This window comes from Tripterygium wilfordii, chromosome 20, assembly GCF_013401445.1.
Source record: "Tripterygium wilfordii isolate XIE 37 chromosome 20, ASM1340144v1, whole genome shotgun sequence".
Classification (NCBI taxonomy): domain Eukaryota; kingdom Viridiplantae; phylum Streptophyta; class Magnoliopsida; order Celastrales; family Celastraceae; genus Tripterygium; species Tripterygium wilfordii.
Genome location: NC_052251.1, coordinates 9,718,877 through 9,835,193, shown reverse-complemented (window position 1 = coordinate 9,835,193; position 116,317 = coordinate 9,718,877). Strand labels below are relative to the sequence as shown.

The window sequence follows — 116,317 nt, the reverse complement described above, 5'->3', positions numbered from 1 at the left end:
GACTCTGTCTTTGAACAACGGTCACTTTTTTCTAAAGGGTTTTCTAATTAATATCCTCCCAACGTTTTTCTTTCCAACGGAGAGATTCTGTCTCTAAACAACGATCACTTTTTTTTTCTAAAGGTTTCCTAATTGCATCTCACACCCGTTATTAATATCCTCCCAACGTGTTTCTTTCCGACGGAGAGACTCTGTCTCTTAATGAAAACGGAGATACGAGTTTGATGGCGGTACGGTTGGTTGGTGGTTCCTTTAGGGTTTTCTAATTTTACGATAATCTAGCTCTGTAAATGCTTTTGTGTGTGTAAGTTATTTTCTTTTATCTACTAACTTATTTGCATCCTATATTTCAATTCATCCTTTTTTTCCAATGATTTCATAATTGGACATTGAACCCATTTCATATGATGGGGTCGTTGGTGTATTGGGCGTTGTTATGCTATGCGTCATTCATGGTGCTACCGTCAAAAATACTTTATTAGAAGATGGTGACATGAAATTAGCTAGTCTGTCCTCCATCGACAACGCTTACGATGACTCTGTGTGGGCGACTACTTGGGTTCCGGCCACCACCTCTCGGTCTGCCTTACTCCTTACTGGTTCTCTAGACGAGATGGGCAAGCTGTGGTGCGCAGACGATCTTCAATTGGAGTGGACAAATACTGGTCACTGTTTGGGTGTGGTTTCAGTGGCAACCCACCCTTCTGGGGTCATTGCGGTGCAAATACATTCTACTCTTTTAACCCAACTCAAGCTGAAGAAAGTTATTCAATGGTTACTGCCAACCGCTTTTGATCTCAAATATTTGGGGTTGCTTTTTCTAATAAATGTTGGTTACATTTCTTTATGTTATTTGTACCAGTAACCGGCTAATGGATGAGCGTTCTTGGAGTAGTTGGTCTAGCTTTGAACCCACGTGCCTATGACTTCGTTTCTCAAGAAATCCTGTAGCGAAGATCTCGAATTTGAGACTTTCTACACCAAAAATATACTTGTTGAGTTATTTACAGTGACCACCGATTTTCTTTCACATTTTTTTCTTATCTTTTGGTGGATTTTAGAGCTGAGTTATTTACATGGTCGTCTTGCTCGATATGAGAGACCACATGCTTCATGGTCGGCCACCCGCTCAAAGGTTAGCCTCGCTCCATGGTCAGCCCCACTCCAGATGGACTGCCTTACTCATGGTTGTCCCCGCTCCAGATAGTCAGCCTCACTAGATAGTCGTCTTGCTCCATATGGTTCATCTTGCTCCATATGGTCAGCCAGCCGATCCAAGGTCGGCCTCGCTTCATATGGTTGACCTCATTCCATGGTCGGCCCTGCTCCATATAGTCGGCCACCCACTCCATGGTAGGACTCACTCCTTTTTGTCGAACCCGTTCCATACGTCCTACCATCCCTCTTCATGACGACGAGCGTGCCTGCTCCATGCAGAATCCATGATTTGAGAAAATAAGTAGAGGAAATGTTGGAAAAATGATGGTCAACCATAGTTTGACCATTATTAATTGAAAGCTCAATAATATTTATTGAATGAAATTTATGGGTAATTAATCCTGGTTATAAAGACAATAAATTGGAGCAATTAGTGAGGCCAAATCATTTTTTTGTTGAATGTAAAAAGACTCCAAAGTGACCATGATGAGTATGGTAAACAAAGTGCAATAAGTGTGTGTGAATACCACATTGGAAAAATACAATGTGGATGTGGTGTTTATAAGCTCAAGCTTTGAAGTAAGACTTCGGGTCCAAGGGCACCCAAGCTTTTGTAGGAGGGAGAGACTCCCCATTATGGGCTTTGATTAAATACACACGCGCCGCCGCCATCCGTCAGGCCGGCTCGATTCGGTTCGGTTAGATCGCGCCCAATTGGGTCAAGGATCATGCCCACCATATCAGTAGGCAGTTCCTGGTCAAGTGGTTGTGCCCAAAAAATCAGCAATTACTCTATGATTTTTCTGGGATCATGCCCACCATATCAGTGGGCAGTTCCTGGTCAAGTGGTTGTGCCCAGAAAATCAGCAACTACTCTATGATTTTTTTTTTCTGGGATCATGCCCACCATATCAGTGGGCAGTTCCTGGTCAAGTGGTTGTGCCCAGAAAATCAGCAACTACTCTATGATTTTTCTGGGCAATTGGTTGCTCTAGCTCCTATATAAGGAGTCCTGCAGCTTCATTTCAAGGACACGAAAATTCTAGTCTGAGAGTGTTGTTCTTACTTGGTTCATTTGTACTACCTGTTTTGGAGTGTCACTAACAAGATGCAGCTTCATTTCAAGGACACGAAAATTCTAGTCTGAGAGTGCTGTTCTTACTTGGTTCGTTTGTACTACCTGTTTTGGAGTGTCACTAACAAGATGCAGCTTCATTTCAAGGACACGAAAATTCTAGTCTGAGAGTGCTGTTCTTACTTGGTTCGTTTGTACTACCTGTTTTGGAGTGTCACTAACAAGATGGTGAAATGAGCGTTGTATCTTGGGAGGTGATTGCTCGAAGTTGCTAGACACCGCTAGGCAGGAGCAAATTCACTTTAAGGAGATTCGGTCCACACCGTACCTCTCTCTTCCTTGCTGTTCCTTTTTCAGTTGTTGCAAACTTCGATTTCTGTATACTTAATTCATGTAATTTTAATTGTGTTATTGTTTTCTGTTAGTATTACTGTTTCTGCTAATGTTATTGTTTCATATTGTGTAACTAGGCTGTAATAAATTCAATATATTAATTATTACATTTGTTCATGCATGCTATATATCCAACAGGAAAGACTATAGATAATCCCCTTGAGTAACTCGTGAAAGTGAATCCAAGGATCAAGTCTTAACGACCTCAATATCAGGATCCGTATATCACAACGGCGAATTAGGATGGACCCTCGAATCACAATCTTGAAGTCGTGAAAATCACATCTCACCTTAACAGTCCTAACAATACGGGATAAGAAATCTCAATAGATACACTCTCCGACGCCTATAAAAAGAACCATCATCCCAAGCCAAGGTTTTACCTCGCACTAGATTGCCAGTGTGACATCATAGCAAGTCGATGTCTTACCTCACACAAGATTATCGATGAGGCATCATCCCAAGCCGAGTTCTTACCTATATAAGATTGCCAATGATGCATCATCCCAAGCCGAGTTCTTACCTTATATAAAACTACCAAGGAGGCCTAAACCAAAGACCAACAGCCGACCATGTCATGATCGGTTGATGTCCTTTTTGGTAAGATAGACCCTACCAAAACGGACGCCACGCCCCAAAAAAATAAGAGAAAATGTAAAGAAAGGAAAGTCAAGGAAAGACGAAAAAAGCTAGCCTTCCAGCCCCGCTAGAAGGTAAAGACAACCTACTCAAGACATGGGAAGAACCCGAGAAAACAACAAACTTACCATTCATCTCTCCTTTTCTAGGAAAGGAAAAGACAGAGTAAAGGTTGGGGGTATTTGTGGATAAGTAAAATGTGACAGCCTGACATGTGGCATCCAGAGGAATGACTTCCCAGAGACAATCTAGAGAGGAGTCAACCTAGGAAGTCAACCGAGGAAAATGGGAGTGATCCCAACTCAACAACTATACATGATCTGAGGAAGCAACTACGTACCTAGACTCAACCCAATGAGGGAAGAAGACCTCACACAAAATCTCCTTGCATTAACCCATGATGATTTAAATTCAAACCAAGAGATAAGACGAATCATCATATCACAACAAATCCCAATAATGATATCAAACCAATATTTGATCTCAACCCAACCCGACCCGATCCACCCCTACCCCCTCGGATTTTCCCTGATCCGAGGCTTGTGCGGGGTGGGGACGAGGCAAAGGCAAAGAATCTCAACCCGTATGTGGGGCGAGGCGGGGACGAGTTTGCCTCCCGCCCCGCAACCCGATCCGCTATACATGTGTGTATATATATATATGTATATAGAAAATAATTATATATGTATATATACACACTCCACATGCGTAAGATAGTTTTATTTTTAGATATCATTTTAATACTAATGGTTTTTTTAATATAATATATTGAATTATTGTGTTTCTTCAATTAAAAACACATTAAGTAGCTTAGTTGGTATGTGTACTAGTGATATAAGTGAGGGGTTTCAAGTTCTATTTTTGATAAAAACATTTAAAAAAAAATACATAGACAGAGATTTCTGTGCGGGGCGGGGATACATAAATAGATATTTCTGTGCAGGGTTGGGATCCACGGGAACCCATAGATTGGAACGGGGCGGGGACAGGGGTTAAATGTTGTCCCGACATACGGGGTAGGGCGGGTGCTGGTCACACTCGTGGAGGTGAGGTGCGGGGCGGGACAGCCATGATCCGCCCTGACCCCGCTCCGTTGCCATGCCTACTCATAATGTAGTTATTTTATGTTAATAAATAATTACTCGAATTGGTTATGGATAAATTTTCTATTTAAAATCTAAATTGGACGCAATGTGTAAATATAAAATAAATAGCAGACAAATTCTGGATGTTTGTTATAATTCCTATTCAAAACAATGTTAAACTATCATATTTTTTTCGAAAATGACATGAATATTCTGGATGTTTGTTATAATTCCTATTCAAAACAATGTTAAACTATCATATTTTTTTCGAAAATGACATGAATATTATAAACAAGTTGCACGTTTACAATTACTAAGATTATTCTTGCATAAAATCGTAAGGAATAAATATGTATAATTCTGTTGTTCCACCCAAGTGAATTATACTTCCATTTAAATTTATCGACAAATTATTTTTTTAATATGGTTGATTTATACCACAAAATGCAACCAATTACAATGCGACACGTTAGACATTATTTTTCTACACGTGTTGGTTAATCATTCGCTCATTAGCAGATATAAAATATAGCACGCGCTCGTTGATTATTGACCGGAATCAGAGGTGCAAAACTGTAAATACACAATAATGACTCGTCAAGGTCTCATTCAACAAAGGAGAAAGAGAAACGTACGGCACCCGTGATCCTCTCATTCAAGATTCCTGGTTCAAAGTTCTAATCTCTGCTCTCTCTTCTCTCTCTGTCTATATATAGATTCATAGCGCTACATGAATGTATGCGTATGCAGCTTCTGTGTTTGTTTTGTTATTGTGTAGTGAGTAGATTCAGATCTGTGTCATAAGATTTGTGTGGATCTCTGTTCTTGTGGTCTGAGTGACGTGAAATGGAATTGTTTTTCTTTTTCTTTTTGATTTTGGTTTGGTTTGGGTGGGTGAAGTCACTGGAGGCAGCGGTTCATCGATCTCTTCCTGGAAATTTTTTGTAGTGAAAAATCGCGAAAAGACATGAATCGATCGATAAACCTCTGCATCCAGCGCTTACCCCTTCCGTTGTTCCTTCCTCTTGTCTTTGAGCATGTGTGGCTGTTTGGTTGCTCAGAAAAATAAGGGCAGTCTGGGCCTTGTTTGTTGTTCCATGCATGCTGTAAAGTTTTCGTCTGTTCAATTTTTGTGTCGTGAAAGGATGTTTGATGGGTGAAATTTAGGAACTTTTTTTTGTAAATCTCTTCAATGATGCAAAGTGAAAATATTATATAGAAAATCTGTTCAAAGAACCTTTTTTGTTGTAGGAATTGGAGTTTGGGATACAAATTTACTTTCCTGTGTGTTTTGTTTTTATGGAACTCCTGGAAATGAAAGATTTCCATTTGAAAGACATAAAAGACACCAAACTTCTTTCCTTATTCTACTGGCCTTAATTTTTAATACATGGGGAAGATAATTGATAATTCTCCTTTGCTTTGAAGATACAAGAAGTGCTTGAAGTCACATGAGAAGAGTATTTAGATCTTTTCATTCTCGCTGTATTTCACTATTCTCTTGTCATTTTGAGGCTAATTAATCCCTGATTTTTTGTGAGCTGCATTTAGCTTGGTGTAAAACTAATATTTTTGTTTTTGGGAAACCAACTTCTCATTTTAAGGTTTTTTTTTTATTTGCACTTAACTAATATTGTGGTGATGATCATGAGGGGCAGGAGGTGGGGAGGATGTGGAAATAAAGACACTATTTGTGAAATTAGATGAAATATTTAAGCTTTTCTCGCCCAATTGTCTTGTGTTGTTGAACACTTTGTCTGTCTAAATCAATGGAACTGTAAATTGTTCGCTGTTTAGTTTCAGTTGCTATATTATTATGCAGCTGTGTTTAGAGCAAATAATGTGACAAACCAACTCTTCTCTATCACTTACATACTTACACAGTTACACACACATATAATATGATACGATATTTTCTGTGCTTTGTTATCATTTCTGTGTAACTTATCTTTACCACTTTTTTTTTCGAACTACAACCTAAGCAGATGTAAGAACAACCTACACACACTACCCGTGAGTATCTTTACCACTTTGATGGTATTATATTTCTCTAATTCTCTCTTTCATGCTTTTTTTTTTCTTGCACCATCTATACGAGTTAATTTATCTTTTTGTTACTTATCATACCTTTTTCTTTTAGGGTTTGCTGTGTGAAATTGTTTCCTAGTAAACAGCTTTCTGTCTTTCAAACTATATAACTGTGTTTTTTGAATCTGCTTTTCTTAAAGTGCTTTCTTGATTGAGGGGATTTGACTGGTGGTCCAGTACTCCAGTATAATTGCAGCAGTGATATTTTTTTGATAAGCCTTTTGTGCTCCACAAACCTTTACTGCTTTATGCTTCTAGCACATTGGAAGGTGAAGAAAAGAGTAGTTTGTGTAATCATTAGAAAAAGAATTTTGCATAATCATCTGCTTAGTTACCCCTAATAACAGTTTACAGTGATGCACCATGATGATCACTCTTTCAGTTTGTTGAGGCCATATGTCATTCCCTTTTTGGTTACAGCATTGCACTAAGATGCTAAATTTTATTTTAGTGATTACCAACAGTCATGCGAATTTAATTTGCGGGTCATTTATGTTATGCGTCATTTTCTTTGATCATGTGGTGGAAAAGATTATGATTGTTTCTTTATCACGGTTCAAAAAATTTTCTTGGGAAGAAGTTTTCAAGTGGGAAACATACGATGGCGATTGCTGCATGAAAGTGATGGGCAATAAAATTACCACAGCGTTGGAGCATCTGCTAGGTTTGATACTTTATACTTAGCCTTGGAATCTCGAATCAAATTCCTTGTAACAAACAAGAAAATTTCATTCTCCCATTAATGGTGGAATCTTGGCTCTAGAATCTGAGTACTAACTGGAAAAACGCGGGAAAAGAATCATGGAAAATTGCTTGTTTTGTGGATATTCCTTTTTTAATTGCTTGTTTTGGTTCATTGATGGAGATTTATCTCAATCTGCATAGTTTTGAACTTCTTGATTTGAATTTTGACTTGAAATCTGGTCTGCTGATTTTCAGTGCCCCTTTCTTACTCACTGATCCAATTGGCTTGGTGATCGCTTAATGAAACTTTGAGGTGTTAGTTTCAGGCCTTTCTATTAAAGAACATGCGTCTTTTATCAGTTCATATGCAAAGTAAAAAGAAAGAAAAAAGAGGGAGGTTTCGATGTTATAAGTTGGAGATTTCACCAAAATTAAGGATTTTGATTGCATGTGAGGTTTATTGACATTGTTGCAATTCTGGATCTCTGAAGCAATGCATATCCACTTTTGTTGGTTGAAATTTAACCATTTTATGTTTTGTGTCTTTGCAAGCTGGTAAGTTGTACCCTAATTGGTAAATGAATTATGCGTCATCAGAGTTTCACTACATGTGAACGATATAACAAGCAGCTAGTTTAGGGTTTAGGGTTTGGATGAGTTGTTTGGAGTGGATCCTTCTAGATTTTAGTTTAGGGATTCAAGTTCGACTTTTCACATTACTACTCTACAAGTAAAGTTTTAAATTTGAATGTGAAATGTGCAAAAGAATAAGATGCTGTTGCAGGCAAAGGAATTCAAGAAAGTCCTAAACTAGGTCCCATCTCAAGCTAGTCGTGCTTTGATTCTCTGTTCTTAGCTCGCATAAGAATCTTGGTCTTTTCTTCTACTTGTGTTTCACGAGGATTTATTTTCCTCCAATAAGGCCAAAAGTGCTGTTTACACTTTATCTAAGATGTGATGGCACATTGTATCTGTACTTTACTACAGAACCCATTGCCTAATAAACTAGGCCACACATGCTTTCAAAAATGGTGTTTGCACCTTTTGTTTGGGACTGTTCCAGGTCTCACCCCCATCCTGTCCATTCGACACACCCGCGTCATAACTGTCGATTTTAACACAAATATTCGGGGGTGTAAATATACTAATACCCTTTGTAAAGCACAAGAGGGGTGGTGAGATCCCATATCGGTAAAGAAATGAAGGAGTGGCAAGTGGATAAAGAGTTCTCATTACCTAATACAGTATGATTGATTTTTTTGGGCTTAGGTGAGGATGTTGGGTCTAAGAGGAATAAATCTGTGAGGGTTTCGGCTTAGAGCGAACAATATTATATTATTATTGGGTTTGTGGGTTACGTCGAATCTAATTAGAGTCCAACTCAACTTATCGGAAGGTATAAAAACCTTCATCAATGGGTGGGAACACCCCATCTTTTTGCGGCAGGATTTAAAAGAAAGATAGGGAAAAAACCCTTTTTTTCTTCGAGATCATGTGTATTACAATCTAAAATAACTTTCTTAGTTCCAAAAAAAGCTTTGTGGAATGAAGACTGAAGAGCATAATTTACAACATGAGTAGGTTTTGTAGAGTTAGTTCTCTTGATAACTCTCTTAGTTTTTGGTCGTTTGAGGATTAGAAAGCACTCAAAGAAGGAGCAACAACAGAGAGAATAAATGGAAATAGACTATAGTTTCTCCACCATAGGAAAGCTTAGAGTACTGAATATCATCATCTGAGGCTGTGGAAGAACAGTCATAGACTATAGTTTCTTCAACAATAATACTGTCAAAATCATAAACTTTATCGTCCATATCTTGGTTATTAACCAATGGTGTTTTAAATATCGGTATGTACGTATCAATTCAACCGGATACTAGACCCCTCACCGGCATGATTCAACTTAAAATATCAAGTTCATCTTGCGAGAGTCTTGACGAGTGTGTGTTGAAGAAGCTGATACAACCTTGCATTCTTCTCCAAATTACCTTGGAATTGAAGGGAACAATAGTGGTACCAAAACATTTTCTTCTTTTTGTGTCAAACAGAACTTGAAGAACATGAATCGTGAAGGAAAATTTTGATTACTCGGACGCATGACTAATGAAGAATCTAATCTGAAGCAAGAATGCACATTCAAATAATGACTAAAAGTTGCAGGAAATGAATTTATTCAGCTCCAGGAAGAAACTTCGTGCTGGTGGTTGTACCAAACCGTCTAGTAACTGCAGGAATAATTCGGGATGGAGAGAGAACCTCAGCGAAAGAAAAATCGTATGATTCTGTTCCTAGCCGGCTCTGCATCCATCCTCTGCTTCCGGAGAACCCATCCGCCACAATCCAGCAGTTCTTGAACCCAAGACTTGTTAGTGCTCTTGCAACTATCTTTGCCGAATCCGAGTACCTGAAGAATTCAATGGCGAATCTAAGAAAAATGAGAAAAATGGACTTCAGATGAACTGCTAAAGCGGATATGTTAAATCATGGATCGATCTTATTTGTCATGCAGCAGTCGAGAAAAAAAGAACTGACGAGTCCATGATCACAATGCTGGAGCTTTTGTTAACCCTCTTGAGATATGAAATCTTCAATGCTGCAATTTCTGCTTCAACTTTCTTCGTATTTCTGACAAGCCCTCTTAACTTGCTCGGTAACTCTTCCAAACTGAAATTTCAGATAATGAATGAGTTACATTAGGTTCCGGATTGTAAATGGCCGTAAAGAATGCCAAATTGAATTGAACATCTTCAAGTAAAAGGATATCATGAAAGAAAACTTAACTCCACATTCTTTTATTAGAGAACTGTTCAAAGAAAGTCTGCGAAATTGCATATAACCCAGCCACTTTACACGCCCATACATTAGTCCTACATTAGTCTTCATCGCGGAATTATTGAAACGAGGCTGTTGGGAAGAGAATTACTTACGGAATAGCAATCAACTTGTTTTTCACATTGGAGGGAAGGCGAGGAACGCCAGCCTTGCCCTTGTCCTTCTCCGGTCGAATATCAACCATAAGGTGATTCTTCGTTGATAAAACATCAAGTGTTTGAGCGGGAGTAAGCTCACCTGGCGAAGTGCAAAATCATAACATATTATATCTAGGACTTGAACAAATATAGGAAACTCAAAATCAGATGCAGCATAACCTTTGTAACCACGAAGGCTGAAGGTGATGGCAGACCAGATGGGAGGAAAAACAAGATACGTAAGAAATAGAACTCCAGCAGTTCCGACGATCACAGTAGGGTCTGCTGCAGAGATGGTCTCAACAGTTGATGAAGCTATAGGCTTGGCCACCTGTGTAGTTTTCTGTGCAGCATCAGCCACTGTCTGTTACCAGAAGTACCATAGGTTAGATAAACGTAAGTATATCTCTAGTCAAATGAATTTAAATCAGACCACATTTCACAGAGAAATCAATATAACATTTATGAAAATGAGCCTGCTTCCATTGACCATATTTGCAATGCATGTTATAGCCTATAGTGACTTCCTGACGGAGACGGAAACTACGAACAAGCCTTGGACCAACATTTAATCAAGTAAAATAAAGGTCCAATTGAGGCCCAATTGAGGCCCTAAATAGTGGGATTTGTAGAAAATAGGATGGAGCTACTAGTTTTATCAACCACGTCGAAACGTGTCTCCCAACCAAATTTCACGCAATTCTAACAACGTGATATTTCACTCTTACTCGTCGATTTTCTTTGCCACTAGTCCTACATCACTTCCACAACAAATGCAACACAAAGCATGCGAGTTGAGCAAGTCAGAACCAAAAATACAAATGACAGTGCACATCTTCAAAGAAAATTTAGTTGAAGAAAGTAAAGGGCAAACCTTTGCAGCACTGATTACTGGTTCTGTATCAAGACCTGTGCTTTGAATTGCTTCTTGGGCTTTCTTCGACGCCTCAGAAATCGCCGGCGAGGCAATCTTCAATGCCTGTTCTCCAGCCTGGCTCACAATAGGCAGTGCATTGTCGACGGCAGGCTTCAAAGCATTTCCTACAACTTCCAGAATTCTCTGTGTGGTATCAAAGAAACTTGAACCCACTTCTTGAACCTGATCAATAGTCTTCTCCACCTACCAATTTGCCACAATAATCCAATTTCAAGATATGGGTATTAATTAAAACTGAAGAAACAAGCTTCATCATCATTGCCCACCACAAATTAGGAAGTATATGACTCTTTTGGTAAACCTAAAATGGCTTCATTTCCTCTCCAGAAACCCATTCTAGAACAATTATATCAGTGAATTAACAACTTGGAGGCTTTCAATTGCTTCATATTCTGCTTTAGAAAGCAAATTAACAATAATATAAAAAAGACTATGAGGTGTTAACTTCTTACTTCAGTGAGGGATGAGACAATTTGGTCTTTTCCAAGGCTGAGGGCCTTGGCTTCCTGGGCAGTTGTGAAGAGAGACAAAAGAGAGATGGTGGTTGACGCTGGCAGTGCCACAGAAGTGGGTCTCAACTGAGGTTTCCTGAAAGCTCTGGGAGTTGAAGATTGTGAGGGTGAAGAACAGATGGTGGGCCTGGCTGTGCTTGAAGCTTGGAGGGCCATCTTCATTGCCATTCTCGGCCACCTCTCTCACTGTGAGACACAGAGCGTTGGTTCTTTGGACACTGGAACTTCCTGGTTGTGAAGAAGAATATGTGATGAGAAATAAATGGATCAAAAGTAAGGAAATTTTGAGCCAATAAAGAACAAGTCGCTTGGACAAGTAACTAGAGCCACCCACATCAATGATCAACCCATACGGAAGATTGAATAGTTGGTGTTGTTTTGATGTTTAGAAGTACAACTTGCATTGCATAATCAACGGACTTCCGCAATTCATTTAAAATTGTAAAGTACATAATTTGAATCTAACAATTTGATTTCGATAGATAAGTCACACATTATATTAATTTTTTTTTTCATTTTTATAATTTATCTAACTTTTTCTTCATCATTACATGAATTATAAACTCAATATTTGTTTAAAACTAGTAAGTGAAATTTGTTGCCAATACAAATACTTTTGACTTCTCAATCTCATACAATGATACAACAAATCAAGCGGCGAAGATTCTTTTCACAAGGTATCCATGTATCTAACAAATGTTAGAAATAGAAAGTCCCACATCATTGGGTTTACCAAACGACGTGGTATATAAGTGATAGCTCAACCTTATACTTTGTGAGGTACTTTAAATGATAAATCCGTGCAAGTATAAGACCCAAAGCGGACAATACTTCCCACGTGTTCTCACGAATATCCGAATTTATTTCAACAACCGAATGCCTCAAACTATGTTGAATTCAATTATTATGGGGCATGTATATCCCAACTTCAAATTACCAAGAGTCTTGAATGGCCTCAATCCTCTGGGGACGGTCTTCATTCGCTTGCACTCAATGATCTCTAGATGCCCTAAGATTGCTCATTGCTCCATCCCCCATCTTCGGTGTCTCCACTTAGGGTATTTGGTTCGCATTCAAGGATGGAATGAGGATGGGATGCGGGTTAGAATCGTCTATTTCCTTGTTTGGTTTGATTTTGAGAAGGTGGGGATCTATGGTATTTATAAATTTTTAGCTCATGTGACCCACCTATTGGCAGTCTTGCACATGGGCGTTGAGCTAGTGGGCATTGGGCATTTGCTTGGTAAGACCGTGAACTCGTGAAGGAGCTTCCTGGGTCATGTGTCTGTGTTGGGTCGGTTGATGCTTAGGCCGTGAGCCTGTTAGGCTTTCTCCAAGGCCTTGTGCCGTGAATCGACGGTAGAGGCCATGAGCCTTTGTTGAGTTGGCTGTAGCTCATGCCGTGAGTCAATTGGGCTTGACTATAGGTCGTGGGCCTTGCTAATAGCTCAGACCATGGGCCTTTTGGGCTCGACTGTAGATCGTGGATCTTGCTGAGAAGATTGTAGTCTGGTAATGGATTTGTTGGGCTCGACTATGGACCATGGATCTTGCTGAGGAGGCTGTAGCTGAGGCTATGGACCTGTTAGACTGTCGATCGATTGCAAAACATTGGCATCCTTTCTCATGGTAGGTATCCCAAAATGTATGGCAAGTCGACGAGCTCTTGTGATTGAAGAAGCTTTAACATCTCTCCATGGACGACATCAAAGAACTGGTCTTCCTTCGCCTTTGATTTCGAGAGTTCGCGTAAACGAATTGTTTTGATCTTTCAGTTCGATTTCCTTTTTGCAGCTTCAATCATACTCCTTCCCACAACCTTTTCCATGTAATCTTCTTGCAGAAATCTCGAAACATCCGCATTTGGGGATCTGGAATTCTGAACTTACATAATCTTTAAGAAGGGAAAAAAAATTAACAAATTCTTAAAAAAAAGAGTAATTTCCCATAAATATTTTTAAAAAATCACATATTGACCTTTTTTTTTTTTTTTTTTTTCTGGAATTATCTAATTTTCTTGTCTCATATAAAAATCACGAAATCCCCCACCTCCTGTTCTTCTTCCCCTTTCCTGCAGACTCGGTGGGCTCCGATTTCAATCGGCGGAACTGAAACTTCGAAGGAACCAAATAACTGTGTCGTCTACACTGGATGGCTTCTCTTGCGCTCTCCAATCCAACTCTATCCACTCCGTTTCTGCCACAAAAATTGTATGTTATATTTTCTCTTTTTCTGTATACGTATTTTGGCTTCAATTTCTCTTTTTCAAACTGAAAAAGACGCCTTTTTTTTTTGGTTGAATTCAACTGCTCTTTTGGGTTTTCTTGAGTTTTTCCCGGACATTATAATCGTGTTTGATAATACTCCGTTTGATTTTTTCTTTTTCCCTGTGATTATTTATGTTTGAGCGAATTTGAAGGTGCTGAAATCTTAACTTTTGGTCTTTTGTGCAGTTTCTGTAATGGAAATCTGAAGAAGGCCACAGCAGCAGGCCCTTATATCCCCATTTTTCGAAGCTTTAGAAGCCCTAGATGTGCAGTTAATGCCCCTTATGAAGGTATGTTTAATCTTCTTTCCCTTTTGAAGCAACTGCTTTGGATTTTTATGTGTACCACCTTATAATTTCTCATTTTGAACATCAACAACGTTATCTGTTTTATTCAATAACTTTAGGGGACAGATGCTATTCAGGTGAAATGGAATTGTTAGTGGTGGTGGTGGATGTTTATTAGTATGCTTTAAGATGTGATTTTCTCTGTCTTTCATTATAGTTGATCTAGGGTTTTGGTCTGTTAAAGGATTCTAGTAAATATGAAGATGGCCAGAGGGTTTACTTATGCTCAAGCCTCCAACAAGATTTTAAGTTGGTGTTGGAGAGAGTAATGGTTAACCGTCTTGATTGTTCTTAGTTTTCCAGTGAAGTTTGTTAACCTTCTATGTAAAAAGAAGGGAGATATTTCCTCTTTAGAATACCCCAAAGCAATTGTATGTGACTGTGGATGTTTATATTTGGTGTGGAAATTCTGTGGTTCAATTGATAATGCAGTATTCACATAAAGATATTATCTTTAATATGAACAATGCAGCAAACTTCCTAGTGTAGCTGAAGACACCATTTCACTGACCCAAATATCCGTATATATTGTTGTATAAGTATTGATAGCTACAGAAACTGGAAACATCTTATGTTTCTCAAGGGCCTTAGATAGTTCAGTTTATGTTTTCAAAGTATGGCCCCTGGAAATACCCACTGTTTTCTGATTCAGAATGTTGATGCGGTCTGTGGTATGCATTTGCACAAAGCACACCTATGACATTTTTCCATATCATTGCTTTGTGCTGAAGTTTTATGTCATTGATTGTGCTTGCTCTCCTTATAGGTAACACCCCAAAGTTTCCTCGGATGAATGTTTGGGATCCTTATAAACGTCTTGGTGTGAGTCCTTTTGCTTCTGAGGAGGAAATTTGGGGATCTCGCAATTTTCTTTTGCAACAGTATGATGGGCATGAGAGAAGTGCAGAATCAATAGAAGCCGCTTTTGAGAAGCTACTTATGACCAGCTTTAGAGAAAGAAAGAAAACAAAAATAAATTTGAAAAGCAGGCTAAAAAAGAAAGTGGAAGAGTCTCCACCTTGGGTCAAAAGTTTACTTAATTTTGTAGAAGTTCCTCCAGTTGAAGTTATATTCAGAAGGTTGTTCTTGTTTGCATTCATGGGTGGCTGGAGTATCATGAATTCAGCTGAAGGTGGACCTGCTTTTCAGGTTTGTTTGACACACTTGTCTTTGTAACAAATATCTTCTGAAATATCCATTTACATCAACCACTAATGGAAATTACTTTGGATCATGTTCATTTGAATGCATGATCTCATGAGAAAATTTCTTCTATTACTCCGATGACCGGGAAGATTATTCTGTGGTTTCCCTTTTGACGTATGATGAAAGCTTTCTGTTCTGATGTCTCGTAGCCGAATGCAATTGCAAGTGAGAGAAATGCTCTATATTGTTATTTTCTTGGAAAAGGGGAAATTCTCCCTTTTCTTCTTCTCTGGGAGTCGGCTAATTATGTTTGGTTTGCCCATCTTCTATTTTCCTTTTCATAGAAAATGATAACCCATTGTGAAAATAAGTGACATTTTTCTGTTAGGAATTAGTTTTGTGGAATTCTGAAAAAGTTGAGAACTCACTTTTTATCTTTTTTTAATGAATAATTAAATCACAAGGCACCTTGGGGTTGCACCAAGGTTACAAGGGGGCAATACATATAACCTCTAGAAGATGTTTACTAGAACACAAAGCTTTGAAGTAGAACAAATACTCTCAACTAGAACAATCCTCACTTTTTATCTGGTAGAAAGAAATAAAAGGTTGAAAATAGACTTCATCTCTGTCAAGATTTGTGGCAGCAAGAACATCTGATTCTTCATGCTGCAACTGTCCAAACCTTGCCTCCTTCATTGTCTTCGAAGCATATCAAATCCGCCCCCTCATCTCATCTTCTTAATTGGTGGAAATGCCATTCCATTTGTCATCACAACTGTCTCTTCCCAATGATCGAGTGTGTCCTCAACACCTTCTGAATCTTTGTCTTCACATTTCTTTGTGCTTTTCTTCATCTTCAACTTCAGCGGGATTGAGTATGGAACTGGATGAGTTTATCCTTTATAGTTTATACTATACACACACACACACACACACACAAATATAAATATCTAGTTTATCATTTTGGGATAGTATATTACTATATTGGGATTTTGCCTAGTTTCGGCTTGATTACAGGTTTGCTTTGCTTTTATTGTCATCGAGTCTGAGTTCAAAATTTTCTTATAATTTATATTTTCAGGTGATACTCTTTGATTGTCATCAATTTTGGGTTTTGTTTGCTTTGCTGCTATTAATCTTTTTGGGCTGGGACGAATTTTTGATCTGGCAACGAGGGAGGGTCTAGGATATTGAGGCCCACTATATGTTTCAAAACTTTAATACTTTAAAGAGATTAGTTAATAACTGAGCTTGGAAAGATATGGTCAGGTAACAACTACATATCCACTGATATGAATTTTGTATCTCCTAGAAAATCACTTATATATATTAATCAGTAACATATGTTCGGACGGCTGAGTGTCTGTGCACAGAGCCAATTGAATTTCATGCCATCCATTTGGCGCTCTGCGCAATGTACTGTTATGGCAGGCTGAACCTTGCCCGTGTGAGTTCTAGGAGTATCGTATCGTTAGAGCATGTCTTATGCAGATTATAAATTCCTCTAAATGAAAGATAGTCAGATGTTATTCATGCTTAATATTACGTTTTTAATTGTTATCCAGGTTGCAGTCTCGTTAGGAGCATGCATATACTTCCTCAATGAGAAAACAAAGAGTTTAGCTAGAGCTTTCATCATCGGGTAAGTCATTGAGTGAATTACAATAACAAGTCATCAGAACATACATATATTTGTTTAGAGCTCCTTTTTCACTTTCACGTTTATTATGCTGTGGTGTAGATTTGGAGGTCTTGTGGCGGGGTGGATAGTTGGGTCGATCGTTGGCCCAACAATTCCAACTTTCTTGATACACCCTACTTGGACGCTTGAACTTCTAACATCATTGGTGGTATATGTTTTCTTGTTCCTAGCTTGCACATTTCTCAAGTGAATTCTTACTTTCTAGTTTGTGATCCAGTAGGATCAAACTTTGACACTTGAATTTTGTTATTGGTGGGTCATCAACCTTTTGTATTTCATGATTTTGAGTTCTGACAGGGATTATTAAACCATAGTTCTTACTATCAATGTGTTTTCAGCGGTTTTACATATCCCAATGTTTTTTTTGTCCCTTCTATCCCAAATTATGAGATGGATGCACACGATTTTATGTGAGGCCCATGGTTTTACATTTTGGATTATAAATTTTTCATTATCATCCAATTTTATTTTATTATTTACGGGTTGGGAGCTCGAAATTGTTAGTCGAAAAATTAAGGGAATGATGCTTAGTTCATTTATCTTCCCAAATCAGAAAATTGAAAGAAATGAAAACAAAATTTGGGGATCAAAAATGGTTTCTATATCTACAAACTATCCTTTAGATCATGTACATTGTTCTCCCTTGCACACAAAGCAGTGGAGAATATGATCACAACAAAGACAATGAGACCAGCATTGCAAATACCAAGAAGTCTCCACTCCAATCTAATGTTTGCAATAACACCACCTTTGCATGATTTGCTACAAATGTTATGCGGTCACTGCCGGGCGCTGCAGGACCTGCTTTGGGCACTCTCCACAATGTTGCATTCTCATACTTAAATCCCCAATAAGTTGGAGGCTTGCAACAACCAGACTGAACACAGATTTGGTCAATTAGAGAGTATTAATATTTGTTCTACTTGACTAGTTATGATATATATTGTCTCATGCTTCATAAGTTTTTTGACAATTCAGTAAGAAAGTCCAATCTAAACAATTTGTAGAGGTATTGTCCGCTTTGGACCGTCCCATTTAATGGTACTCGAGTCTGGAGAAAGCATTCTTTGGTTAAGAGAAGCTTAGACTTTTCTTATAAACAACATTTCTTGGTGTCTTTCAAGCGATATGGGATTATAAGTCTAACAAATTCCCACGATATCAATGCAATAATCAAACTTGATTTTCTCAACTGAAAGGATTTATTACCAACTCGATAACCCATATCGCTCTATAAACTTCTTATAGGCAATAGAGAATTGTCCGTGTAAGTAAATTTCATGCTTTAAACATTACAAATTAAGATTGAATCTCTTGACATCGGGAGGATGTCAGCCAAAGAGGCTCCGATAGCAAAAGTGACCGAATCTCTTGGCAAATGAGGGGATCTGACCATTGTTGAAGGCTTGACGGGAACATTGTTTGGGGTCGAATGTCCGAAGCATACAAAATCAATCAGATTTGTTTGGTGAGGGTAATGATGGATTGAGTAGGGATTTTTTGCCAGAGTAATGGACTTATCTTCTTCAGGAAGAAGGTAGGGTATTTATAGAAAGGATGATCTTTAGAGATCGTTAGCCATGAGGGATGAGTATGATTAGTTGGCAAAGTATAATCCTGGAATTGCGGCATGTCGTCTTAGATGGGTCGAGTGCAAGTCTCAAGGTAGACTTTAGATTTCAAAATGAGTCAGAGGCTTTGAAAAAGGAGATGATTGGTTAGCAAAATGAATGTCCAAAAGTACAACCCATTACCTAAAGAAAGGTGAGCACAAGTTACGAGGTTGGCTGTAAGAATGGACCAAGTTGATCGAAGGGACACGAGTGAAGCCTAAGATTGGCTAGCCAGTGAGATCGAGCCGAAAATAGAAGAGACTTTGGAGGTCGGGGCGAGTACATCCAGCAAGTTGTGATGTGACAGGTGTGAGCGGTCTTTTGGGGCAGTGGACCCATGCACGTGCATGTCATGATGAATACATAAAAATTTGGTAATTGAATCCTCATACCTGAAATAGGTTGTGGGCCTACTCCAATCGGGCTGAATCCTTACATGCATAATATAAAGTCGTGGGCCTGTTAGTCAATTCAATTTATTGAGCTTTAGTCATACCTTGTTGACTGAGTCAAGACGATTTTTGGCCCGTACATCATCATAACCCCTTGGCTCCAAACATGATAGTTAAGATGAGTGAGTTTTTGTCTAACCAAAGAGAAATTTGAAGGGTTTGAGAGATCTTTTTGAGAAAGGCGGAAAGGGTCAGAGGGGTCCAAAAGAAGGAGCAACGACAGAGTTGGTACCAAAGGCCGTAGTAAGATTTCCTTTCTGTTGCAAGAAAATCCCCCATATATCATCTTCTGTTGACAAGCAATGGTAGATATATATAGGAAGTTCTTGCTGAACTGGTAGAGGAGGTTAGAGATAAAGCAAAATGACAGAGAGAACTGTATATTTTCCTTATTTACGAAGGCAGTTGTTAATTACCTCTGTATCTCAACAGCAGCAAAACCTCCTCTCTATCTTTATAATCCATAGACAAAGTGACAAGACTTGATAAGAAATCAACACACGATGGTTCGCCTAAGCAATGCCTCCATTGGAATGTTGAATTTCTTCTCTCTAGTCACCGGCATTGGCGCGATTGTTATCGGTCTGTATTTTTACGTCTATGGCGGAACCTACTGCCAAAAAATCATCCAAAACCCATTGTTTTTATTGGGTTTGTTCATATTTGTTTTTTCTTTGCTCGGACTGATGGGTTCTTGTTGCAAAATTAATTTTCTGCTAAACTTCTACTTGTTTGTTCTGGTTTTGATGATACTGGGGCTTCTTGCGCTGACCGGGTTTGTGTTCGCTATAACACATGAGGGTGGCAGTACTAAAGCTGTAGAAGGGATAGGATTTAAGGAATACAGGGTCCAGGATTACTCAGATTGGTTGCAGAAGCATTTTACGGACGGAAAGACTTGGCGTCAGATCAGGAGTTGCTTGGTTGATGCTCAAGTTTGCAGCAGTCTCAGCAAAAATGTTGTCCCAGAAGCTTCTGAGTTCTATAAAATGAAAATGTCTCCAATTCAGTCCGGTTGCTGCAAGCCACCGATGAGCTGTGGATTCGAGTATAAGAACGCGACGTTCTGGACGGTGCCAGAATCGGGATTGAAAGAAGAAGGCGACCATGATTGTATCTCCTGGAGCAATCACCAGGACACGCTATGCTATGACTGCTTATCTTGCAAGGGAGGAGTTCTGGCATTCATTAAGAAGGAATGGAGATTTTTCGCCTACTTCAACCTCGCTCTCCTTGTTTTCTTCAATTTGATCTTGTCCATGGCTTGTTGTGCAAGGAGGAACAACATAGAAGATCAAGGTTATAGGAGATATAGGGGATATCATTGGTAATCGAGTTATAAGCTTGTTCTTTGGACATTGTCAAGCTCGCGGACAAAAAACATTTGGTCCAACTTAATGTCTTTTTCTTTTCTTTCCTTTTGTAATAACCTGCTAATAACGTGTTTCAGATCTTGCATAAGTGTCTCAGTACTCTGATAGATCTTGTTCAAAACGAAAGAAGAGAATAAGGAGCTGTAAGAATAAATTCTCGGTTTTTGACTATTTTAATTGATAACTAAATATAAGAGTTCTTGTGGCTTATATAGCCACAAACAATCCATACCCAACTCAACTTAGACTACGTAGTACTAAACTTAACCGGAGACAACTTAAAGGAAACCTACTTGACTTAGAACTAAATACTAGTCTTAGACTAACAATTAACGTAACTAGTCCGAAATAACAGGGAGTTTGTAATTGATTTAGTCTCCATGAATGGCGGCTCCTCAAACTCATCCACGTCACTTTGTACAGAAATCTGCATGGCATTGGTGGTTAATTCTGCATGGCTTGGGCCCTCATGTGCTTCGTGTGCTTCCTTTAGCTTAGGCCTATGAGCGTAACGAGCCTGATTGTAAGCGTTCTTTTGATGTCGACCCTGGTGCTCATCACACTCTCCAAACATTTTGGTTAAGTTGTACAAACTACAATGTCAATATGACTAGTCAGTTGGAAGATTTATTTTTAGCTAACTCAACCATTGTGGCTTCATAATGGTTTTATTCATAATACTTAGAAAGGTAGATATCACACCACATTTTTGTTTTTTCATTTATAAAATTCCGGACTTTGGCCTAGTGCATTGGACCGGGCCGAACCTCTACGTAGGCCTGTAAAAGGCAAACCGGGCTTGTAGGGCCTTGGCCCAAGATCAGGTGAGCAAATAAGACAGAAAGCCTACCTAACCAACCTGGTGCCTCCTGGCTCGCTCCAACGTCTCTTCCCAAAAATTCCCAACAACCACCAAAAGCCATCTTTCAAAGTACTCTGCATTCATCGACCCCCGGCGGACTTTCCCACGCTCTCCTCTCCTATTTACACCTCCGAACCCTCTCTCTCTCTCTCTCACCAAACACTCTTCTCTCTCTACAGAAAACGTGCTCATGGCCCTTGCCACCACCAACTCCGCCACCAACCTCCTCCAGAAGTCCTTCCTTCCCTCAACCCCTCTCTCGAAGCCTCAGTTCGCACCTCCGATTCCATCGCTTAGAGTCGCTAGAACTCGTACGGTCAAATGTTCTCTTACTGCGGCTCCACCTGTGCCGGCCAAGGCTGCTAAGGAGTGCAAGGTGAAATCAGTGAAGGCGAGGCAGATCATTGACAGTAGAGGCAATCCGACGGTTGAGGTTGACTTGGTTACTGATGATTTGTACCGATCGGCGGTTCCAAGTGGAGCCTCTACCGGGATCTACGAGGCGCTTGAGCTCAGAGACGGTGATAAGAGTGTCTATGGAGGTAAAGGTGTGCTCACTGCAGTGAAAAATATCAACGATGTCTTGGGCCCTAAGCTTGTTGGCGTCGATGTAAGGTATCGACGATATAACATTTTATTTCAACTAGTAAATATATTTGTCCATTTTCAAATATTTGTTGCTACTATTTTTGAAAATCGAAGACGGAAAATCGTTAATGGCGGCAAAACAGATCAGTTCCTAAAAAATAGTTAGGCAATCTGATTGTCGAGTGAAATGAGGAAAAAAAATACTTATATTTGTTGCCAATGGAGATGGATTTTTTTTTTTTTTGCGAAATTTGATTTTCAAACAGTTAATTGAATTGTAAGCTCCGTAATACAATACAAAGAAGCTTTGTTTCCACTTCACCAGTGATTGCTTCATACTGCATTCAACTTTCCCATGTTAAGTGGATGCCTAATAGGTACTATAACGTATTTATTAGGAGAACTACATTTTTTTAATGATGTCAATTCTCAAAGTTACTTTAACCAGTTTCTGAGAGACTCAGAGTCAGCGGAGTAAATGGCAGTTTTACTAGTGTGGCAGTGAATTTTGCAATTGTCAAACTAAGTACTCCCTGTATTCAAATGATTAGCCAGTCATAAAATATTTCTTTGGTTTGTTCCACAGATCCTATACTGTCAACACCTGAGATTTCTCCATTTACTGTCATTGTTGCCAGATTTCTACTTGTAAACTTTTGAGTGCATTTGTGCTTGTACATTTACAGTTCACTGGAAATGTACTTACATGTACATCGGTGCTCATGCACATAACTGCATTCTATTGATTGTACAATTTAAATGTTGCTTAATTATTTGTCTTTCTATTTGCCTAGAAATCAATCTGATGTGGATGTCATTATGCTGGAAATTGATGGAACTCCAAACAAGTCAAAACTAGGGGCTAATGCAATACTTGGAGTATCTCTAAGCGTGTGTAGAGCTGGTGCAGGGGCAAAAGGAGTAGCCTTGTACAAGCATATTCAGGAATTGTCAGGAACAAAGGAACTTGTTATGCCAGTTCCAGCTTTTAATGTAATAAATGGAGGCAGTCATGCCGGAAACAATCTGGCCATGCAAGAATTCATGATACTACCAGTTGGTGCAACCTCATTTGCCGAGGCACTTCGTATGGGGAGTGAAGGTTAGCTGACTAAACCTATTATACATAGGCATTCCGGATTCACACTGTTTAACTGCTACTAAAGGCAAACAAGGATGCTTGAACTAATTATTCCTATGTTAACAAATCTACACTTGTGGTTTAGCTTCTATTGCCAATAAAGAATACAGCAAAGGTTAGCTGACTAAACCTATTGTACACATGCATTCTGGATTCACACTGGTTAATCGCTACAAAATGCAGACAAGGATGCTTGAGCTTATCATTCCTATGTTGAAAAATCTACACATGTGGTTTTGGTTTCTATTACCAGTAAATAATATAGTATCAACTCTTACATTGTTGTCAATTTTCCGCAGCTATGATTTTTTACATTTAGTTAATTATATGGTTCAATGAAGAATTTCTTTTCAGTCATGTAACTTTCTTTAGCATGTCTGGTGGTTTGTTAATTACTTTATCATCAGCAATGAGAATGGTGGGTAACATTATATCTTTTGAGATTACAGTGTATCATATTCTTAAGGGAATTATTAAGGCAAAATATGGACAAGATGCTTGCAATGTTGGGGATGAAGGGGGGTTTGCACCCAATGTTCAGGACAACAGAGAGGGTCTAGTTTTGCTCATAGATGCCATTGAAAAGGCTGGTTACACAGGAAAGGTAGGAGGCAGTTATTTTCATTTTACCCTGTTGCACCAAGAGATCTTATTGTTATTGTTGCCGTTAATTGATAACTATGGACTCAAAAAAAAAAAATGCAGATCAAAATTGGAATGGATGTTGCAGCTTCTGAATTTTTCACCAAAGATGGGAAATATGATCTGAACTTCAAGAAACAACCAAATGATGGAGCTCATGTGCTTTCAGCGCAGAGCCTTTCTGATCTCTACAGAGAGTTTGTCAGAGATTTTCCTATTGTCTCTATCGAAGATCCCTTTGACCAGGATGATTGGAGCTCATGGGCTTCACTACAATCTTCAGTTGATATCCAACTGGTTGGAGATGACTTGCTAGTCACAAATCCAAAGAGAATAGCTGAGGCCATTCAAAAGAAGTCTTGCAATGGTTTACTTCTAAAGGCAAGTATCCAACCCAATATGAATCCTGTGTTTTCCTTTTTCCTTTCTTCTTCCATGCAACGTGTCTATATATAATCCATATTTTCTTTTCTTATTAATATCATTCATTTTATTTCACTAGTTTGAAAATAATGCGAGCCTTGATACAGTTGGATTGTTGTTATGTTGCAACATTTGAAACACCAGATTCAAACTATAGAAACCACCTCTCTGCAATTGGAGTAACATTAAGTATATTTGACCTCCCATTACCCATCATGGTAGCAGGACCCCAATGCACTAGGTTTCAAGTTATTTTACTGGACTAAAGTGAAAAACTAACGAAGTATGGTTTCTAGTACATGTAGAAATCATTGTCTGTCACCATATGTGTATAGCAATAGGTTCAAACTTCAAACTATAGAAATAGGATCTCTGCAGTGGGTGTACGTCTGGCGTGAGCCTTTGAAATGGGTTTGGAGTTATTTCACTAGACCACAATAATAACTGAAGAACTATGCTTCTAAAGAACTATGTACGGATTAAGTTGTCGTTGGCTGTATCTCTCACCACAAGCGCACACACACACACACACACGTAAATAGCTTTGTAATGCCTTGCAGTAGTAGCTATATTAGTTTGGACCAGGATTGCCATCTTTTCCATTATTAAGTTTATAGAGTATGTAGTTATGTTGAAATTGTATTATATTTTCACTCATCATTGTTATCCATTGATTTGCAGGTAAACCAGATTGGCACTGTGACTGAGTCCATTCGAGCAGCACTTGACTCAAAAGCTGCTGGCTGGGGAGTTATGGTGAGTCATAGAAGTGGTGAGACTGAGGATAACTTCATTGCTGATCTTTCTGTGGGTTTAGCTAGTGGACAGGTATACTGCCAAAACCTTGCACCATACTGTCGATTATGTAGATTTTCTTTATGTTTTGAAGTTGACCATTGCATGTTCTGTTTTGTAGATCAAGACAGGGGCACCTTGCAGAAGTGAGCGGTTGGCAAAGTATAACCAGGTAAACTGTAGAAGTTCTAATGGTTTTACCTCTCTGTTCCCATTCAGAGATTAATACTCTCTCTCTCTCATCGCAACCTCAAATTGTTCATAAAATTATACAATAAGTAGGCCGTACAATGACTTCTAAGTCCCACAAAGCAGATTGTGCTTATTGCTCGACTCATCAATCTTGGACATACGTGCTTTGCGCTAAAAACTGGTCTAATTGTAGGTTTCTATTACACTTGCCATTACATAAAACTACATGATGATGTTATGTTTAGCTTGAGAGTGCAACTCAATTCCTTTCTGCATTGCTTCTTAATAAACCAATAATTTCTCCGGGAGTCTTCAATACCATGAGGAGAAAATTGTTTCTGTTTACTCTTGGGAGTCTAGTTCCAGAATCCTACTTTCCTTTTTGTTCATTTTTTTTGGTAGTATTAGCTCACACATTTTTTGTTTGTGTTTGCAGCTTTTGCGCATTGAAGAGGAACTTGGTAATGTGCGTTACGCTGGTGAATCTTTCAGATCCCCTTAGTGGAACACAGATGAACTCAGTTTCATCTAATGGAATAAGCCAATAGGCACAAGAAAAGAAAAGAAAAGGCATCATGGAAGATTCTGAGATCTGAGTAAATCACAGGCATAATCGATAGAAATACTGGATGGAACCAGTAAGGTAAGATGTCAATTAAAAGCACAATAATCTGATTGATGAGGCATTATAAACAATCTGTTCTCAATTTTTTGTATTAGTTTTTGCTTCTAAGTGTGTTGTTTGCTATCCGCTTGAGCTGGAGAACTCGGCAGAATGTTATTGTCTCGATGTGAACATTAACATACGGCTGTTTGTGCGAAAGTATGTGTGGAATTTGATCCAAGGACTTTAATCTGTCTACATCTCTGTTCTCTATACTTATGATCCAAGCCCCTCCCTAGGGCTAAACCGAATCCGAATGAACTCGAGAGATCCCAAACTCAATTCTCATGGAATTAATACATTGTGGTCATACGTTGAATTTTGACCTAATTTACTTGTCATTAGATAAGAAGCTTTTTGTCATCGGGTGAGAAACTTATGTGTGCGCGAATTTGATAGCTCAAGTTTAGGCTCATATCAAATGTGTAAAGAAAAATTTATATTGGCAAAATGGTACTTTTCATCCCTCAATTATTGATTGGGTTTCATTTTCGTTCCTTAGTTTTTTTTTCTCCCTTCTTCGTCCCCCAACTATGGGACAACACCTCCGTTTGTCCATCGAATAAATCTGACAATGGTAAAATCTAATGTGACATCTTATTATTTGTCAGATAAGATTTTTTCAGTGTGCCACATAAGTGTGCTGTAAGCATTTTTTGACTCCAATCTCATTTGAAGGACGAAAATGGTACTTTTCAGTAGTTGAGTGACGAAAATGAGAGGAAAAAACCTTAGAGGTAAAAATGAAACTCGCCCCACAATTGAAGGACGAAAAATACCTTTTTGTCAATATATATTGTACCATTCTCGGTCAAAAAAAAATATAATGATGAAAGCCTTCGTAAGAAAGGCTTACCATGCGACACAAGTTACAACCAGCATCATTTAGGAAATTTTGCTGAGCATTTCCTTCAGTTTACAAGAGAAAACACTTCTAAATAAGAGCAACTGTGCCAGTTCCCCTGAAAAAGAGCCTTCACCTATACTAGCCAAAGGAGAGGTATATTTTGTTGGTGAAATTGTCGATAAAGCCTTGAACTACAGCAATATGAAGCACTGGATCATCCACTGCTCAGCAATGAGAGCTAAACAACACGTGGACCGATATATGTTCCTTGGCGCATATAAAGATCTGGCGTTTCTATCACTACAAGCCATGCATAGTCCTCTTCTTCTCCTTCACCTATTGCAGCTCCTTTCCCTGCAGCTACAGTATCGTGTATTTAACAAGCATAGCAAACTTTTCAAATTCAAAGCATCATTTAAATTTCCCATATGTATTAGGGTTTAGTAAAAGTTGGAATCAATATCATTGTGGCCATGCGTTGAATTTTGATCTAATTTACTTGTCATCAAGTGAGAAACTTTTTGTCATCAAGTGAGAAACTTTTTGTCGTTAGGTGAGACACTTCTGTGTACCCGAATTTGATAGCTTGAGTATAGACTCATATCAAATGTCTAAGGACAAATTTATATTAACAAAAGGGTTCTTTTCATCCCTCAATTATTGATCGGGTTTCATTTTCGTCCCTTAGTTTTTTTTTCTCCCTTTTTCGCCCCCCAACTATAGGAAAGTATCCCCGTTTGTCCATCGAATAAATCTGACGATGAAAAAATCTAATGTGACATCCTATTATTTGTCAAATCAGATTTCTTTGACGTGTCACATAGATGTGACGCAAACATTTTTCGACTCCAATCTCACTTGAAGGACGAAAATAATACTTTTCAATAGTTGAGAGATGAAAATGAAAGGAAAAAAACCTAAGGATCAAAAAATGAAACTCGTCCCATAATTGAGGGACGAAAAATACCTTTTTGTCAATATATATATTGTACCATTCTCGGTTAAAAAAAATATATAATGATGAGAGCCTTTGTAAGAAAGGCTTACTATGTGACACACTTACAAGTTACAACCAGCATCATTTAGGAAATTTTGCTGAGCATTTCCTTCAGTTTACAAGAGAAAACACTTCTAAATAAGAGCAACTGTGCCAGTTCCCCTGAAAAAGAGCCTTCACCTATACTAGCCAAAGGAGAGGTATATTTTGTTGGTGAAATTGTCGATAAAGCCTTGAACTACAGCAATATGAAGCACTGGATCATCCACCGCTCAGCAATGAGAGCTAAACAACACGTGGACCGATATATGTTCCTTGGCGCATATAAAGATCTGGCGTTTCTATCTCTACAAGCCATGCATAGTCCTCTTCTTCTCCTTCACCTATTGCAGCTCCTTTCCCTGCAGCTACAGTATCGTGTATTTAACAAGCATAGCAAACTTTTCAAATTCAAAGCATCATTTAAATTTCCCATATGTATTAGGGTTTAGTAAAAGTTGAAAACTAAACTTTTCCAACTTCAGATGATGAACAAAATTTGTTATATGCTCTAGGAAAAGAAGTATAAAAGATATATATTGATGTTTAACCTAAAGGGGGTTAGTTGTAGAATGGCAAGGTGAAGAAGAATTAAGAATTTTACTTACCAAAGGTGGAATAAGGGTAATCATGGTAGTAAGTACATAATCTCCCCGCTTCTTCACTGTATGGAGGTGTTAGAATGTCAAGCACCGCACAAGGTGTGATCGCAGTGAAGCAGTGCAGATTTCCCCCCGTCTTAGGGTACAAGACTGACGTACCACTTTCTACTGTCAAAACGTCATCACCTGCCAGCTTTGCCAAACGTGCTGCGAAAAAGCATTTGTAACGTTAAGTTTTTCACTCATTTAATCTTGAATTTCAACAGCCAGCTCTCTAGGTTCTAAGATAGAAAGTTCAATTCGTCCAGCGATATAAACTCTCCCATAGTCACTGAAATACGGTCATAGCTAATGCCTCAGAATGAATTGTACGCTATAGTGAAATGTGCACAGTATAGAAACAAAATGTGATGCCATAGATCTGTACCCTCAAAGACCTATATTAAAATCATCTAAAGCTAATAGAGTTGATATGAACTTGAATTTGGTTCAATATTACTTGAACATTATCAATAACATTGAATAGCTAAGACTGATTAAGATTGGAGCAAAAGCTCTACTAACTGTAGAGGAGGGTAGCACCAAAACCCTAGAGTTCTTCCACCTTCATACAGTCATCGAGCACGATGGACATGGGATAGCTAGGATCTCCACATAAATAACAGAGCTATAGATAAAACTTGAGTTTGACTGCCGTATAATTCTAGTGTTTGGTCATCGGAATCTGATAAGAATATCAACAGGTACAAATATATATCATGATGAACACACTTTCAAAGCGTAAGTTTGGACAGAGAGGGGAGAAAAAGAAAGGTTTGCAAAAAAAGAAAGACAATGGAATAATAGAATTCTCATGACGCACCCTTTACTTTCACCTCCAGGTATCCTTTCTTCTTCTTCTTCTTTTTTTTCCCTCTCTTTTTCCATTAGAATAGGCAAATGTTTAAAAGATTTGACCTCTCAAACCCACCCCTATAATATGCACTCAAACAGTTGTAAAATGAAAATAATTAAAAATTCAGACCTCCACGATTGCCAGGCCCCTTGCTTTCCAGAATTTTGGCTGGCTCAACCCAATCATAAGCTTTCACATGCAATGAACCATAAAGAATTTTGCTAAAGACAGTCATCCCAGGATGGTCATGGAGTGGAATAACTGAAGCTGTAGGAAAGCAGAATATACACATCTGCACCGAAAAAAATATAAATAACAATACTCTTCAGATAATCGGCTTTGAAGACAACAAAAGCCACTAATCAGGCTAGCTTTTAAGAAAGAAAATACTTTGTGGACAAGGCTTCTTGTAATTATTGTATAGAATAAATTAAGCAGATTTTATATTCTTTTCCCCTCAGCATAAAACACCCATAATGGAACTGGTTACGGATATATAAGGCTGGCTTGGCCTAATTTTAACAGCAAAGATATTACTGTAACTGACCAAATGACATAAATCTTTTGGTATACACACGCACCCCCACACACACACAGAGAGAAGAAGCCCAAAGCAAGGTCTAGAAATTGGTGAAGGATTTAAATAAAAGCTCAAAAGAACTTTGATTACATTAAAATGACTAACTGAAAAAATGAAAAACAAAAAAAAGGGGGAAAAAAAAAGGGAAAACAGGAAAAGGGTAAATCTTACAGTGAGACTATCGCATTCATAGATATCCAAAAATGTTATTGGTTGAGCCCATCGTGCTGTCCAATTTAATTGGTTAAGTCCGAAACAGCCATGCCCTCGATCATCATCTGGATTGTCCTCTTTAAGTCCAAAATCAACAGGGTGAACTGTGTCTGCATATGGAAGCAATATATTGTAACACAATGGCACATTAAAATAGTGGGTTTCATTTTAAGCAACAAAAAATTCATTACTGAGTAGATGGGGATAAATAGACATCTAAAACTGGATCAATGCAATCCATCAAACAATTACCACATCAACTAAATTGGAAGTTGATGCTATCTTGGAGTGACAGGAGAGGACACTAACTCAAAGATGACCTAACAATCCTGAAACATATTATCTAACGCTGAAACCTTAAAATCACTAAACTGATAGCCCCATCCCACCAAAAGGTACCATTCCCCATGGGCTGTAGGATGGATTACCAAATACTTCTCACATCAGTATCTTCCAAGCTCAACAAAAACTCTACCTTCCATGTAACAATGATCTTTCTACCAGTCCTATAGAAATATTTCTTGAGATACCTCTGCAAGATAAAAGTAAAGGATAAAGGCAAACATATCATGGTAGCTAAACTACACAAACATTCCACAATATGCAAAGCCCTTCCACAAATTTTTTGTGGTTCACTTACCAATTTGAACCCAAACACAAACTAAGGTCGGTGTTGGCAAAAGGATATGATTAACCCATTATTGGAAATATACTTGACCAGCTTGTCACAGTCCATAAAAACCAAGAGAAATTCACCGCATCCCTCCGGCAATTCTCTTTCTTTTAAAGTACCCGAAATTACCAAAAAATGATTCTTCTCCATCAAAAGCTCTGTTTTTCTATCCTCCAAAAAACAATTTTCCTTGAAAATGAAGATAATTATCTCAGCAGCCAGAGGTTTTTGGTAGCAAGACCCAGGTATAAAGTCTAGCAAGAGTTTTGAAAACATTTTCCAATACTGAAGTTGCAATCAAGTCAATCTTTATGTCATAGCAGTAGATGGACTCTTGAAAAATGCTAATATAAATACCCATTTGGGGATTTACATATCAGTATATCACAAATGACATAATTAAGAGTAGGATGCCAATCTGAAGCGCACAGACAGCAACCAAAGATCAGAACAGTATCAACTATCAAGAAAGAGTCTTTTTGTATAAACACTGCATCTGAGAAAGCTAAACCAGTTCATAGTATATGAAGGGGAAAAATACATGAAAAGAAAAGGGAAAAACAGCATTTTGCTTTCCCTTACAGTATCCAATTAATTAACATAAAATCAAATAAGCAGAGCATAAAAGAAAAAACAGCTGAAAATACAAGAAAAAAAAAAGAACAAAGAGCGGGAGAGATACCCAAAAGAGAGTAGATTTTCTGGATAGCATGAGAGGAGGGAGGAGGCGAGCCTGATGGTGTGAAACTGGTCTTGCAGAGTTCGTACAGAGCCTGCACTTTAGATGGGCTCGTGTTCCCCATGCTTACATGCCGAGTAAAGAAGAGTGTAGAAAGCGCCTGATTCTTGATTTGCAGGAACAACCTTGCCTTATCAGTTGCTCGTTGCAATTTTGATAACATTTTGGTGTTCGTTGGCAAATACTAAAGATTTTTGACGATAACGATAGATATGGCTGGTTTTGATTGAGATGGACTGGCTTCTTCAGTCTTGACTGGCAATAGCAGTGTGTTTTGTGGGCTGGGCTTGAAGCCTTGATTCTCGGATTAGTATTGGATCAGCCCATATCTTTTTCTACCTTTTTGGGCTTTTGATGCATCTCTCGAAGCGATTCATTTTCTCATTTATTCATGAAGAATGATAAAGATACCGGCGGTTGGTATTTTACATTTCTTAGTTATTTCAATTGTTGATTTAGATACACATGATATAAGTGAATTATTGGGCTTCACATAAGAGCGTCAATGATCAGATTCAATCGATTTTTTCCTTATATTTTTCACATAAATTTAATCTATCGATCGGTTTTTTGATCGGTTCTTATTAATATGGAAAATAATTAGGACCCCTAAAAAGTGGCCCAAAACATTCTCAATTAATGTGGAGTGTTAATGTTAAATAAGTCCTATGTGTGTGTTTTTATTGAGTGGTTATTTTAATACCACATAAATTTGAAAGTATTTTAGGGGTTATATTTTAGAGTGTGTAACATTACACTCACTAACGTATATTTGACAATAAATAATAATCTACCAATCGGCCGGTTCGGTTTGTCACTTTTTTTTTGACAACCCTAGTTTCACAAGTCGCACATGATGTATATTAAATTTTGTGCGTATAATTACGGTTGAGATATTTGAGTTAATTATAAAAATAAGCCACTAATATAGCATTTTCAGAGCCTTTAGATCACATGAATGGTTGAGATTTACTGTTCTAGAGGTCATTGCTGAAGCTCTTAGCCTCTTATTGCAGGGAGCCGAATCCTCTGCGAAAGTGCGAAGTCCCCCATAACTTTTTGGCGGGAAAGTATTGCACAAGAGAAAGTTAGGGTTTTCAATTTAGTAGCTCACACTCCAAAGTTCTTGGTTCTCGATTAAAGCTTCATCAATGGAAGGCAGCGAAAGTGAGGCAGTATTCAATTCTCTAAATCTGAATCCCCAGCTTTTCATCAACGAAACTCTCAACACCGTCGACGATTTGGTCGATGACGCCTTCAATTTTTATCACCAGTACTCTCTCTCTCGCTCGCTCTCTTTCACACACAGAGACATTATTTGTTAAATCCATATAATTTGTTATTTTGATGCTCCCGCAGACAAGCGTCGACACTTCTTAAAACTGACGGCAGCGAGAGGTTCGACGATCTGAGAAAGGTACCTTTATGACGCCCAATTTTTTTTTTGATAGGCATAATCGATATTTATCGTTATATGTGTTGAATAATTTAGATGGTATGAATGGGATCATCGACATTTATATTCATTTAACTGTGGTTTATATGAAATCGGATAATTTACCCATCCATTTTGAAGTCAGATTTCACATAATTTAATTGGGGGAGCAAAACCAGAAATGACCAAGAGCTAAAGAAACAGATATATCTTGTTGTGGAGTCGATTGTTTTTTTGGTATGGAAAACAATTTGTTTTTTTTATTGCTAAATTGTAGGGAGTGGATCACATTCGCAACATGATTCGATGGTCTTTGGATAAGCGGCTTGGCATGTGGGAGAAGTATTGTCTTCATCACTGTTTCACAGTACCAGAGGGCTTTTCCTTACACAAAAGCGTATGTTATCTTTGCCAAAATCAATTCTGTTGGTCATCAATATTCAATAATCTACTTGGATGAACATTGTCTTGTTCTGTATTCTTGGCTTCATGTTTAATGTTATTTTTAACTATTTATGTTCATGAAATATGATTTCTGGTGGGAGTGCGCATCATATGTTCTCTGTTTCATTCCTCTGACTCCCCTAATTAGAATGCAATGAATGGTTTCCCTATAAAGTGAGCTGGAAGTTCATACATGTAAAGTAGCGTTCTTGCTATGATGTTGTCATGAAGATAAGAGAAATTGTCGCATATACTTTGGTTGTCATGTATATTTGCAATTATGCAAATACACATGTATGATTCTTTTAAACACACCCACAAGAAAGAAAAGAGAAAATGCCTCTGTATGATAAAGTAGGTCATTATCAGTATCTTTTGGTGATAAATGCCATTGTGTAATGAATTTGATGTTGACTTTTCTGTTTTCTTAATGTACATTCATGTGGTCAACAAAAGAGGTACTCTTTTGAATGAGCTGACTGTATTTATAACTTCCATCTTAAAATTGCCTTCCCCTTTTCTAGAGTGAGGCTAATGGGGATGCTTCGTTGCTTCAAGATGCCCTACAAGACCCAGATCTTGATGCACAGTTGGATTCCTTGAGGGCGAAGCTTATGACGGTAAGAACAATTTGGAGAGGGGAAAAAACTTGATTCATGTTTGATATTCTGCTTCTTTGTATTCCAGATTAATTTTTATGGAAATTTATTGTACAGGTTAGAGAGGAGTCAGTTGATCTAAGTCGGGAGCTCCGAGCATTAGAAAGACAGTCTGCTTCAAGTGATCATTGCACTGGACTTGTCAATGAAGTGTTACAGCTGTGTGATGAGAACTCTATGCATGACAAGTTCCAAGGTAACTAGATAAGCTAAAGCTATCATACTTTCTCCAACTCGTGGTTGGGTAAACATCCATGAGAAAATTGTAAAGATTTGCATGCATGGGAAATAATTGTCGTTGGAGAAAGAATTAAGGATACTGTTTATTGTGATTAGTGATGAATGATTGGTCAGATAATTTGAACATTGCATCTTGGTTAAGGGACTAATTAAGTTTGCGAACTTAATTGACCAATTCCACTGTTTGAGGATCAAATTGAACATTGCATCTAAGTTCAGGGACAAATTGTGTGTTTGTTGTCCCCAAGTGAATATGTGTTAGATATTGCTGTAAATTCGTTAAACTATATGGTATTGCAATCAACCAAAGACCTCTCATCATTTTTTATTCGCAACATAGTATTTGGTTGTAGGAAATTTACCAGATTTTTTGAGATCCCGGTAATGTTGCTTTATCTTAGAGATTTCAAAAGAGACTTCTGCTGCTATATATTTTGTAGAAAAGGTGTATGTTATGAGTTGTTTATTTATTCGTATAATAGAGTGCTGTTCAGTGGAATGGTTCACCATGTACTACTGTACTATGGTATAGATACATTCGATTTTATCCATCCATTTAACTAGCTAAGATGACTTTAACATGTGCTTGTGAAATGGCTTCAGCGGTTAACAATTGAAGCTACTGGCAGAAAGTTAATGCACCATTCAAAATGCGAAAGCTCATCTGCTTGCCTTACTTAATAAGTTATTCCCCTGTTTGCTTCAGTTTTTGGCATGAAGATTTTTTGGAAAGATCCTTGAAATTGTAAAACCAAGGACTTTACATTTGCATTTTACAGACATGGTTAGGGCTGCATCCGAACTTCGTATGAAGATGGGGAAGCTGAAGACCAGGAATGAAGACATAGATCATCATAGAACTGAGAAGATTTACGACCCAAATGGAGATTCGTCGACAGCGTCCCGTGGCAAGGGTAAAGTAATTCAAAATTTATGTTACCGCCCGTCAAATACAACTTAAAAGAACAAAATCTCTTGTTTCTGCTCTGAGTCACTTCACTTAATTGTTTTGTAGGCCTCTCCAGTTTAAAGTTGGAAGATCTTCAAGGATTCCTAGCTGATTTGGAAAATATGTGAGCTACTGAGCTTGATCTTGCAGTTCACGACTTCTGTAGTACTTGTTACAACTATTAGTTAGTTCTCTCATGCAATCTATCAATATTTAGTTCGGATTGTGCCATACAGATTTCTTGGATTGAAATATCGTATCTTATCATATAATATAAATTACTTGACATTCCTTCTGTAATTCTGTTAATGATTAGATGTGTAGGGATCAGTCTTACATATGTTGCCTTTATGTGTGTTAATTGAGTGGTTTTTATGGAAACTTTCAATCCACATAGGATTGAAATTAATCACTCAATAAAACTAACGCGTCAAGTAAGTGTTATTCCATACAAATTGGGACTCCTAATCCTGACTGAATTATTACAAGATCAAGTTTCCCCTATAAAACCACACAGCAATAGACGTCCTCCATTCATTGTTTTCTACTCTTGTTCTTGCTCTCTTCAAAAAGCTTTCTACGTTTTCTGTTTCTCCTCTCCCTTATCTTTGATCTTTTGTGAGTATGGCTTCCGTGAGCAACACTCTGGTTGCTGTCCTGAATTGTGTTTTTCTAGTCATTGGTCTTGCTTTACTTGGTTCTGGGATTTACTTCCATGTCCACGGCCACACAGAGTGCCAAGGCGCCCTGGAGGAGCCATTGCTGGTAACAGGAACATTTGTGTCGTTCCTATCGTTGCTTGGCTTGATTGGTTCGTGTTGTAAGAACAATTTTGTGATGAGGCTCTATTCGTTTATGATCTTCTTGTTGCTTGTTGCGCTTGTTTGTTTCACTGTTTTTGCGTTTGTGGTCACCAACAAGAGCGCCGGGAAGGCTTTGTCCGGATTAGGGTTTAAGGAGCACCGACTCGGAGATTACAACCATTGGTTGCAGAATCACTTTGTGAAGGGCAAGAATTGGGATAAGATTAGGAGTTGTTTGGTTGAATCTCAAGTTTGCAAGAGTCTTAGCCACAACACCACTGATCACCATAATGCTGAAGATTTCTTTAGGCATGCTTTATCTGATACACAATCTGGTTGCTGTAAACCACCTTTGGAATGCGGATTTCAATTCAAGAACATGACCACCTGGACAATGCCAGATTCAGGGCAAGCAGTGATGAATAACAGCGATTGCGATGCATGGAGTAACAATCAGGAGAGCCTCTGCTTCGACTGCGGCTCTTGCAAGGCAGGAGTTCTAGCCAACATCAGGAATGACTGGCGTCTGCTCTCTATATTCTTCACATGCCTTATTATCTTCACTCTTTTTATGTACTCAATCTCAGAATACGCGAGGAGGAGGAACCGAGAAGAAGATAAATACAGGAGATGTAGAGCCTATGCTTAAGCGTACTTGGTTCTTTTTTCAGTAAGCCTAGGAATCCATTTTTAACTAGTAATTGTTGTTTCTTATTAGTTAGAGGTAGCTATATGTAGTTGATAAGGTAAATTTTTTTTACATTATATGAGGATATTGTTATTTGATTCATTGCATTTATCAAAATTCACCTTACATCTCTTCTGTAATGATTTACTACAATGAATGTCTGGATAACATATGAAACAAGGCTGCGCTAATGGGTCCTTAAACAGGCCATATTTTACTGACACATTTCTGCCATAGCTAAGAAAAAACAGTGTTAAAAGGGTAGAAACAACATGGAGTAGAAAGGTGGAAAAAGAGAGCATAAATAGTCTTGAGACATTAAAAAGGAAAGCCATCCTTGAAATGTAGAGCAAGCCATGATATCCATATTCTTTGGTAGTATTTATACCCACCACAGGTTTTCATAAGCAACTAGATTTACAGAATCCATAGTTAGAAGTTAGAACTAAACAAACAAGTTTACTTCCTACCTTTTGAAGTTTTTGAAATTAATGTGAATATGCTGCCTAACTTACTTCCACTAGGTGCTTGAGCTAAGTAAGAGAGCTTTAATAAGAAGAATAGGTAGTAGTTATGTCCTTCAATATTAAGTGCTAGCTTCTTAATGGCTAACAATTCCTTCAAACAGAAGAAATTAAAGAGGAGCTTGGATTTTGGAATAACTAATCTATCTTCGTTTTGACAATTTCAATTCTCACAACTATGGGCCATTGTAGGGGCTAAAATCGGTGTCACACCCAAGATCACCAGCCTAACTATGACCCTGATTTGGGAGCTCCACAATTCTCTAGAGTCTACGATTCCAATCTAATGGTAGAGAAAAAGTCCGACAGATTTTAAAAATTGAACGAAAAATCTAAAATTCCATACAACTAAAATAATAAGAGTTTGCAATAGTGTAATAAAGGCTGAAACAATGTAAGGTTAAAACAATGTAATAAAGGTCTGTGCACAGTTGTCAAAATCGTCAGAAAATCCCTGACTTGGATTTTGCTGAATTTTTGTTTTTCGGCGACAATAAGAGCAGATTCCGACTTGTCTCATTGCACTCGATTCCGACAAGTTTAGCTTGCCACATATACGCTCCTATAAAAACAATGTGAAAGAAGTCTGGTTCATTGATAAAATAACGTAATAAGAGAATGAAATAATGTAATAAATGTTCGTGTTTTTATTACTCTAGATAGTGTAATAAAGTACGACCACATGAAAAATATCGTCAATGGGTCTTGTTGGAAAGTGTTTTACATGCTGATTCCAAATATGTAATGGTTTTCGAAATCTAACATGTATTTTGAGAGATAAAAGGTTTTGAAGTTTCGGTTAAGAAATGAAAAAATTAATTATGGATACTTGGGGATGTTTGGTTATGTACAATAAGTACTGTTGAAAATAAAAAATAAAAAAAAAACAAAAGTGTGTATTGATAGGCACACAGATTTGAGGGCTCCACAATTCATTTGAAATCATAGAGTTTACAATTTGAATCCAATGGTTTAGAATATGTGCTACATCATATCACCTTTTTGTTTTTTTTTTTTTACTTTTAAAACCTATATAACTTTTTCTCCACCATTAAATGTGAATTGTAAACTCTAGAGAATTGTGGACCCCCAAATCCGTGACACACCTTCCAAACCATTATATTCAAATTGTAGACTCTAGATCAATTTTAAATGAATTGAGAAGCCCTCAATCCCAATGACCCAAGCAAAAGTAGCTTAATATGCCCATGACCCAAGCATTTTTATGCCCATGGACTAAACACCTCTGGACTAAATCTGCCCACGATCTAGAAACATAAGCAGGCCCACGGCCTAATTATTAGCCTAACCGAGACACGGCCTAGGCATGCTGGCCCATGGTCTCAACAACAAAAAGTAATCCGCCAAACTTCCTATTCACATAGGTACTGCCCACAACCTGCCGCATTGCTTGGTTAAGTGGAATAAGTAAAAAGTTGATGCAATGCATGCTTGTTGCCATTGATGCATATATATATATATATATATATATATATATATATATATACACTTAAACTGACACTTCAATGCAATAGCACTTGCAAGAGCAATCATGATTTCTCTCTTTGTTATTTTGTTCTCTTTTCCCTCCATCATTTTTTGCAATGTTACTCCTTCATTCGACAGACTCCCATTGTCCCCAAATGCTCGGGGTCCTGAGGCCCTTGCCTTCAAATCCTTGGGTAGAGGACCTAGAGGACCCTATACAGGAGTTGAGGATGGTCGAATCCTCCAATATCTTGGACCTTCTGCTGGTTTTCGCGACTTCGCATTCACTTCACCGAACAGGTACTGCCCTTCAAACTCACCAAAAGAGAGAGTGAAAAAAGAAAGAACAAAAAAGATAAAGATATGTACATTGTTTTTTACAATATATTTTGTTTTATAACTTGCTTCTCAAGGTCTAATGCCACGTGTGACGGCAACACAAATCAAAGTTTAGGGCCTGTATGTGGAAGACCATTAGGTTTAGGGTTCTACTTCCAGACAGGTGATCTATATATTGCTGATGCTCATCGCGGGCTCTTGGTTGTCGGTCAGAATGGAGGGCTTGCAAACCAACTAGCCATTAGCGCGGATGGAGTTCCCTTTCGATTCGCTAATGCATTGGATGTTGATCAACGAAATGGAATCGTGTATTTCACAGATGCTAGCTCTGTGTATCCTCGAAGGTAATAACTTCTATGTCTAATCTTGTACCGCTTTATGTCTGCAACATCAAAGAGCAATCGATCTAACTGTGTCATTTACGTTCCATTAATTCTAACGACTTGAACCTACGTTTTAGTGCCATTGATGAAGCACTGGCAATAGGCGACGCGACGGGAAGACTACTGAAATATGACATTAGAACCGGACAGGTTACTGTGTTACTGAGGGGACTTCGATTGGCAGTTGGTACTGCAGTCAGCGGAGATGGATCATTTGTACTGGTGACAGAATTGGGTGCCAGAAGAGTGCAAAAATATTGGCTGAGAGGTCCAAGAGCTAATACAGCAGAAATTCTGGTCACTCTCCCTGGAAGTCCTGATAACATGAAGAGGACTCTATTGGGAGACTTTTGGGTGGCAGTAAACATAAACACAACGACTATCAGACCCACAGGAATAAAAATCAATGGTCTTGGCAGGATTTTGCGGACAGTTACTCTTGATGCATTGTACAATAATATACGGGTGTCTGAAGTGCAGGAGTTCTTGGGAAAACTATACATTGGGTCGACTACAGAGACTTTTGTTGGTGTTGTCAATATATAATATGATTAAGCTCTAGCAGTTATCACAGAATGAATGTATTAAATAAGTGATATTGCTTTCTTTGTCGCGTTGAATTCGCCTATAAATCTATAAAACAAGCTTTATCGAGCATACGATCATGAAAGGTTCTGGTTTGCTGTTTCAAATTTAGTACATAACTTGTTAAAATTTATTGTTGCGATGCCAATAACACTAACGGGGTAGAATTACTAAGGCAACTGCAATTTATTTATTTATTTTTCCATTTTAAGAAGTGAACAACTTCTTGAAGAAACTGTTTGGTTCTTGAGAAAATGAAGGAAAATGCAAAATATGGTGCTTAGGGCATCTCCAACCATAAATTGGAAATTGGGGATGCAATTTAAATTTTACATCCATGAATAGTGTAAAAGTGAGGGTGGTATAATTCATTTTTTTTTTGTAAGACCATCATGACCAGGTTTCATTCAAGTAATAAGAATACAAATGGCCAAGCCAAACTAGGCTAAAAGCTATCTGTCAACCACTCCTAGTGGGTAATGAGATACAAAACAAAACAAACAACAGAGAAAAAAAAAAAACAGTCCAAGAACAAGACCCCAGATGCCAAGTGGGTAACGACAAAGGCCCAAGAATATAATCCCAGATGCCGAGTAGCTTTTGTCAAAGCGGATTACCTAACTTCAGAAAACATTAGAAAGAATACAAATCTTTCTCAGAAAATCACAGATCCGTTCTACCCCAAATGGAGCTCGTATTTCTATCATTCAAGCCACTCCCCAGCCAGTCTTCTCTAATAATCTCATTCATTGCCTCTGGGAAATTTCCATGGTAGCACAAGAAGGAGGGAGATTGGAGGCCAATCTTTGCAAGTCTGTGTGCGCCTTCATTAGCCTGTCGACCAATAAACTTAACTACCACTGAATCCAGAGTTTGTTTAATCTTTCTTGCTCCAGTTATAACAAGGGTGGTATAATTCATTTACTCCAATGGTGGGTGGGAAATGGGGATGCAAAGTGATTTCTTTATATTTTTGAATTTTTTTTAATGTGAAACTCTCTCTTAATTATCAAACTTTATTTCCCTCCAAAATTTTCCATCTCCTCATTTGGGAGCTATATTTAGCACTTCATGATGAGAAGTTGTATAATACCACCCCATATACCACTTGGGTTGGAGAAGAAAATTTTCTGCTAAAAGTGCTATTTTGGAAGTTAGGAAGAATACAACCCCATATACCACTTGGGTTGGAGATGGTCTTACAAAAGAAGAAAAGGCGAGAGAATCGCTTAATAGAGATGAAGGGACTGAGTAGCATTACTAACTGAACTCACAATGCTTACTCTATTTTAGACATCTTTCCAATCCAAAATGGACAGTGTTTTTCTAGTATGGTCATGTCAACTTTTTGTAAGTGCTTCTTGCAAGATTGTATATATTGCCATGATTTCTCTATTTGTAATTTTGTTATCTTTCTCCTCAATCGTTTTTGTCAGATCTCTCCTACGACAAACTTGGGAGAGATCAATTTTAGATAGAGGAAGACGTTTTTTTTTTTACAACGATTGATTAAAGCTTCTGGTTTTGATACTTGCTGAATGTCAAGTGAGGCTCTATATATGTTTTGTAATCTTTACAACTAAGAAAGAAATAAAACTAGGATTGGATTGTTGTGGTATCATCTTACGCCATGTCTTCTTTTCTTTTCTTTTTTAAATCCGGCTCTGAAATATGAGGAATTGCCTACAAATCTTGGCATGTGGATATGTTGATTGCACTGCATTGTTGTAATCTTACAGAGATCCCATTATAAGCTTGGCGACATGTTTTCTTTGTTAAGAGAGAGTTATTGGTGTTTATACTCTTTATTTGTGATCTGGTGAAGCCTAACAATAAAGTGGACGTAGCCTATTATATCGTATCGATCGGGTGAACCACTATAGATCTCCGTGTCTCATTATCTTTATTCTTGTTTGATTATTTACTTGAGATTTGTGTTATTCTTTGACTATCTAACATCGAAGTTAGTTATTATATTTATTATTCCTAGTTAATTGAATCGAGAGAGGGTTAAACGTCCAACAGAGGCAACACAAAGATGGAAAAAAGGAGCATAAAAAGCTTTGAAATATCAAAAAGGAAAGCCATCCTTCAAATGTAGAGCAAGTCATGACATCCATATTTGGTACTATTTGTAAGCAACTAACAGTACAAAATCCATAGTTAGAACTGAACAAACAAGTTGACTTCCTAACTTTTGAAATTAATGTGAATATGCTGCCTAACTCACTTCCACTAGGTGCTTGAGCTAAGTAAGAGAGCTAAGTAAGGGCCCGAGCTGCTCACTCATCTTGTCTCTGATGCTCAGCCACGATATCAGACTTTTTTCCGACACGGGCATACAACGTACCATGTGCCCATGACATGACTCGCATCATCATGTGGACCTTCCAAGCTTCTATAAATAGAAGGGCCATGCAGGAGTTCTTGGGAAAACTATACATTGGGTCGACTACAGAGACTTTTGTTGGTGTTGTCAATATATAATATGATTAAGCTCTAGCAGTTATCACAGAATGAATGTATTAAATAAGTGATATTGCTTTCTTTGTCTCTTTGAATTCGCCTATAAATCTATAAAATAAGCTTTATCGAGCATACGATCATGAAAGGTTCTGGTTTGCTGTTTCAAATTTAGTACATAACTTGTTAAAATTTATTGTTGTGATGCCAATAACACTAACGGGGTAGAATTACTAAGGCAACTGCAATTTATTTATTTATTTTTTTCCATTTTAAGAAGTGAACAACTTCTTGAAGAAACTGTTTGGTTCTTGAGAAAATGAAGGAAAATGCAAAATATGGTGCTTGCAGAAGAAGAAAAGGCGAGAGAATCGGTTAATAGAGATGAAGGGACTGAGTAGCATTACTAACTGAACTCACAATGCTTACTCTATTTTAGACATCTTTCCAATCCAAAATGGACAGTGTTTTTCTAGTATGGTCATGTCAACTTTTTGTAAGTGCTTCTTGCAAGATTGTATATATTGCCATGATTTCTCTATTTGTAATTTTGTTATCTTTCCTCTCAATCGTCTTTGTCAGATCTCTCCTACGACAAACTTGGGAGAGATCAATTTTAGATAGAGGAAGATGTTTTTTTTTTTTACAACGATTGATTGCTTCTGGTTTTGATACTCGCTGAATGAGGCTCTATATATGTTTTGTAATCTTTACAACTAAGAAAGAAATAAAACTAGGATTGGATTGTTGTGGTATCATCTTACGCCATGTCTTTTTTTTTTTTTTTTTTAATGAAGTATGAGGAATTGGCTACAAATCTTGGCATGTGGATATGTTGATTGCACTGCATTGTTGTAATCTTACGGAGATCCCATGATAAGCTTGGCGACATGTTTCCTTTGTTGAGAGAGAATTTTTGGTGTTTGTACTCTTTATTTATGATCTGGTGAAGCCTAATAATAAAGTGGACATAACCTATTAGATAGTATCGATTGGGTGAAATACTATAGATCTTCGTGTCTCTTTATCTTTCTTCTTGTTTGATTGTTTGCTTGAGATTTGTGTTATTCTTTGACTATCTAGCATCGAAGTTAGTTATTATATTTATTATTCCTACTTTATTGAATCGGGAGAGGGTTAAACGTCCAACAGAGGCAACACAAAGATGGAAAAAAAAGGAGCATAAAAAGTTTTGAAATATCAAAAAGGAAAGCCATCCTTGAAATGTAGAGCAAGTCATGATATCCATATCAATCAATCTATATATATATAATGGAGGATCCAAAAGGCTTCTCCTTGGTGCCACGTGGATGTCTCTAAAAAAACCTACACAAAAAACAAAAGAAAAAATTAAATATATTAAATAACTTTAAGACCCACAAGCACATACAATTAATAATATACAAATAATTTTAAAATGATATTTAATAATACAACAAATAGTCATATCAATTATCACCTATTAATTGCATATAAAAACAAAAAGATAAAAGCTTAAATGAAACATATTCACAATATAGGTATAAAATAACACACAAAAACATATAATATCACAATAAAGTTCTAAGACATACTACAAAAACTTCATGGGAAAAATGAACAATTTCAACAAAATTCCTAACGATATGACCCTACAAATCATGGAATTAATTGTCAAACAACAACCAATGATGATGAAAAATATCCAGTTTAGGATGCATTTTTAGGAGATTTCATATAGGATGATCCCAATGATCCCGTATAACATAATCCCTTAGTGGATGATCATACAAATGAAGAATTTAATCAAATGTGAGATACATAGTACAACAAATTATATATTATATATGCTTATTGACATAGTATGAAAAATTGTGGCTTGCAGACATAAGAAGCAATAATAAATGAGATGTAAAAACTAGGAGATAAAGGAGGTGCGCTATCTTTTCTATAGAATTTATAATTTATGAGATGTTTTTTAGTTATTTTACAACTTTGTTCAAAAAACCAACACAAAAAATAATTGTTAAACTCTGAGCATATTTTTTCTTTATGCATCAAATTTTTCGCTCATTCTTAGAAAATTATTTATTAACGTATTGAGAAAAATGTATTGTAGTTATTTGTTCATCTCATAATTATTTTCATTTTCTATAATTCAAGCTCTGTTATTCATTATGATAATAAAGTATCGAAAAATTATCAAAAATTTAAATTAATTATGTGTCGCGCGAAGCGCGAGCATGCAACTAGTTTGGTACTATTTATAAGCAACTAGCTTTACAGAATCCATAGTTAGAACTGAACAAACAAGTTGACTTCCTACCTTTTGAAATTAATGGGAATATGCTGCCTAACTCACTTCCACTAGGTGCTTGAGCTAAGTAAGAGAGCGTTAATTAGAAGAATAGATAGTAGCTATGTCCTTCCAAATTAAGTCCTTCTTAATGGCCAACAATTCCTTCAAACAGAAGAAATTAGAGAGGAGATTGAATTTTGCAATAACTCATCTATCTTCGTTTTGACAATTTTATTTATCACTACCCTTGGCAATTGTAGGGGCTAAAGTCGGTACCACGTCCAAGATCACCAACCCAGATAGCCTATGACCTAGGCAAACATGGTTTAACATGCCCATGAACTAAGCATTTAAATGCCCTCGGCCTAACCATCTCTGGACTTAATCGGCCCAGGATTAGAAACATAACCCGGCCCACAGTCTAAATAAGCATCTTAATTGATCCACGGCCTAGGCATGTTGGCCCATGGTCTCAACAGCGAGCAACCACGGCCCATGGTTTGGGTACAACCCAAAGCTCTACAAATCTTACAATCAGGCTCACTGGGCCTCAAACCCCAAAAAGGATTGACCCCCAATGCCAAATACCACTACCTCAAGCTGTCTTCTCATGTGCCAGTCGAAAGGACAAGAGTTGACCTCGAACTGCTCACCCATCTTGTCCCTAACAAGGGCCCGAGCTGCTCACTCATCTTGTCTCTGATGCTCAGCCACGATATCATACTTTTTTCTGACACGGGCCTACAATGTACCATGTGCCCATGACATGACTCGATCGCATCATCATGTGGGCCCTCCAAGCTTCTATAAATAGAAGGCCCCCCACTTCGAGGGAATTCCCATTCGCGAGGTATATTCACTAAGAGCTCTCCATCTCTCTCTACATCTTATATTCTCACACTAGATCCACCGTAAAATCACTAACTTGAGCGTTGGAGGTTCATCAGCCGGCTCTACACTGGGGAAAATGTTATTTGTCCCAATACTTTTTGTCCCAAATCTTCTCAATTCCATGTGTTATTGCCACCTAAGCTTGTTGACATGGAAAACATGCTGACATGGAAAACATGCTTACATGGATGAAACACATTTGAAATTTAAGTTTCCCACTTCTCTCTCCACTTCTCTTTTGTTCAAATTTTAAAAATCAAATCTCCCTCTTTTATCTCCATATTTTCTCCTATTTCCATCTTCTCTCATATACCTTTATGCACATTATTTTTTTCATACAAAATTACGATTACATTGTTTTTGTTTCACACAAACATTGCGATTATATTGTTTTTTTGCCAATAAATTGTCAAATTTATCAAAACAATGTAATTTCCAGTAATGTAAATTGCCAAATTTTCAACACAATGCAAATTGTCAATTTTTCAGCACAATGTAAATAGTTAAATTTCCAGAACAATGTAAATTGCCAAATTGATCAAAAACAATGTAATTTTCAGTGTGTTTCCATATATAAGTAGAAGAAAAAATAGTCTACAAACCAATCAAGGATAACAAGATAAAATAAATTGTCTCAAAAACATATTCATTCAAATGAGTGTCAAACACATTGTTACATTGTTTTGAGTACAGTGCAACTTCAAAATATGTAAATTGTCAAATTTCCATAACAATGTAAATTGTCAAACACATTGTAACATTGTTTTCAATATAGTGTAACTTCCAGAATAGGCAAACATATTGTTACATTCTTTTCAATACAGTGTAACTTCCAGAATAGGCAAACACATTGTTTCATTGTTTTCAATACAGTGTAACTTCCAAAATATGTAAAAAAAATAAGTGAGAAAACAAATTACATTGTTGCTGGAGGTGGAGGTCGCTGAGATATTGTTGGAGGTGGTTGGATGCACGGATCGACTGATTACATTGTTTTTAAACAATGTATGTTCCACTGGGTTGCCGGATTCCGGCAGCAAACTGGCTGGAAGATGGGTGACTAAGGTGTGCCTTGACGTGTGGAGTCTCAATATGTGGTCGGTTGCCGGAGATGTCGCCGGAGGTGGCCGGATCGACAAGATTTGTGTGTAGGTGACCTCCTCCTTTAAATGCCTTTTTCCGGTGATATGGGCGACGATGGGTGGTGTGAAGGGTCAGAAAATGACGATTGCGGTTGGGCGCTTCCGTTCGGTGAGTCGACGGCTCCGGTTGGTGGCCGGACGGAGGAGCTCCGGTGAGTGGTTGTGTGTGTGTCGTGAGAGTGGGAGGGAGAAAGGAGAGAGAGAAAGAGAAGAAAGAGAGAGATGAGATTGTTTATATAGACAAAAAAGCCTAGGTGGCATGCTGATGTGGATTGCCACATAGGATTGGGAACAATTGGGACAAAAATTGCTGGGCTATTTAGCAAGGTTGCTACACTGGTGTAAAGGACTCTCATAATTGTCATCTTCTCTTCAGCTTTGCAAGTTGTTGGTGGCCCCATTGACACATCATCGATTATAGATCACCATCTACATCAATAACTTAATATTCTTATTCTCCCCACTCTAATCCGCCAAACTTCCTATTCACATAGGTACTGCCCACAACCTGCCGTATTGCTTGGTTAAGTGGAATAAGTAAGAAGTTTATGCGATGCATGCTTGCTGCCATTGATGCCTTTAAATATACTTAAACTGACACTCCAATGCAATAGCACTTGCAAGAGTAGTCATGATTTCTCTCTTTCTGATTTTGTTCTCTTTTCCCTCCATCATTCTTTGCAATGTTATTCCTTCATAAGACAGACTCCCATTGTCTCCAAATGCTCTGGGTCCTGAGGCCCTTGCCTTCAATTCCTTGGTTAGAGGTAGAGGACCCTATACAGGAGTGGAAGATGGTCGAACCCTCCAATATTTTGGAGGTTCTGTTGGTTTTGTCGACTTCGCCTTCAATTCACCGAACAGGTAATGCCCTTCAAACTCACCAAAAGAGAGCGGAAAAAGAAAAAGAAAATATATCTACCTTGTTTTTTACTGTATATTTTATTTTCTGACTGCCTCTTCAGGTCTAAGGGCGCGTGTGACGGCAACACAAATCAAAGTTTAGGGCCTATATGTGGGAGACCATTAGGTTTAGGGTTCAACCTCCGGACAGGTGATCTATATATTGCTGATGCTTATCTCGGGCTCTTGGTTGCCGGTCAGAATGGAAGGCTTGCTACCCAACTTGCCATTAGCGCAGATGGAGTGCCCTTTCGATTCACTGATGGATTGGATGTCGATCAACTAACCGGAATCGTGTATTTCACAGATGCTAGTTCTGTGTATCCCCGAAGGTAATAATTTCTCTGTCTAATCTTGTACTGCTTTACGTTCCATTGATTCTAATGACCCAAACCTATGTTGTAGTGCCGCTGATGAAGCACTGGCAAGAGGCGATGCGACGGGGAGGCTACTGAAATATGACCCTAGAACCGCACAGGTTACTGTGTTATTGAGGGGGCTTCAATTGGCAAGTGGTACTGCAGTCAGCATAGATGGATCATTTGTACTGGTGACAGAATTTGGTGCCAGAAGAGTGCAAAAATATTGGTTGAGAGGTCCAAGAGCTAATACAGCAGAAATTCTGATCACTCTCCCCGGAAATCCTGATAACATCAAGAGGACTCTATTGGGAGACTTTTGGGTGGCAGTAAACATAAACACAACGACTATCAGACCCATAGGAATAAAAATCAATGGTCTTGGCAGGATTTTGCGGACAGTTTCTCTTGATGCATTGTACAATAATATACGGGTGTCTGAAGTGCAGGAGTTCTTGGGAAAACTATACATTGGGTCGACTACAGAAAATTTTGTTGGTGTTGTCAACAATATATAATATGATTAAGCTCCAGCAGTCATCACAGAATGAATGTATTAAATAAGTGATACTGTTTTTTCTGTCGATTTAAATTCGCATATAAATCTATTAAATAAGCTTTTATCGAGCATACGATCATGAAACTTTCTGGTTTGTTATTTCAAATTTAGTAAATAACTCTCATGCGAACAATTTCGACATTATTTTCTTGCATGAGCCAAAAGTCCATGGGAAGTTTTGTGGAGTTAACTTTCCTTTGTGGGCTTCAACTTTGTTTCTGCATGGGTTTCAGCCTGATCTTACCTGTCGACAACGTAGAGCGGGATAGGTTGACGGCTCGAGTTTAGACGTGATCCAGTTATCCGGTGAACATGTTGGGTTAGAGAATTCTCAGTTAGAAAGAAAAAAAAGTGTGCACTGTACAAGGTAGTATCGAGGACAAACTCTTGGTTTTCAAGCATATGCCACCACTTTTCCAAATAGGTAGGATCGAGCCATTGACAATACTAGATCATATAGGGTAAAATTTTATAAAAATTTACCTAGCAATATCTTTGTATTTCTATTGTGCTACCTTATCTCTGTTTTAGTCTTAATATTGCTTCAGGTCTATGGAAGTGTGTGATGGGAACACAGACCCAGGTTTATGGCCTGCATGGGGGACACCATTAGGTTTATCGGTTCTGCAACTATCAAACAAATGAACTTTACATTGTCAGTTATTAACAAAACCTACATCCAACAATCTACTACGATTTTTAGAGAGTTTAAAAGATCAAGAGTACAAGAGATATCCCTCACAAGTCTCTGAGGTTGCCAGTATCCCTTCTAGCTCTCTCTCTTGGTCGCCTCTTTTACTCTCTCTAGACTAGGTTAGAAAACAACAAGTTTTTAATCCCCTATCTATTATGATCGAATTTCAATAGTTTCAATTTTCTTCAACTTGAATCGCTTCTCCACAAATCTCCATATTGGATCAATCTTTAACTTGAATCACTTCTCCACAAATCTCCATATTGGATCAATCTTTAACTTGAATCACTTCTCCACAAATCTCCATATTGGATCTAAAGAAATTTTATGAATATTGTGTTATCTTTCATTGACAGTATGAGGTACAATATATAGTAATACAGTTTCCTATAATTACAATATACAAGTGGAAACTAAATTGTATAAATCAAGGTAATTACAATCAAGAAGATATAGTTGACTCGTAAATACAAGATCCCCAATCATATGCTCCATTAGCCAGATCCCCAAGAAGGCGGAGAGAGCAGTGGTTACAAGAAGGGAGAACACAAAAGTGACAAAAGAGAGCATAACAAATCTTGAGATAGCAAAAAGGAAAGCCATCCTTGAAATGTAGAGCAAGTCATGAGAAGGGAGGCTATGGACAATGGAAAAGGATTTGCTGGAATAATTCCAGCAATTCCACCTCATCTCCACCATTGAATGCATTAAGTGTAGTGTTATCAAATCAATGTGTTGTTGCATTGGATGGTGGAGATGGGGTGAAATTGTTGGAATAATTTCAGCCCCCTATCCCACGGACAATGATATCACAATGGCAAAAGGGAATATTTAATTTTCAAATGGCAAAATTGTAAATATCTTAATCGTTGGATAGTAAATTCTGAAAACTTAAGGACATAATTGTTTATGAGAATGGTAAAGAAATTCAAGTGGAATGAAAGACAAATGACATTGAAATGGAAGTAGACAAAGTGAAAAAGAAAATAATATATAAAATAATTGTACTTGCCGCACTAGATAATTGAAAGAAAAAGAGAAGGTAAGAAGGAAATATGGAGGGAGAGAAGAATCTAGAAGGGCTAGCAGAGGATGTGAAACAGGGAGAGTGGAGTGCCCACTTCTTTGATCCCTTCATGGTGTTGAAGGTTTGTTTTGAGAGGATTTGTGAGTTGGTGATTACAAGGTCAAGGTTCATTCACCGAATCTTAATTATAACTCAGGCTTTCGTTGTTGACATTTTTTTTCCCCAGATAGCGTTCCATTCACTACTAGGAGCTAGGTCCCGCCACTTGTTGGGGTGGGCACTTTCAATCTTTCATTCTGTTTAGATCTTAACTAAATTATGTATTTAGAGCTCCGTTCTAACACAGTTAGGAATCTTGATATGTATGGCCTATAGACCCTGAAGTTATTTTGGAGTTATCAACCTCACGTAAATTATGTTTTTGTTTTTTGTTTTGGAGTGGTCTGTTATCTGCTATGAGGCTTGCGTGGTCTTGGTGAGCTTTTGAGTTCATTGAGGTCATGCATTGATCACATACTCTATTTGGGTTGTGACACATACTCTATTCTTTAGATTAATTTTCTTTTTTCAGTAGGCCTAGGAATCCATTTTTTTAAAACTATTCAACTGTTGTTTCTTATTAATTAGAGGCAGCCATGTATAGTTAAAAACATTTCCTACATTTCTTTCTTGCTTGAGATCTGAGATCTCATTGCTGTTATGATTTATTACAATGAAAATATCAGGATAACATATGAAACAAGGCCGAGCTAATGAGTCCTTAAACATGCCAATTTTATTGACACATTTCTGCCTATAGATAAGCAAAAACAGTGTTAAGAGTAGAAACAACACATAGAGGAGGCATTCCTACACCATTTATTCAAATTGAAGACCCATCTTAAGGTGTCGAAACACCGATGAAATTCGCAAGTATAGAACCGAAATATAATCCCCCATCAAAATCTTGAACTTGAGTGACAGTAGTATTGGCGTACTGTGCCTCAAGAGACACTGTTTGCAAGACGGTCCCGGTTTCACTGACCAATTGCCTTATTGGCACCAGAGTTTGTGTGGCTTGTTTAAGTTCATTGATCGACGTCCAAAGCATCGCAAAGGACGAATGCTTGGCCGTCTGCAGAGGAGGCAATTTGTGTAGCAAGCCTTCGTCTAGGTCGTAGAGACAACGAACCATAGTAAGCATCAGCTACGTAGAGTGTCTTTGTCATGACAAGGGAGGCTATGGACAATGGTAGAAGGGAATATTGAATTTCAAATGGCAAAATTGTACATATCTTAATGGCTGAATTGTAAATTCTGAAAACTTAAGGACGTAATGGTCTATGACAAGTGTAAAGAAATTCAAGTGGAATGAAAGACAAATGACATTGAAATGGAAGTAGAGAAACTGAAATATATATATAAAATAATTGTACTTGAAAATTGAAAGAAAAAGAGAGGCGAGAAGGAAATAGAGAAGGAAAGAAGAATCTGGACGTGAAACAGGGAGAGTGGAGTGCCGACTTCTTTGATCCCTTCAAGGTGTTGAAGGTTGGTTTGTTCTGGGAGGATTTGTGAGTTGGTGATTACAAGGTGAAGGTTCATTACATGATACAAAGTCTGGTTTGGAGTTAGGAAGAGATGGTCTGTACTGTTCTTATACATGATACATGGAAGCTTTGATGGGCAAAGCTGAAAAATACTCGTATCCGTCCTCGACTAGTTAACTAACGGGGTGTATCCATCTGATTTGAGGCAGGTCATGCGGGTATTCGCATGGTACAGGTATTTTTAGCATCCCTACTCTATCATCTTTCTTTTCAATTATGCAAGTTGCTAGTGGCTCCATTGACACATCATCATTGTAGATCCGATCGTCTGCGCCAATTGCTTAACTTAATTACTTCTTATTCTTATTCTCCCCACTCTGAAGCAACCGATATGAAAAACAATGAAGTCGTCACCAATTGAGTTTTATGATACAATTGGACATCCATTTTGGTCTACGAAAAAAATAGACAAGAGGGTCTATTGATTATGTGAAAGGCGTTAGAAATCCCACAACTCCCGAAATCGATTACCTTTCAATCTTTTTCTATTTTGCTTTAATTTATTTTTGAAAATCTCATTTTGATGAGTCTTATCGAAATGTGATGAAAAATCCACTTGGAATGGTTTGGAGAAAAAGGTGTACGGGATTACTGCGATCATTCACAACTTGACCATAAATGAATAAAAATCCTACTTAGAGTGGGTTTTGATGATTTGAAAAAATATGTGTACGGATCATTGGGATCATTCTCATCTTGACCAAAGATTAGATAAAATACCACTTAGAATGGGTTTCGTAATTTGAAAAAAAAGGTGTACATAACATCATTGAATCTTTTTACCTCTTTTTCTGCCACCTTTTCTCTCCCTCTCAACGTTATCTCCTCTCTTTTCTCTGCCAAAACCTACCCATTTTTTATATCCTTTCTTTTTCTGTCAAAACCTCTCTTTTAGTCCACCTTCTATCCCACAAGTCTTCTCTGTCTCACGTCTCTCGTTTTAATCAAAAACCCAAAATCCTTGTTTTGTCCTTCTCCTTTATACACGGCACACATTTCAACCTTTTTTTTATTTCTTTAATTCCAAATCTCCCTTTTTTACTTATTGTACGCCACCCTTCTCCTCTTTTTATTATTTATTTTTCATATTTTCAAATCTTTATTTTTTAGATATTTTTTTAGGGTTTTGACTTTATATGGTTTGGACTTGGATGGGTAATTAGATCAAGATTTGGGCTTACTTGTAATTGAACCTTAAATTTTGAGTTTACAGGCTCATGGGCTTTTAAGTAAAGAAAATAATTGGGATTCTATTTTCTTGGTCTTAATGATATTTTCGATTTCATTTTTTTCATTTTATCCTTTAATTATTATTTTTTGACCGGACGAAAATCGATTACTACACACTCTAATCTGCCAAACTTCCTATTCACATAGGTACTGCCCACAAGGACACAACCTGCTGCATTTCCTGGTTAACCGAAACAAGTAAAAAGTTGATTCTTGTGCATGCTTGTGGCCAATGATGCCTTTATAAATATATACTTAAACGGACACTTCAATGCAATATGACACTTGCAACGGTAGTCATGATTTCTCTCTTTGTGATTTTATTCTCTTTTCCCTCCATCGTTCTTTGCAATGTTACTCCTTCATTCGATAGACTCCCATTGTCCCCAAATGCTCGGGGTCCTGAGGCCCTTGCCTTCAAATCCTTGGGTAGAGGACCTAGAGGACCCTATACAGGAGTTGAGGATGGTCGAATCCTCCAATATCTTGGACCTTCTGCTGGTTTTCGCGACTTTGCATTCACTTCACCGAACAGGTAATGCCCTTCAGACTCACCAAAAGAGACAGTGAAAAAAGAAAAAGACATGTACCTTGTTTTTTACAATATATTTTGTTTTCAACTGCTTCTCCAGGTCTAATACCGCGTGTGACAGCAACACAAATCAAAGTTTAGGGCCTGTATGTGGAAGACCATTAGGTTTAGGGTTCTACTTCCTGACAAGTGATCTATATATTGCTGATGCTTATCGCGGGCTCTTGGTTGTCGGTCAGAATGGAGGGCTTGCAAACCAACTAGCTATTAGCGCGGATGGAGTTCCCTTTCGATTCGCTAATGCATTGGATGTTGATCAACGAAACAAAATCGTGTATTTCACAGATGCTAGCTCTGTGTATCCCCAAAGGTAATAACTTCTATGTCTAATCTTGTACCGCTTTATGTCCGCAACATCAAAGAGCAATCGATCTAACTGTGTCATTTACGTTCCATTAATTCTAACAACTTGAACCTACGTTTTAGTGCCATTGATGAAGCACTGGCAAGAGGCGATGCGACTGGAAGACTACTGAAATATGACATTAGAACCGGACAGGTTACTGTGTTACTGAGGGGGCTTCAATTGGCAAATGGTGCTGCAGTCAGCAGAGATGGATCATTTGTACTGGTGATAGAATTGGGTGCTAGAAGAGTGCAAAAATATTGGCTGAGAGGTCGAAGAGCTAATACAGCAGAAATTCTGGTCACTCTCCCCGGAAGTCCTGATAACATCAAGAGGACTCTAGTGGGAGACTTTTGGGTGCCAGTAAACATAAACACAACGACTATCAGACCCACAGGAATAAAAATCAATGGTCTTGGCAGGATTTTGCAGACAGTTCCTCTTGATGCATTGTACAATAATAAACTGGTGTCTGAAGTGCAGGAGTACCGGGGAGAACTATACATTGGATCGAATACAGAAACTTTTGTCGGTGTCGTCAATATATAATATGATTAAGCTCCAGTAGTTATCACAGAATGAATGTATTAAATAAGTGATATTGCTTTCTTCGTCTTGTTGAATTCGCCTATAAATCTATAAAATAAGCTTTATCGAACATACGATCATGAAAGGTTCTGGTTTGCTGTTTCAAATTTAGTACATAACTTGTTAAAATTTATTGTTGTAATGCCAATAACACTAACTGGGTAGAATTACTATGGCAACTGCAATTTATTTATTTATTTTTTTTCAATTTTAAGAAGTGAACAACTTCTTGAAGAAACTGTTTGGTTCTTGGGAAAATGAAGGAAAATGCAAAATATGATGCTTACAGAAGAAGAAAAGGCGAGAGAATCGGTTAATAGAGATGAAGGGACTGAGTAGCATTATTAACTGAACTCACTCTGCTTACTCTATTTTAGACATCTTTTCAATCCAAAATGGACAGTGGTTTTCTAGTATGGTGTTGAAGGTTTGTTTTGGGAGGATTTGTGAGTTGGTGATTACAAGGTCAAGGTTCATTCACTGAGTCTTAATTATAACTTAGGCTTTCGTTGTTGATTTTTTTTTCTGGATAGTGTTGATCCGATAGATCCCAGACTATCCTCAGTTGTGTAGCGTTCCATTCACTACTTGGAGGTCCCGCCACTTGTTGGGATGGGTACTTTCAATGTTTCATTCTGTTTAGATCTTAAAGTAAATTATGTATTTAAAAGCTTTGTTCTAAAACATAGAATCCTGATATGTATGACCTATAGACCCTAAAGTTATTTTCGAGTTATCAACCTCACGTAAATTATGTTTTTGTTTTTCGTTTTTGAGTGGTCTGCTATCGGCTATGAGGCTTGCGTGGTCTTAGTGAGATTTTGAGTTCATTGAGGTCATGCATCGGTCACATACTCTATTTGGGTCGTGACACATACTCTATTCTTTAAATTAGTTTTCTTTTTTCAATAGGCCTAGGAATCCATTTTTTTAAAACTATTCAACTGTTGTTTCTTATTAGTTAGAGGCAGCCATGTATAGTTGAAAACATTTCCTACATTTCTTTCTTGCTTGAGATTTGAGATCTCATTGCTATTATGATTTATTACAATGAAAATATCAGTATAACATATGAAACAAGGCCGCGCTAATGAGTCCTAAAACAGGCCAAATTTTATTGACATTTTTCTGCCTATAGATAAGCAAAAACAGTTTTAAGAGTAGAAACAACACAGAGTGGAGGCATTCCTACACCATTTATTCAAATCGAAGACCCATCTTAAGGTGTCGAAACACCGATGAAATTCGCAAGCACAGAACCGAAATACAGTCCCCCATCAAAATCTTGAACTTGAGTGACAGTAGTATTGCCATACTGTGCCTCAAGAGACACTGTTTGCAAGAGGGTCCCGGTTTCACTGACCAATTGCCTTATTGGCACCAGAGTTTGTGTGGGTTGTTTAAGCATCATTGCTGCTATCCAAAAATCTCCGCTTAAGGTCCTCTTGATGTTACCCGGCCTTACATGTCTTATGACAATTTCTGCTGTATTAGCTTTAGGACCAGTGAGCCAAAACTTTTGAGTCCTGTTGGCAATAAACTCAGACACAAGGACAAACAAACTGTCTTCACTTACAGCTACCCCTCCTGCTCCTGAAAGATTTCTCAGCAAGGTAGTAACTTGGTTAGTTCTAGGGTCATATTTCAATAACCGGCCCGTTGAGTCATTGGCGAGTGCTCCTTGTTCGAAATATCTGCAACAAAAGGGTTACATAGTCCTTAGTTTGTTAGTACAATCTGTAGTTTCATGTCATATATTTAGTTCATGTTAGAAAAGCAATCATTAGATATACAGGGACCTTATATCATTGACAGCACTGGCATCTGTAAAATATACTATTCCAGTTCGTTGATCGACGTCCACGCCATTGCAAAAAACGAATGCTTGGCCATCTGCAGAGGAGGCAATTGGCGTAGCAAGTCTTTCTCCAGGTCCTAGAGACAACAAACCATAGTAAGCATCGGCAACGTAGAGTGTCTTTGTCAAATCATTGAAACCTAAACCCATCGGCCTTCCACAGACTCGTTGAGGTTCAGCGACACCATCACAAACTGCCTTGGGCCTGCACCAGAGAGAGAGAGAGGGAGATAAGACTTGTGATAAAAGTTTCAGACAAGAACACCATTAGTACACACTATCATATATATATATATATATATATACAGGTTTTATAAGAGTGATTAGATTACTTGCCTGTTTGGTGAAATGATAGTGAAATCCGAAAATCCTTGATTTCTTTCAAATTTGAGAATTCTACCATCAGTAACTCCTGTATAGAATGTTCCTGTTGGCTCAAAGGCTAGAGCCTCTGGACCGGTGACTCCTGGTGGCAGCGGGATCCTGAAGAAGGCGGAGAGAGCAGGGGTTACAAGAAGAGGGAACACAAAGGTGAAAAAAGAGAGCATAAAAAGTCTTGAGATAGCACAAAGGAAAGCCATCCTTGAAATGTAGGGCAACTCATGATCGATATTCATATTTTTGATAGTATTTATAACCATGACAGGTTTTCGTACGCAACTAGCTTTACTGAATCCATAGCTAAAACTGAACAAACAAGTTGAGTTCCTAACTTATGAAGATTTTGAAATTAATGTGAATATGCTGGCCTACGTGCTTAATGGCCACCAATTCCTTCAAACAGAAGAAATTGAAGAAGATCTTCGATTTTGGAATAACTAATCTATCTTCGTTTTGACAATTTTAATTCTCACAACTATTGGCAATTGTAGGGGCTAAAATCATTACCACACCCAAGATCACCAACCCAGATTGCCTATATACATGTATGATTCTTTAATTGCAAATATACATGTATGATTCTTTTAAACACACCCACAAGAAAGAAAAGAGAAAATGCCTCTGTATGATAAAGTAGGTCATTATCAGTATCTTTTGGTGATAAATGCCATTGTGTAATGAATTTGATGTTGACTTTTCTGTTTTTTTAACGTACATTCATGTGGTCAACAAAAGAGGTACTCTTTTGAATGAGCTGACTGTATTTATAACTTCCATCTTAAAATTGCCTTCCTCTTTTCTAGAGTGAGGCTAATGGGGATGCTTCATTGCTTCAAGATGCCCTACAAGACCCAGATCTTGATGCACAGTTGGATTCCTTGAGGGCGAAGCTTATGACAGTAAGAACAATTTGGAGAGGGGAAAAAACTTGCTTCATGTTTGATATTCTGCTTCTTTGTATTCCAGATTAATTTTTATGGAAATTTATTGTACAGGTTAGAGAGGAGTCAGTTGATCTAAGTCGGGAGCTCCGAGCATTAGAAAGACAGTCTGCTTCAAGTGATCATTGCACTGGACTTGTCAATGAAGTGTTACAGCTGTGTGATGAGAACTCTATGCATGACAAGTTCCAAGGTAACTAGATAAGCTAAAGCTATCATACTTTCTCCAACTTGTGGTTGGGTAAACATCCATGAGAAAATTGTAAAGATTTGCATGCATGGGGAATACTTGTCTTTGGAGAAAGAATTAAGGATACTGTTTATTGTGATTAGTGATGAATGATTGGTCAGATAATTTGAACATTGCATCTTGGTTAAGGGACTAATTAAGTTTGCGAACTTAATTGACCAATTCCACTGTTTAAGGATCAAATTGAACATTGCATCTAAGTTCAGGGACAAATTGTGTGTTTGTTGTCCCCAAGCGAATATGTGTTAGATATTGCTGTAAATTCGTTAAACTATATGGTATTGCAATCAACCAAAGACGTCTCATCATTTTTTATTCACAACACAGTATTTGGTTGTAGGAAATTTACCAGATTTTTTGAGATCCCGGTAACGTCGCTTTATCTTAGAGATTTCAAAAGAGACTTCTGCTGCTATATATTTTCTAGAAAAGGTGTATGTTATGAGTTGTTTATTTATTCGTATAGTAGAGTGCTGTTCAGTGGAATGGTTCACCATGTACTACTGTACTATGGTATAGATACATTCCATTTTATCCATCCATTTAACTAGCTAAGATGACCTTAACTTGTGCTTGTGAAATGGCTTCAGCGGTTAACAATTGAAGCTACTGGCAAAAATTTAATGCACCATTCAGAATGCGAAAGCTCATCTGCTTGCCTTACTTAATAAGTTATTCACCTGTTTGCTTCAGTTTTTGGCATGAAGAATTTTTGGAAAGATCCTTGAAATTGTAAAACTAAGGACTTTACAATTGCATTTTACAGACATGGTTAGAGCTGCATCCGAACTTCGTATGAAGATGGGGAAGCTGAGGACTAGGAATGAAGACATAGATCATCATAGAACTGAGAAGATTTACAACCCAAATGGAGATTCGTCGACAGCGTCCCGTGGCAAGGGTAAAGTAATTCAAAATTTATGTTACCGCCCGTCAAATACAACTTAAAAGAACAAAATCTCTCGTTTCTACTCTGAGTCCCTTCATTTAATTGTTTTGTAGGCTTCTCCGGTTTAAAGTTGGAAGATCTTCAAGGATTCCTAGCTGATTTGGAAAATATGTGAGCTACTGAGCTTGATCTTGCAGTTCACGACTTCTGTAGTACTTGTTACAACTATTAGTTAGTTCTCTCATGCAATCTATCAATATTTAGTTCGGATTGTGCCATACAGATTTCTTGGATTGAAATATCGTATCTTATCATATAATATAAATTACTTGACATTCCTTCTGTTAATGATTAGATGTGTAGGGATTAGTTTTACATATGTTGCCTTTTGTGTGTTAATTGAGTGGTTTTTATGGAAACTTTCAATCCACATGGGATTGAAATTAATCACTCAATAAAACTAACGCGTCAAGTAAGTGTTATTCCATACAAATTAGGACTCCTAAGTCCTAATCCTGACTGAATTATTACAAGATCAAGTTTCCCTATAAAACCACACAGCAATAGACGTCCTCCATTCATTGTTTTCTACTCTTGTTCTTGCTCTCTTCAAAAAACTTTCTACGTTTTCTGTTTCTCTTCTCCCTTATCTTTGATCTTTTGTGAGTATGGCTTCCGTGAGCAACACTCTGGTTGCTGTCCTGAATTGTGTTTTTCTAGTCATTGGTCTCGCTTTACTTGGTTCCGGGATTTACTTCCATGTCCACGGCCACACAGAGTGCCAAGGCGCCCTGGAGGAGCCATTGCTGGTAACAGGAACGCTTGTGTCGTTCCTATCATTGCTTGGCTTGATTGGTTCGTGTTGTAAGAACAATTTTGTGATGAGGCTCTATTCGTTTATGATCTTCTTGTTGCTTGTTGCGCTTGTTTGTTTCACTGTTTTTGCGTTTGTGGTCACCAACAAGAGCGCCGGGAAGGCTTTGTCCGGATTAGGGTTTAAGGAGCACCGACTTGGAGATTACAACCATTGGTTGCAGAATCACTTTGTGAAGGGCAAGAATTGGGATAAGATTAGGAGTTGTTTGGTTGAATCTCAAGTTTGCAAGAGTCTTGGCAACAACACCACTGATCACAATAATGCTAAAGATTTCTTTAGGCATGCTTTATCTGATACACAATCTGGTTGCTGTAAACCACCTTTGGAATGCGGATTTCAATTCAAGAACATGACCACCTGGACAATGCCAGATTCAGGGCAAGCAGTGATGAATAACAGCGATTGCGATGCATGGAGTAACAATCAGGAGAGCCTCTGCTTCGACTGCGGCTCTTGCAAGGCAGGAGTTCTAGCCAACATCAGGAATGACTGGCGTCTGCTCTCTATATTCTTCACATGCCTTATTATCTTCACTCTTTTTATGTACTCAATCGCAGAATGCGCGAGGAGGAGGAACCGAGAAGAAGATAAATACAGGAGATCTAGAGCCTATGCTTAAGCGTACTTGGTTCTTTTTTCAGTAAGCCTAGGAATCCATTTTTAACTAGTAATTGTTGTTTCTTATTAGTTAGAGGTAGCTATATGTAGTTGATAGGGTAAATTTTTGTTACATTATAGAAGGATATTGTTATTTGATTCATTATATTCATCAAAATTCATCTTACATCTCCTCTTCTGTTATGATTTACTACAATGGATATCTGGATAACATATGAAACAAGGCCGCGCTAACGGGTCCTTAAACATGCCATATTTTACTGTCACTTTTCTGCCATGGCTAAGCAAAAACAGTGTTACAGAGTAGAATCAACATGGAGAAGGGGCATTCCTACACCATTTATTCATATAGTACCAAATAAGGCCTTTATCAACAATTCTACCATTATTAATACTTGTAATGTGCAAAATTATTTCAATAAAAGGAGACACAAAACTAAGTGAAATATGATGTTATCAAGTAACTAGAAGAGGGAACACAAAGGTGGAAAAAGAGAGCATAAATAGTCTTGAGATATCAAAAAGGAGAGCCATCTTTGAAATGAATAGCAAGTCATGATATCCATATTTGATAGTATTTATAACCATTACAGGTTTTGGTAAGCAACTAGCTTTACAGAATCCATAGTTAGAAGTTAGAACTAAACAAACAAGTTGACTTCCTACCTTTTAAAGTTTTTGAAATTAATGTGAATATGCTGCCTAACTTACTACCACTAGGTGCTTGAGCTAAGTAAGAGGGCTTTAATAAGAAGAATAGGTAGTAGTAATGTCCTTCAGCATTAAGTGCTAGCTTCTTAATGGCTAACAATTCCTTCAAACAGAAGAAATTAAAGAGGAGCTTGGATTTTGGAATAACTAATCTATCTTCGTTTTGACAATTTCAATTGTCACAACTATGGGCTATTGTAGGGGCTAAAATCGGTGTCACACCCAAGATCACCAGCCTAACTATGACCCCGATTTGAAAGCTCCGCAATTCTCTAGAGTCTACGATTTTAATCTAATGGTGGAGAAAAAGTTAAACAGATTTTAAAAATTGAACGAAAATGCTAAAATTCCATACAACTATTTATCCATAATCTTTCCAACTAGATATATATGAAAATAATAAGAGTTTGCAACAGTGTAATAAAGACTGAAACGACGTAAGGTTAAAACAATATAATAAAGGTCTGTGCACAACTGTCGAAATCGTCAGAAAATCCTTGACTTGGATTTTGCAGAATTTTTGTTTTTCAGCGACAATGAGAGTAGATTTCGACTTGTCTCATTGCGATCGATTCCGACAAGTTTAGCTTGCCACAGATACGCTCCTATAAAAACAATGTGAAAGAAGTCTGGTTCATTGATAAAATAACATAATAAGATAACGAAATAATGTAATAAATGTTTGTGTTTTTATTACTCTAGATAGTGTAATAAAGTACGACCACGTGAAAAATATTGTCAACGGGTCTTGTTGGAAAGTGTTTTACATGCTAATTCCAAATATGTAATTGTTTTCGAAATCCAACATGTATTTTGAGAGATAAAAGGTTTTGAAGTTTCGGTTAAGAAATGAAAAAATAATTATGGATACTTGGGGATGTTTGGTTATGTACAATAAGTACTGCCAAAAAAAAAAAAAACACAAAAGTGTGTATTGATAGACACACGGATTTGGGGGCTTCACAATTCATTTGAAATTGTAGAGTTTACAATATGAATCCAATAGTTTAGAAGGTGTGCTATATCATATCACCTTTTTGTTTTTTTTTTTTTATTTTTAAAACCTGTATGACTTTTTCTCGACCATTAGATGTGAATTGTAAACTCTAGAGAATTGTGAACCCCCAAATCCTTGACACACCTCCTAAACCATTAGATTCAAATTGTAAACTGTACAATTTTAAATGAATTGAGAAGTCCTCAATCCCAATGGCCCAAGCAAAAGTAGCTTAATATGCCCATGACCTAAGCATTTTTATGCCCATGGACTAAACACCTCTGGACTAAATCTGCCCACGATCTAGAAACATAAGCAGGCCCACGGCCTAAACAAGCATCTTAATAGGCCCACGGTCTAATTATTAGCCTAACCGACTCACGGCCTAGGCATGCTGGCCCATGGTCTCAACAACGAAAAGTAATCCGCCAAACTTCCTATTCACATAGGTACTGCCCACAACCTGCCGCATTGCTTGGTTAAGTGGAATAAGTAAAAAGTTGATGCAATGCATGCTTGTTGCCATTGATGCATATATATATATATATATACACACTTAAACTGACCCTTCAATGCAATAGCACTTGCAAGAGCAATCATGATTTCTCTCTTTGTGATTTTGTTCACTTTTCCCTCCATCATTCTTTGCAATGTTACTCCTTCATTCGGCAGACTCCCATTGTCCCCAAATGCTCTGGGTCCTGAGGCCCTTGCCTTCAAACGCTTGGGTAGAGGACCCTATACAGGAGTGGAGGATGGTCGAATCCTCCAATATCTACCTTCTGCTGGTTTTCGCGACTTCGCATTCACTTCACCGAACAGGTAATGCCCTTCAAACTCACCAAAAAGAGACGGAAAAAAAAGAACAAAAAAGATAAAGATATGCACCTTGTTTTTTACAATATATTTTGTTTTATAACTTGCTTCTTCAGGTCTAATGCCGTGTGTGACGGCAACACAAATCAAAGTTTAGGGCCTGTATGTGGAAGACCATTAGGTTTAGGGTTCTACTTCCAGACAGGTGATCTATATATTGCTGATGCTTATCGTGGGCTCTTGGTTGTCGGTCAGAATGGAGGGCTTGCAATCCAACTAGCCATTAGCGCGGACGGAGTGCCCTTTCGATTCACTGATGGATTGGACGTCGATCAACAAACCGGAATCGTGTATTTCACTGATGCTAGTTCTGTGTATCCCCGAAGGTAATAATTTCTCTGTCTAATCTTGTACTGCTTTACGTTCCATTGATTCTAATGACCCAAACCTATGTTGTAGTGCCGCTGATGAAGCACTGGCAAGAGGCGATGCGACGGGGAGGCTACTGAAATATGACCCTAGAACCGCACAGGTTACTGTGTTACTAAGGGGGCTTCAATTGGCAAGTGGTACTGCAGTCAGCATAGATGGATCATTTGTACTGGTGACAGAATTTGGTGCCAGAAGAGTGCAAAAATATTGGCTGAGAGGTCCAAGAGCTAATACAGCAGAAATTCTGGTCACTCTCCCTGGAAATCCTGCTAACATCAAGAGGACTCTATTGGGAGACTTTTGGGTGGCAGTAAACATAAACACAACGACTATCAGACCCACAGGAATAAAAATCAATGGTCTTGGCAAGATTTTGCGGACAGTTCCTCTTGATGCATTGTACAATAATATACGGGTGTCTGAAGTGCAGGAGTTCTTGGGAAAACTATACATTGGGTCGACTACAGAGACTTTTGTTGGTGTTGTCAATATATAATATGATTAAGCTCCAGCAGTTATCACAGAATGAATGTATTAAATAAGTGATATTGCTTTCTTTGTCTTGTTGAATTCGCCTATAAAATCTATAAAATGAGCTTTATCGAGCATACGATCATGAAAGGTTTTGGTTTGCTGTTTCAAATTTAGTAAATAACTCTCACGTCCAACAGTTTCGACATTATTTTCTTGCATGAGTCAAAAGTCTATGGGAGGTTTTGTGGAGTTAACTCTCCTTTATGGGCTTCGGCTTTGTTCTACCTGCATGGGTTTCGGTCTGATCTTACCTGTCGGTAGCATAGAACGGGCTAGGTTGGCGGCCCGAGTTTAGACGTGATCCAGTTGTCCAGTGAACATGCTGGGTTAGAGAATTCTCAGTTAGGAAAAAAAAAAAAGTGTGCACTGTGCAGGGTAGTAGAATTCTGAAGTATCAAGGACAAACTCTTGGTTTTTCAAGCCTATGCCACCACTTCTCCAAATAGGTAGGATGGAGCCATTGACAATAGATCATATAGGGTAAAATTCTATAAAAATTTACCTAGCAATATCTTTATACTTCTATTGTGCTACCGTATCTCTGTTTTAGTATTTGTATTGCTTCAGGTCTAATTAAGTAAGTGTGATGGGAACACAGACCCAAGTTCATGCGGCACACCATTAGGTTTATCGGTTCTGCAACTATCAAACAAATGAACTTTACATTGTCGGTTATTAACAAAACCTAACCCAAATCTTGTTTCTGTAAAAAAAATTTTTTTGTAGTGATATCCTTCAAGCAGATCAATGAAACACAAGAACAACCAAACAAGTATGCCGCAAAATAAAGAAAAGGAAAGAAGAACAACAAATAATTTACTTTAGTTTGGACTCAATATGAGATCCAACGTCCAGCAATGATGTTTTCAATCTACTATGATTTTTAGAGAGTTTAAAAGATCAAGAGTACAAGAGATATCCCTCACAAGTTTGAAGGTTTGTTTTGGGAGGATTTGTGAGTTGGTGATTAAAAGGTCAAGGTTCATTAACTGAGTCTTAATTATAACTCATACTTTCGTTGTTGACATTTTTTTTTCCAGATAGTGTTGATCCGGCAGATCCCGGACCGTCCTCTGCTATGTAGCGTTTCATTCGCTACTTGGAGCTAGGTCCCACCACTTGTTGGGGTGGGCATTTTCAATCTTTCATTCTTTTTTGATCTTAACTAAATTATGTATTTAGAAGCTCCGTTCTAACACCGTTAGGAATCCTGATATACATGTATGGCCTCTAGACCTTGAAGTTATTTTGGAGTTATCAACCTCATGAAAACATTTCTTAAATTTCTTCTTGCTTGAGATCTCATTGCTGTTATGATTTATTACAATGAAAATATCAGGATAACATATGAAACAAGGCCTCGCTAATGAGTCCCTAAACAGGCCAAATTTTATTGACACTTTTCTGCCTATAGATAAGCAAAAACAGTGTTAAGAGTAGAAACAACACAGAGTGGAGGCATTCCTACACCATTTATTCAAATCGAAGACCCATCTTAAGGTGTCGAAACACCGATGAAATTCGCAAGCACAGAACCGAAATACAGTCCCCCATCAAAATCTTGAACTTGAGTGACAGTAGTATTGCCATACTGTGCCTCAAGAGACACTGTTTGCAAGAGGGTCCCGGTTTCACTGACCAATTGCCTTATTGGCACCAGAGTTTGTGTGGGTTGTTTAAGCATCATTGCTGCTATCCAAAAATCTCCGCTTAAGGTCCTCTTGATGTTACCCGGCCTTACATGTCTTATGACAATTTCTGCTGTATTAGCTTTAGGACCAGTGAGCCAAAACTTTTGAGTCCTGTTGGCAATAAACTCAGACACAAGGACAAACAAACTGTCTTCACTTACAGCTACCCCTCCAGCTCCTGAAAGATTTCTCAGCAAGGTAGTTACTTGGTTAGTTCTGGGGTCATATTTCAATAACCGGCCCGTTGAGTCATTGGCGAGTGCTCCTTGTTCGAAATATCTGCAACAAAAGGATTACATAGTCCTTAGCTTGTTAGCACAATCTGTAGTTTCATGTCATATATTTAGTTCATGTTAGAAAACCAATCATTAGATATATAGGGACCTTATATCATTGACAGCACTGGCATCTGTAAAATATACTATTCCAGTTCGTTGATCGACGTCCACGCCATTGCAAAAGACGAATGCTTGGCCATCTGCAGAGGAGGCAATTGGTGTAGCAAGTCTTTCTCCAGGTCCTATAGACAACAAACCATAGTAAGCATCGGCAACGTAGAGTGTCTTTGTCAAATCATTGAAACCTAAACCCATCGGCCTTCCACAGACTCGTTGAGGTTCAGCGACACCATCACAAACTGCCTTGGACCTGCACCAGAGAGAGAGAGAGAGAGGGAGATAAGACTTGTGATAAAAGTTTCAGACAAGAACACCATTAGTACACACTATCATATATACATATATGTAGGTTTTATAAGAGTGATTAGATTACTTGCCTGTTTGGTGAAATGATAGCGAAATCCGAAAATCCTTGATATCTTTCAAATTTGAGAATTCTACCATCAGTAACTCCAGTATAGAATGTTCCTGTTGGCTCAAAGGCTAGAGCCTCTGGACCGGTGACTCCTGGTGGCAGCGGGATCCGGGAGAAGGCGGAGAGAGCAGGGGTTACAAGAAGAGGGAACACAAAGGTGAAAAAAGAGAGCATAAAAAGTCTTGAGATAGCACAAAGGAAAGCCATCCTTGAAATGTAGGGCAACTCATGATATTCATATTTTTGGTAGTATTTATAACCATGACAGGTTTTGGTAAGCAACTAGCTTTACTGAATCCATAGCTAAAACTGAACAAACAAGTTGAGTTCCTAACTTATGAAGATTTTGAAATTAATGTGAATATGCTTCCTAACTCACTAAATTAAGTGCTTCATGGCCACCAATTCCTTCAAACAGAAGAAATTGAAGAAGATCTTGGATTTTGGAATAACTAATCTATCTTTGTTTTGACAATTTTAATTCTCACAACCATTGGCAATTGTAGGGGCTAAAATCATTACCACACCCAAGATCACCAACCCAGATTGCCTATTACCCAGCCAAATGTAGCTTAATCATTTATACGGAGAATGATATATTAGTGTCCATTTAATGAAAGTTTTTTTTTTTTGAAACAGGGATTTGGAAGGGGGTAGGATTCGAACCCACGACCTAATAGATGGGTGATTCTTTATATGCAATGTGATTGTCGTTCAATCAATGACTCACTTGCCCACTAAATGAAAGTTGGACATTTATGTCAAAGAAAAAAAAAACATGTTGCCACATAAGTACCTTTTTTTTCTTTATAAGTACATGTTTTAGTATTCAATATTTATTTAATCCCTTTTTTGCCCTTGTTATATATATCCAAATTTGTTACGTAATTTCTATTTTAATGAAGTTGTAACCAGATTGGATAAGTGATTTCCCGTCCATATTGACCACCGCCACCGTCCGCCTCCATCTCCAACAATACCACCGTCCGACTTCACCACTGTCATCGCCACCGTCGCACATCCTCAATAATCTTCGTTTTCTCATTCTTCTTCTTCTTCTTCTTATTTTTATTCTTTTTTGTCTTCGTCTTCTTAATATGAGATGTACGTAATATGAGATATGAGATTGTAATATAAGATCTGAGATGTAATCTAAGTTCATATATGAAATTTGATATATCTGAGATCGTATAGTATAAGTTGTTGTTTCAATATTATTGTTTCAATGTTATTATTTTGAAAATGTAACATTATACAATCAAATAATTCAACTTCTTTTCTTAATCCTCTATGTTTTGAAACCGTAATATTATATAGTCAAAATATTAGCATTATATGACGTAGATGTGCTTTTTAATGTTAATGTTATTGTTTCAAACAGTAACATGATGATGTTACTGTTTTAAAAAAAGTAATATTAGACTAAGATTTACCTACATTATAATGTTTTTTTTAAACGACATGCATTATAATATTAATATAGTGACGTGTTTTTTTAAATTCATTTGCTCCAGTAAAAAATATGATAAGTGTATTGTTTTATACATTAATATTCCAGTTCATTGATCGACGTACAAAGCATCGCAAAGGACGAATGCTTGGCCGTCAGCAGAGGAGGCAATTTGTGTAGCAAGCCTTCCTCTAGGTCGTAGAGACAACAAACCATAGTAAGCATCAGCTACGTAGAGTGTCTTTGTCATGAGAAGGGAGGCCATGGACAATGGCAAAAGGGAATACTGAATTGCAAATGGCAAAATTGTAAATATCTTAATGGCTGAATTGTAAATTCTGAAAACTTAAGGACATAATGGTCTATGACGAGGGTAAAGAAATTCAAGTGGAATGAAAGACAAATGACATTGAAATGGAAGTAGAGAAATTGAAATATATAGATATATTATCAAATAATTGTACTTGAAAACTGAAAGAAAAAGAGAAGGCAAGAAGGAAATTGATAAGGAAAGAAGAATCTGGACGTGAAACAGGGAGAGTGGAGTGCCGACTTCTTTGATCCCAGGTGTTGAAGGTTGGTTTGTTCTGGGAGGATTTGTGAGTTGGTGATTACAAGGTGAAGCTCCATTACATGATACAAAGTCTGGTTGGGAGTTAGGAAGAGATGGTCTGCACTGTTCTTGTACATGATACATGGAAGCTTTGATGGGCAAAGCTGAAAGGTGAATTCAAGAGTGCACTTGGCTCGGGTAAGCTTGAAATAAAATAAAGTTTGAAAAGTTTTACTTGCTCTAAGATTGAGAGTATTATATAACCGTGAATTGATGTGGTATGATGAAAATCATTTAGGAAAAATTGGAGCTTTTGGAAGTCTAAGAAATCCCAACAAGAACCATATTTTCAAGGTAACGGGAATTGAAGTATGATTTAATATAAGATGATATTTGTGCTTATATTAAGGCGAGTAACTACTGAAGATCTAGAAATGGGTTATTCAAATACTACGTATTGTTATATACTTATATGGTTTTGGGATTTTGAGATATCGGGCGCCATTATACTGCCAAATTTTGGTAAAAAGTGTTGATAATGGGTGGAACGCTATGTTGTATCTAAGCGAATGTTTATACGTGTAATAGGTGATTAGTTGTTCGTTGAGTTCCACGATTGCTTGGAGGACGTGAGAGTTATAGCGCGATAGCTGCAAACCGGGTGAGTGAATAGGGACTTATTCAATACACTGTACACACCCCTATGACCCTGCATAAGTTTTCTGAATTGCTATCCGTTTGACATTATCTAGATCTTTGATTCACATATTTTCTGGGACAAGTTTTGTGTTATATGCTTGCCGCTGTTAAGCTCTGTTTGAATTATGTTTTCAGGGCATATGTTGTTCTGATCCTATTGCCGATCTATAATGTCATCCTGATTCTGATTCTGATTCTGAATATGAATTTGATATCTGATGTTATACTGATTCTGACTCTGACTTTCTGTTACTCGGGAGTGACTGTTTGTCAGGATAAAGTATGCTAATGGCATTAGATGTTAGTCTTGGTGCACCCGCCAAGTTATCCTCAGCTAGCAGGGGTGATGCTAGCCACCCATGTGTTTGCCAACACGTGGTGATATGTTTTGATGGGACTGTGAGAGTGTCCGACTCTGTATGATATGATACCTGTTTTGATTCTATATGATGGTCCTCCCATCTGATTCTTTGTGTTAGGATTTCTGCTCTGATTATTGTTCCTTGATCCCTATGTGTTACTTGTCTCCTTTGTATTGTTTAGGTCTCTGTTCGTTGTTGACATTTTTTTTTCCAGATAGTGTTGATCCGGCAGATCCCGGATCGTCCTCGGCTGTGTAGAGTTCCATTCACTATTTGGAGGTCCCGTCACTTGTTGGGGTGGGTACTTTCTATCTTTCGTGTTGTTTAGATCTTAACTAAATTATGTATTTAGAACTCCATTCTAACATGGTTAGGAATTCTGGTATGTATGGCCAATAAACCTTGAAGTTATTTTGAAGTTATCAAGCTCATGTAAGTTACGTTTTCTTGTTTGTTTTTGAGTGGTCCGTTATCGGCTCTGACGCTTGCGTGACCTTAGTGAGCTTTGGGGTTCATTGAGGTCATGCGCCGGTCACATGCCCTAGTGGGGTGGTGACACATACTCTATTCTTCAGATTAATATTCTTTTTTCAGTAGGCCTAGGAATCCATTTTAAAACAGGCCAAATTTTATTGACACTTTTATGGTATAGCTAAGCAAAAACAGTGTTAAGAGTAGAAACAACATGGAGAGAAGGCATTCCTACACCATTTATTCAAATTGAAGACTATTTTAAGGTGTAGAAACACCAATGAAATTCGTAAGTTTAGAACCGAAATACAGTCTTACACCAAACTCTAGAACTTCAGTGATAGAAGTATTGCCGTAGTGTGCCTCAAGAGACACTGTTCGCAAGACTGATCCGGTTTCACTGACCAATTGCCTTATTGGCACCAGAGTTTGTGTGGGTTGTTTAAGCATCATTGCTGCTATCCAAAAATCTCCCCTTAAGGTCCTCTTGATGTTATCCGGCCTTACATGTCTTACGAAAACTTCTGCTGTATTAGCTCTAGGACCAGTGAGCCAAAACTTTTGAGTCCTGTTGGCAATAAACTCAGACACAAGCACAAATGAACCGGTTTTACTTACAGCTACCCCTCCTGGTCCTGAAAGATTTCTCAACAAGGTAGTGACTTGGTTAGTTCTGGGGTCATATTTCAGTAACCGGCCCGTTGAGTCATTGGCGAGTACTGCTTGTTCGACATTTCTGCAACAAGGGTTACATAGTCCTTAGTTTGCTAATACCATCTGTAGTTTCATGTCATGTTTAGTTTATATAAGAAAAGCAATCATTAGATATATAGGAACCTTATATCATAGACAGCACTGGCATCTGTAAAATATACAAATCCAGTTTGTTGATCGACGTCCAAACCTTCGCAAAAGACGAATGATTGGCCATCTGCAGAGGAGGCAATTGGTGTAGCAAGCCTTCCTCTAGGTCCTAGAGACAACAAACCATAGTAAGCATCAGCTACGTAGAGTGTCTTTGTCAAATAATAGAAGCCTAAACCCAAAGGCCTTCCACAGAGACGTTGAGGTTCAGCGACACCATCACAAACTGCCTTGGACCTGCACCAGAGAGAGGGAGGGGGATATAAGACTTGTAATAAAAGTTTCAGACAAGAACACCATTAGTACACAGTATCATATATGTAGCTTTTACAAGAGTGATTAGATTACTTGCCTGTTTGGTGAAATGATGGCGAAATCCAAAAATCCTTGAGATCTTTCAAATTTGAGAATTCTACCATCAGTAACTCCTGTATAGAATGTTCCTGTTGGCTCAAAGGCTAGAGACTCTGGACCGGTGACTCTTGGTGGCAGTGGGATCCTGACAACGGCGGAGAGAGCAGGGGTTACAAGAAGAGGGAACACAAAGGTGAAAAAAGAGAGCATAAAAAGTCTTGAGATGGCAAGGAAAGTCATCCTTGAAATGTAGAGTGAGTCATGATATCCATATTTGGTAGTATTTATACCCACCACTGGTTTTCTCATAAGCAACTAGCTTTACAGAATCCATAGTTAGAACTAAACGAACAAGTTGACTTCCCACCTTTTTGAAGATTTTGAAATTAATGTGAATATGCTGCCTAACTTGCCTCCACTAGGTGCATGAGCTAAGTAAGAGAGCTTTAATAGGAAGAATAGGTAGTAGTTATGTCCTTCAAAATTAAGTGCTTCTTAATGGCCAACAATTCCTTCAAACAGAGGAGTATGGATTTTGGAATAACTAATATTTCATACTGTTACTCGAAATGCCTGAACTTAATTACTTATTCTTCTTCTTTGTATTCTTATTCTGCCCAGTCTAATCTGCCAAATTTCCTATTCCCATAGGTACTGCCCACAAGGCCACAACCTGCTGCATTTCCTGGTTAACCGAAACAAGTAAAAAGTTGATTCTTGTGCATGCCTGTTGCCATTGATGCCTTTAAATATATACTTAAGCTGACACTTCAATGCAATAGCACTTGCAAGAGGAGAGCAGTCATGATTTCTCTCTTTATGATTTTGTTCTCTTTTCCCTCGATTATTCTTTGCAATGTTATTCCTTCATACGGCAAACTCCCATTGTCTCCAAATGCTATGGGTCCTGAGGCCCTTGCCTTCAATTCTAAGGGTGGAGGACCCTATACAGGAATGGAGGATGGTCGAATCCTCCAATATCTGGGACCTTGTGTTGGTTTTCACGACTTCGCATTCACTTCACCGAACAGGTAATGCCCTTCAAAGTCTAATCACCAAAAGAGAGAGAGCAAAAGAAAAGAAAAGAAAAAGATATATACCTTGTTGTTTACTATATATTTTGTTTCATGACTGCTTCTTCAGGTCTAAACGGGTGTGCGACGGCAACACAAATTCAAGTTTAGGGTCTGTATGTGGCAGAACATTTGGTTTGGGCTTCTACTTCCGGACAGGGGATCTATATATTGCTGATATTTATCTCGGGCTCTTGGTTGTGGGTCAGAATGGAAGGCTTGCAACCCAACTTGCCAATAGCGCGGACGGCGTTCCCTTTCGATTCACTAATGCATTGGATGTTGATCAACGAACCGGAATCGTTTATTTCACAGATTCTAGCTCTGTGTATCCCCGAAGGTAATAACTTCTATGTCTAATCTTGTACTACTTTGTCTGCAACATCAAATGATGAGCACTAAATCCACATAAAGGAGAATCAAAGAGCAATCAATCTAACTGTACCATTTACGTTCCATTAACTCTAACAACTTGTACCTATGTTGTAGTGCTGTTGAGGAAGCAGTTGCAAGAGGCGACGCGACAGGGAGGCTACTGAAATTTGACACTAGAACTGGACAGGTTACCGTGTTACTGGGGGGGCTTAAATCATCAGGTGGTGCTGCAGTCAACAAAGATGGATCATTTGTACTGGTGACAGAATACGGTGCCAATAGAGTACAGAAATATTGGCTGAAAGGTCCAAAAGCTAATACATCAGAAATTCTGGTCTCTCTTCCTGGAAGACCTGGTAACATTAAGAGGACTCCATTGGGAGACTTTTGGGTGGCAGTAAACGTAAACACAACGACTATCAGACCCACAGGAATGAAAATCAATGGTCTTGGCCAGATTTTGCAGACAGTTGCTCTTGATGCATTGTACAATAATAAATCAGTGTCTGAAATCCAGGAGTTCCGGGGAAAACTATACATCGGGTCGAATGTTGCAAGTTTTGTCGGTGTTGTCAAGATATAATAGAATTAAGCTCGAGCAAATATCACAGAATGAATGTATTAAATAAGAGCACTTGCAATGGTGTTATTTTGTCTGGGCCAACAAATATGTATGGGGTTTTGTGTTTTGCTGATGTGGCTGTATTGGGTTTTGTGTTTTGCTGATGTGGCTATATTGGGAGATGTGTTTTATATTGAAAGATTGTGTTTTGGTGTAGTTTTATTGGGGACGACATGAAGGGAATGAGAATTTGTTGGCCACTATGTTGGGTGGGAAGGAAAATGTATAGGAATATGTGTTTTGTTGGTGTGGTTATATTGGGAGATGTGTTTTGTTGGTGTGATTGTATTGAGAGACGTGTTTGCCTTGACTTTTTATGTAATAGAAGTGGGACCCAATATAAATTTTTGTTGGCCCAGCAAATTTACACCACTGAAGTTGCTCTAAGTGAGAGTACTTTTTCTATCGTGTTAAGTTAGCATTAAATAAGCTTTGGCGAGCATAATGAAAGATTCTGGTTTGCAGTTTCAAATTTAGTACATAACTTGTTAAATTTATTGTTATGATGCCAATGACATTGACTGGGTAGAATTACTAAGGCAACTGTAATTTTTTGTTTTTTATCCAATTTGAAGGAAATGAACAACTTCATGAAGAAACTGTTTGGTTCCTGGGAAAATGAAGGAAAATGCAAAATATGATGCTTACAGACGAAGAAAAGGCAAAGGCGGGAGAATTGGTTAATAGAGGTGAAGGGGCTGAGTGTATCATTACTAACCTTAACACGTGCCTTCCACTAACTAACTGACTGAACTCACTATGCTTACTCTATATACTTGAACCCTGAATGCTGCTGCAGGCAATTGGTTGACAATCAAACCAAACCCAGTCAAGCCAAATCAATCCAAACCCAATCAAAGCAATTGGTAGACAATCAAACCAACTCATCTCTATTAACAGATTAATTACCTGTCTCATAAAGTGAAGGCAAAAGTTAAAGGTTGTTGGAATGCTGGAAATTTCGACTACCATCCATCAACAACACCTTTATGGAGAGCCCCTGTTGAATCAAAGGGAAGATACTCAAGGCCGCGGGCGGTTGGTGGCAGCGGGATCCCAATGAAGCCAGAGACAGCTGGAGTTGCAAGGGAGAACAGACAGGTTAAAGTGGAGAGCAAAACATTTCCTAATATAGAGAAAACAAAAGTCATTAGTGAAATGTAGGTGAATGATGATCCACGCATATACTTGGGCTGCATTTATAGCCATATATATACATGCATAATTGCACGACATATAACTTTTTTCACATTTTTATGTTGCCATTATTTGTGGTTGCGATGATGCAGGGTTACTCAACCTGCTGCAGTCATAGGAGCAATTAATCGAACACCTTGTCCGCAACTCAAATTCATCTTGATTTTCAGCACTTGAGAGACACTCACAGCAAGAAACAAACAAAAATCTAGCTTCTTACAAAGTGACAAGAAAGCCATTCAAGATGATTATACCACTGGTCCACTACAATGATAAATGGGTGGTCATTGACAACTAACACAAGTAACTAGGAAAATGCATTGAATCAAAGAACAAATGAACTACCCATTCTCAACAAATGAACAAAAAGGAACAAAGAACTGAAGACGAACTAAACATCAACAAATGTAAAGAAAAAAAGGCTATTAATCAACAAAGAGCCTCACCTAGTGATTAATGTACTTGACAAAAACACCACCATTACTTGCTATCCATCTCACCCAACAGGTAATGTGTGATGAGTATAACTAGGTGGAATCTCTCCACATAGCTTCAACAAAAAGCTTCCAAGAATTTTATCTTCTATTTAAGAAAACTAGTTAAAGAACTTCCCTTTTTATACTTATCCAAACGAGTACCGTTCGTTCGTTTTGTAACGGTTGAGAACAACCAGTGAACAACGGTTGTGTTTAAAAAATATAATTAAAATAATAGCAAAACAGAAGAGCCAAGCCGGGCCGGGCCGAAATTAGAAGCGGAGTAATTTTTTTGAGAAAGGCCCGTACTTTTACTGGGCTGGTTAACGGCCCCATGTGAGAGCGCTAGTGCACTCCACACGTGTGAGGCCACTCTCGAAACTGTGCGTCTGTGTGCTCTTTAAAGTTTAAACCCTTGAAGCAAACCAAACCCTAATAAATTCCGCCATTATCCTCTACTTCTGCTTCTGCTTCTGCTTCCCACTTCAGACCACACGCACTAATACGCGAGCGTAGAGAGAGAGATGGGAAGCGATAGCGAAGCAGAGAAGTCACAGAAGCAAGAGAAGGAGAGGAAGAAGGTCATAGCTTTGGCTCCGATCGCCAAGCCCCTTGCCGGGAAAAAGCTCTGCAAGAGGACTCTCAAGCTTGTCCGTAAAGGTATCTTCGTAGACCTTTTTTTAAAAGTCATTGTCAAAAGTCTTGGTTTTGGTTTTTGTTTTGCTTTCCTCTGTACGTTTCTGGGCTTTTCAATTCGGAAATTTTGGAGCATGTGTTCTGCACAGTAGTTGATGCTTCTGATTGTTTGTGATGGAGGATTTGTATTTGATTCCCCTAATGAAGCTATGAAATTTAGTTACTAATTGAATGTTTTATGTTGTGATATACTGTTTCTTGTAATTATTTGTTGTTATTCTTGGTCAAACAGCCGCCGAACAAAAATGCGTGAAGAGGGGAGTTAAGGAAGTGGTCAAAAGTATCAGGCGGGGCAATAAAGGGTTAGTTTTTTTTTCTATTTTAACCTTCAGAATTTGTTCATTTTTGTTTTCCATGTTGTTTAGTTCTTCTAGTGAAAAATAGTGTCTTTGCCCTTATTCCAAAAAAATTTGAGGGGATGAAAGAAGTAGTTTGCATCTCAAATTAAATGCACTCCAGAAATAAAACAATGTTTTATTGTAGTCTTTTGTTCAATATACAAGGTTATTTAAACCTTTATCACAACATTCAGCATGTCTGGTGTTTCATTGTAGTTGTGGAAGAGGTTCATCTCATATTTCATGCAATGATTAGTTCGCCCATATGGATGTTGCAATGATGGTGGTGATGATGCTTGCATGTTACTGATCGGGGAAGTGAAGAGTTTTGTCATAACGTGAAATAAATGTTGTAATGGTGCCCTGTGTTCTTTCATCTTTTTATATGTACTGTTAGCTCTAAGATTTTTTTTATGCAGCCGCAAATACTACTTTATTAGAAGGATTTTGTCCTATATTTTTTTGGAGGGCCCAAGTTTTATCACGTTGTTGTGCTGAGTCTTTGTTGTGTTTTTCAACTGCCTTAAATCTTGAAATTTTGTATGAGCTGATGGATATTTAGTTGTGGAGGAATTGTCAACTGATTTTCTATTCCCACCTGGTTGGTGCAGATTATGCGTTATTGCCGGGAACATATCTCCTATTGATGTTATTACTCATGTACCAATCTTATGTGAAGAATCAGAGATCCCATACATATACGTCCCCTCAAAAGAAGTAAGCTTCTAAGCTTTTTATTTATTTTCCGAGTGGCATTTTAGACTAACTTTTTTTTTTCTTTTTGTTGAGCACCTAGTTCTTCGGTTATTTTTTCTCTCCTTTTTTTTACAATGTTTTCTTATATTCAACTCTGGAAATTCATTTTTCTTTGGGAGCTGGGTTTCAATGGTTGAGGTTGTTTGAGCCCTTTCCTTAAGTTAAAAGTTAATACAAAAAGAAATGATATCAAAACATGCTTTGCATCCTTTTCTACATCGTAAGCAGTGTATCCAAGAAACTCAAGGCTGCAACACAACTTGAAAGTTTCTGCATCCTGAGTTTGTATCACATGCTTAATGTTTGTTTCCGAGCATCGTTGGCCTTTCCCATATTTAGTTTCTATTATAATGATTGTCCTGCCATCGATTAGTCTAGAAAATTTTTACCCTTGATCTTAATGAAAACTTTTTGTGCTAATTGGGGCCATTCCAATGGGTTCTCGACAGACAATTGTGAGATCTCAATTTCACCAGGCCCTAGATTTTTGGAGGGGCAGCCTCAAGGTTTTACGTGTTCTCTTTCATGTTTTAATTGGAGGAACTGCCCTATATTCTTTCATCAAAATCTGAAAAACCTTTTGTAATGGGCCATTCCAATGGGTCTCAACACACAATTGTGAGATCTCAATTTCACCAGGCTCTAGATTTTTCAAGGGGCAGCCTTAAGGTTTTACATGTTCTCTCTCATGTTTTAATTCAGGAAACTGCCCTATATTCTTTCATCAAAATCTGGAAAACCTTTCGTAATGGGCCATTCCAATGGTTCTCGACAGACAATTGTGAGATCTCAATTTCACCAGGCCCTAAATTTTTTGAGGGGCAGCCTCAAGGTTTGACATGTTCTCTCTCATGTTTTAATTCAGGGAACTGCCCTATATTCTTTCATCAAAATCTGAAAAACCTTTTGTGCTAATAACATTCGGTTGAGCTCCACCTCCTTTGATATTATTGTGTGTATACCTATAAAAGAAGCTTCTCAACACTCATGCTTGTGTCTTTTGTGACATTTTTAAAGAATTGCTACTAAAACATGAGAAAATTGCATGCCAACTGAGAAGCGTTTTCCCTTGTCCATGATGATTATTCAATCAAAGATCAAATTATTTCATATCATACAAGTCTTCTGCAATGCATATGTTTTCTACTACGGTACAGTCTGCTTCGGCATGAACATGAATTTACCATGCATGATGAAGGGAAAGTGGATCTCATTTTTGTTGGAGTCTGCATTCGGGATATAGTGAAATTGGATCACATTTGGGGTACTGCATACCATATAGAATTGTGTTTGTGTCCACTTCTTCACTAGATTCTATAAATTCTGGAACTGTTTTATTGACAGATTGAAGAATTTATAGCCCCGTGTAACTGCCATACTTGCATTACCGACTGAATTTATTAATTTATTTTCTTATGATCCATTTTTTGAGTAATATTAAATTCCACAGTGCAGTAGATGCACTATGGGTACTGCATTGATCTTAATACTAAAAGATGATACTGCAAATAAATTAGTTATTAGTACTTAGTTTGGTAGCTTTTGATCTTTTACCACAGGCCCACGCGCTAGCACATACATTTTACAGATTTGTGTAATTGGCTCTTTATCTGCCTTTTTTTTTTTCCAGGATCTTGCGAATGCAGGAGCCACCAAGAGACCAACATGCTGTGTATTGGTGCTAACCAAGCCTACAAAGGGACAACTTGGGCAGGAGGAGCAAGAAAAATTAAAGGCAGACTACGACCAGGTTGTATCAGACGTGTCCGAACTTACTTCCTCTCTTTTCTGATGGAAAACAACTAAATCCTTGCACCTCTTCAAAGCCACTTCATTTAGGCTCCTTTCATTCCCCATGTTGGTTTGATGTTCTCTGTCTTTACAAGTAACAATATGAACAAGTATATTAGTAATATCATGTGAAGCTTTGACCTCCAAATCTCAAACTCATTATTGTTGATTTTTAACACTTTACCTTAGCCGTATAGCAATTACAAAGAACTATGAACAAGGATTCTACTATGAACATGTGCAGAAGCCGAGGTGATGATCAGGTTGATCACTTTGGGGACATGAATGCCCGAAACAATAGCATTCCTAACCCACCAGCAGCAACAGTAAGAACAATTGGCAGTGGGATACTGATTGAAACAGTTCTGTCTTGGCTAGTCCTTTCTCCCACATATTCATTCAACAGATTACTGAAGGTATCTAGTTGATGTATGATTTGCCGTTGTCCCCGACTAATCAGGAGAATCTGCTCCCAAGAAAAAATGGTTTCAGTTATCAGACAATGAGACAATGAGTGCAAAATAAACTGAATCCATCTTCAACAGGGAACATCATCATGTAGACAACTAGATTAATCAATGTAGGCATAGTTGTTGTGGTACCTCTTCCATCAGAGGAGGCTCCCTTGCCAGTTGCGAAGAGGACGTCGAGCGGGGCATCAGTGAACCATTGTTTAAACCAGCGACGAAAAGAGAAGTCGGTCCTGATCCATTACAGGTTTCAGCGGGTAAAGCTAAGTTTTGCTGGCTAGTAGCTGAAATGCTCCTGGCAGAAAACTTGGAAGTTATCTCTTCGATGTGTGACGTGAACTCATCCATCCTGTCACTCAATGTGGTAAGTTGTTCAGAGAGTTGAGTAATGACTCCCTGAAATAATCCAAAAACTCGCACCGGTGAAAACCATCCTCCAGTATGATACCATTAAGGGTCTGAGAGAACAAATGAACAACTTACAGTAGATATGTACATAAATGCATACATACACTCACAAACAAATATATAATACTCTCTTCATTTTCTTGATTATCAGCCTGGCAAGTCTTGCTTGTTGATGGACAAAGCACGCCATACACTGCTAGCAAGCAATCATGTGCAAAGTTTAGATGTATAATACCCTCACCTGGCTTGCAGGCGGGGCAGGAGATTCAGGTGCTCTTCCATCAAACCCTCGATTGTTCACAGCAAGTCTTGCAAGCTTTGAAATATTCTTTTCTCGTTGATTTGAAAGTGAGATGCTACTGCCAAATGCCAATATAAATAGAACATTGTATAAGGAACCAATTGCTTAATGTAATATCCAAACTCGTCTCCCAAGCCTTAGAAAGTTTATTTAGATCAAAACAGTAGGTAAACAACATTTGTGCACAAGACTCTCACAGTGAGCGAGGTTGGATACGCAAACTTTACCCCCCACATAATACGTGAAGAGATTGTTTCCAGGAATTGAATATGTGACCTCAGAGTTGCACCCTATAGGCTATAACTCTTATCAGTTTATCACTGGACCACTTAGGTCAAAAGTGTAATTTTTTTTAAAAAAGGCATCAATTAGAAAATTATGCAACCATTCAACCAGCCTAAAACGTAAACAATTCTTGTGCACAAGGCTCCCGCAATGGACGGGGTAGAAGAGAGACAGGATGTATGCAAACCTTACCCCACGTAATATGTGGAGAGACTGTCATCATTCAACCCAGAGCATAAGACCATCACCACAACAAAGTTTGGAGATAGTAAATCAGGGTGAGGCTGATTTGTAGTTTACAAACCATGGTGTAGGTTGTAACAAAAACATTTAACTCCATTAGTTTCTTTCTTCTTTTTCTCTTGACAATCAAAAGTCTCATAAGATGAAAAATGAATTGGAAAGTCAAGAACTAGAAATTGAGAGTACCGGCTGAGATACTTATTTCTCCTATCTGCGGAGGCACGAGAAAGGGCTTCTTTGGGGCTTGAAACCATATCGTCATCAATACTAAGCTTTGTCTTCAAATCATCTGGCAATGCCTGTGGATTTATTGTATCAGGACAACCTTCAACTCTGGTAATTGCGTTGTTGTAAGTTAACAAACGCTTACCATAACATCATTGACAAGCTTCTCAAGCTGTATTTGTTCTATGTAAGTGCACGGAACATATGAACCATCAAGACTCAGCTGCTCAGCTACATGTTCAACATCCAAACGGTCTTTCCCTTGCACCTACATTCAAAATTAGAAAAGATCAACTTGCTTTTCTAAACCAAAATTGCTTTTCTAAACCAAAATTTGCAGGCAAGAGGAATTTCCACAGCCGAGTGCAGAAGAAATGGAGGAGATGGGGATTTTTCAGCAACTTAAAAGAAGTAACTAGAAGTCATTACACAGGTAAAAGTTTAGAGGTAGCTACAAAGTTTAAATTTCCCAAATGTTTACTAGCAAACTTAACCAACCATTGATAGTTCTCAAAACAAATCCATCCAGCTGATTCTCTCGTATCCAGGACACTTTTGCACGTGTTCGGATGAGCTTACACTAACCAGCAGCGTGGTAGCATCACAACTATCAACTAGATGGTGTCTGCAAAACAGCACTTCTGGTAAAGCTCATTAAGGAAGTTGCATTTACAGTAATTTCCAACTTGGGAAAACACAAAATAATCAATGGCTTAGCCTGATAGAGAAACACCCCCAACGACTCTTCAAAAATAGAAGCATTCAATGATGAGACACAAAACTACCAAGAAAGAGTGCAACAAAACGAGATAAAAATTTTCTGTAATCAACCCCCAAAGAATCTCATAAATGAAGCAAGCGATACATACCTGAACATATTGACGATTTAGTTGTTCTAACCAATCAGTGAAGATATGACTGCTTCTTTTCAGGATACTTGCAATTGTATATCCCAAAGCCATCAGCCCTCCAAGAAGGCGCACACTAACTTCAAAAGTTATCCTTGGTGATATTATAAATGGATCATCTGTAACCCACTCCTAAGATCAAAAGCACAATTGGTCAGGGTATCAAATATATGAAGTTACAATGCACCAACACAGTTTGTCAATATGGACGAACACATGATCGCCGACATTAACAAGAAAGAAGAAAGAGAGATGAAATCCAATTGATTAAAGAACTAACTTGTAGATGTTGAAGAAAATAGAAACAAGAGACATCTAAATGGTAAAGTGTTTCTCCTTATAATGAGCAACTGAATGTAAACAAACTGAAACTGAGATCGTCTTTTTTCTTTTAGTTGGTAAAAGAGCATATAAATGACAAACATTTCCGCGGACATTATACTACATGAAGACATGACAAAAATACTATATAACGCTAATAATTATAGTAGAGACCAAATTTGGCTTTATAAGCACAGGGATTGGTTGAAGAGGCTTATGCTCTCTAACCTCAAACATTAGTCTGTATTTGCCATCCCTGTTCCTCATCCTCAGATATGATTGACAAGCTTCAGGGTCTTCACCAGGTGGCAGAAGATATATGTCGTACGTTTCCTCTGTCCCTTCTGTGTGTTCTTTGGATATAACGGCCTTAATTTGGTCTTCCGTTACTGGTTTTGATGACTACAATTATATCAAGCACTCAGCAGTCAACATCATAATCATAAATCTTAATATAAAATGAATAAAGGAAGTCTACCTTTAAAATATAAGTTGGGTTCTGAAATCCACTGAAGGGATTAAATTTGTTGATGATTTTGATATGTGCTGTCTGGAGATCGGGCTCAATGAAAGCCTTGTACATAGGGTATACCTGCATTACATAGGAAACACATTGAGAAATGCTTCATTAGGCAACTCAATCAGAAAACCCATAGAAAAAATCTAAAATGGGATAAGCACAAAAACCGTTTCAGAGATTTGATGGATAATTTCTTCAGGCTCCTGACCAGCTCGTTGAATGTCTCGTAGAACTCTTTTGACAAGGTCAAAGTGAACTCCACCAGTCACAGATACACGAAGATCTAGCAAAGGCCGCAATCTTTCGCTTAAGGCATAGATCCCTATCCCTTCAATAATCACAATGCGAGAGCAGGGAACTTCGATGGTTCTGTAAGAAGCATGATTCAAATTGCTATTATAAACATTTCCATAAATAAAAAATTATTTTCATGTATGATGACAAGGGCAGATATTTAAAGACTTTATTCAGGGTTAAGATTTGGAGAGTTTGGATAAACAGATAGCACCAAATGGCTAGGCAAACTGAATCATAAATCATAAGCCTCAAGCTAGCAGGGTCTTGGCATACAAATAGGAAGAAATATCAGAGGTTTATAATTAACCAAACTTCCGGAAAATACATCGAGAAAACTCTGTAAGTAGGTTCTCAAATGATTGAATCCTAGTAACAAGAATTCGCAAATGGATGACACCCTATACTAAACTACATGGCATGAATTTCCCTGTAAAACCCCTAAGGTATGTACATAAACAATATTAATATGACCCACAAACAGGAAAGGAAACAATATTCAATGTGCTGTTGTGCACAGTCGTTAGTGCAGTACCGTGAGCATCCTACAACAGTAAAATGATGCCAACCAAGATAGGATTGTTTTTCTAATAGCATCATGACTTAGCTCAACTCCCATGTAATGAGCAGATCATCAATATCCAAATATTAAATCTTGAGTACAATCAGATTCAGAATACACCACTGGCATAGAAAATGAACTCAACTCTAGAAGTATGCCTGGCTTTTCTAATCACAATTGTTTATCAATAAGCAGTGAAAAGAAAAATTTTGTGCACTAATTTTCTATCACGCACCTACATGCAGATGGAATAAGAGAGGCAAAAGCCCAAGGAAAAGGACATTCATGACATAATAGACAAGAGAGAAATATAACCTGTAACCGGTCCGAGAGCTGGTCTTGAAGTCATATATTGGAACCTGACCAGGTTTTCCTGATTTTAAGCCATGTATATTTTCGAGCAGCGTGTCATAATCAGTCAGCCGTGGGTCTGTTCAAAGCGGATTACAATTAGAGTACTGACAAGCATTCTCCTCTATGAACAAATGAACCATACAAACTTCAAAAAACCAACAATTCACCAAAATTTGTAGACAGGACTACTGTTAAAACTATGGGGAGGACAAATTTCAGTGACCGATTGGAGAGCAAAACTGAATCCTAGTTAAGAGGAAATGAACTTGAGAGTTTACCATCAAAGTTGCCATCAACAATACGACTAGAATCATTGTAGTTGTCCATTGTTATGACAGCAACGCTGGGCATAAAGTTGAGCACCTTATCAGTGAACACAGTCTTTCCAGCTCCAGATGGACCCGCTACACCAACTAATATTAAACCATCATTCTTTTGAGCCAGCAACTGGCATGCACGAATCACTATAAAGAAACCTTTCTCAAATGACAGTGGATCTTCAATTGGAACAATCTCATAGCGATCAGAGTCCTTTCTCTTAACTAGCTGGACCTGGTCTCGCAAGAGTTCAGAACGTCTCCGAGGAGACACAATACCAGTAGTATTGTCCTGAGCCATTTAAATTGAAGTATAGTTGCTCTATCTGCTGAAGCAAGCGCTACAAGATGGCAATCAAAAAGAAAACACATTTGCGGACTTTAGCCGTTAGACAGTACATAACTATCATATATGCAAATTAAGGAGGGAAATGAAAATAAAACAATATCACTGAACATCATTAGGGTAACTGATTACGTAAACAGGTGTCAATTACTTGCAGGAGGAATTTCAGTTCGTTTTTCAATAAATGATGAAAGCTACAAGGTGGTAAACAAGGCGGGGCACGTCAAAATGTTCACCTACAGAAGCCTTTAAACCCGAAGACCGACACAATCACAAGATACCACAGATCAGGTAAAATTAAAACCACATCTCAAGGGTTCATCTGCCCAAAATTCAAGAGAATGGTGTTCTCCAAATCATGGCTAACACTTCCTGTCAGTCCTCTTGTTAAAGAACATTGCATGGTGCATGAAACCACTAGGTTTAGCAAGGTCAACCCTCTTCTTTCCATTTCATTACTGCAGCAATCATTTCAGAAGAGGAATCACCCCAATATCATTTTCCGGACATGTTGCCAATTCCTCTTCGTGATAGCCCCATGGCAGTAACAATACCAAGAAAGTTTCTCAAAACATCAGATAACTACAATGATGTAATGACATCAAAATGGCATTGTAATTGAGCAAACCGGTTCAAGAAAAGTAAGTTTTATCAAAAAGAGGAGGGGGAGCAAACAAGAAAATAGTTTTGGTTCAAAGAAATTGCCCATGTCGAAGATAACATAAGAACATAGAACATATCCGTAAACAAATTCAATCAAGACATAATCTTTATGACAGAAGAAAATAACTAAGAAAAAGCCCCATCTTGATTACAATAGAGTTGATAAGCTAGAGAGAACATCAAGGTATAATGGGAAGCCAAACAAATCACACATTGTCAGTAATAACCCTCTCAGAAGTAGCCAATTCATTTTCCACTGAAACAAATTCAATAATATCAAAGCCAAACAACCAAAACCCAGTTTCCAGACCACGAAATCTCTAGTACGTAACTGAAAAAGAAAGGGCACGTATGCATAATTTTTTTGACAGTGGTATGATCACAAGAAAACCCATTACGAATACCTTATTTCTTGATGTTTTCTTCCCTCTCTATTTGTTCTCTGCTACAGGGAATCTCTGCCCTTCAAGAGAAATAGTAAAATTTTATGGGGTACCTTTATTTTTTTGGCTGTGGCATGTCAAGATTCTTGTGATTTTTATTTTTTACAAAGAAAAGAGGGCACGTAGATGGATGATATTGGGTTACAAATACGAACAGGGGTGTACTGATTGTACTGATTTGGCGAAGGCAAACGAATAACTCGATTCGAGAAAAACAACAGAAAAGGTAGAACATTTGGGTGTTCTTTTCCATGAATTTTAGTTATCCAACTTATCTTACATGGAGAATAATATTATTAAGTAATTATTTTTTTTATTTATCTATGTATAGATAATAAGAAATTGTCTCCAATGATTCGGATCCTCCAATTAGTTAGGTGTCCAATTAGCCCATTTTAACAAAGAAAATAATTATCAACGACAGATGATTCAGTTGATAATTTGTTGGATTAGATTTATGTTTGTCCAAAATTCGATTATAATGAGAAACAAATTTTCCAAAATATTTCAAAAAACATAGAAAATAATTTTAAAATTTTCATAAAAATAACAAGTAATAAGTATGCAAAATTATGAATTCGGTGATTTTTTTGAAAAAATAATTCAAATAAAAATATACATAACAAATCTGAGATGTTGGATGTATAGTGTGTAGCATATAGCATTTTTCTTTCATTTCTAACAATTGAAAACATGATCTAACAATTAAAATAATGAGTTCTTATCATTTTTTATTTTTTAAAAAAATATTTTACAGGTTAAAATGATTATCTTGATCCTATCTCCAAATATAATAAATTGAAAGGAGGAGTATTAGGGATGGAAAACGTCAATTTGTTTTTTTAATTTTTGAAATGAATTTAACCGATCGATTTGTCAATTATTTCGGTTATTTCAATTGTCGATCGGTTCTTTAAATAAATATGTAAAAAAAATTTGAAAATAACTAGCCGATTGGTTCGATTATATCGGTAATTTTTGTACCACCATAAGGAGTATGTAATATGCACTTTACGGGAAATAATCGATCGATTGGTTCAGTTATCAATCGGTTCAATTATATCGGTAATTTTTGTAGTCATAAACAATATGTAATCTATACTTTACATCCTTAAATTATTAACATTTTTTTCTTGAAATTTGAAGATAAATTTTTTCTTAATTTTTTAAAATAATTTTTTTTCATATCTATTTATTGGGTGTGTTCTAATTCTTTCCTCTTAAATGTTTTCTTTAAATAAATTGAGACCTTTTGTCCTTTTCCGCGACGTTTAATGAAATTGGCTGTCATTCGTCAGCAACCACTGCAGATTACGAACAATTCTGCTGTGAACGCTCGTACTAAATCAGAACTGCAGTGTCGAAACAAAAGCCTCGTGCCGCCGCCACCCACCCACCAAAGTGCAAGATTCCAACTACATGTGCCACTTTTGGGTCGAAGTCTAAGACGGGTTTCCTGCTCTGTATGTGTGGGAGAAGGGGAGGAAGAGAAAAGCAGAGGAAGAGATAACAATGGTGGAAATGAAAGGAACGCCAGCTGAACATGGGTTCTATATGCCTGCAGAGTGGGAACCCCATTCACAGTGTTGGATGGGTTGGCCTGTAAGTAGATAAACAGTTTACTATAGATCGATTCATTCTTTTGTTGTTTGATATGTATTTGTAACAAGAAATATATTGTTGGCGGGTGCTGTGTAACTTCTGGTTTTTGTTCATGATTTTGATATTTGCTTTGGCTGGATTGCAAATATATTTGCTTTTTGATTATTTTTTATGCCTTTTGGTTGGGAATTTGGGAATTCGGCTCCTTTATTCTGTTTTTCCATTCAATCAAATACTTTCTGTGCCTTATGTCCTGATTTTCCATGTCTACTTAAATTACTGTGCCTTCCATGTGTTTGATGCTTTTCATGTATATTTTCTGGGTGTTAATAATGCAATTATATGCTCTCTTTTTTTTCTTTGTTCTTTTGAAAGAAAGAATTTGGGATTTCTCTTACTTTGTTTTTACTCAATCAAATATTTTCCTTTCACTGGTAACTAAAATACATTTTGCATCACAGGAGCGTCCGGATAACTGGAGAGACAATGCAGTGCCTGGTCAAAGTGCATTTGTCAAGGTAGCAGCTGCAATCTCAAAGTTTGAACCTGTGACTGTCTGTGCTAGTCCCGCTGAGGTTAGTTAGTCGAATTTAAAGCTGAAACACATTGGTCTGGGGAATTGTTTTGGATATTGTCTGTTTGATGGAGTTCAAAAGTTTATCTTGTTTCATGTCTAGTGGGAAAATGCACGAAGTCAGCTACCAGATCATATAAGGGTTATTGAAATGAGTATGAACGACTCTTGGTTTCGTGATTGTGGGCCAACCGTGAGTTTTTCTTATTCTTTGTTAAAAATCTATTGTAATATGGAGTTATTCATGTGTTGAGTTACTTACTTGCTTACTTACCTCAACATTAAAAAGGATGCATTTTTCTGCTGTTTCTATATCCAATAGTTTGTCATTGCTAAATGTAAATCAAATTCTGGCGCGTTGGAGCCAAAGGTTGCTGGAATTGATTGGAACTTTAATAGCTGGGGAGGTAAGCTTTCAACACATCAAAGTTTCATGTATATCGCATGGTATTTGGAGGTGTTTACTAGCATTGTACGATTAAACTATCACATCGATGGCATGGTGAAAAGTCCTACACTTGTTATATGGTTCAGTAGTACATAATATCTGCACTCAAATGTTTTGGTGCGTACATATGATTCCCCGATGCTCATAATGCTGCATGGAATATTGTGTGTAACATGATAAATATCTTGCCTGATTGGAAGTGTACGACGATATTTGATAACCCAGCTAGTATGCTCACTAGTAGTTTTTCATTCCCTTTTCCCTTCAAATGGCGATTAGCTTCTGAGAACTTATACTAAGTGGCAATCAGAGGTGAGTGAATTAGTGGTTATTAAGAGTTAATGAGTATAGCATTCTGATGAATTGCTGGTGTTATGAAAATTTCACTGTCTATGTTTTTGTTGGTGCCTAAGGAAAGGGACCTATACCCCACTTTAATTTCGTAAATCAAGAATCTCCAGAACTGATTGACTATGGTTATGTGGTGATATGGTCACTGAACTTATAATCTTGTTTATGTCGTGCCTTCTCCATAAGCAATTGATCACCTGATGTTGGGATTTTAGGGGTTGATGATGGTTGCTATGAAGATTGGAGTCTTGACCTTCTCGTGACGAGGAAGGTAAACTATCCAAATAGGTTGCAATATGACTTTTTTTTTTTCATTTACTCATTTATATATCTGTTAACCTCCTTGCTTACAATTACTAGCAGTTGAGTCTTTACTACCTGTTTTCTGATAGATTCTGGGAATTGAGAAGCTTCCAAGGTTTCCACATTCTATGATTCTTGAAGGTGGAAGCATCCACGTCGATGGAGAAGGTAACAATCCGTGTTATTTCCACTTACCAATTTATAGTAATAAATGGACATCTTATGAGGTCATTAAGGGATTCCTTTGATTCTGGGTTGGAGAATTACTTGATAGGGTCCACTGTGGTCCAGGATAAAATTGTTAGATAAAAGATGCGGATTTTGCTATATTCAAGGCCCTTGCAAGTGTATAAGGGTCCATCCTTGACTCATTCCAATACCCAAAGTGTTGACAACATAGTTTCTGAAGACTGCCTCATAAACTATGCTGATTGTCACCTTGCACAAAACCAGAATTCATGCAAATTTCCATACATTTGGCTCTGGAAAGATAATTGACATCTTCTTCATTTCTTAATTGTTTCTGTCCTTTCATAGGGACTTGTCTCACCACTGAGGAGTGCCTCTTGAACAAAAATCGAAACCCCCATATGACTAAGGAACAAATAGAGGATGAACTTAAAGCATATCTTGGAGTCAGCAAGATTATTTGGTTGCCTCATGGATTATATGGTACGTAACTTTTGGCGATTAAGGCATTATTTGCTCAGGGTAATCTTTTCCTTTCGTTAATGTAGTTTATTTATTTTCTAGAGGTCCACTTGTCCAACAAATATAACAATGTTATTTGGATTCATATGAGACACCAATGAAAATTTTGTTTTGTTACTGTTTTCTTTTTTCTTTCTATTATTTTCATACAACATAGTACTAATTTTTTGGCCTTAATTTCTAAGGTACGCCTATATGTTATATAAGCATAATTTTCAAGCTTTGGGATTAACATCCATCTGATGTGCTCAGTGACTCCGGCATTGATTAATTAAATGTTCATATCAACGCCACACTTAATTGAATTCACACTTGTTCTGAAGCATTTCCAGTGACTATTTTTTGCACCTAGTCAAGTAATGTTGTGCAAAATGAATTGTCACTGAATGTGCGATTGCAATATATTTTGCATTTTTTATAAATACTCTTCTGTAGAAAATCTTAAATTTTGTTGATGTTTTTTCTTAATACAACTCCTGAAGTAAGTTTTCATCAAAAAAAAAATCTGGAAGTAATGTCAACCTTTTGGGTGAGTAGATCAATGGATAGCATAAGGTCCTCTCATTTTGTAATACTTAAAAGTTATTCATTTGGTGTTTCGCAGGTGATGAGGATACTAATGGTCATATTGACAATATGTGCTGTTTCGCAAAACCTGGTGTGGTTTTGTTGTCTTGGACTGACGATGAAACAGATCCACAGTTTGAACGATCAGCTGAAGCCTTTTCTATTCTCTCAAATACCACTGATGCCCGTGGTAGGAAATTAGAAATAATTAAACTCCACGTACCTGGGCCACTTTATATGACAGATGAAGAAGCTAATGGAATTAATCAAGTAAGGATTTTATTGCCCATATTTTTAGTTTTCATGGAACAGTTCCAACTCTGGCTAGTATTCAGACAAAAGCTAGCTTAATTTCTGATAGATTGTCAATGGTTTCGAAAATACAACCTCAGCCTTGGAATGGAAATCATTGAGTATCGGGCTGGTTCACTACTGCTTTCTGGCATTCCGACTCATTTATGCCTTCAATGTCATTGCAATTTCTTTCGCTAACCCCTTTTTGGATATCACATCTCTCCTATTGATAGTTCTCTCTGTCTTCTTATTAGACAAACCTTTTTCCCAAAATGCTTGAGTTGTAGCATTGCATGAACCATGGCAAGACAAAGGCATGAGAACATGGCTTTGTTGGATGTGGGTTTACAAATCCCTACTTGCAACATCTTGATGAACGTTCGTAGACCTAAACTCACAAATGAACCCCCAACCGTCAACGTATCTGCTTTTTGTGCAACAATAGGAGTTATATATTTTGTGGTCCATCAAGTATGTGTTATACTGTTATCTACTTTTGTACAACAGGATGGCAATGCTAAACCCAGACCTCCAGGAACAAGACTTGCTGCTTCCTACGTAAACTTTTACACTGCCAATGGAGGAATCATCACACCAGAATTTGGGGACCGAAAGTGGGATGATGAAGCTGTTCGTGTCCTGTCGCAAACCTTTCCGGATCACAAAGTAAGAGAGCTAAATTTTTTGTAGAAACTTTGTGTGCAGTGATGTGTATTTCAGTTTTTGAATGATTTCAGCAAATTCATTACTACTGATGTAGCTTAAAAATCTTGCTTTGTAGTTAGTTTTCACTAAACTTAGTTTGAGGTTGGGGTGGTAGATTATTGTCAAAGAACTACAAGATAATAGCAGAAACACCCCTCTATTAAAGTAGCAAATATGAATAGAAATAAGCTTGTTGAAATTCATCTTAAATAGTAGGTAATCCGGAATAAAGTTGATTTTAATTTTGTCAGCTTTAACACCCCTCTATTAATTTGGCTCCGCCACTGAACGAGACTAATAAACGGCCATTTGTCTCAGGTGGTAAGAGTTGAAGGTGCAAGGGAGATTGTTTTAGCTGGTGGAAATATCCATTGCATCACTCAGCAACAACCAGCCGTTCCAACTCGTGCTGCGGAATAATATAAAGGGTAAACCACATAGCTTTCATTATCACATCTATTTGGATTATACCTGCTGAGGAGGTGCAGAAACACTCAATAGATCATGGTTGGATCCACATATGTTTGGTAAAACGAATAATCTTCTCCTCTGAGAATAATCAAAAAAGGAAAGTGTTCAATTGGAACAGGAAAATGTGAATGAATTGGGCCTAGTTATCCTCATGACGGAGTGGAAAATATGCAGGGGATGCATCTGCATATGTATGATATTTAGCTTACTACTAGGCTCTTCTGTTGTGGTATTTCTATTTTTAGCTGATTAGTGTGGAGTGTTAAGAGTTTGAGCTTTTACAAGTTGTGATGATATTCAATTTTAGTTGATTAGCAGTTTGAATTTGCATTCCTTTGATTTTGAGACAAACCTTCTGTAAACCTCACCATGGTTTTTTTTATGAGATGCATGTTGCTATACATGCTCCAGATCAGTCGTGCTACTCGAATTAACGGCAGGGATCGAACCCGGGCGCCGTCTGTTTTTATTTAAGAACACCAAATGACAAAGCAAACATATATGTAGTCCTTGTGAACATGCACACTATCTAGCTACATATGCTCAGAAAGTAGAAGTGGAATTAAGGTCTCCATCATTTTGTGTTTTCAAAAGCACAAGGATGAAGGAACTTTGCTACCTTAGTACTGTTATAGTTATGGTCGCCGTACACCGGGGACTCAGTCGTCGGCTCCTGTGTCATCAGGTCACCAACTTCCTTACCTTCCGGCACTTTAGAATAAGAAGCTGGTGGTGGAGCCAAAAGATTAGGGTTTGATTTTGCAGCAGGAGCACCAGTAGCATCATTATATGATCCTGTCAAACTTAAGGGGTCACCTTGAGTGTGATCAGCTTGATCATTGTTACTCATCCTTCTACTAAGTACTTCACAACTGGTACAATATATATATATATATATATATATATATATATATATATATATATATATATAGAAATGGAGTAGCTAGAGATAAAGATGATAAGAGGTTAGGTTAATTTGATAGGATAACTAGTGGCGTGGTTAATATGGCTTACGAAAGCTATTAGAAACGGACGAGTCTAGAATTCCCCCGAAGTCTACCATTCTCATCCAAAGGTGAAAAATAAGTATGGTTGAGAAAACACAAAAGTGTGAAGTGATGTGGCACACCTCCCAAACCATTAGATGATAATGTACGAGAATTGTACCTTCTGAGAATTGCAGAATCCCGAGATCGATTAGGAACTACAAGCTGTTCCTCAAGTGTGGAGCCCTAGAGAAGGGCAAGTCAAGGTGAATGACATATAGAAGGACAAACAGCAAGAATAATGCATGGACCAGGCCCTGTCTGGTAACTCCATACGATGAGTCTACAATTATATGGGTGTGGAGACATCACATAGAGTCCCCCAAACCCCGCTGGATTTGAACTCCTAAGTTCCTTTTGTTCTCCATTTTTCCAAACATGGAGGCCCTCTTCACCAAATGAATACTCAATTATCACTGCAAAATATGTAAAAAAAAATAATAGGAAAAAAAAACTAAATTGTAATTACATATATTGAAGTCTATACATAGTTGTAATTATTTTCGTGACTAATATCCCAGATCGGATTGACATAACCTGGTATATGAATAAAGTCATAGTATCTCTCACTTGATGTTACATATTGGGCATCCGTTGACAAGTCCGATCATATTGAGGCCCAATGGACCATATATAAACACATGACAAACTTCTTAAAACAAATTTTTTTTTTTTATAAAAAAGTATATACAGAGAGGACAATATGACATACATATGTGTGTGTCTATATATATATATCACCTCCTCTTCTTTCAAGAAGCCCAAAAAATTTTCCCGACTTTGTTTTTCACTCAGCAGCTTATATATTAATGGACTCTTCCCAAATTTGTGGAGGGTCAGAGGGGTCAGAGGCGTGTGAGAGGAGTGAATCTGGGTGGACAATGTATATTGCCTCCTCCATTGATAGTGATGATTCATTGGCTTCTGATGCTTCTTCTGGGCCTAGTTATCAAGGAATAAGCAGAGCAGTAGTGGAGGATGAGGAAGAGCCAAATAATGGGTTAAACAAGAAGAAAGATGGTTTAAAGAAACCAGTTTTGGAAAAGAAGAAGAAGATGAAGAAAAAAGAAGACAAGAAAGAAGTGGGATTTGTGTACTCAACAAGAGCTGATACTACTACTTCTACTACTTCCCAAGCTGGTTCCAAGGCAAGAAACAACTTCTGGAAGGGAAGAACAAAATAGACTTTTCATTTTTAGTTTTATTTTTTAGTGCTTGTTTTTGAAACTCGTAGGTTGGTAGCTATCAACGAGAGGTGGCTCGGTTGACGATTGATTGGGTTAGGCATATGTGTGTCCAATGTTCAATTTCAACTGCAAGCATATCTATCCGCGGTATTTCTCACAGGGCCCAGCCCATGCTTAGGACGTACCCCATTCAGACCTGTCGCATTGTGGGAGTGTGGCCCAAGATAGTCCTTTTGTTAGTTATGTAGTTTATGATTGATTTAAATATCATTGTTCTTGTATTTTGGCTTTGCTATATGCTAAAGAGTTTTTAACATTTTTTGTATTCGAGGTTCCACATACGAATATGTGGTTCTCACAAGACCCGACCCATGCTTAGGACGTACCCCATTCAAACCTGTCGCATTGTGAGAGTACGACCCATGATAGTCTTTTTGTTAGTTATGTAGTTTATGGTTGATTTAAATATCATTGTTTATGTATTTTGGCTCTTCAATATGCTAAAGAGTTTTTACATTACTCGTATTCAAGGTTCCACATACGAATATGTGGTTCAGTGGTAGAGTTGCATGATGAAATTTAGAGTTACAAGTTCAATTCCTGTAAACAGTGCCTCCATATATTACGCGAGATAGGGTTTTCATAATCTTGTTTGTACCCAATCCCGCATGTTGCGCGAGAATCTTTACGCAAGAGTTGTTTATCTTCTTTTTCTAAAAAAATTTGTATTTGAGGTTCAACACTTATTCCTCCTTTTTGGTCATTGTTTGGGTGATAAATACATTTTTTTTTTTTTTATATTTGGAGGGGTGCGCCAAGCCCGAGCTGTAGTGCAACGCTTGGGCGACACCTAAAGACCCCAATTATCGGCAAAAACTGCTAATTAATGGGTATTTTGATGTATGTTCTCTTTCTCCCTCAAATATCATATAGTGGAATAAATATAGGGAGAACAATTTCAGTTGCAAGTTGCAACTTGAGTGTCTGGTTTGAGAAATGACTCTATGAATACCTTAATTACGAGAAATTTCTGTGCGTATAGGCCTGACAATTTCTGTACGCACAGGCTTGACAGCTTGAATTTAGATTCGTATCAATAATTGAAGACAGACATAGAGGTGTGAATACATATATAGAGGGTGACATGTGCTAGAGGATCATCTGGATTCTAGAGCAAGAAAACTTAGAAAAGTTTAATCAATAAGACAACTAATGGTGTTTGATTCCATGGACATATATATATGTACATACATATGTACATACAGAAGTAATAAAAAACAGGTCATGTGAGCAGTAAGTACTGGTGTTGTATATATTTCACTTTCATGACTCAGACCCCCGGCCCAATTCTCTTTTATGGGGGGACATGCTTCATCAATCATCTCCCAAAGAGTGACAATGTTGCTTTCATTCCAACATTGGCCACCCCCAACTCATCCAAAACACACTTACTTTCACATTTGAAATTATTATTATTATTATTAATCATCAAAACAAAAAAGTGTAAATAGAAAATAAATAAATAGATAGCGATATGGATTAATATAGAGTCTATACTTTTGAAATATAAAGATTGATTCACAATTACTGTTTGATACTGTTTATTTTGGAGCTTATAAGCTGGTGATTCTAGAAACGTTGGCTTATAAATTTTAAAACGCTCCAAAAAAAAAAAGAAGATAATATTATATATAATATTTAAACTTAATTGAATATTAATTTCAATTTATTTATATAATATTATCTTGTAATTTATAAGTTTGAACTTAAAATGTTCTCATATTTTTGTGTAGTTTTTATTCTATCTTTTAAGCTAAAAGTAATAGATTTTTTTTATAATTTATAAGTTAGCGTTAGTTATAAGTTTCACCATACACCTTACATCTTATTCCACAGTTTATAAATTAGTTAATGTCTTGTACGGATGTTGAAATTGCGGTACAAAGGCCAAGGCCCCATGACAATTGTTACATTCGGCCCATGTACTAATTCGACTAACCACTAACCAGGTAAAGAAGGCCCAGGTTTAACAAATTCGCAAATTGCGGCTTCACTGATCCATTTTTAAAGGACCCAGGCCCAGAAAAATTGTTAAATTCGGCCCAAATTAACTAAGGGAATGGAATAATTGGACCGTCTAGTAAAGAAAGGCCCATGTGTCTAACGGTTATCGCAATTCAACGTGTCAGTCGAAGAAGTGTCGACGTGGACGAAGCATTGCCTCCTTGTCGTCGTCGTGGACTTCCCAAGGAGGCGAGTCTCGAGCTCCAGGTTCGCAGACGGTAGTTTCTTTCTCTCCAATGGCTAAGCTGCTGCTACACGTTCCACACTTTCCGCCGATTCACGGCCGCGCCGTCTGTGCTATTCTCTCGAAGCCCTCAAGTTTCCAACTCCTCTCTCCTCTCTTCTCTAGACTCCTCACGAGTACGTTCCTCCACGCTCCTCTCTCCATCCCTGCCTCTCCCAGTTCAGTTTCCCATCGCAACCTCTCGGTCCGTGCTTTCGATTCCTCTTCCTCCGAAGCGAAGCCTGAAGCAGAGAAAGATAATTGCACTTCCAAGACTGAAATCAAGGACGCCAAGGATGAGGAATATCCGAGTGGAGAATTTGAGTTCGAGCAGGTTGGGGCATGGCGGAGCTTTCTGGTGAAGCTCAAGATGCTCATTGCGTTGCCTTGGGAGCGTGTCCCCAAGGGCAGCATTTTGACCATGAAATTACGAGGCCAGGTTTGCGAATTGCTTCCAGCATTTTGTGATTTATTGATTCTTTTAAGACCTTGTTTATGTGTTTACAATTACGAGGCCAGGTTTATTGATTCTCTTCCTTTCTGTGATTCTCAGATATCTGATCAGCTAAAGAGCCGTTTCTCTTCAGGATTATCGCTCCCTCAAATTTGTGAAAACTTCATAAAAGCAGCATATGACCCTCGTATCTCTGGCATCTATCTCCATATTGAACCATTGGATTGTGGATGGGCCAAAGTTGAGGAAATTCGAAGGCATATCTTGGACTTCAAAAAATCAAGTAAATTATGCTATTCACTGTTAACTTATTATCTGTGTTTCTTACTAAAAATTTGTACTTTGATTATAAAATTTGTTTCTTTGTACAAACATATTTTTTTTGAATATCTATTTGAGGCGTTGCTTTCTGAAAAAAAAGTCTTAACATTGGAGATTAAGCATTATTGACTTTTAACATATACTTACTGATACTTGTAGGTAAAAGTGTTGTCTGCTATGTCCCTGCTTGTGGAGAGAAGGAGTATTACCTTGCATGTGCTTGCGAAGAGCTATATGCTCCCCCAAGTGCTTACTTTTCCCTGTATGGTTTAACTGTGCAATCATCATTCCTTGGAGGTCAGTTGACTTTGTTACTCATTTGATGGCTTTTTCATCATTTGGAATACACATATCCTCACATATGGTTCTGTTTGTTATTTTATTTCTTTCTTATTTTTTCCATCCTCGTTTGTTTATTGTAATTTTAACATATGATTCTGCTACAGTTGGCAAAAATTTTATTCATCTGGTACCCACTGCATGATTGCTTGTTGTTGGTATTGTTTACCATTTGAAAACTAATTTTCAATAATTCTCTTTGTTGTCTTTGCTATTCTGTTTGTCTGTGTGTTCTTTTACCTCTCGGTCATACATCCTTTGTACCCCTTGATAAAATTTTCGTTTGCATTCAAAAGACAATTGAATTGTTTTGGGCCTTATGATTGCTGTTTATGTGACAAGCTTTTTGTAGCTGTATACACCAAAAATATCTCTCATGAATTGGCCAATTATGAGGGCTTCCATTGGCGAAGTGGAAGAATGAAGGGCATGTTCCTTGTGGGATTACTGACACAATTTATGCAAATATGCAACTTATTTTTATGTATGCATAATACATGACAAGAATTTCTTGTGCAGCTACAAGAGGATGCGAAGTCTAAGTCTAGGTTCCTAACTCTGAACTGGACTCTATCCTTTTAAATGCTTGATTTTGTAGATGAATTTCTTGTAGTTAAGGAGGGAAGCAATTATGACATAGGGTTTCTTCCACCAATCTATTGACACGGGAACTCACTTATCATCATCATTTTATGCTTGAATTTCAATCTGTTTTTCAAATGAAAATGCCTTTGTAGGATTCAGATGTCAAAATGAATATGCATTCAGCTTATCAGATATTGATATTCAACACCCTAATTTGAAGTGAAATCGCATATTGCATCTCCTCTGGAAGTTCCTTGCAGGGCAATGCTGATCTTACTTGGCAACTCCAGATTCAAGTACCACTGCATATACGCTATCATGCCATGTGAATAGGGTGCAGCACATTGGTATGGTGTTTGGGGTGGATCCTTCTTCTAGCTGATTGATGAAGGAATGCCTCTTGCCTTTGGTTTTAGTGCTCTTTCCGATTTCTACTATTGGCAGTTGTACATGAAAAGCAGAACCAATAAGAGAAGGAAAAGGAAGTAGGGAGTCCTTTAGTTTAACACTTGTGATTTGTGAATGTGGTAGTCCCTGCCATCCTCAAACAGACACCTGCATGCACTCTTGCATACGTTGAAATTTTGCAGCCTTAAGATTTTTCTTTGCAGTTTTCCAGCACTAAAAATGTGCTCTACAGGTGTTTTTGAGAAAGTAGGTATTGAACCTCAAGTGCAAAGAATTGGCAAATACAAAAGTGCAGGGGATCAGCTTACTCGTAAAACTATGTCAGAAGAAAATTGTGAGATGCTGACAGCATTGCTTGATAACATCTACGGGAATTGGCTGGACAAAGTTTCTTCTGCAAGAGGTTCTTTCTGACGCTACATTTTTGCTTGATCTTCATTTTTTTGTAATTACTTGGCTTCTGCATGTTTTGTACAGGAAAGAAAAGAGAGGATGTGGAGAAGTTCATAAATGAAGGCGTTTACAAAGTAGAAATGCTGAAAGAAGAAGGACTGATAACAAATATACAATATGACGACGAGGTAAATAAATTTCTCCTATTATACTCAATCAAGGTCGCCATATGAGAAAAAATCAATATCTACTTATGCAGTCTGACGCGAGAGTTTTTTGAGTGCTTTCAACTAATTTCATCATCATGAAGTAGCTTGCTCGTATTGTAGTTGCTGTTTCTCATGAGAGTCTTCTAATTGCAGTAACTCCTATGCATGTTCAATGCATTCATTATAGAAGGCTTCTTATTTTTTGATAAGTGAGAGTGAGCTATTCTGGGAATTAGTGGCATGTAGTAAAATTAATAATTCTTCTAACTTGCATTGACACGTATTACGGCCTCTTGTCAATTCACCATCTTCTTGTTTGTCATTCACTAAGACCCATACGGACACCGAAGGTTGTGAATATAATAGCAATCAGTGCTGGGATTTGTTTTTATGTCTTCAATGGATATTATGCAAACCAATTTTTATTATGATATGCAAAGACTTCTTTTGGGAATGACAAAGCTTTTGCAGGTTATCTCAATGTTGAAAGGGAGACTTGGTGTCCAAAAAGATAAAAATCTTCCCATGGTTGATTACAGGTTATTAACTTTCTCGCTGTGTTGCAAAATTACAGATAATATTGCATCTCCTCGAGTGTGCTGCTTTTTCTGGGGCTCGCCTAGCACCACTTCCAATTATGATGACACCATCTGCTGTCTGGAACTTAACTTTACTATTTAATATCTGCTGCGGCTGTTATTTGGTGCTAGCTTGATATCTTAGTTTAATTACTTTGTAATATGTATTCTGTATGAAATAGTGTTTCAGATGAATGATCAAAGTGGTGTCTGATTGCTGTAAAAGATGTCCTGAGCACAATAGTAACTCTGTGTTCTAAATTTCTTACATTCTTTAGTGCAAAACCTTGTTCTACTTTTTTAGATTAAAAGGATTGATACAGGAAGGTTTGTGTGATCACTATTCAATGTGCTAGTACAAAAGTTGTTGTTTTGAATCTAAAATATTATTTGATGGCATGACTCTTTCTTGGAAATGTTTTAGTAGTTCTGTCGCTTTCTCAGAAGTGCATCATGCAGGTCTGAAGTAATTCTGATTCTTTACGATGCAATTTCTGCTAAGCCCATACTTTGGCTCAAGTTGTTGCAAATGCATGCCTTTTCTTGCAAAAGTAAATGAACTGCATGTTGAACTTCTAAGCATATCAAAGTATATATTATATACACAGAAAATACTCTCGCGTCAGGAGATGGACTCTTGGTCTGACTGGTGGTAAAAACCAGATAGCTGTTATCAGAGCTTCTGGGAGTATTCAGCGTTCGCGGGGTCCATTAAGCACTTCTAGTTCCGGTATCATTGGGGAGCAATTAATTGAGAAGATTCGTCGTGTAAGAGGTATATCTAATCTTATGAATCGCCTTTGCCTCACTAGTATCCCTTTTTTGCATATTCTCCATCTTAAAGATTTTAACCGTCCTTGTCAGTGTAAACTGACCATATCCTAATACTCGATGGCATGCTAAATCAATTGTCGTCAACCATAATCTGATATCTGGGTCCTTAGCATGTTGTATCTTGTTAATATTTACTGCATGGTAAATCAGTTTTTATCGACCATATTATTCTGGGGTTAAGGTGCATAGTTTTTGTACGATGAATTTCGATTACATATTTCTTTATATGCATTTACATGTGTAAACTTGTGAAATCTGCAAGGAAACATTTTAAACATTTTGAAGTTTTTATGGAAATCTATGCCATTATTTATTCAAACCATAGATACTCTGGCTTCATATTCCCCAGAATGCCGAACAGGGTCTATCTGAAGGACCTAACCTGAAAATTGGGTCTTGTGGTAGTTCAAGAAGTCTTTTCAGTTTGTCTCGATAAAGATTAGATAACTGCTCAGGTTTAGAAATAAAATTGGGAACGGAATGGACCTCTGACTTTCAAAAAACTGCGAGATCTGATAAATCAACAAATGCTGCTATATTATTTGCTTTTAGAAGAAATAGAAAGCAAATTGATTGTTGAAAATGCTACTTTATTCTTAGTTTTCATTATCGAATACTGGTTGGCTATGCCATTGTTTAGCCTATTTAAAATTTGGATTCTTTTCCTTCTCTCCTAGAGTCAAAAAGATATAAAGCTGCCGTCATCCGAATTGACAGCCCTGGAGGTGATGCTCTTGCTTCTGATTTGTAAGTGCTCATATGGCATTCCTTTGTCTTCTCGATTTGTAAAAATGATTCTGTTTTTTCAAATTCCTTATCTGAATAACTGAATTGTGAGCTGGGTGAGTGCTTTTTGGTTTACCATTTAAATGTTCAATACTGCCAATTGTGGATTATTTTAGAGTATGAGTATAAAAAACTTGTTGAACTTGAATTTTAAATATGTGCAGAATGTGGAGGGAGATCAGACTTTTGGCTGAATCAAAACCTGTGATTGCATCAATGTCTGATGTGGCTGCAAGTGGAGGATACTATATGGCAATGGCTGCGTTGACAATTGTTGCGGAGAAGCTGACTCTAACTGGTTCAATTGGAGTAGTCACAGGTAAAGTTCTAAACAAGTACTTGCCCAGAACTTTTTAGTTTTGACTTCATAGGATTCCATGTGGGAGAATCCGATTATGCAAGTATTAAGAAATACTTCTTTTTTTTTTTACTGTTTCTCAATGTTTCATAAACTCTTACACAACATGAAAAAAAATACCTCAAGATTTTTGCCCTTTAAAGCCCATCTCAAATTACTCTCTCATTCATCAGAATCAAGGCCTTAGGTAGTATGACGTTGCTTAAAGCCTATGGTTTAATGAGAAAACTAATTCACTGAGTGGTGAAGAAAGAAATCCTGTCTTTATTTCCATTAGTATTATTTTAAAGTGGGGGAGCGGCTAATATTCTAAGCTTGTCATGTTTCCATTAGTATTATTTTTAAGTGGGGGAGCGGCTAATATTCTAAGCTTGTCATGTTTGGGACTTACCATCAAGGCTTTTATTTTCAGGGAAATTTTGCCTGGGTAAACTATATGAAAAAATTGGCTTCAACAAGGAGATTATATCACGGGGAAGATTTGCGGAGCTCCTTGCAGCGGAACAACGACCATTCAGGCAAGATGGTTACTGAACTTCCTCATGCCATAATAAATAAATGCCTTGCACGGTTATACATGCATATGCACATGAATATATTTTGTAATCATGCATATATGCATTGAGTAAGTACTCATGAGATGCAATACAGCATTCCTTGATACATCTGTTTTCATCTTTTTGTCAGAGATGGCTCCCACACTAGTATTTTGTCTATATGGCTTTCCTTGTCATGTGTTGCTATGACTGATGAAATATTACCTCCTATCATTTCCCAGACCAGATGAAGCAGAACTCTTTGCAAAGTCTGCACAGAATGCCTATAAGCAATTCAGGGACAAGGCAGCTTTTTCAAGATCAATGAGTGTAAGTTAACTCAAATATCAGATGAAAGTAGGTATTTTCTCTTCTATACAATGATAAATTAAAAAAAGAAAAAGAAAAAAAGGAGAACTTTAAATTCTTTATTATTCTGATGCCAGGTAGAAAAGATGGAAGAAGTTGCACAAGGCAGAGTATGGGCAGGTAAAGATGCAGTTGATCGAGGTTTGGTTGATGTAATTGGTGGGTTCTCCCGGGCTATTGCCATAGCAAAACAGAAAGCTAATATACCCAAACATGAGCGGGTTAGTTCTAACTTACTCACTAAACAGTGGTCACATTATGGGGGGCCGTAACGTATGGCTGACACACCCATACACACCTGGATGGGTTGTGTGCCATAGAATGAGTTGTACAACTACAACCAAACAGGCTGGGCTGTTGGGACTTGCGTATAGAGCCCAGCTTGTGATTCGTGAGAGAACATAAATAGGGGGGAGTGTGTCTTACAATTATGTTAATATTATTCATGAGTCTTAGGGTATTACAGACTCATGAACACCGAACAATGACCATTTGATGTTTTTTGAGTATTTAGTGTTTTCAAAATTTTAATAACTCTTGCTGAAGCTTGAATTTGAATGGTGCTAGGTTACTCTTGTTGAGTTATCACGACCATCTCCTACTTTACCCGAGGTCGTAAGTAGCATAGGGAATACTGTTGTTGGGGTTGATGCAACATTGAAAGAGCTGCTTCAAGACTTGACATTTTCCGAAGGAGTTCAAGCCCGGATGGAAGGAATCATGTTTCAGAGACTTGAAGGAGCTTCTTATAACCCCATCTTTGCTCTGATGAAAGACTTTCTTAGTTCTCTCTGATCTGCCCTTGCTACAGGTTGTGTCCATCTCAGTTTTTCCATTTACATTCTTTTCGCATTTCCCTATTTTGTTCTGACATGATCAGTTTTTAGACAATCGATATAGCCATATAGGGATACAGAGAATATATCTTCACAGGGGTGAAACCAACCTGATTGAAAAGGGTTGGAGGCTTCCAGTAACCCTTTTACCTTACCGTTACAATTACTGAATTACAATCTCAATAGCAAAGCCTTCTATTACACATTCATGTTATTTAAAGCACAGTACCAACATCCATTGAGTTTTCCGTTTTTGGAAGTTTTTCGTGTCACCGGACAATCTCCACTAGTCTATTAGTGGCCATGTCCATCACCCTGACCACAGGAAAGTTGTTCTAGTCCTCATTGCCCTTCCCCTACACAGGAACAAAGAACTTTCTTATCTAATGCTCCTGGTGTGTGTTTCTGAGAACTTTGTCTGCTAAATTTGGTGCATATGGAATCCTGGATTCTGGTAAGGAGAGAGGATCATGGTCCTGGAGAAGGCTTAGCTTAGCATTATGAGATTGTGCCGTAGAAGTGTGTCGTGGACTTGCAAGAATCCCAGTTTGAGGTGCAGCCAAGCCCAAAAGGACCTGTCTTATGTTAACTGCTAATTAATGGAATCAAATCCTGTCATCCCTACATATTTTTTTCTCATCGTAACTGGCCAAGAATAGTGGTATCCCAACGGTTATCCTGCCACTGAGGGAGACCCCATAGGCCATAGTGTATATTCCTAATATGCCTGGATCATAAGTCATATCGTTGAACTTCTTCGGGCAAATCAGCCCTCCGCCAAACAGGGCGTAAGTTGTGCTTGATAGTTTAATTTTCATAGGGTTTTTGGGTGTCTTCATGGGTTGGTTCTGAGGTGTTCTTAAAGAGCTCATACTTTAAAAAAAATGTCAAATGCGTTCTCATGAGTTTGATAGACACCATAGAATTCCTGGGAAGGTGTTTCTGGTGTGCTTTAGAGTTTAGAGAACACCTCAAAGGCTCAAATTATGGTGTTTTTATGGTTTATGAATTTTTTAGAAAGAAAATGTCCTTCAATTAATAAATTCAAATCTCATTAAAACATAGTAATAAATAAGGATATTTGTGATATTTACTTCTTTATTAAACCCATGAAAACCCCTACTAACTTTCTCACAATCATGGAATCATACCACTCAAAATTCATCATTTAAATACCACAAAATACATATTAACAAAATACCTAGAAACACATCTAAGAAAACTCTTGAGTGCAACCTTAAGTAAAGATGTATTTGAATTAAGTAAAAACGTTTTTCATAATCAACTCCGGTTAACTTTTCTTTTTAGGTAATAAAATATTTAATTATTTTATATGGGTTCTGCTTGCTTTTAACGGCAACATGTTATGGGGAGGTAGTGCTACTTACAAGGTCAAATTAATACATTCTAAAAAGAAATATTTGAATATTAATTTCGTCTGTCTCATAAGTATCATACTAAATTCCATCAATGGAATAATTTTTTGGAAAAATACGAGAAATCTAATTCATACAAGTAAAAGATATATTCATTAATCAGAAAAATTAAAAACTTAGATTGGCTATAAAATCGAATCTTTGTCGCAAACAAAGATCGTAATTTACGGGTCATTGACTAAAGGGCATTCCTGTGATGGATTGTTGCCCATGACCTCCGAATTCCCAAGACCCATATTTTTAAAAATATAAGTGGAGCGACATGGATTGTTCAGGAATTCTTCTATGTGAATCAAAAGTGTGCACCAAGTTTGTGGAATAAAATCCAATGATTATAATCAATCACAATATAAGTGGGGGTCACACATTTATTATGGGACCCATCATATCTATGGTTGAAAAACAAATCCACAAACTTGATCCACACTTTTGGTGCACATAGATAATTTCTGATGGATTGTTATCAATTTATGGTAAAAATTATGTACATTTTTTATTTTTTTTATGATGTTATTTCATATCAAACTAGCGTGAACTCGGGATTTTGTATTAATTCTCTCTCTACAGCAGCCTAGCATGGCACCGGTGCTGCCGCCACCACCACCACTAACAATCCCCCCTCGCCGTCAACCTCTATGGTTTTGTAGTGCTACTGAAACATCATTTAACAAACATCCGTTCCCTTTAATCCTCAGAATCAGACCAAAATCATCCCCTTTCACTACCCGAACCAACAATAAGGAGCCTATTCTTCTCATCAATTCCTCATCCCCTAATTTCTCTTTACTTCAAGAGGTAGAGCACCTATGCCGAACCGGACATCTTGCGAAAGCATTGGCTCTTCTTCAAAGACACTTGGAAAATGGTACTTCCACATCTTTGCAGGTACAAGCTGCAATTGGTATACTGCTACAAGCTTGCACCCACCAGAAAGCCATTGAAATTGGCAGGAAAGTTCACCGGATTGTATCAGACTCGGCCCAATTCAGCGATGACTTGGTTCTCAATACCCGTCTCATCACCATGTATTCGGCATGTGGATCTCCTTTTGATTCTCGTTTTGTTTTTGACAGTCTGCTTGAGAAGAATTTGATTCAGTGGAATGCACTTGTTAGTGGGTATACAAAAAATGAGCTTTTTAGTGATGCATTGAACCTGTTTGCCGAATTGATATCTGTGACGGGGTTCAAGCCCGATAATTTCACTTTCCCTTGTGTGATTAAGGCTAGTGCCGGCCTTTTGGATGTGGGTTTGGGGAAGGTGTTTCACGGGATGACAGTGAAGATGGGTTTGATTTGGGATGTGTTTGTGGGTAATGCACTGCTTGCAATGTATGGAAAATGTTGGTCCATTGATGAAGCGGTAAAGGTGTTTGATTATATGCCTGAGAGGAACTTAGTTTCTTGGAATTCAATGATTTGTATGTTGTCAGAGAACGGTTACTCTCATGAGAGTCTTTTTCTTCTTTTAGAGATGTTGCTGAGCCAGGAAAGTCTGGTACCAGATGTTGCTACAATGGTAACTGTGTTGCCTGTCTGTGCAGCAGAAGGAGAAGTGGATTTTGGAATAGAGGTTCATGCTTTGGCTGTGAAGTTAGGGCTGAGTCAAGATCTGACTGTGAGTAATGCCTTAATTGACATGTATTCAAAATGTGGATATTTACCTGAAGCACAAATCTTATTTGACAAGCATGAAAATAGAAATGTGGTTTCTTGGAATTCTATTATTGGAGGTTTTTCTATGGAAGGAGATACGAATGGGACATTAAGTCTTCTACGGAATATGCAGACAGCAGCCAAGGAAATGAAGGCAAATAAGGTTACCATTTTGAATGTTTTGCCTATTTATTTAAAGAAGTCACAGTTGCTGAGTTTGAAGGAACTTAATGGTTATTCATTTAGACATGAGCTTCAACATGATGAGTTAGTAGCAAATGTTTTTATTGCAGCATATGCCAAGTGTGGGTCTCTGAGTTCTGCAGAGAAAGTCTTCTACAATATGAAAACGAGGACAGTGAGCTCTTGGAATGCCATTATTGGTGGCTATGCACAGAATGGGGATCCAAAGATGGCTTTATATTTTTACTTTAAGATGGCACATTCAGGCTTAGAACCTGACTGGTTTACCATTACTAGTTTACTTTTAGCTTGCACCCATCTTGAATCACTTCGTTATGGCCAACAGATACACTGTTATTCAGTACGCCGTGGTCTAGAACAAGATTTATATATTGAAACCTCACTAATATCACTTTACAATAACTGTGGGAAATCAACCTCTGCACATATGTTGTTTGATGGGTTGGAAGATAGAGGTATAGTAACTTGGAATGTGATGATCTCTGGTTACTCACAGAACGGACTTCTCAATGAATCCCTGATTCTCTTTCGTCATATGCTTTCAAATGGAATTCAACCTGACAAGTTTTCCATACTAAGTGTGTTCGACACATGTTCACAATTACCTGCTTTGCGTCTGGGAAAAGAGACGCATGGTTATGCCTTAAAAGCTCTCCTCACAGAAGACATTTTCGTGGGTTGTTCAATTATAGATATGTATGCAAAATGTGGCTGTGTAGAACAATCTCGAAGAGTATTTGACTGTACGAAGGATAAAAATGTCGTGTCATGGAATGCTATAATTGCAGGTTATGGTGTTCATGGACGTGGGAAAGAGGCAATACAGCTCTTTGAAGAAATGAAGAAATTTGGCCCAGAACCAGATGATCTAACATTCATCAGCGTTTTGATGGCATGCTCCCATGCAGGACTGATCAAGGAGGGGCTCACCTATTTCAGCCAGATGAAGAAAGTCCATGAGATAGAACCCATTTTAAAGCATTATGCATGTGTAGCTGACATGCTCGGTCGTGCTGGACGATTAGACGATGCTTTAAGGTTTGTAGGCGATATGCCTGAGGAACCTGATGCTAGAATCTGGAGCTCATTGCTAAGTTCCTGTGTAACTTATGGTGCTCTAGAAACGGGCGAAAGGGTTGCTGAAAAGTTATTACAAATGCAACCAGACCGAGCAGAGAATCATGTGTTACTCTCCAATTTATATGCTGCATTAGGGAAGTGGGATGATGTGAAAAGGGTGCGGCAATATGTGAAGGGAATTGGCCTCCAGAAGGACATGGGCTGCAGTTGGATTGAACTCGGGGGAAAGGTACATAAGTTTGCTGTTGGTGATGCTTCGTTACCGTATGCAGAAGAGAACTAAGAACTGAGATGGATGAAGAACAGATTACCAAAATTGGATATAAACTATACTAGTCTTTTGCTCCTTAGTGTGAGAGGAAAAGAAGAGTGAAATATAGCTGGGAAACTGTTGATGAATATGGCGGAGATTGGTGGAAAGATTCCTAAAACTGGACTCAATCCTGATACTAATTTCATTCTGCAGGAAATCAGAGAGAAGGACGAAAATAAAGAGTTGCAGTGGCAAAGTGAGAAGCCTGCTGCTTCATTTGGGTTGGTAAAGATGATCAAAGTGTCACACTTAAGGTATGAGAATTCAATGGTTCAGAAGATATGTCACATCACACCATATTTTTGTTTTTCCATTTTTAAAACTCGTCTAATTTTCTTTTCACCATTAAATGTGAATAGTAGATTTTAGGAAATTGCGGAGTCTCCGAAATCATACCATCACGTTTTTGTTTTTTCGTTTTTTAAATTTTATTTTATTTTTTCTCCACTAATGGATATTAATTGTAAACTCTAGGGAATTGTGAAGTCCTCCAAACCCGTTTTTGTTCGTGGTAATATTCAGACTCATTGACAAAACAAAAGGCCTGGATATTTTCTCGGACCCCATTGTCTTCAAACAAGAAAGAACGTTGTCCTAAACCAAACAGATTATATGTGCCTCAAGAAAATGCATCACCAGATCTTTATGGTGATTCTCCTTTCACTCAATATATTGAAGGTGTTACCGTTGGATATAATTAAGAAAACAGAGATAAAAGAAGTGCACCGCGATATCATAATCGATTCTGGGACACCTATGAAATATTAGTTATTAATAGCCAATTTAAAATCAGACCAGTCTATTTTAAAGCCCATCCATTTTAGTTATAAAGTCCATTAAAAAAAAGAATTGAGAGTTATAAAACAAATAAAACATTAAAAGGCAAGGGCCCAATTAGAAAGATCACTTTAGTCTTAGATGTTAGATCAGTCCCACCTCATAAAGAAAAAGTGAACTTAAAACCTAAAAAAAAAAACAAGTTAAATGGTTTAGGTATGTTCTCTATTGAAACTTGAAAGTGATTTGACGAAAAATGTTGATTATACTTATGTAATTAATGATGTTGTATCTCAAAGGAACACATGTGCTTGTAATTTCTTCAACAACATGTGTATAGATTATATATTAAACACCATCTGGGACGGCATCATAGGCTCTAGTCTAATATCTCTCTTCTTATTTTTTAGCATATGGAAGTAGAGTTTGTTTCTTATACATCGGTTTTACCTATGGAGTCGTATATACACAACACTTTACAAAATTTGTTCGGACCGATGTATCCACGAGAACCGGACAATTCAAAGCGGACAATATTATCGATGTGTATTAGGTAGAAAATTCTAATACTCCATTGTCTTGAACAAGAAAGAAAGTTGTTTCAAACCAAATAAGCATCCCTTTTCTCTACATTGCAATGCCATTCGAAAAATTGTTTCAGCTACCACCAAAACTTCACGTTGATTCCAACACTGCCTCCATCTGCCTTTCCATTTACCTCAAGAAAATGCATCACCAGATCTTTTTATTGATTTTCCTTTCGTTCAATGTATTGATACAATCTCCAGTTGAACCAAAAGGAAATAGTTTTACCATCGATCTTATCCATCCTGATTCAGTACTATCACCCTTTTACAATCATTCTATCACTCCATCGGAGCTCACAAGGAAAGCTGGCGCGCGTTCTCTCCATCGAGTTAACTACTTCAATTCATCTGGGTATGTTAATGCAAAGAATATCGAGTCACCCGTGGTTGGCGACGGAGCAGACTATCTCGTGGAGATTTACGTTAGCCCTACTCAGAAACAAAAGGTGTATGTTGTCATAGATACGGGAAGTGAACTTACATGGATACAATGCAAACCTTGTGAGAACTACAACGATAAAAATATGGCACTCTATGAACCGGAGAATTCAGAGACCTACAGAGCACTTTCTGACGTTGATAAAATTTGTCAGGATTGGATGTTTACAGAGCCTGGGAGATCAAAAAAGTGCAAATACCGCTATCGTTACGAGAAAAATGCATTTACAGTCGGAATTCTTAGCACTGAAACCTTCTATTTTCAGCCGACCAGAGACAGACCAATCTTCTTCCCCAAATTAGTGTTTGGGTGTAGTCACCGGAACAAAGTTAAGTTCAGTAGCCAAGTTCAAGGTGTGATTGGTCTTGGAAGTGGGCAGTTGTCGTTTGTTTCTCAACTAGGAGACCGAACTGACCATAAATTCTCTTATTGTTTGGTTCCACGGTCAGAAAAGGCGGCCAGTAAACTTAGTTTTGGACATCAAGAAAAAACCTCCGATAAAACAGTTTCAACTCCATTTGTATTCAAAGATCATAAACCCCATTACTACCTCAGTCTTGAAGGTGTTAGTGTTGGAAATAAGAAAATATTGATAGAAGAAAAGCAGCATAATATCATAATCGATTCTGGGACACCCATGACAGTATTGCATTCAAGCATCTATGATCCCATGGAACGTGAACTTATCAAGGCGATTGGTCCGAATCCAAAGAAAGACCCAACTGGAGCATTTGCTTTGTGCTATGACAATTGGCGTGATCTCTCCTATCCCAACCTGGTATTCCATTTTGCGAATGCGGATATTCGTTTAAAACGGAAAAACACATATATTCGGTATCTAGATTATATTTGCGTGACCATAATTAGATATGATGGAATTTCTATTTTTGGTAACTCGGCTCAAATAAACTTTCGAGTAGAATATGATCTCATCGAGAAGCAAGTGTCTTTTACGCCAACAGATTGTACCAAATTTGGAATCAAGGTCTAGGGGACGTTTGAATGCAATGTTGAAGGTGGCTGTAGGTTCCAACTATTCTATTGAATACAAGTAATACAATATATTAATTGATAATAAATGGGATTGTTGTTAGTGCAAGGCAAATGCTATTTCCTGTAGAAAGCTGTCCTGGAATTTTCCTTTGTTTCTTTATGATTCCCTTAAGTGTTAGTCACCTGAGGGTTCCCGTGATGATGCTCCTGGGGGGCGTTTGTGCTGCTTGAAACATCGATTGTGCCTTGATCGGCAGCTCGGTGAGAACCTTCTGAGTATCTCGGTTGTGCCTTCGTCAGCACCTTGGCAGCTCGGTTGTACCTTGAGCGGGCTGATCAAGGAAGGGCTCACTTATTTCAGCCAGAAGAAGGAAGTCCATGAGGTAGAACAAATTTTAGAGCATTATGCATGTGTAGCTGACATGATTTGTCGTGCTGGATGATTAGACGATGCTTTAGGGCTTGTAGGCGATATGCCTAAGGAACTTGATGCTAGAAATGGGCCAAAGGGTTGCTGAAAAGTTATTACAAATGTAACCAGACCGAGCAGAGAATCATGTGTTACTCTCCAATTTATATGCTGCATTAGGGAAGTGGGATGATGTGAAAAGGGTGCGGCAATATGTGAAGGGAATTGGCCTCCGGAAGGATATGGGTTGCAATTGGATTGAACTTGGGGGAAAGGTGCATAAGTTTGCTGTTGGTGACTGAATGCGGAAGAGAACTGAAATGGATGAAGAACAGATGACCAATACTAGATATAAATTATACTAGCTGATGATGTTCGAAATAGGTCCACCCTAACAGACAAATTGGTTAAGTCAGACCGAGCTGGAATAACTGAATTCCTTCCTTCATGGTGAGTGATTGCTTCCTTCCTTCCTTCCTTCCTACACAAATAGTAAACGTAAGCTACAGTAGGGCCCTGAGGGTGTGCTCAAGGGACCTCTCAAACGTTCAAGTCAGTACAATACTAAACTTGGGAAGATGACTCATTGTTCGGAGCTCTGCCTCTTGCTCACTAAGAGAATTTGAGTGCAGGAGTTAGAATCTTTACCTGAGGATGGAGGTCCCTTTTTATATGCGGTTAAGCAGTTTGAGTTGTAGTAGGAGTCGGACTCTCTCTCATTAGGTTTTTCAGAGGGTAAATCCCATTCGTATCCCTCTCCAAAGGGAGTAGGACTCTGCTAAGAGTTGGTGTCCTATTGGGACTCTTCTTTGGTGGATCTGACCTTAGTAAGGCATGGTCGAACCTTACTACCTGGGTTGGATAGACCGAACCACCCTGGTTGGTTACTTCAATCGATCACACCTGAAGTATTCACTTCGTCCATACCCATGATGGGTACTTCTGTCGTACCCTTGGAGGGTACTTCGGTCTCACCCGTGACGGGTACTTGGTCACACACCTTACCGGTCTTAACAGGCCCAACCCACGTGACCAATTCCTATTGGTAGGGACATTTTAGTAATATCACTAGCTTTTTGCTCCTTAGTGTGAGAGGGAAAGAAGAATAAAATGTAGCTAGGAAATAGTTGATGAATATGAGGGAGATTGGAGGGAGGATTCCTAAAATTGGACTCAATCCTGATACCAATTTCATGCCGCAGGAAGTAAGAGAGGAAGACAATTACACATGCGTTTGTTATTTCTTGGTAAAAAAAATGTTATATATACATACCATACCCTTATTCCTCGAAGTAATTACACATGTGCTTGTAATTTCTTCAACCCATCACTGTGTTCTCCATTAAAATATATTCAGTGAAATTTATAACTGACGCTATCTCATAAGCTATTTAAGTTTAGTTTAAAATATACAATAAAAACTACATAACACATTAAAACTATATAAATCATTGTAGTTGTTATTTTATGATTTTATGATAATTTTTTCTATTTTTATTATTAATCTTAGTTTAAGTTTAGACATATAAATTAGAAAATATCTTTATATACAAAAATTAATTTATAATGTCATATATAATATTATCTTAATAAAAAAAAATTAAAACGAAAAAAAAAAACCAAATATAAACTCTAAGATAAGCTTCAATTTAGAGCTTAATTTTTAGAGCTTATTAGAGCTTTTAAGGTAACTTATAAGCTAGCTTATTTGAGGTATTTGGGAACGCTTATGTCCTCAGATTATAAGCTTATAAACTATAAAATGACTCACTTTATTGTATTTTAGAGAATCTGTAAAGAGGAGCCATTGGAATTGCGCTTAAAGAATATTTTTTCACAATTTACAAATTATCTACTCAACAACAACGTCTGTACATATTTGTTTAATAACTGTATCATAGGCTCTATTCTACTATCTCTAAAGAAAGGCCTGGAATCTTTCCTCTGTTTCTTTCTTTTCCTTGTCTGCAGGGAGAATAATTGTCGCACGTCGGGTTTTTGTTTTCTAGCATATGGAAGTAGAGTCCGAAAGAGCTGTTGTTAGCATAAGTTACCTGGCTATAAATAATAGATTATATGTGTGCCTGCATTATTGTCATTGTCATTCGAAAAATCGTTTGAGATACCACCAAAACTAACGTTGATTCCAAATTTTTTCTTGGAAATTTAAAAATCATATGGAGATCTCCTTTTTTTTTCCCACCTTTTCTTTTTTATTTGAAGAAATTATTATAAATGATTTGACTTCCCGATGTGCATCACCATATCTTCATCTTGATTCTCCTTGCCCTCAATGTATTGATACAATCTCTAGAATAATTCTCGCCGCTGTGCCGTCTTCTTAGTTTCCAGCATATGGAAGTAGAGACTGTCTCTCATGGATTTATTTCACCTATGGAATCTCAAAGTCGAAGGTGTAAAACATTTTCCTTTTGTTCGAGCAAAGTTTTTCTCCGACTCCATTGTCTTGAACAAGAAAGATAGCTGTCCCTAATAACAGATCATATATATATGCTTGCCTGCATTTTCGAAAAATCATTTGAGCTACCACCAAAACTCTTAACGTCGATTCCAATCTCTTTTTTTCTTGGAATTAATATAAATCATACATGTTTATAAGAGGCTTAAAAAGACATAATCAACGCTATAAAGTTAAGCATTTACCTATGTGTGATACTTATAAGCATCAGAAAGCAAAATCTCTCTCATAGTCAGTACTGCATCCATCTGCCTTGCCTTGCATTTACCTCAAGAAAATGCATCACCATATCTTCTTCATGGTGATTCTGCTTTCGTTCAATGTGTTGATACAATCTCGAGTTGAACCAAAAAGAAACAGTTTCACTATCGATCTTATCCATCCCGATTCAATACTATCACCCTTTTATAACCGTTCTATCACTCCATCAGAACTCATAAGGAAAGCTGGCATGCGTTCTCTCAATCGAGTCAACTACTACTTCAATTCATCTAGGCATGCTAATCCAGAAGAGAATATCGAGTCACCGGTGATTCATGACGGAGCGGACTATCTCGCGGAGATTTACGTTAGTCCTACTCTAAAACAAAAGGTGTATGCTGTGATAGGTACGGGAAGTGAACTTATATGGATACAATGCAAACCTTGTAAGAATTATAACGATGAGGATGTGGCACTCTATGAACCCAGGAATTCAGAGACCTACAAAGCACTTTCCGACAGTGATAAGATTTGTCAGGATTTGGAGTTTACAAAGTCTGCAGGGAGATCAAAGAAGTGCAAATACAGATATTCTTACGAGAAAAATGCATTTACAGTCGGAATTCTGAGCACTGAGACCTTCTACTTTAAGCCCACCACCAAGGGCAAACCGATATCCTTCCCCAAATTAGTGTTTGGGTGTAGTCACATAAACAACGTTAAGCTGATCAGTAGCAAAGTTCAAGGTGTGATTGGTCTTGGTCTTGGAAGTGGGAAGTTATCGTTTGTTTCTCAACTAGGAGACCGAACTGAACATAGATTCTCCTACTGTCTTGTTCCACTGTCGGAAAACACAGCCGCTAGCAAACTTAGTTTTGGACATGAAGAAAAAATCTCGGATGCAAGAGTCTCAACCTCATTTGTATTCAAAGATGATAAACCCTATTACTACCTTAGTCTTGAAGGTATTACCGTTGGATTTTATAAGAAAGTAAGGATAGAAGAAGAGCACCGGAATATCATAATCGATTCTGGGACGCCCATGACAGTACTGCATTCAAGCATATATGATCCCCTGGAACGTGCACTTATCAAGGTGATTGGTCTGAGTCCAAAGAAAATAGACCCAACTGGACCATTTACTTTGTGCTATGATACTTGGCGTAACCTCTCCTATCCCAACCTGGTATTCCATTTTCCTAAGGCAGATGTTCATTTAAAACGGGAAAACACATATATTCGGTATTTGGATTATACCTGTGTGACCATAATTCGATATGATGGTATTTCTATTTTTGGTAACTCGGCTCAAATAAACTTTCAAGTAGAATATGATCTCATTGAGAAGCAAGTGTCTTTTACGCCAACAGATTGCACCAAATTTGGAATCAAGGTGTAGGGGACTTTTGAATGCTAATATATGTTGAATTGGCTGTACGTAGCTTCCCACTCAGGTATTGAATGTAGGGCTGTTACTGGTATGGTAAATTATTCATTGGTATACCATTACCGATCAATTGGTTACCGAAAATAGCAGAAGATTGGTATACCGTTACCAATTGTTCGGTACGGTAAATTTACCGATGATTTCGGTAACGGTAACGGTAAACAAAGTTCAAAACCGGTAAATTTCCCGATTACCGACATATATATTAAATATATATTAATATTATTTTTAGTTTTAGTTTTATTTAATTATGACCATTAGATTGATCTAATTTAATCTAGACCATTGATTATTTTTAGGGTTATCATTTATATATCACTCGTAGCAATTTCATTAACTTTAAAGCAGCATTTGCTACATAACAAAATGCTTTGTTGGTATTGATTACATGTTTTTCTTCTCCATTTCCATTATGGTCTTTTATCTTTATTTATCTTGTTTCTTCTATCTTTCATGCTATGGAGTTTAAAACACTTCGGATACTAAAAATATTAGAAATTAATGAAATGAAAGATTTTCCGTTATAGATTGTTGGAATAATGTTATGTGAATTCTCCTTTCTTTTTTTCTCCGATTGATAGGTATTTTCTCTTATTCACATGTAGCATAATGATCATTCTCATTAATCTATCATTTTTATTATTGGTATTGTAGGCAAGATGAAAGTGTTGTAGTTTCATACAATAACTATTAAGCACAATGCTACTTGATGTATTTTTTTTCTTTCTCTTTTTTAAATAAGTTTAAGAATTGGTAAATTTACCAATTACCGACTTACCATTACCGATCGATCGGTATACCGACCATCGGTATACCGACTCTTCCGGTAACGGTAACGGTAACATTTTTTGAGTTACCGAAAGAATTGGTATGGTAACGGTATTCCGTGTTTGGTAACGGTAACCGTACCAATAACAGCCCTAATTGAATGGAAGTAATAGCCAGATGGGATATTTTGTCGTCTCTATTTTAGTATTTCACTCAATTTGTCATAAACCAAGTGAGGATTCATAATTTCAAAATTTTGTTCAAAAACTTTGACTGTTCTTAAACCAAAAAATGACTTATTTTCCTTCAAATCTAATAGAAATCGAGATTTCAAACTTTTGCCTTTATTTTTTTCTTCTACAACACCTGCAACAACAGATCAAATAATACATTCAGACATTCAACACATCAAATAATACATTCAGACATTCTACAATATATCCAAATTCGTCCATAAGTTCATATCTAGAAAGAAAAAAAAAACCAACCGAAAAACTTAAAGGGAAAAAAATAATGATATTATTTGTTTTGAGAACAGTGAAATTTCATGATTGAAAATTTTCTATTTCAGTCATGATAAATCAATGAGATTTTCAATCATAACAGTGAATTTTCTCTAAGTTTTAATCATGATAAATTACACTAAGCATATAAGAATTGTTCATATGAAATTTTTTTAAGCAAACGGTGATGCAAATTAATATTGAAATCACAACAATACTAATTAACTAAGATTAAAATGGATAAACAAGGATAATAATATGAGAATCACTCTCAAGAGAACAAGGACTCACTCCTAATAAAAATAACTTTCTTTCATATCAAAACATCGTTCTCCCTAAAGGAAAAACAAGACTAATATAAATAGGATCCTTAAGCTAACTTATTGTAACCGTTGT

At 37.6% G+C, this 116,317-nt stretch overlaps 23 protein-coding genes and 1 pseudogene across 30 annotated transcripts; 18 read left to right on the top strand and 6 right to left on the bottom strand.

The window, feature by feature from the left end:
* Positions 1–9,016: 9,016 nt before the first annotated feature.
* Positions 9,017–11,875, bottom strand: LOC119986458 (calcium sensing receptor, chloroplastic). Its single transcript, XM_038831015.1, has 6 exons — positions 11,481–11,875; positions 10,966–11,211; positions 10,272–10,455; positions 10,050–10,191; positions 9,655–9,786; positions 9,017–9,526 (listed from the first exon to the last, which is right to left on the bottom strand). Exons 1-6 carry the CDS (start codon positions 11,706–11,708, stop codon positions 9,292–9,294), a joined length of 1,167 nt encoding a protein of 388 aa, XP_038686943.1. The 5' UTR covers positions 11,709–11,875; the 3' UTR covers positions 9,017–9,291.
* Positions 11,876–13,130: 1,255 nt separating this feature from the next.
* LOC119986462 (protein CHAPERONE-LIKE PROTEIN OF POR1, chloroplastic-like) lies at positions 13,131–17,355 on the top strand. Of its 3 annotated transcripts, none has more exons than XM_038831022.1 (6): positions 13,131–13,289; positions 13,618–13,750; positions 13,994–14,097; positions 14,921–15,303; positions 16,869–16,945; positions 17,045–17,355. In XM_038831022.1, the coding sequence occupies exons 2-6, from the start codon at positions 13,692–13,694 to the stop codon at positions 17,193–17,195; spliced, it is 774 nt and encodes a 257-aa protein (XP_038686950.1). In that variant the 5' UTR covers positions 13,131–13,289; positions 13,618–13,691; the 3' UTR covers positions 17,196–17,355. The 3 variants fall into 3 exon arrangements, with proteins under 3 accessions (XP_038686950.1, XP_038686948.1, XP_038686947.1); XM_038831020.1 differs by having other exon boundaries at positions 13,146–13,368; XM_038831019.1 differs by having other exon boundaries at positions 13,147–13,750.
* Positions 17,356–19,573: 2,218 nt separating this feature from the next.
* LOC119986967 (tetraspanin-8-like) lies at positions 19,574–20,401 on the top strand. The gene has a single exon (XM_038831654.1). It carries the CDS (start codon positions 19,574–19,576, stop codon positions 20,399–20,401), a length of 828 nt encoding a protein of 275 aa, XP_038687582.1.
* Positions 20,402–21,302: 901 nt separating this feature from the next.
* Positions 21,303–25,948, top strand: LOC119987395 (enolase 1, chloroplastic). The gene is made up of 7 exons (XM_038832294.1): positions 21,303–21,920; positions 22,688–22,995; positions 23,484–23,638; positions 23,740–24,057; positions 24,781–24,927; positions 25,016–25,066; positions 25,523–25,948. The coding sequence occupies exons 1-7, from the start codon at positions 21,496–21,498 to the stop codon at positions 25,586–25,588; spliced, it is 1,470 nt and encodes a 489-aa protein (XP_038688222.1). The 5' UTR covers positions 21,303–21,495; the 3' UTR covers positions 25,589–25,948.
* Positions 25,949–27,529: 1,581 nt separating this feature from the next.
* Positions 27,530–31,547, bottom strand: LOC119986642 (plant cysteine oxidase 3). Of its 2 annotated transcripts, none has more exons than XM_038831281.1 (5): positions 31,279–31,547; positions 29,882–30,033; positions 29,260–29,422; positions 28,242–28,442; positions 27,530–28,001 (listed from the first exon to the last, which is right to left on the bottom strand). In XM_038831281.1, the coding sequence occupies exons 1-5, from the start codon at positions 31,496–31,498 to the stop codon at positions 27,880–27,882; spliced, it is 858 nt and encodes a 285-aa protein (XP_038687209.1). In that variant the 5' UTR covers positions 31,499–31,547; the 3' UTR covers positions 27,530–27,879. The 2 variants fall into 2 exon arrangements, with proteins under 2 accessions (XP_038687209.1, XP_038687210.1); XM_038831282.1 differs by having other exon boundaries at positions 27,530–27,995.
* Positions 31,548–32,313: 766 nt separating this feature from the next.
* LOC119987367 (protein MIS12 homolog) lies at positions 32,314–35,353 on the top strand. The gene is made up of 7 exons (XM_038832255.1): positions 32,314–32,608; positions 32,695–32,752; positions 33,048–33,167; positions 33,739–33,834; positions 33,931–34,069; positions 34,893–35,027; positions 35,129–35,353. The coding sequence occupies exons 1-7, from the start codon at positions 32,487–32,489 to the stop codon at positions 35,188–35,190; spliced, it is 732 nt and encodes a 243-aa protein (XP_038688183.1). The 5' UTR covers positions 32,314–32,486; the 3' UTR covers positions 35,191–35,353.
* A 333-nt stretch (positions 35,354–35,686) lies between these two features.
* On the top strand, positions 35,687–36,514 carry LOC119986966 (tetraspanin-8-like). Its single transcript, XM_038831653.1, has one exon. It carries the CDS (start codon positions 35,687–35,689, stop codon positions 36,512–36,514), a length of 828 nt encoding a protein of 275 aa, XP_038687581.1.
* A 2,096-nt stretch (positions 36,515–38,610) lies between these two features.
* LOC119987301 (protein STRICTOSIDINE SYNTHASE-LIKE 12-like) lies at positions 38,611–42,483 on the top strand. The gene is made up of 4 exons (XM_038832173.1): positions 38,611–38,865; positions 38,979–39,248; positions 39,365–39,816; positions 42,343–42,483. The coding sequence occupies exons 1-4, from the start codon at positions 38,630–38,632 to the stop codon at positions 42,357–42,359; spliced, it is 975 nt and encodes a 324-aa protein (XP_038688101.1). The 5' UTR covers positions 38,611–38,629; the 3' UTR covers positions 42,360–42,483.
* A 4,190-nt stretch (positions 42,484–46,673) lies between these two features.
* Positions 46,674–48,540, top strand: LOC119986965 (protein STRICTOSIDINE SYNTHASE-LIKE 12-like). The gene is made up of 4 exons (XM_038831652.1): positions 46,674–46,798; positions 47,352–47,510; positions 47,612–47,881; positions 47,955–48,540. The coding sequence occupies exons 1-4, from the start codon at positions 46,674–46,676 to the stop codon at positions 48,424–48,426; spliced, it is 1,026 nt and encodes a 341-aa protein (XP_038687580.1). The 3' UTR covers positions 48,427–48,540.
* Positions 48,541–51,611: 3,071 nt separating this feature from the next.
* On the top strand, positions 51,612–54,618 carry LOC119987300 (protein STRICTOSIDINE SYNTHASE-LIKE 12-like). 2 transcript variants are annotated; one of them, XM_038832172.1, is made up of 4 exons: positions 51,612–51,952; positions 53,381–53,542; positions 53,640–53,909; positions 54,026–54,618. In XM_038832172.1, exons 1-4 carry the CDS (start codon positions 51,930–51,932, stop codon positions 54,492–54,494), a joined length of 924 nt encoding a protein of 307 aa, XP_038688100.1. In that variant the 5' UTR covers positions 51,612–51,929; the 3' UTR covers positions 54,495–54,618. The 2 variants fall into 2 exon arrangements, with proteins under 2 accessions (XP_038688100.1, XP_038688099.1); XM_038832171.1 differs by having other exon boundaries at positions 53,155–53,542.
* Positions 54,619–55,624: 1,006 nt separating this feature from the next.
* Positions 55,625–56,967, bottom strand: LOC119987299 (protein STRICTOSIDINE SYNTHASE-LIKE 12-like). Its single transcript, XM_038832170.1, has 3 exons — positions 56,728–56,967; positions 56,333–56,596; positions 55,625–56,227 (listed from the first exon to the last, which is right to left on the bottom strand). Exons 1-3 carry the CDS (start codon positions 56,937–56,939, stop codon positions 55,753–55,755), a joined length of 951 nt encoding a protein of 316 aa, XP_038688098.1. The 5' UTR covers positions 56,940–56,967; the 3' UTR covers positions 55,625–55,752.
* Positions 56,968–57,132: 165 nt separating this feature from the next.
* Positions 57,133–59,027, top strand: LOC119986964 (protein MIS12 homolog). Its single transcript, XM_038831651.1, has 6 exons — positions 57,133–57,144; positions 57,264–57,317; positions 57,576–57,671; positions 57,768–57,906; positions 58,730–58,864; positions 58,966–59,027. The coding sequence occupies exons 1-6, from the start codon at positions 57,133–57,135 to the stop codon at positions 59,025–59,027; spliced, it is 498 nt and encodes a 165-aa protein (XP_038687579.1).
* LOC119987298 (tetraspanin-8-like) lies at positions 57,366–60,547 on the top strand. The gene is made up of 3 exons (XM_038832169.1): positions 57,366–57,671; positions 57,768–57,906; positions 58,730–60,547. The coding sequence occupies exon 3, from the start codon at positions 59,521–59,523 to the stop codon at positions 60,346–60,348; it is 828 nt and encodes a 275-aa protein (XP_038688097.1). The 5' UTR covers positions 57,366–57,671; positions 57,768–57,906; positions 58,730–59,520; the 3' UTR covers positions 60,349–60,547.
* Positions 60,548–62,628: 2,081 nt separating this feature from the next.
* Positions 62,629–63,913, top strand: LOC119987296 (protein STRICTOSIDINE SYNTHASE-LIKE 12-like). The gene is made up of 3 exons (XM_038832166.1): positions 62,629–62,877; positions 62,988–63,257; positions 63,331–63,913. Exons 1-3 carry the CDS (start codon positions 62,654–62,656, stop codon positions 63,797–63,799), a joined length of 963 nt encoding a protein of 320 aa, XP_038688094.1. The 5' UTR covers positions 62,629–62,653; the 3' UTR covers positions 63,800–63,913.
* A 1,198-nt stretch (positions 63,914–65,111) lies between these two features.
* On the bottom strand, positions 65,112–66,548 carry LOC119986963 (protein STRICTOSIDINE SYNTHASE-LIKE 11-like). The gene is made up of 3 exons (XM_038831650.1): positions 66,304–66,548; positions 65,913–66,176; positions 65,112–65,807 (listed from the first exon to the last, which is right to left on the bottom strand). Exons 1-3 carry the CDS (start codon positions 66,546–66,548, stop codon positions 65,333–65,335), a joined length of 984 nt encoding a protein of 327 aa, XP_038687578.1. The 3' UTR covers positions 65,112–65,332.
* A 1,709-nt stretch (positions 66,549–68,257) lies between these two features.
* LOC119987294 (protein STRICTOSIDINE SYNTHASE-LIKE 11-like) lies at positions 68,258–73,674 on the top strand. Of its 2 annotated transcripts, none has more exons than XM_038832165.1 (8): positions 68,258–68,542; positions 68,643–68,698; positions 68,933–69,005; positions 69,620–69,702; positions 71,746–72,125; positions 72,238–72,507; positions 72,657–73,174; positions 73,557–73,674. In XM_038832165.1, the coding sequence occupies exons 5-7, from the start codon at positions 71,818–71,820 to the stop codon at positions 73,123–73,125; spliced, it is 1,047 nt and encodes a 348-aa protein (XP_038688093.1). In that variant the 5' UTR covers positions 68,258–68,542; positions 68,643–68,698; positions 68,933–69,005; positions 69,620–69,702; positions 71,746–71,817; the 3' UTR covers positions 73,126–73,174; positions 73,557–73,674. The 2 variants fall into 2 exon arrangements, with proteins under 2 accessions (XP_038688093.1, XP_038688092.1); XM_038832164.1 differs by having other exon boundaries at positions 72,657–73,168; positions 73,549–73,657.
* Positions 70,092–71,739, bottom strand: LOC119987293 (protein STRICTOSIDINE SYNTHASE-LIKE 11-like). Its single transcript, XM_038832163.1, has 3 exons — positions 71,093–71,739; positions 70,714–70,977; positions 70,092–70,612 (listed from the first exon to the last, which is right to left on the bottom strand). The coding sequence occupies exons 1-3, from the start codon at positions 71,401–71,403 to the stop codon at positions 70,138–70,140; spliced, it is 1,050 nt and encodes a 349-aa protein (XP_038688091.1). The 5' UTR covers positions 71,404–71,739; the 3' UTR covers positions 70,092–70,137.
* Positions 73,675–75,267: 1,593 nt separating the features above from the next.
* On the top strand, positions 75,268–78,566 carry LOC119987297 (H/ACA ribonucleoprotein complex subunit 2-like protein). Its single transcript, XM_038832167.1, has 4 exons — positions 75,268–75,497; positions 75,766–75,835; positions 76,483–76,588; positions 78,258–78,566. Exons 1-4 carry the CDS (start codon positions 75,362–75,364, stop codon positions 78,417–78,419), a joined length of 474 nt encoding a protein of 157 aa, XP_038688095.1. The 5' UTR covers positions 75,268–75,361; the 3' UTR covers positions 78,420–78,566.
* A 97-nt stretch (positions 78,567–78,663) lies between these two features.
* Positions 78,664–85,192, bottom strand: LOC119987292 (inorganic pyrophosphatase TTM1-like). 3 transcript variants are annotated; one of them, XM_038832161.1, is made up of 12 exons: positions 85,040–85,192; positions 83,588–83,967; positions 83,271–83,385; positions 82,267–82,468; positions 82,058–82,171; positions 81,808–81,981; positions 81,220–81,390; positions 80,496–80,618; positions 80,312–80,424; positions 79,538–79,655; positions 79,021–79,284; positions 78,664–78,884 (listed from the first exon to the last, which is right to left on the bottom strand). In XM_038832161.1, the coding sequence occupies exons 2-12, from the start codon at positions 83,925–83,927 to the stop codon at positions 78,687–78,689; spliced, it is 1,932 nt and encodes a 643-aa protein (XP_038688089.1). In that variant the 5' UTR covers positions 83,928–83,967; positions 85,040–85,192; the 3' UTR covers positions 78,664–78,686. The 3 variants fall into 3 exon arrangements, 2 of the variants coding, with proteins under 2 accessions (XP_038688089.1, XP_038688090.1); XM_038832162.1 differs by having other exon boundaries at positions 79,538–79,652; XR_005465427.1 differs by lacking the exon at positions 78,664–78,884 and having other exon boundaries at positions 79,145–79,284; positions 79,401–79,655.
* Positions 85,193–86,376: 1,184 nt separating this feature from the next.
* On the top strand, positions 86,377–91,437 carry LOC119987535 (agmatine deiminase). The gene is made up of 10 exons (XM_038832467.1): positions 86,377–86,680; positions 87,142–87,255; positions 87,358–87,447; positions 87,577–87,661; positions 88,269–88,324; positions 88,446–88,524; positions 88,894–89,028; positions 89,672–89,904; positions 90,436–90,594; positions 90,952–91,437. Exons 1-10 carry the CDS (start codon positions 86,591–86,593, stop codon positions 91,051–91,053), a joined length of 1,143 nt encoding a protein of 380 aa, XP_038688395.1. The 5' UTR covers positions 86,377–86,590; the 3' UTR covers positions 91,054–91,437.
* A 4,077-nt stretch (positions 91,438–95,514) lies between these two features.
* Positions 95,515–102,835, top strand: LOC119987278 (serine protease SPPA, chloroplastic). Its single transcript, XM_038832149.1, has 13 exons — positions 95,515–96,063; positions 96,178–96,361; positions 96,559–96,696; positions 97,964–98,134; positions 98,209–98,312; positions 98,805–98,872; positions 99,520–99,686; positions 100,423–100,492; positions 100,696–100,850; positions 101,302–101,407; positions 101,668–101,755; positions 101,872–102,015; positions 102,362–102,835. Exons 1-13 carry the CDS (start codon positions 95,638–95,640, stop codon positions 102,587–102,589), a joined length of 2,049 nt encoding a protein of 682 aa, XP_038688077.1. The 5' UTR covers positions 95,515–95,637; the 3' UTR covers positions 102,590–102,835.
* A 1,730-nt stretch (positions 102,836–104,565) lies between these two features.
* LOC119986651 lies at positions 104,566–107,699 on the top strand (annotated as a pseudogene).
* A 1,033-nt stretch (positions 107,700–108,732) lies between these two features.
* On the top strand, positions 108,733–110,557 carry LOC119986962 (probable aspartic protease At2g35615). The gene is made up of 2 exons (XM_038831649.1): positions 108,733–110,106; positions 110,294–110,557. Exons 1-2 carry the CDS (start codon positions 108,733–108,735, stop codon positions 110,555–110,557), a joined length of 1,638 nt encoding a protein of 545 aa, XP_038687577.1.
* A 2,722-nt stretch (positions 110,558–113,279) lies between these two features.
* Positions 113,280–114,602, top strand: LOC119986960 (aspartic proteinase CDR1-like). Its single transcript, XM_038831648.1, has one exon. The coding sequence runs from the start codon at positions 113,280–113,282 to the stop codon at positions 114,600–114,602; it is 1,323 nt and encodes a 440-aa protein (XP_038687576.1).
* The last annotated feature ends 1,715 nt before the right edge of the window (positions 114,603–116,317 follow it).

Coding starts and splice junctions, on each gene's coding strand:
- LOC119986458 (XM_038831015.1), bottom strand. CDS start 11,708: ATGGCAATGAAGATGGCCCTCCAAGCTTCAAGCACAGCCAGGCCCACC. Junction 10,456..10,965: donor CAGTAATCAGTGCTGCAAAG/GTTTGCCCTTTA, acceptor TTCTGGTAACAG/ACAGTGGCTGATGCTGCACA. Junction 9,787..10,049: donor AACAAGTTGATTGCTATTCC/GTAAGTAATTCT, acceptor CTGAAATTTCAG/TTTGGAAGAGTTACCGAGCA.
- LOC119986462 (XM_038831022.1), top strand. CDS start 13,692: ATGGCTTCTCTTGCGCTCTCCAATCCAACTCTATCCACTCCGTTTCTG. Junction 14,098..14,920: donor AGTTAATGCCCCTTATGAAG/GTATGTTTAATC, acceptor CTCTCCTTATAG/GTAACACCCCAAAGTTTCCT. Junction 16,946..17,044: donor GCTAGAGCTTTCATCATCGG/GTAAGTCATTGA, acceptor GCTGTGGTGTAG/ATTTGGAGGTCTTGTGGCGG.
- LOC119986967 (XM_038831654.1), top strand. CDS start 19,574: ATGGTTCGCCTAAGCAATGCCTCCATTGGAATGTTGAATTTCTTCTCT.
- LOC119987395 (XM_038832294.1), top strand. CDS start 21,496: ATGGCCCTTGCCACCACCAACTCCGCCACCAACCTCCTCCAGAAGTCC. Junction 24,058..24,780: donor GCAATGGTTTACTTCTAAAG/GCAAGTATCCAA, acceptor ATTGATTTGCAG/GTAAACCAGATTGGCACTGT. Junction 25,067..25,522: donor GGTTGGCAAAGTATAACCAG/GTAAACTGTAGA, acceptor TTGTGTTTGCAG/CTTTTGCGCATTGAAGAGGA.
- LOC119986642 (XM_038831281.1), bottom strand. CDS start 31,498: ATGTTATCAAAATTGCAACGAGCAACTGATAAGGCAAGGTTGTTCCTG. Junction 30,034..31,278: donor GAAAATCTACTCTCTTTTGG/GTATCTCTCCCG, acceptor TTCCATATGCAG/ACACAGTTCACCCTGTTGAT. Junction 28,443..29,259: donor GGGGCCTGGCAATCGTGGAG/GTCTGAATTTTT, acceptor GCTTTTTCGCAG/CACGTTTGGCAAAGCTGGCA.
- LOC119987367 (XM_038832255.1), top strand. CDS start 32,487: ATGGAAGGCAGCGAAAGTGAGGCAGTATTCAATTCTCTAAATCTGAAT. Junction 32,753..33,047: donor GGTTCGACGATCTGAGAAAG/GTACCTTTATGA, acceptor GCTAAATTGTAG/GGAGTGGATCACATTCGCAA. Junction 35,028..35,128: donor GACAGCGTCCCGTGGCAAGG/GTAAAGTAATTC, acceptor ATTGTTTTGTAG/GCCTCTCCAGTTTAAAGTTG.
- LOC119986966 (XM_038831653.1), top strand. CDS start 35,687: ATGGCTTCCGTGAGCAACACTCTGGTTGCTGTCCTGAATTGTGTTTTT.
- LOC119987301 (XM_038832173.1), top strand. CDS start 38,630: ATGATTTCTCTCTTTGTTATTTTGTTCTCTTTTCCCTCCATCATTTTT. Junction 38,866..38,978: donor GCATTCACTTCACCGAACAG/GTACTGCCCTTC, acceptor TTGCTTCTCAAG/GTCTAATGCCACGTGTGACG. Junction 39,249..39,364: donor AGCTCTGTGTATCCTCGAAG/GTAATAACTTCT, acceptor CCTACGTTTTAG/TGCCATTGATGAAGCACTGG.
- LOC119986965 (XM_038831652.1), top strand. CDS start 46,674: ATGCCTTTTTCCGGTGATATGGGCGACGATGGGTGGTGTGAAGGGTCA. Junction 46,799..47,351: donor GGCCGGACGGAGGAGCTCCG/GTGAGTGGTTGT, acceptor TTCATAAGACAG/ACTCCCATTGTCTCCAAATG. Junction 47,882..47,954: donor AGTTCTGTGTATCCCCGAAG/GTAATAATTTCT, acceptor CCTATGTTGTAG/TGCCGCTGATGAAGCACTGG.
- LOC119987300 (XM_038832171.1), top strand. CDS start 53,286: ATGACACTTGCAACGGTAGTCATGATTTCTCTCTTTGTGATTTTATTC. Junction 53,543..53,639: donor GCATTCACTTCACCGAACAG/GTAATGCCCTTC, acceptor CTGCTTCTCCAG/GTCTAATACCGCGTGTGACA. Junction 53,910..54,025: donor AGCTCTGTGTATCCCCAAAG/GTAATAACTTCT, acceptor CCTACGTTTTAG/TGCCATTGATGAAGCACTGG.
- LOC119987299 (XM_038832170.1), bottom strand. CDS start 56,939: ATGCTCTCTTTTTTCACCTTTGTGTTCCCTCTTCTTGTAACCCCTGCT. Junction 56,597..56,727: donor ACTATCATTTCACCAAACAG/GCAAGTAATCTA, acceptor TCTCTGGTGCAG/GCCCAAGGCAGTTTGTGATG. Junction 56,228..56,332: donor AGTGCTGTCAATGATATAAG/GTCCCTGTATAT, acceptor CTTTTGTTGCAG/ATATTTCGAACAAGGAGCAC.
- LOC119986964 (XM_038831651.1), top strand. Junction 57,318..57,575: donor CCCAGATTGCCTATATACAT/GTATGATTCTTT, acceptor CCTCTTTTCTAG/AGTGAGGCTAATGGGGATGC. Junction 57,907..58,729: donor TATGCATGACAAGTTCCAAG/GTAACTAGATAA, acceptor TGCATTTTACAG/ACATGGTTAGAGCTGCATCC.
- LOC119987298 (XM_038832169.1), top strand. CDS start 59,521: ATGGCTTCCGTGAGCAACACTCTGGTTGCTGTCCTGAATTGTGTTTTT.
- LOC119987296 (XM_038832166.1), top strand. CDS start 62,654: ATGATTTCTCTCTTTGTGATTTTGTTCACTTTTCCCTCCATCATTCTT. Junction 62,878..62,987: donor GCATTCACTTCACCGAACAG/GTAATGCCCTTC, acceptor TTGCTTCTTCAG/GTCTAATGCCGTGTGTGACG. Junction 63,258..63,330: donor AGTTCTGTGTATCCCCGAAG/GTAATAATTTCT, acceptor CCTATGTTGTAG/TGCCGCTGATGAAGCACTGG.
- LOC119986963 (XM_038831650.1), bottom strand. CDS start 66,548: ATGGCTTTCCTTTGTGCTATCTCAAGACTTTTTATGCTCTCTTTTTTC. Junction 66,177..66,303: donor GCTATCATTTCACCAAACAG/GCAAGTAATCTA, acceptor TCTCTGGTGCAG/GTCCAAGGCAGTTTGTGATG. Junction 65,808..65,912: donor AGTGCTGTCAATGATATAAG/GTCCCTATATAT, acceptor CTTTTGTTGCAG/ATATTTCGAACAAGGAGCAC.
- LOC119987293 (XM_038832163.1), bottom strand. CDS start 71,403: ATGAGAAAACCAGTGGTGGGTATAAATACTACCAAATATGGATATCAT. Junction 70,978..71,092: donor GCCATCATTTCACCAAACAG/GCAAGTAATCTA, acceptor TCTCTGGTGCAG/GTCCAAGGCAGTTTGTGATG. Junction 70,613..70,713: donor AGTGCTGTCTATGATATAAG/GTTCCTATATAT, acceptor CCCTTGTTGCAG/AAATGTCGAACAAGCAGTAC.
- LOC119987294 (XM_038832165.1), top strand. CDS start 71,818: ATGCCTGTTGCCATTGATGCCTTTAAATATATACTTAAGCTGACACTT. Junction 72,126..72,237: donor GCATTCACTTCACCGAACAG/GTAATGCCCTTC, acceptor CTGCTTCTTCAG/GTCTAAACGGGTGTGCGACG. Junction 72,508..72,656: donor AGCTCTGTGTATCCCCGAAG/GTAATAACTTCT, acceptor CCTATGTTGTAG/TGCTGTTGAGGAAGCAGTTG.
- LOC119987297 (XM_038832167.1), top strand. CDS start 75,362: ATGGGAAGCGATAGCGAAGCAGAGAAGTCACAGAAGCAAGAGAAGGAG. Junction 75,836..76,482: donor ATCAGGCGGGGCAATAAAGG/GTTAGTTTTTTT, acceptor TGGTTGGTGCAG/ATTATGCGTTATTGCCGGGA. Junction 76,589..78,257: donor TATACGTCCCCTCAAAAGAA/GTAAGCTTCTAA, acceptor TTTTTTTTCCAG/GATCTTGCGAATGCAGGAGC.
- LOC119987292 (XM_038832161.1), bottom strand. CDS start 83,927: ATGGCTCAGGACAATACTACTGGTATTGTGTCTCCTCGGAGACGTTCT. Junction 83,386..83,587: donor TGTTGATGGCAACTTTGATG/GTAAACTCTCAA, acceptor CGCTTTGAACAG/ACCCACGGCTGACTGATTAT. Junction 82,469..83,270: donor AGCTCTCGGACCGGTTACAG/GTTATATTTCTC, acceptor TGCTTCTTACAG/AACCATCGAAGTTCCCTGCT.
- LOC119987535 (XM_038832467.1), top strand. CDS start 86,591: ATGGTGGAAATGAAAGGAACGCCAGCTGAACATGGGTTCTATATGCCT. Junction 89,029..89,671: donor GTTGCCTCATGGATTATATG/GTACGTAACTTT, acceptor GGTGTTTCGCAG/GTGATGAGGATACTAATGGT. Junction 89,905..90,435: donor AAGCTAATGGAATTAATCAA/GTAAGGATTTTA, acceptor TTTGTACAACAG/GATGGCAATGCTAAACCCAG.
- LOC119987278 (XM_038832149.1), top strand. CDS start 95,638: ATGGCTAAGCTGCTGCTACACGTTCCACACTTTCCGCCGATTCACGGC. Junction 96,064..96,177: donor CCATGAAATTACGAGGCCAG/GTTTGCGAATTG, acceptor TGTGATTCTCAG/ATATCTGATCAGCTAAAGAG. Junction 98,313..98,804: donor ATATACAATATGACGACGAG/GTAAATAAATTT, acceptor AAGCTTTTGCAG/GTTATCTCAATGTTGAAAGG.
- LOC119986962 (XM_038831649.1), top strand. CDS start 108,733: ATGCCATTCGAAAAATTGTTTCAGCTACCACCAAAACTTCACGTTGAT. Junction 110,107..110,293: donor GTACCAAATTTGGAATCAAG/GTCTAGGGGACG, acceptor CTTAAGTGTTAG/TCACCTGAGGGTTCCCGTGA.
- LOC119986960 (XM_038831648.1), top strand. CDS start 113,280: ATGCATCACCATATCTTCTTCATGGTGATTCTGCTTTCGTTCAATGTG.